The sequence below is a fragment of the Camelina sativa genome, chromosome 14 (assembly GCF_030686135.1).
Source record: "Camelina sativa cultivar CO46 ecotype springtype chromosome 14, ASM3068613v1".
Taxonomy (NCBI): Eukaryota; Viridiplantae; Streptophyta; class Magnoliopsida; order Brassicales; family Brassicaceae; genus Camelina; species Camelina sativa.
Window position 1 is genome coordinate 18438022 of NC_141893.1, and position 144179 is coordinate 18582200.

General features: G+C 36.2%; 12 protein-coding genes, 3 long non-coding RNA genes, 2 other non-coding genes and 5 pseudogenes across 19 annotated transcripts in view; 15 read left to right on the plus strand and 7 right to left on the minus strand.

Annotated features, from left to right (window-relative positions):
- LOC147928381 (uncharacterized) overlaps positions 1 to 6751 on the minus strand; it is an 11654-nt pseudogene extending 4903 nt beyond the window's left edge.
- Positions 6752 to 17028: 10277 nt separating this feature from the next.
- LOC147928382 (protein FAR1-RELATED SEQUENCE 5-like) lies at positions 17029 to 18364 on the minus strand (annotated as a pseudogene).
- Positions 18365 to 22521: 4157 nt separating this feature from the next.
- LOC147928383 (defensin-like protein 32) lies at positions 22522 to 23192 on the minus strand. The gene is made up of 2 exons (XM_087482999.1): positions 23010 to 23192; positions 22522 to 22875 (listed from the first exon to the last, which is right to left on the minus strand). The coding sequence occupies exons 1-2, from the start codon at positions 23143 to 23145 to the stop codon at positions 22706 to 22708; spliced, it is 306 nt and encodes a 101-aa protein (XP_087339125.1). The 5' UTR covers positions 23146 to 23192; the 3' UTR covers positions 22522 to 22705.
- Positions 23193 to 23993: 801 nt separating this feature from the next.
- Positions 23994 to 24794, plus strand: LOC104742063 (uncharacterized). Its single transcript, XR_760423.3, has 2 exons — positions 23994 to 24260; positions 24359 to 24794. It is a non-coding gene; the product is annotated as an uncharacterized LOC104742063 (long non-coding RNA).
- Positions 24795 to 31039: 6245 nt separating this feature from the next.
- Positions 31040 to 31648, plus strand: LOC147928384 (uncharacterized). The gene has a single exon (XM_087486115.1). It carries the CDS (start codon positions 31040 to 31042, stop codon positions 31646 to 31648), a length of 609 nt encoding a protein of 202 aa, XP_087342241.1.
- A 2817-nt stretch (positions 31649 to 34465) lies between these two features.
- LOC147928385 (uncharacterized) lies at positions 34466 to 35548 on the plus strand. Its single transcript, XM_087486116.1, has one exon. The coding sequence runs from the start codon at positions 34466 to 34468 to the stop codon at positions 35546 to 35548; it is 1083 nt and encodes a 360-aa protein (XP_087342242.1).
- Positions 35549 to 38457: 2909 nt separating this feature from the next.
- Positions 38458 to 38977, minus strand: LOC147928386 (uncharacterized protein At4g04775-like; annotated as a pseudogene).
- A 424-nt stretch (positions 38978 to 39401) lies between these two features.
- LOC104742064 (alkaline/neutral invertase CINV1) lies at positions 39402 to 42410 on the minus strand. Its single transcript, XM_010463019.3, has 6 exons — positions 42222 to 42410; positions 41434 to 41845; positions 40905 to 41336; positions 40612 to 40802; positions 40163 to 40530; positions 39402 to 39885 (listed from the first exon to the last, which is right to left on the minus strand). The coding sequence occupies exons 2-6, from the start codon at positions 41797 to 41799 to the stop codon at positions 39587 to 39589; spliced, it is 1656 nt and encodes a 551-aa protein (XP_010461321.1). The 5' UTR covers positions 41800 to 41845; positions 42222 to 42410; the 3' UTR covers positions 39402 to 39586.
- A 505-nt stretch (positions 42411 to 42915) lies between these two features.
- Positions 42916 to 45871, plus strand: LOC104742065 (uncharacterized). Of its 2 annotated transcripts, XR_760424.2 has the most exons (3): positions 42916 to 43450; positions 43537 to 44086; positions 44200 to 45871. It is a non-coding gene; the product is annotated as an uncharacterized LOC104742065 (long non-coding RNA). The 2 variants fall into 2 exon arrangements; XR_015580713.1 differs by lacking the exon at positions 44200 to 45871 and having other exon boundaries at positions 43066 to 43296; positions 43537 to 43838.
- A 10967-nt stretch (positions 45872 to 56838) lies between these two features.
- On the plus strand, positions 56839 to 58165 carry LOC109128861 (uncharacterized). Its single transcript, XM_019235985.2, has 3 exons — positions 56839 to 57033; positions 57123 to 57198; positions 57636 to 58165. The coding sequence occupies exons 1-3, from the start codon at positions 57010 to 57012 to the stop codon at positions 58061 to 58063; spliced, it is 528 nt and encodes a 175-aa protein (XP_019091530.1). The 5' UTR covers positions 56839 to 57009; the 3' UTR covers positions 58064 to 58165.
- A 1259-nt stretch (positions 58166 to 59424) lies between these two features.
- LOC104742067 (protein disulfide-isomerase 5-2) lies at positions 59425 to 61965 on the plus strand. The gene is made up of 5 exons (XM_010463021.3): positions 59425 to 59892; positions 60119 to 60222; positions 60620 to 60990; positions 61105 to 61412; positions 61491 to 61965. The coding sequence occupies exons 1-5, from the start codon at positions 59683 to 59685 to the stop codon at positions 61800 to 61802; spliced, it is 1305 nt and encodes a 434-aa protein (XP_010461323.1). The 5' UTR covers positions 59425 to 59682; the 3' UTR covers positions 61803 to 61965.
- Positions 61966 to 62024: 59 nt separating this feature from the next.
- On the minus strand, positions 62025 to 63911 carry LOC104742066 (receptor homology region, transmembrane domain- and RING domain-containing protein 6-like). Its single transcript, XM_010463020.3, has 4 exons — positions 63655 to 63911; positions 63265 to 63495; positions 62778 to 63179; positions 62025 to 62674 (listed from the first exon to the last, which is right to left on the minus strand). Exons 1-4 carry the CDS (start codon positions 63773 to 63775, stop codon positions 62397 to 62399), a joined length of 1032 nt encoding a protein of 343 aa, XP_010461322.2. The 5' UTR covers positions 63776 to 63911; the 3' UTR covers positions 62025 to 62396.
- A 1189-nt stretch (positions 63912 to 65100) lies between these two features.
- LOC104742068 (uncharacterized) lies at positions 65101 to 70424 on the plus strand. 2 transcript variants are annotated; one of them, XM_087485455.1, is made up of 10 exons: positions 65101 to 65431; positions 65527 to 65651; positions 65737 to 65944; positions 66037 to 66574; positions 66653 to 66904; positions 66994 to 67182; positions 67264 to 67338; positions 67419 to 69758; positions 69851 to 70139; positions 70248 to 70424. In XM_087485455.1, the coding sequence occupies exons 1-9, from the start codon at positions 65223 to 65225 to the stop codon at positions 70127 to 70129; spliced, it is 4215 nt and encodes a 1404-aa protein (XP_087341581.1). In that variant the 5' UTR covers positions 65101 to 65222; the 3' UTR covers positions 70130 to 70139; positions 70248 to 70424. The 2 variants fall into 2 exon arrangements, with proteins under 2 accessions (XP_087341581.1, XP_087341582.1); XM_087485456.1 differs by having other exon boundaries at positions 70252 to 70424.
- Positions 70425 to 72658: 2234 nt separating this feature from the next.
- LOC147928387 (uncharacterized) lies at positions 72659 to 73285 on the plus strand. The gene has a single exon (XM_087486117.1). It carries the CDS (start codon positions 72659 to 72661, stop codon positions 73283 to 73285), a length of 627 nt encoding a protein of 208 aa, XP_087342243.1.
- A 1722-nt stretch (positions 73286 to 75007) lies between these two features.
- LOC147928388 (uncharacterized) lies at positions 75008 to 79108 on the plus strand. The gene is made up of 5 exons (XM_087486118.1): positions 75008 to 75350; positions 75399 to 75605; positions 75773 to 76377; positions 78805 to 78909; positions 78989 to 79108. Exons 1-5 carry the CDS (start codon positions 75008 to 75010, stop codon positions 79106 to 79108), a joined length of 1380 nt encoding a protein of 459 aa, XP_087342244.1.
- Positions 79109 to 87013: 7905 nt separating this feature from the next.
- LOC147928389 (uncharacterized) lies at positions 87014 to 89039 on the plus strand. The gene is made up of 4 exons (XM_087486119.1): positions 87014 to 87326; positions 87445 to 87566; positions 87623 to 87680; positions 88105 to 89039. The coding sequence occupies exons 1-4, from the start codon at positions 87014 to 87016 to the stop codon at positions 89037 to 89039; spliced, it is 1428 nt and encodes a 475-aa protein (XP_087342245.1).
- LOC147928390 (small nucleolar RNA R71) lies at positions 87236 to 87342 on the minus strand. Its single transcript, XR_015581020.1, has one exon. It is a non-coding gene; the product is annotated as a small nucleolar RNA R71 (small nucleolar RNA).
- A 22507-nt stretch (positions 89040 to 111546) lies between the features above and the next one.
- LOC147928391 (small nucleolar RNA R71) lies at positions 111547 to 111651 on the plus strand. The gene has a single exon (XR_015581103.1). It is a non-coding gene; the product is annotated as a small nucleolar RNA R71 (small nucleolar RNA).
- Positions 111652 to 118100: 6449 nt separating this feature from the next.
- On the plus strand, positions 118101 to 119380 carry LOC104743810 (uncharacterized protein At2g29880 pseudogene; annotated as a pseudogene).
- A 515-nt stretch (positions 119381 to 119895) lies between these two features.
- On the plus strand, positions 119896 to 123641 carry LOC147928392 (uncharacterized; annotated as a pseudogene).
- Positions 123642 to 128090: 4449 nt separating this feature from the next.
- On the plus strand, positions 128091 to 130011 carry LOC147928393 (uncharacterized). Its single transcript, XR_015579415.1, has 3 exons — positions 128091 to 128170; positions 129056 to 129108; positions 129810 to 130011. It is a non-coding gene; the product is annotated as an uncharacterized LOC147928393 (long non-coding RNA).
- A 12482-nt stretch (positions 130012 to 142493) lies between these two features.
- Positions 142494 to 144179, plus strand: part of LOC147928394 (uncharacterized) — a 3640-nt gene continuing 1954 nt past the window's right edge. The window contains exons 1-2 of the mRNA XM_087486617.1: positions 142494 to 142577; positions 143488 to 143540. Coding sequence (XP_087342743.1) covers positions 143538 to 143540 — 3 coding nt within the window. The 5' untranslated portion in view covers positions 142494 to 142577; positions 143488 to 143537. The remainder of the gene's footprint in view (positions 142578 to 143487; positions 143541 to 144179) is intronic.

Here is a 144179-nt window from a genome sequence, read left to right on the forward strand (position 1 = left end):
AGGGTTAGTTATTTCGAATTTTGTTCATTATAGGGCTGGTATTGTTCGATTTTTCTAATAGTCTAGCTCGACATTAGGTCTACAGTCGTGTTTTCTGTTTAAAATTCAGAGTTTCAGAGTTTATTTTCGTTTTTTCTCATTCAAGGAACATTTTACTTCGAGTTTCTTCTTTAATTTGCAGGTACAATGGAGCTTTCTCTAGAAGCTATGGAAGCTTTGAACCAAGCCATGGCTAAGCAAATAACAGAAGCAAACAAGACAATGTCTACTCAGTTCCAGCAACAGATGGAGCAGCTCAGTAACAAGTTTGAGAAGCAGATCAAAGATATAGCTCAAGCAACTAGCGTTTCAGATCAGAGTTCTTCAGAACCGCCTAGTCCTAATAAGGCTCTCCGCTTAGCTAAAGGAAAGGCACATGTGGGAGCTTCTTCCAAGCATACACGGATTAGAACAGCTAAGTCACCTACTGGGGGAAGAGAGACTTGTTTCAATCAGAGAAGAAACACTCAAAGCACAGAAAGAGAGCATCGAAGAACTGGTAGAGATCCTACACGCCCACGACGAGCTGAACAAGTAGCTGGGCATCGAATATACATTGAGTCAGATAGAGAGTATTCTGAAGAAGAAGAAGTTTCAGATCATAGTCAAGAGACAATGAGGAGAAACAGAAATAGAGATCATGGCAGGGATTATGATCCTTTGAGGCAGCAGCTGAAGCACCTCAAAATTCAGTATCCTTCTTTTCATGGTACCAATGATCCAGAGACTTATCTAGACTGGGAAAGGAAGATGGAATCTAACTTTCAGGTTCAGGGTACTTATGAATTGAACAAGGTAAAGATAGCCATATCTGAATTCAATGGCTATGCTTTGTTGTGGTGGGAGCAGTTGGGACTCACTAGACATCGACAGAGAGAGCCTGCTATCACTACATGGGAACAGTTAGTCACGCAGATGAGAAAGAAGTTTGTGCCTACACACTACCAGAGAGAGATTCTTAACAAGCTGAGGCGTCTCACTCAAGGCACTAAGTCTGTAAGAGACTACTATCAGGAGCTGGAAACGCTTATGATCAGGGCTGATCTGAGAGAAAGTGAAGACATGGTTATGTCTAGGTTTCTTGGAGGTTTGAACAGAGAGATTCAAGACAAGATAGAGCTGCAGAACTATGAAGATGTGCAAGAAATGGTACATAAGGCAGAGCTAATTGAATCACAGATCAAGAGAAAGGGAGTGAGGTCAACGTTTACGCCTAACATTCCCAAGCCAAGAGAGTTCAGTAAACCCGCCTTCACCAAAGACAGCAAACCCGCGACAGCCACAGTCAAAGAGGAAGTTAAGATCGATTTCAAGCCCAAGAGTAGCACCTCTACAAGTCATATCAGGTGTTTCAAATGCCAAGGGATGGGGCATTATTCCTGAGACTGTCCTAACAAGAAGATGTTTCTTCTTCAAGAAGGAGGAGAGATTGTGCCTGTAGACAGTTCAGAGAGTGAACCAGAGTCTGATTTAGGTGAAGACGGTGAACCAGCAGTCATGGGAGAGATGCTAGTAGCACGCAGAGCTTTAAGTGTTCAGATTCATCCAGATGACAGAGGGCAGCGTGAGAACCTATTTCACACCAAGTGTATGGTTCAGGACAAGGTCTGCACCTTGATCGTTGATGGTGGTAGCTGTACTAATGCTGCTAGTGAAGAGATGGTGCAGAAGCTTAATCTCAAGACCACTTCACATCCAAGACCTTATCAGCTACAGTGGTTGAATAACAAAGGAGCTTTAACAGTTTCGCAGCAAGTGGTAGTAAAACTCACAATTGGGAAGTATGAAGATGAGTTGCTTTGTGATGTGATTCCAATGAAGTCAATTCATATCCTTTTGGGAAGACCATGGCAGTTCGACAGAAGAGTGTTTCATGATGGCTACACCAACAGGCAGTCATTTGAGTTCAAAGGACGCAAGGTCACTCTTCTACAACTTACACCCAGCGAGATCTACAAGGATCAGCTTCACATGAACCGCAAGGATACAGAGAAAGTGTCTCACAGCCTGTACATCAATCACAGCGAGTGCAACAAGCTATTTGATCCAGAGATGACCACATTCATGTTTGTGTATAAAGAGACACTCACCAGTACTAAGTCAGCTGGAGAACTTCCACGCGAGATGATAGAGATTATAGAGGAGTACAAGGATGTATTTCCAGAAGAGATACCTCCAGGTTTGCCGCCAATACGTGGGATAGAGCATCAGATCGATTTGGTACCAGGTTCAGCTCTACCAAATATACCAGCTTACAGAACCAATCCAGTAGAAACTAAAGAGCTTCAGAAGCAAGTAGAAGAGCTGATGAGCAAGGGACACATCAGAGAGAGTCTCAGTCCATGTGCAGTACCAGTTTTGCTTGTACCAAAGAAAGATGGTTCATGGAGGATGTGTGTTGACTGCAGAGCTATTAACAACATCACAGTGAAGTACAGACATCCAATTCCGAGATTAGATGACATGTTGGACAAGTTATGTGGTTCAACAGTCTTCTCAAAGATAGATTTGAAGAGTGGGTATCACCAGATCAGAATGAAAGAAGGAGATGAATGGAAAACAGCTTTCAAGACCAAGCAAGGGCTCTACGAATAGCTAGTCATGCCGTTTGGTCTCACCAATGCTCCTAGCACCTTCATGCGTTTAATGAATCATGCTCTCAGACCTTTCATAGGCATCTTCGTGGTTGTGTACTTCGACGACATACTCATCTACAGCAAAGGTCTAGAAGAACACATCCGCCAAGTTCTAAATGTTCTTCGTTCTCAATCCCTCTTTGCTAATTTTTCTAAATGTTCATTCTGTACTACTGAAGTTGTTTTTCTAGGCTTTGTTGTCAGTGCAGAAGGAGTTAGAGTGGACGATGAGAAGGTCAAGGCTATCAAGGAGTGGCCAACACCCAAAAACGTGGCAGAAGTCAGGAGCTTTCATGGACTAGCAGGGTTCTACAGGCGATTTGTGCAAGACTTCAGTACTATTGCAGCGCCACTTACAGAAGTTGTCAAGAAGGATGTAGGATTCAGATGGGAGGAAGCACAAGAGAAGGCATTTTCAGCCTTAAAAGAGAAGCTTATCACTGCCCCTATTCTTTTACTTCCTGATTTTATGAAAACTTTTGAGATTGAATGTGATGCCTCCGGAGTGGGTATAGGTGCTGTTTTGATGCAGGATAGGAAGCCAGTAGCTTACTTCAGTGAGAAGCTAGGAGGATCGACGTTGAACTATCCTACGTATGACAAGGAGCTGTACGCTTTGGTTCGGGCTCTTCAAATGTGGCAGCATTACCTGTGGCCCAAGGAGTTTGTTATTCACACAGATCATGAGTCCCTGAAGCATCTCAAAGGACAACAGAAGCTCAACAAGAGACATGCCAGATGGATGGAGTTCATTGAGACTTTTCCCTACACGGTTAAGTACAAGAAAGGTAAGGATAATGTAGTCGCAGATGCATTATCCCGGAGGTACACTCTCGTTTCTACTTTGTCTTCTAAGCTAGAAGGTTTTGATGAAATAGTAGAACTTTATGAGACTGACATCGATTTTGCTGAGAGCTATGGCAAATGTCATAAGTTTGCTTTTGAAAACTATTATAGGCAGGATGGATATTTGTTCTTTAAGGATCGACTGTGCATACCAAGAGGATCCATGAGAGAGCTGCTGATCAGAGAAGCTCACGGAGGTGGACTAGCTGGACATTTCGGAGTGTCAAAGACTCTACTTGGACTGCAAGCACACTTCTATTGGCCTCAAATGAAGAAAGACGTTGAGAAGGTTTGTTCTAGGTGCCATATCTGCAAAATGGCGAAGGGTAAGGTACAGCCCCACGGCTTGTACACTCCTCTACCTATCCCTTCTCAACCTTGGACTCATATTTCTATGGATTTTTGTTCTTGGCTTACCTCGAACCAGAAATGGTAGAGATTCGATTTTCGTTGTGGTTGACAGGTTTAGCAAAATGGCTCACTTCATTGCCAGTCACAAGACGGATGATGCTGTTATTGTAGCTAACTTGTTTTTCAGGGAAGTAGTATGTCTGCATGGAATACCTCAAGTAATCGTTTCAGACCGAGATACTAAGTTTCTAGGACACTTCTGGAGAACGCTATGGGCTAAACTCGGAACCAAGCTATCATTCTCAACCACATGCCATCCGCAAACAGATGGGCAAACCGAAGTTGTGAACAGGACGCTATCTACACTCCTCAGGACCTTAGTGAAAAGCAATCTCAAGTCATGGGAAGAATGTTTACCACACGTAGAGTTCGCATCTAATCACGCTAAGCATTCTGCTACTCTATTCTCTCCTTTTGAAATTGTTTATGGTTTTAATCCACAATCACCTCTAGACTTGATTCCTTTACCTCTAAGTGTGAAGTGTAGCTTTGATGGCAAGGAAAAGGCTGAACAGGTGAGGAGGATACATGCTAAAGCTAAGGAGAACATAGAGAAAAGGACCAAGCAATACGAGAAGCATGCGAACAAGGGGAGAAAGGAGCTCGTTTTCGAAGAAGGAGACTTAGTGTGGATTCACTTACGCAAGGATAGGTTCCCAGAAGAGAGGAAGAGCAAGCTTCTACCACGAGCTGATGGTCCATTTGAAGTCATCAAGCGGATCAATGACAACGCATATCAGATTGATCTTCAAGGTAAGTATACCATATCATCAACATTCAATGTTTCTGACTTGCTCCTTTACTATGCAGATTCCGATTTGAGGACAAATCCTTTTGAAGAGGGGGAACATGATATGATCGTGGCCAGCAAGGAGACAGAAGCTGCAGAGAAACCAGAGATCGTGGGAAGGATCACTCGTTCAAGAGCTAAGGAGATGGCCAAGGAAGCTCATGCACTCATAGCTGACGGGTCATTCAATCTACCGAGGAACCAAGTCTTCAACATATCCATCCTGAAGACTTCACCCGGTAATGATAACAAGATAACTTAGGTGTGAAGTTTGTACTCTTTTTCCCATAGCTGAGTTTTGTCCCAATGGGTTTTCTCGGTATGGTTTTTAATGAGGCAAATGGATCACTACGTCGAGTTATCTAGAAGTCATTACCAATGGGGAATAATGTACTAATACAAGTGACTTTTGTACTACTACAGATCACCTAGATGCTTCATTGTTTTCTTATTTCCTTTACACGCCTTGTTGTTTTATTTTGAACTTCCTGTTGTTTGGAGTTTCGAGCCCTAGGGTTTATTATAAAACCCAAAAGCGACGCCTCCTTGTTTGGTAACGAAAAAGTTGTATGAACAAGTATTGTCACACTTTTTTCTCTCAATTTGAATTCTAGAATGCGTTCTTGATTTCTGGGTTTCTATACACTTTGTGATTCAGAAACTCTTCACTTTGTTCCAATCCATACAACCACCTAAACCTCTATCTCCATCGAACCATTGTTTTCATCATTCGATCTTCACACATCATCACTCAAAGTCATTCGTCCATCATCATCAACAAGATCACGTCGCTTATCACCTATCTTCAGCCTTTCATCGGAGTTCTATCCTAAGGAGATCGTATTATAACATGACGCCATCCTTCTCCTCTATCTGTTCTATGAATCAACCTCTCATTATTAAGGCTTTCTAACAATTCAACATCATTAACATCATCATCATCATCTTCCAACATCCATCTAAGCATCTGCAAAACCATTATACATGTACAAAAAAATCATGTGGCCATAAACCAAGAAAAAAACCATGTAGCCATAAACCAAGAAGAAAATCATGTTTAGCCATAAACAAAAAAAAAACTTTCACATAATCATAACCAAAAGTCACGAATAAACAAGTTCTAAAAATTTCATAAAATAACCATAGCAAAGTGATCAACAAATAAACAAGTTTAGTCATCAATACATATTTCAGTCCTATGCTCCATATAACTAATCTTATCCTCAATACTAGAAAAAGCAATGAAACCCTGTTGATTGGCGACATCATTCATAATCTCTACTACACACACAACACTGCAAATATCATCACGCTCCAACATCTTCTCAACTAATTCATTCTTACGAGTAAGAATCAAGTTTCTTGAAGAAGAAGTCTCTGTAGCTAAGTCAACCTCCTTCCGCTTTCTTTCTGATCCAGAACTTCTCTCTCTAAACTGTGTTCCTACCACTTGTATCAACTGAATCTGCTTCATCACCATTTTCTGCATCAACTCTAGAATCTAAACTTGTTTCTCCTTGTTGGGTGCTCCATCCCTCTGCTCCAGTAACAATAACTGAACAAAACGCCTCTCTAAAAACATCCATGTTGGGCAGGAGTTGGTTCTTATACTTTACAGCTTCAGGTCATTCCTATATAAAAAGAAACAAAGAGATAAGTTAGCTTAATTCACTTAAATATGTGGAGAGTAGCGAGACATAAATGAAACAATGATACATATGAATAGTGAAGAGAGTAAAGTTACCTTAATTCGTTCATTACACCAATTATCAGTCATGTCTATTCTTCCAAAAGCATCAAAGGTAATTCCAGTTATGTTACAGAGCAAGATCTTATACCTATTGTATGATCTTCTACACACATCATACTTGTTTTTAAACCTAATCCATAGATATTTCTTTTGAAATTTCTCTTCAAACTTCTTTGTGACAGAATCCTTTCCAATCTGATTCAATCCTATCTTTGTTGTGTTCCCCATTCTTTTCTCGGTAGTATAAAGTTGAAGAAAGTACCGACATTCCTCATCCGATCAACTCTATATTCAATCAAAATCAACCAAATTCAAACTTATATTTCTATAAAAACAGAAAAAAAAATATAACTTACATCATGATTGTTCATCTTGACAGCCTTGGAATACAGCAACAAATCAAATCACAGGCTGCATAAACAGAATGATTAACAAAAGAGCTCAATCAAAGCCATGTCCCACAAATAAGACTGACATGTCTTGAAGCACAGCCAAATAACACATGTTTAGTATAAAAAGTCAAAATACGTCTAATATAAAATGCTATAATCCCGTTTTATGCCAAATAACACATGTCTTGAAGCATAGCATGCCAAATAATATAAATATCAGTAACCAACTCGAGATAACGGTCATATGCATTAACGTAATGATGATCATCAAAACTAGGGAGACGGTCCTGAATATGGATATTAACAATCAGATCTCATTGTGGTTAGTACTTTATTCACCACTTAATCACATTCACCTCTAATTTAGTAAAATAAATAGTATTAATTTAATTGAGATTATAATGTTTACTCTTCTGATGAATAACATGCAAAAATGATGACCTTATGCTCAATAATCCGTATAAATTAAGGCACACGCCATCAACGTAATGCATAAAGAAACTCATACTAACCACAATGAGATTTGGTTTTGCTCAGAGAATTAAAAAAAAAGAGACCAGTTTTAGCAAAGAAAACTAAAACCCAATTCACATATCTTAATAACAGTTCAGACCCTCCAATATTAACATCATCTAAGAAACAAAAGCAGAACCAATCAAAGTCCTTCAAACTGAGCGGATAATCAAAGTCCATAATCCCAAACAAACAAATTATAAATAATGCAAACTAAGAAACAAAAGCAGAACCAAATGCAAACTCTAAACCAAGAAAACCAAAACACAGGAGAAAAGGTAAGATACCTCACAGATAGGCCATGCGAAGAAAAGAGCAAAGAATATTAAACCAACCCAGATAAACAAAAGAAAAAAAAGATTATACCTTTACAACAGAAACCCATATCAAGACTCCAACATGGATTATCCAATTCAAAAAGGATAACAAACTAAGAAACAAAAGCAAAACCAAATGCAAACTAGAAAACCAAGAAGGTGCTGAGAACTAACATTGGAAAGAGATAAGAAAGTTTGAAAAAAAAACCATTGTTTGATATATGTGCTGGAAAATTATTTAATCGAAAATGAAACAAAGGAAGAATCTTTTTCAGGTGAGATATGTGCTGGAAAATTAAATGGTGTGATATCGGTTCAAATCTCTAAAGAGACCAAACTTCTTCTTCTTTCCATCAACATCACAACACCTCAAAAGAAAATCCCTTTATCACAACACCTTCCAAACAGTAAACTTACTAAATTTAAGCAGCTAGATATTTTAATAAAACTAGTTTAGTGTCACATTATTTGATTTGTAGTAGTATAAGAAACTTATTAAACCAATTAGAAAAAATGTACAATTGACAGATAAATTTAGTAACAATACAAATCTACTCATAAACAGAGAGAACAACAATACAAGTCTAGTGGGTTGTGTAGCTTGTGAGAAGATTGAACAGATGAGAAGCTTGTGTAGCTCATATTTAACAACAATACAAGTCTACTCATAAACCAATTACGTACCTTGTGAATAATTGATTCCGGAAGTGACTTCACTCTTCTGAAATCGAGAATCACAAGCTGTAAATAACAAAAGTACCAGTTTTAAACTTAACCCATTAAAATCATACAAAACGAGCAAAGAACTTTGGGGGTTTGCTAAGAGTTCAAACTAAACAAAAAAACAATAAAACCCAGAAGCCCCACTACTCCAAACCCAAAAACCCAACTCATACTATAACCATAAGTTTAAGGATTATCTTAAAGTAGCTTCTACGGATCGATGGAGATGGAGATGGAGGTTGAAGTTCTATGGATCGATGGAGATGAGAGAAGTTCTATGGATCGATGCGTACATGGACCGGAGGAGATGAGATGGAGGTTTGAAGTTCTATGGATCGGTGGGAAGATGAGAGAAGAGAGATGAGATGAGATGAGAAGAGAGATTGATGGAGAAGAGAAAGAGATTAGGGTTTTTTTTTGGTTATATTCTTAAAAAGACGAGGACATTTTAGTAACTGGGGGTTTCAGTCGCCGTGTTTTTAAAATCAATCGCTGAAAAAAGTATCGATCGAAAATTGAGTCGCTTGTCGCTAAATCCTGTCACTGCGACTGGTCTCTAAAGCAGTGACAGACAAACGAACGATATTAGGTCGCTGTGGCCAACGACAGGGAAACGAACATGGCCGTAATGTAATGACATAGCAACATCATTTTCATGGGTGAGGGAGAGAAGGGTCTCAATCAAATACGATAGAGAGAAAATTCCCAAAAAGAGAATTTTATTGCAAATCTCTTTTTGACTGGACTGATGGAATTGACGTGTGGACTACTCCCCAGCTAAATAAGAAGGGTCATCTATACAATTTTGAATCCTATAGAACTATGAATGATTTAGTAGTGCGTGACATGCAATTTGATAGTGCGGTACGGTTCAACTGCGGTACGGTTCAACTGCGGTATGTGTGGGAGAAAAGTATTTGCAGAACAAGTGCGGTTTATGCAAAAATAAGCGGGACAAAAAATGTTGAATTGGTGAAAAATTATTTGTGGTACGGAATTCATATTATTTTATATATAATTAGTATAATTATATATTATTTGTTTCTTTTGTATTGGTATATACATATTTGTATACCTTAAATACACAAAATGATCAATTTTTTTCTTTTAACATACATATTGTTAAATCAATTAAAGAGTTCGATCATAAAAATACAAAACATTAAAAAACATATTATCGAGTAGTTTGATTTTTCCCTAATATATTTATAACATTTCTGCTGTTTATATTTGTTTCAGTCATTACAACTGCGAAATCAACATTTGAGAAATTTTAATTGGATTTTTAGTTGAACTGTTTAATTTAACTGCATATATTAATTTTTAAATGTTTAAAAAGATTAAAATATTATAATTTATATATCTAAACTTAATTAAAAGTTTCAAAATATGAATATTTAAGTATATTAAATTTTCAAAATAACACAAACGAGTTATATTGCAGGAGGAGTTATATGACATGATAGAGTTGAACTAATAATACTAAAAAATAAAATATCATTAATATGATACTTCAATCTGGGTTAAATTTTCATTTTACTATTTTAACAACACCAATATAAAATATATCGAATCAAACTGATTTATTAAAGATTGTATTAAACAAAACAATTTGTGCCGTGTACAGCGGATTATATACTATATCATTAGAATTAACAAAATAGTACATTAGTAAAATTAATATTAAAATAGTATATTAACAAAAAATAAAAATAAAAATTTGTCATTCGGTATACAGCGGGTCATAATCTAGTTATAAACTTATATATAGCTTAATTAAGGAGAGATATATGTGATTTAAGAAGATGTATATTGCACCTATGTATATAACTTAATTAAATAAGAAAAATAAAGATATTAGCGTAATTCAAGTGAACCGCTGCTTGAAACATTGTTCCACAATAAAATGCGGTTTATGTGTATTATTTGCTTCAAATACGCAAAAAAAAATACTGAGTGTGTTGATTGGTGACCCACATGCCGTTTTTTTTTTGTCAATTCCACTTTTTTATGTCACCACTCACGCCCTAATACAACGAATGTTATGGTTTGCTATTATTAACATCGTTTATTGTATTGGGATTTGTCAGTAACATATTAATAATATGTGACCGATCATTTTTCTGGACTGAACTTTTGTTGTTCGATGATGATAAGAGAAATTTTTAAAAAATTATGATAATACAAAAATAAAGAATGTATGTATCTTTGAAATCATTATGGATCCACTTCATCTGTTTCATCTTCTACACAGTATACATAGCACACACAAAACATAACACACTCCTATATTAATTCATACACCATGAACGTTACACACACAAAAAAAAAGTACCAAACTTGTTGATTTATAAGGTGAAATCACATCTAATATTAATGTTTGTACACAACAAAATAAAATAAAGTAAAATACAAATAAAAAAGGTGATTGTGATATAACATATTTGACATTTGAATTGGCCAAAATGTTTTGTCTAACATTAGAATTTAACCAATTTACAAGGTGAAACACATCCATGGTTAACGTATTCAAAATGCTTTGTCTGAGATTAATGTTCTCTATATATAATACATATAACAACATCGATTCGAAAAGAAATACATGTTCTTCGTTAGCTAGATTTGAACTTTAATTATTTCAGACACATTAGTCAATAAATAATGATAATAGCACATGTTTGTGTTATATATACATAATTAACTTTTAAAAAGGGTAGTATTTAACTATGATTAGAAACTAGAGTATTTGTAAAAAAAATACCCTATTTATGTTTATCAATATGAAAGTTCCGTATGTTTCAGAAATATTTTTCTTAATTACATGTATTTGTTTTAGGAGAGGTCATCTACGACGACAACAATTTCCTCACACAAAAACCAAGCCATAAAACACACATTATGGAGACTTGTAAGGTTTCTACTTTTATCAATAAAAGAAAAAAATAAAAATAAAAATTTGTTTTTATTATCTGTCATTTGATTTGTATATTTATTTACTCTGCTTTTATTTGCTTGAAAGGTTGAATTCTTTTTATCTTTTGCATTCTCAGTAAAGCTCTTTGAGATAGAGAAAGTGAATTGGAGAGTAAATCTTTGCGGCTCTATTTATTTATTTATTTATTTATTTATTTATTTTTCTTACCTTCTTCTCAGTTTATTATAGAGATTTTAACCAAATGTGCCATATTCTGGAAAAAGTTTCCAAGTGTGCTATATTAGTTTTACATTTTCAAATATGCCATATCCATTAATCTTGGCACACTCAATTTTACTAGATTGTCCTTGCAATTAATATTTGTTTTGACGGTGGAACATGGAGAAAGACGTGCGCATGGTCAAAAGCGTATGGTCAGAAGCATTTCACGGAACGCGTGAGTAATAATTGTGAACAATATATGAATATATATGAATAAATTGGTGGATAACAACATATTCATATTGGAACTAGTCCACCCACCTATACCAAGTGGACAACATATTCATATTGACTACTTGTCCACCATTTGGGTAAATTCAGTAAACAATTAAGTAATAGAAAACATATTTATAGTTATTTGAACTAGTCTACGACGATGAGATGTAGAACTTGTCCTTCTAAACCAGGGAATGTAATGGACAACTATTTAATCGAAGTGATATTGGTGGACAAGGTATGTGATAGGATGCAATTACTAATAAACCCTTGAAAATGGCAGGATGAAATTTATACATAAGAGTGTATAGCTGGGCAGATGGGGATGATTGGACTCATTAGCGACTGACAAGACGGGTAGTTAATGCCAATGCCATGGATAATAAGTTGTTGGAAGATTTTTTTTTTGAGGATCTAGAAAAAATTATGAGATAAAATCTTGTTATTTTTGGAAACAAAGACGAGGAGATTTGTTAGGAGACGATTGAGCTGAGTATTGGTATGGTAACCGTGGAGAAAAGTTTCTAGGAGAGGCTATCGTTGTTGTCTTGAAAGGCACAAAGAGAAGGTATAGTCGTCCGCCATAAATGCCGATGGTTGAGGAGCTGACGAACCTTGTGTCATTTAATATCGTTTCTCTATATAAGTCTGAAATCTTTCAAATTTTTGTTGTTGTACGCAAAGTACGAAAAATGGAAGAAACCGTGTGTGGTCACCAAAAACGCATAGAACTCACAAGAAAACAGTTACATATCACACAAAATCACTGAAACAGAGATCTTAGCTTAGATAAGCCATGGTTAATCATGCACCTTAGCCAAACAATGAGATCTAAACCCCAAACGATGAAACTAGCACCACAGAAACCTTCTCACCATGTTTCTAGCCTTGAATCCATACTCTCCAGGGAGAAAACTCACATACAAGAAAAAGGATCTCAAAAAACCCAAGAATGCTCTTTGGAAAATTCTCCTTTATTCTTTTCTCTCTAAAAGTGTGAAAACGGCTAAAGAAAGTGGAAGAAGTCGAGTTTTTCCTTTAATAATTAAGTGTAGGACTCTCCTAAACCAACCACGCAAAACCGGAAAGAATTAAAATCAAAGCGATTGAACCATCCGCCTAAGGTTTCGATCGACACCAACACCTATGTCGATCGACACCCTTACCGAATCTCCATAATTTGGTTTACGGGTGTTACATGTGGTGTATACAGATGCTTCCAGAGTATCTTTGGGGTGTGTTCTGATGCAAGAGGGGAAGGTCATTGCCTTTGCTTTGTGGAAGTTGCAAAAGCATGAGGGCAACTATCCTACCCATGACTTGGAGATGGCATATGTGGTTTTCGCGTTGAAGATTTGGAGATCTTATCTTTATGGTGGAAATGTACAGGTGTACACAGATCATAAGAGCCTGAAGTATATTTTCACTCAGCCTAAGCTGAACTTGAGGCAGAGGTAGTGGATGAAATTAGTGGCAGATTATGATCTGGATATAGTTTACCACCCCGGTAAAGCTAACTTGGTGGCAGATGCTCTGAACAGGAAGCGGGCGGCTTCTGCTCATGAGCAGGATATGGAGTCTCTGGTTAGTGAAATCAGTACTTTGAGGATATGTGCTATTTCATAAGAGCCATTGGGACTGGATACAGCTGATAGAGCAGACCTTTTGAGTAGAGTACAGTTGGCTCAGGAGAGTGATGTGGTGCTGGTGAACGCCTCTAAGACTGTGGGTTCGGAGTATCAGGTCTCTGCTAATATGACTATCATGTGGATGGTCGGGTTTGTGTGCCCAATGATGAGGGTCTGAGGCAGGAGATACTGAGAGAGGCTCATTCGAGCAAGTTATTTGTTCATCCTGGAGCGACTAAGATGTACCGTGACTTCAAAGTATATTATCACTGGGTCGGGATGAAGAGGGATGTCGCTAGATGGGTCTCGAGATGTGATACCTGCCAGCTAGTGAAGGCTGAGCATCAGGTGTCGGGCGGCCTGTTGCAGAGTTTACCCATTCCAAAGTGGAAGTGGGATATGATCACGATGGAATTCGTGGTTGGTTTGCCTGTTTCGCGGACTATGTATGCTATTTAGGTGATTGTGGACCGCCTGACCAAGTCTGCACATTTTCTGGCCATTAAGAAGACTGATGGAAGAACAGTTTTGGCTAAGAAGTATCTGAGGGAGATAGTGAGGTTGCATGGTGTGCCTGTGAGCATAGTGTCAGACATGGATTCCAAGTTCACTTCAGCATTCTGGAGGGCGTTTTACACAGAGTTGGGTACTAAGGTGCACATGAGTACAACATACCATCCCCAGACTGATGGGCAGTTAGAGAGGACGATTCAGACTCTGGAGGACTTACTGAGGATGTGTGTGCTAGACTGGGGTGGTCACTGGACCGATCACGTAAACCTGGTAGAGTTTGCTCATAACAATAGCTATCAGGCGAGTATTGGTAGGGTTTCTTATGAGACGTTGTATGGGAGCCCATGTCGCACATCTTTATGTTGGATTCAAGTAGGGGAGAGGAGCATATTGGATGCGAGTTTTGTTCAGGAGACCACAGAGAAGATCCAAGTGCTCAAGCTGAACATGAGAGAGGAACAGGATTGGCAGAGCAGTTATGCTGATCAGAGAAGAAAGGACATTGAGTTATAGGTGGAGGATAGAGTGTACCTCAAGATGGCCATGTTGTGGGGTCTGAAGAGGTCTATCTTAGAGATTAAGTTGAGACTGAGGTACATGGATGCTTTCAAGATTGTGGGGTAGGTAGGACCAATTGCATACATGTTGGAGTTGCATGAGGTTATGCATGTATTCCACAAGGTCTTCCATGTGTCGATGCTGAGGAAGTGTCTTCACAAGGATGATGAGGTGTTGGCTAAGATTGCTGCAGATCTTCAGCCCAACATGACTCTTGAGGCGAGACCAGCGAGGGTTCTCGAGAGGCGGATCAAAGAACTTCGGCGGAAGAAGATTCCTATGATGAGAGTCCAGTGGGACTGTGATGAAGTGTTGGAGGAGACTTGGGCGCCAGATGCGAGGATGATGACAACGTTCAAGAAGTGGTTCGAGATGCAGGCCGAGACTTGAGCTTGCCCAACCTCAAACCCAGTGTCGTGATGGTTTGAAGACTGTGGCTGGAGCGATCAGAGTATTCAAGGCTATGTTTCTTGATATTTGGTCGCTTAGGGGTGGTTAGTTGTGCGAATAAGTACCAAGATAAGCTGGTGCTCGAGATTCGTGATGTTGGCTTAGTGCTGTTGTATCTTATTTTTCATTATATATATATTCGTGGAGGTTGTAACGATTATGACTTTTTATGATTAAGAAGATGAGTATTTCTTTATTGGACTTTTAATGTCTTCGAAAAGGAAATAGCTCGGGATTTTTATAAATGGGAATTAGAACTTTGCTATTTTTGTGAAGTGTGGTGATCTTTGTGATGATCATGCGAGATTCATGCCTAGGTGGTTTATGGGAGCCCTAGACCTGAGTATAAAAGAGAAAACTCGACTTTTTCATCTCTTTAGCCGCTTTTGACACTTCCAGAGAGAAAAGAAGAAGAGAGAGTTTTTTCTATAGAGCATTCTTGATTTTTTGGAGATTCTTGTCTTCGGTTGTGAGTGTTTCTTCCTAAAGAGTGCGGTTTCAAGGTTGGGGACGTGTGGGAAGGTTTCTGTGGTGCTAGCTTTGTCATTTGGGGATTGGATCTCTTGTTTTGGCTAAGGTGAGTGCATGACCATGGCTTATCTAAGCTAAGATCTCTATTTTTGTGACTTTGTGTGTTATGTAATTGTTTTCCTTTGAGTTCTATGCGTTTTTCGTGGCTTATGAGGCTTGGATTCGTTCCTGAGATCGTGTGGGACGAATTGGAGAAGTTTAGAGGTGAGATTCGGAGTCTCTGATCGAGGAGAAGCAACGCTCGGCATGAGTGTCGATCGACACAAGAAGTGTGTCAGTCGACACTAATGCGTAGATGGCGCGAGAAACCTATGAGAATCGATCGACGCCATGTGGAGGTGTTGGTCGATGCAATTAGGGATTTCAGGAAATGTCGAGCAGGCGTCGATTGACACAAGGTGTGTGTCTATCAACACATGGGGAATGCATCGATCAACACAACTTACGCCAGGTATTAGTGTCGATCGACACCAACCTTCAGCAGCGGCTGATCCTGTGATTGCTTTGTGTATTGCATGGTTTGTTTTCTTGTTTATTGATTGTGGTATGTGTAGATCTTATTACTTGTGTGTATATCCCAGTAGATGGAAGGATTGCCTCACTGAGTATTTCTGGTAATACTTATGCCTTTCTTTTCTGTTGTGAAGCAGATACAAGCAAAGTGTGACTATGGGATCAGCGCGTTGAAGAGGAGGATGTTCTAGAGGCTCGGTTCATTACTTTGTGTCTCTGATAGGATGCTAGAGTGGAACTTAGATGTCTAGAACGGATGTTAGGCTGCTGGTTCTATGACTTTGATGTATGCTTTGGATTGCTATTGGTATTATGTTATTCGTTTATTTGTTATTGGATTATTGGATTTGTTTTTTGTTATCCAATGTTGTTTGATTGGGGGTAGGTTGCTAGTGAGTATGGGATCACTAGTTATTATATATTAAAAAAAACGGGTCGGGTTGTTTCAGGGTCAATGGTAGCAACATATAACTGGTTATCAGGAATATGAGTTGAGTCTTGAAACAATTATCAATTTTATCTTGTAATTAATTAATATACATACACAAATTGATTAAGGCACATTTCCGTAGAAGTTGAACATAAAAAAAAAAGGAAAATTATTTATCAGATACCTTAAATGATAATTTTCTCTTTGATGTACCACGTTTTTTCATTTCAAGAACATTCAAATATCGACCATGAGGTCCGACTGTTTTGTTCTTTGGTCGTCCAATCATAGCTTTTCTTTTAATTCCACGTGTGTTTGGAACTTTCTCTTCTTCTAAAGGGTGGCAACTTGTCATGTGGGAAGGTTGATAAAGGGTGAGGACCAGGGTTCGAGGAACGCCTGGCACACCAATAACCTACTGATGGATTGGGATATCCACAGTGATGAGTTAGGATCGATGCCCTGCAAGGCCAGCTTGGGGTCTGTTGGGAAGGCTAGCAGTGAGGCTAGTGGGGTCTACGGACGGTCCGTTGGGACAGCTAGCAGTGAGGCTAGTGGAGTCCACGGGACGGGTTGTTACACAATCTCACGGAAATTGCGACATAAATGGCTGTAACGCTTTCCAATTGATTGTGTTACAGATCCAATAGGTGTCTATGAACGATAAGAACATATGCTTTAAGATTTTGCCTCTTTACTCCATCGAGTCAAGATGTAGTTAGATGGAATTCTTCTAACATTCTTCTTATCAAAAACTTTCAATGCATGACGACATAAGATCCTAGCAAAAGAATACTTCATGCAACTACAATGTATTGCTTGGTTCATAGCATCATAATTAACCAAATGCTATTGCGGTCACCACGATAAGATACTTTGTATTCATATACCATCTCAGACTTACTTATCTTTTTTGCAACATAATCACCGATAATTGTGTATTCCTTCTAAAACAAACTAAAAACTTTGGGTGTATACACTTCTTCTGCATGTTGCAACATCTCTACATAAGCAGATAATACAGACCAGCTATGCATCATTTTGAAGTTAATTTGTTATATCATCGATCATCCAACACTCTCTCATAGTGTTCAAAGAAAGACAATAAGTCATAACTGCTCTTCAAGTATCTTTTCAAAATATTATTCATACTTTCACTACGTTGTGTTCTCACCATATCTGTTGTGAAAGTATGACGTCCATATACCATTGCCCATTTTTCTCTCACATTAAACACATTCTTCAACCATTTATTTTATGTCAAATTATACTTCTCAAACATATTACTCGATGCCAATAACCAATCTTCTTCCTCCTCGTGGTCATATACACAGTTTCCAAAGTCTATGGCAAATTGTCCTGGCCCATGAAACACATGACTCAACTTCTTTGCAGCATTTTGGTAAATATGCCGAACACATAACATATGCTTTGTTTCAGGGAACACCTTTGCTATTGCATTTGCCATTGCTGCAGACTGGTCAGTAATAATTGTTTTTGGTTGTTTTCCAGACATTGCTTCGAGAAAAGTCTTGAAAAGCCACTTATATGACTTTGTGGTTTCATCATATAGTAAAGTAGCACCAAAGATAACAGTTTGCTTATGATGATTGTGACGAAGCAAACAACTTTCTTTAAAAGATTGTAATCACTTATAGACCGATCATCTACCAGAAGATATTTGTGATCATATCGTCTTCATCAAGTTGCATTGGATTAAAAAAAATGATTATCCTCTTTCTTCTTTTGAAAGTATCCTAAAACTGCTCCAACATCTCCATTTACCATTTTTTCCATTTGTTTTCAGTAAATGTAATTTCGATCATCTTTCTCCAAAAAACCCAGATTTTTTTCGTCCCCAGACTTCTCTACTCATCATTTCAACGGTTGCTTGCGCTGAAATTCCTGACATCTCGACATCATCAGCATATTGTGTTTAAGCGACAGGAACATCTAGTTTTCCTTCAGATAATGCTTCATAGGCGTCTTCACTAAATCATGGTTGTGATTATGGCTTAAAGACACAATCTTAAATTTTCCTATCTTTTTGAAGGTAGCAAGTCATGTGAGCTTTACAACCACACGGTGTAATTCATTGTGAATAACATGTTTTGAGCTTAGTTTCCATCTTAAACCCCTCTTTTGAGCAAACATAAAGAAACCTCACCACCTTATTATTTATTTTATTCCTTCGTTGTTTTCTTACATTGAAACTGTGTTCTCCTCCAAAAGTTTTATAAACTTTATATGCACTTTCATCAGAACTAAACTCCATTCCAATACACAGGTCATCTTTTTCTCATTTTCTGTGTTTGGTTCTAAAGTAGAAATCTCTTCAGTTTTAACATAGTCCTCTTTGTTGGCTATGTCATCTTCTTCCTCCTCAAATTCAGTGACTGAAGCTTCATCTCCACTTATTGAATCATATTTATCGGCTTGAAATTCAATCTGTTTTTGATTAACAAAATCGGGTTCACCTGACACTTGCAGACTATATTCATATTGATCAACAGGAACAATTTCATGACTACTCTTCATCGCACAAATAAGTATGTTATGATTTTATTTTTGTTATATCATATAAATTTGTCAATAAAATGAAAAAAAAGATGATCAAACCTAGAAGTAAAATATTGACGAGGAAGAAACACATTTTTTTTTTGGGTACAATTAACAAGAGAAAGAACAAACACTTCCAAAACTAATGATGAGGAAGAAAAGATTTAGGAGCATAATGTATAACAATCGAAAACTGTATATTTAGGAATTATACGTACAAATAAATTAAAAAATTCAGAAGAGAAGCGGAAGAAGACACAAATATCAGGTGACGTGACACATGAAGATGGGAAAAATGCACAGCTTATTTTTTTTGTTCTTAATAGTCTTTAATAGTATGACTTTGGATCTGTATATGGTTTGGTTCGTAGTAGAAAAGCAAATCTTTTCTTCACGTAAAAACTATGGTTAACTTTGTTTAAAGTTACTGATTTATGTATGTTTTCCTTTTTTTTTACGTGAGACAAATAGCAAGTGGTATTCATAACTAAATTTAATTTTATTGTTTTGTTTAAATAATATAATTAGTTTATTTAGATACATGGCTATTTGATTGGTTAGCAAGGAGTGGATGAATAAGATGGATTCACCTTAGGGTGAATCCAATAATTGTTCGAGAAAAAATAGAATGGATATTTATGGGAAAACAAGTAATGAAAAATTACATTTAGAAAAACGAGAGTTACAATTCTAATTTATTATTTGTTTTGATACAATTGAGTGCAGAAATATAGTTAATGCATAATCAATATGATTTCAGTTTTATATTAAAATGTGAGTTAAATGCCAAGATTAAATGTTTTTTAATTTTTGATTTAATATAAATTTTTTTTTTAAAAGTTAAATTGTCAATTGGACCAATAAAGAGAGAGTGAAATCTTACTTTTATGTATATGAGTTTTAGGTTATTCTACATTTTTACAAGAAAAAATATCAGTTTTCTGCATAGATAAAAGTAAACATAGAATATAAATTAATATATCAACCAAAACAAATTATATAATTATAAGCCCAATATAAAAAATAAAAACTTAAGAACATTATTAAAAAAAAACTGTTGTAATTAATTTGTGAAATAATCATTCGGTTTTTTGATTTTATGGTTTTAAGTTAGACCAACACTTAAATCAAAACCTCCAAGGTTTTAAGTTAGACCAAAACTTAAACCAAAACCTCCAAGGTTTTAAGTTAGACCAAAACATAAACCAAAACCTCCAAATAAAATGATAACCAAATGAGTTTTAAGGTTAAACCATAAACAAAGTAAATAATTTATTTCGGTAAGGTTTGATTCAGTTCGATTTTTCGAGTTTTGGTTTATTCGTTCCCACCAAAGTATCTATAATTAAAGATAAAAGTAACATATTTAATTATACATGTGATGTGCAAAGTTTGTACAATATAATAGGATAGCCGATTGATTCCCTCGCTTTCGAATTTGACCTAATCGATCCTTTTATATATTGTCAAGTAAAACATTATAAAACCCACAAGAAAATACGACCACCGCTGATATATATAAAAAAACTACAAAACACAAAAATAAAATAATTACAAATCACAAAAATAATAAGAGATATAAAAGTAAATGAAATCATTCTCACATATATATGATGTGCAAATATAAATTTGAAATCACTCTCCTCTCTCTATATCCTCTTCCTTTTTTTCAGTTTCCAGAAATCAAGAACAACAACGAGACAATGGTATGGTTTCCCGATCTCTGCATGACATGGAGAAATACTTATCCACGAGTACTCTCCCCTTGCGTTTATCAACTCATTGATGTTTGTTGGGCAATAGCAATAATTCGACATATCTGAGTCTATCTGGAGGATTAGAGGAGACCTACGACATGATCTCTATCTGTCCATCCAGGAGTTAATCAACTACATACCAAGAAATTTGCTATCATCGACCAAAGCGATTAAAAATATTTGGACTGTATGCGATTACTTGCTTCACTATGGAACAGTCTTCGAACATGACTATCCTCTCACATTTGCTCTCCACTTAGAAGAAAGAATAACACTCGAGGTCAAGATATGCACATCTATTCCTTAGAAAAATACATTCACTGGTACGGAGCGGCAGAGGACTCCTCTTATTTTGAAGAAGTTCTGATAGAGTTGCTTGAAATGAATTTCGTTTCCGCGAGAATCCCCATATACAGTTCTTACGCCGAGGCAACACAAAACGTATGTACCTATGTTTCTTGTAAAAGAGTTATATTATAAACGTAAAGCAAGCTCCGGCCAATCACTAGATTTTTTTAGTTTACCCTTTGTTAATCTAGTTAATTATTAACAAAAATCTAATTAATTAATTAATTAAAGATAAATGCAAATACCAAATAAATTATGAATTTGACTAAAAAAATACAAAGAATCGGTAATCCGAACTCGATTAGATATATCCGACCACCCAAAAAAATACCCAAAACCATCCCAAGTTATATATTTTCTAACAATAGATTAAATCAATTTACAACTTTAGTAAGTAATTTTATAATCAATGTTACAAGATAAATTTGTTTTCATTTTCATATGTTAGTTTAGATAGATTATATGATTCTAATTTTGAATTTGATGTTTTAGGAAGTCAAGAACTATCGGCTTGTGAATTTGGTGTTTTGGTATTTAGAATTGTCTTTTTTTGTCTTTTCATTAATTCAGTTAGGTTTGACAACTTTTTTTTAGTGATGATTATAATCATTTTCATTAATTTGAACTGATTTTTTTTTTTTTTTTGAATTTGGATTGATTTCGGGGATTTTACTTTGGCTCGAATAAAAAAGTACCAAATCCGATCCAAACTCAAAATATATTTTGGAGTTTTGGATATAACCTGAAACTATCCATATCCGATGGATGTTTATCCGAACCCGATCCAAACTCTTAAAAAATTCCAAATATTTCTCTAAACCAAAAAAAATCGAAAAACCCGACCGGAACCGAATAGATACCCGAATATCCACCCCCTAGTGCTGACTGTCTTGCAAATATGGCATATGACGACTATCTATCTTTCCCCATGCAAGCTTTTCTACTACAGGCTAGTTTTCTTTCAAAAAAGATTACCCGTTTTTAGTTTGAATGGATGAATTATCTTTGCTATTAAAAAAAAAAATAATAATAATAATAATAAAAAATAAAAATAAAATTATAGTAGATGTTATTTATTACATACATGAAATACATAAATTAGACTTCCGTATTGAAATCAAGACCACTTTTATTTTCGTCGAACGTGTTTAGTATAATTTATTTGTTTTACATGATGTATTTAAATGGATTTCTATATCATTTAAAACTTGAATTATATAATTTGATCGATTTGCTGGTAATTTTTGTCTATTAGGTTATGAGACAATAGTGATTAAAGACACAATAGTGGACACTGGACAGATCATACTTTCGTGTATTGAGTTTATATTAACCCCCAAATTATATCCCCTTGATGCATGATTTTCTATGAAAACGTAAAATATTCTTAAAAAACAATCAAAACTTTTGTAGATTCTACACTCGTAAAATATTCTTAAAAAACTTCATTTGTAACTGAAGATTTTTTTTTTATAAAGGAGTTGCATTAATAAAATTGTCTGAACTTTTTTTTTTTCTATCGCAACCTAATTCATTAAAATAATTATAACACTCATGAAATATCTTAAACATATATCATATATCAGATATTAAGAAAAACAGACACATACAAAGTCAAGGCTTTGCCCAACATGAACGCATGTTCCACCAGAAAAGTGAGATTCAATGCATGTCTTGTTGCATTTTGCTGTTGGGAACTCTATGCAAGAACCTATCAACAGAGGCTTCCTTCCATCTATATGTTTTGCTTTTGTAGATCCTGAAACTTATATAGGTTTTAAGAAATCAGTTTAATGAAAATACTATGCAATATAAACGACTATACTATGCTGATAGACTATATGCATGCGTAATTAAATAGAATACACAAACTTTTAAATGAATTTTGCATACTTGGGATGGAGAGAACAACCAGACATAAGAACACAAGAAAAACAAATTTTCCTGATGAAGACATTTTGATCCTTTTTCTTTTGGTGTGTTCTTTTTTTTGTTTGTGTGTGTTTGATATTTTTTTCGATTTTAGCATATGAAATACAAATAGTTCAAAACCTTTGACAGATGTAGAATGTTCGGATTCATGTATCCAGCTTCATTTGTTTATACAGTAAGATGTGTTTTGACTTTGAATACTTGTTATATTTACATTTTACACACCTTTGGTGTTATGATTTAATTTGACTTTTCTGTTTTAAGTAACTAGTATTTTTAGTAAAAGAGGAAACAATTTTTTTTTATCATTGACCGGAGGTTTTCGGTAACAATTTTCCCAATTGAGTCATTGACTTACCTTGTATCCTTTTTTAGATCATAAAAATTTTGTGATCTATTTTAACGTTTTGAAGTACATTTTTGTGTTGTCCTCTTTTTCTCTAATAATTTCCACAGTTGCCCTTTTTGTAAAACATTTTTTTAGAACTCATTAAAGTTAATTATGTAATCTTAATTATGGGGTCGGTTTTTATCATAAAATTAAAACCCAATTACACTATTCCGATCTTGCTTGCTAATTGTTAAGATAGGAGAAGAAACGGATCCGACTAATAAATGAAAAATATATAGACAAAATATATCCCAAAAGAGAAAAATGCCAAAAACAACCCGAAATTATTTTTATTGGGACATTTAATACCTAATAGTTTTGGATTGGAATAAAAATACACTAAATAATAAAAATGTGTCATTTAAAATCTAAAATAATAACTGATGTTATTTTCATATCCACGATTTTTCAATAAAATCAAAATTCCAATTTTATCCTGATTATCTAATTAATTATTATTTTTTAATATTAATTTTTTTGGTTTTATGTAAACCATATTAACCGCGAGTTATTCCCGGTTATCTATTTATTTCTCTCTTCTTCCTCCTCTCTCTAATCGTCGTCGCTTCTCCTTTTTTTCACCTTCAATCACCTTCAAATCAAATCTTCAAGAGAAAAAGAAGAAGTAGAAGATGTAAAATTTATTTTACTTTTTCATTCTGATTAACCCTAAACCATACCTAAATCGAAAAAAACTGGAGAAATCATCACTGCAACTGAGAATTCTCAGCTCGATCCAAAGCAAGAACACAAACTTGTTTCTTTTAAATCGAAACCTCTCATTTCCTGCCAACGTTAATAATAATAATAGCTCTGGTCCGGTGAGTACAAAGTTGCTTCTTCCACATAAACCCTTTTTTTTTGCTTGACCTTTCATCTTTTAAAAAAAAATTGAAACTTTGAGATTTGTTTGGCTCAGGCACGAAACGGAGGCTACACTAGTGGAGATTTCATGACACCTAGACAGAATTTGTATGTTGTCAAGCTTTCAACGTCGGTCGTTGATGGTAATTATGATGGCTAGCGCATCTAATTAAATAGAGTATCTCACGGCAATTGAAGGCAGAGACGGTGATTGAAGGTGAGAAAGAGGAGAAGCGACGACGTTTAGAGAGAGGAAGAAGAAGAGAGAAATAAATAGATAATTGGGATTAACTCGCGGTTTAATATGGTTTACATAAAACCAAAAAAAAAAAATATTAAAAATAATAATTAATTAGATAATCGAAGTAGGAATTTTGATTTTGTTAAAAAATCATCGGTATGAAAATAACAATGGTATTTCACCTGCACCATAGCAAAAAAAAACCTCTATTCCCATTTAGACACGATAATCGATACAACTCTTTTCACCATGCTTTCCGACGCCGGTAGAGCTCTAGCTCGCCGGCGTCGGGATATACTTTGTTCACAGTAATCTTTCTACAGTTTTCTACAAGCTTTTCTCAACTTATTTTTAATACTTTGCAATCCCTCCCTTCTTTCACTTTGCTCCTATGGGGCTTCAATATACGGCGATAGATTAAATAGAGGTTTCCCAGTGAACTTCATATCTCTCGTCCGAAACGTTCCTTGGTCAGCGAGGTTGATGAAGGAGAAATCTTACTTGTGCACTTGTTCCTCAACTGCTAAATCTGAGATTTGTCTCCCAAATATCTCTAGATCTATGGATTCTAGAACTTTCGTAATCCTCGTCGCTCTTTGCCTCTACGGGATCCCCTTGAAGTCAACTATACCAACTCCTTGTTCCTCGATGGAATGGAGCTCTGCCTTGACGCTGGAACCGGTGATGACCTTGACGGCGGAAGGATCAAACCTAACCCTACCGAGTTGCCTTTCCATCTTCTCCTCTCCGTACACCCGCGGCGGCTCAATCAACACATCCCCAACGGAAGCAAATCTAGGGTTTTGCTTGTTGGGCTTTTTTTTATTGCTGCGGCCCATCTCTCTTAATTCAGCCCATTGAAGAAAATTTCAATCCACGTACAAATCACAGCAGGTCCAGGTTTATTCTTTTTATCTCTCCTCTAAAGCCTTTTATAATAATGTTTCGTCTTCAAGGCTTGATCATCCGAAGACTGTGCTCTTGCCCTGAAGCGACAAACTATAAATGGTTTTACGAGTACTCATCACGAATCCTGCTAATGAATTATCCTCTGTTTCAAACCGTTGAAATCTTAAGTTGGAAAACCATGGATGAAATCTTGCCTTTGATGTTTCTACCACTAGCGCATCTGCGAATACAACCCAGAGTTGTCATCTCTCTGTTTTGGCTTCAACTTACTCGAACCATGGCTGTCAATTCTCAACAAACTTCCAGCTCCCCATCTAGAATTGCACTCTTATCTGACCTAGAGGGTCCACGGCGACCAAGCTCTCCTGTCACGGAGGGAACCTCGGCTCGGCCTTCCTCGTTTATGGAGAGAAACTTCACAAAATGGTTAGCTGCTCCTTGGTGGTTTGCTAAGTACTCTTTATCAAAGTAACGAAATCTGTTGATAGTGACTATCTCAAAAATTCCCGAACTGTTCGTGGAAGTACACCCTGATCTCGTTTGTGGCATGTTGTTAATCAACCTCTGTTTCCGAGTTTCTATGGATTTATCCTCTAGCTTTATTGCTTATCTTATCTATGCTAACTCTATTGTAAGCTTGTACTCCAAGATTATGTACCAATGTTGTTCTCACTCTTGGGACGTTTGAATGAATACAAGTATGTTGTTTGACAAAAAAAAAAAAATAAATAAAAGAAAAAATAACAACAGTTATTATTTTAGATTTTAAATGACATATTTTTATTATTTGGTGTATTTTTATTCCAATCCAAAACTATTAGGTATTAAATGTCCAAATAAAAATAATTTCAGGTTTTTTTTTATATTTTTTTCAATCCCAAAATAAACGAAAACGGAAATCTAATTAAAATAAATACTAATAATATGCAGTTAATCAAACATAATCTCATCAAATCAAATCATTACGGTAAACATCCCAAAAATATAGCTTAAAATATCAAACTATATAGAAAATAAATCATCTACTTTTCCTAAGATATCGCAATCATTTAATATGCATTAATCGTCCATAATTCAATATTCCTATATAATACTTATTGGCAAACAGAAACTAAACATTTACATTTGAATCGTTTCATCAATGAACTAAAGTTACTAAAATCGAATATATTTGAGTATATACCTTTAACATCTTCCCTAAATCAAAACAAATAGAATCCCACAATATATTGCAAACTTGCTAATCAAGACTTTTAATCGTATTGCAGTAACAAAACCCTATCATAAACTCAACCATCTTATTATATAAAGCTTGATGACAAAATTACTCATTAACAAGATCGTGACATTTGTCAATTGTATCATTTAGATATTAATATATGCCAATTTTAAATTTATTAAAATTATAAAAATAAAAATATAAAATTTTAAAACCTACCATAAAAAGGTTTTAAATAAAAGTAAAATAGAAAAAAAAATCTAATTTTATTTAGAAAAGATTATTATAAGGAAATTATATATATATTAAAATCGAAATTATAAAATTGTTTACTTATTTTAATTTTAAGTTGCTAATTTTACAAGAAAAAATATTACTTTTTATATAAGATAAAAAAATATGATTGTGAAAATTATACAATTAATTACTCATTGAATCACCTTTACATAAAGAAAGAGATTGTTGAAGTAAAAAAAAATAAAATAAAAATAGATCGTCTTATATTTTTTCACCAATCAAATTATTTATTCAAAAAAACTGATATTTTAATATATAAAATATGAGTATGTGAGATTAACATATGCATTTTTGTAACTATAAAAATGTTAAAGTGAAGAGACATATAATATGTTATTTAATGTGTTCAAAAAAACAATTTGTTGGTAGTAGTAGAGACTAAAGAGTTTATTTTAACAAGAAAATATATTTGTGTGTACAAATACACTTTTAGTGGTAATGTAGATAGTAGATTTATAAATGGATATACATTAGTGTATTATAGCAAAAGTTTATCTCTTTACTTTTATACATTGTTTTTACTTACGAAAAGAACTAAATATATATTATTTGTTAAATTTAATTTTATTTGAATAACTTTGAACTCATCTACAACTATTTTCTTTAACTAAAGTGTATCTATTTACTTTTTTTTCAACCAAACAATAAATTAAAAGGAAATTCCTCGTTAGCTGCCCAAGCCGAAAGGAATGAGTTTACAAAAGAAACTTCAGAGATAAGAGAACGTGAAACACGGGCAAGACAATCCGCCTTCGCATTTGACGCACGCAGAATCCACGAGATAGAGAATAGTGGAAAGGACTCCAGCGAGTTAAACTCATCGAGCATGTTGTAGAAGAACAACCAATCTTCAGGGGACTGCACCAGAGTGAGTAACTCAGCACAATCCGTCTCGAAATATTGACAAACGATCCATGCAGCATGTATCCGCTCCATGGCCCACAACAACGCTTCTAACTCTGAATGCATGGGGAGGAGCTCCGTCTTAGACATTTAGCCCCCAACAACAAGGTTCGCTCCTCACCAACGCAACACCACGAGCCCAATCCTGAATGCACATTGGTTTCTTTCCAAGAACCATCAATCTGACAACGAGGTAAAGAAATATGGAGATCCGAAGATGGAGATGGAGCTGACATGACCACCGTAAAAGAGAGCGCCTCTTCCCAGACTAACTTATCATCTAAAGCCTGAGCAATTATATCATTCGCCTCGATCTCTAAATCTTGAAAAACTTTTTTATTTATAACCCTCGAGATTGTCCATAAAATCCTTGGTAATTGAAGAAGTTGATCAGGATCACCCTATTAAGACGCCTCCCTCCAAAAAACAAAATCCAAAATTGAGTACACCGACTCATATAAAAAATCCTCTGACGAGACCAAAGTCGGAGATAAATCCCAAACTTCACACGAGCAAGGACATTCAAAGAAAAGGTGATTAATATTCCTAACCACAGAGTCACACCTTTTACACCAAATATCACATTGGACACCTCGGTGTATCTATCTACTTTTATAGATAGTTTTTACTAACTAAAAATATTTATTTTATATTTTTTTTAAAATTTAATTTTATTTTAAAAATTCCAAACCCGCACATGGTGCGGGTCATAATCTAATTACATATATAATAATCAAGACTGTTTTGTAAGGACGTATTTCTCAACCATTACATATAACCCTATCATATATAGTAACAAGACTTTTAATCAAGACTGTTTTGTAATATGTCATTCCCATCGTCAATCAAATATATCACCAAACCAAATCCTTCACCTTCTTCCAAACACGATAGCGGTTGCATTTGCCTATCTATGAGAAATACGTCCTTACAAAACAGCTTGAGTTCAGATTAAGTTCTATAGATTGATGATTGTTGCAGTCAATTGGGGAAGATGATTTACATCGACATAGTGAACGATATTACCTGGATTTTTCTCTTACTGTAGTAGTAATCTTCCGATTCATCATCAAAATTATATCTCGGGTCAACAATTCTGGATTGTTGAAGTTTGATTATGCATTACAATTTTTCGTTCAAAAAAAAAAAAAAAGATTATGCATTACAATTAAGGAAAGTTAAGAGATCCCTAAGGGATTTTTTTTTCGTTCGCAGATTTTTTTTTTTCTTATGATGAGTCATGTAACTAAAGAAAACGATCGGATTTGTCCAAAAAAAAAACGATCGGAAAAAAGAACCCAAAAAAAAAACCTTCAGCCCAATATAACCTTCATATACAAACTACATTAGAAGCCCAAACCGTTTTAATTAACCTTCATACACAACCAATTCACCACAATAATATTACGAACATGTTGGTGCCAAATTTTAAAATTACTAACATAACATTAAAAGATATACTGAACCCACATGCTATTTATTAAGTTATAAATTATACCGACTTCAACTTATTATACCAAACTCACACCAAAAATATATATAGTACAATTAATGATTATCTAATAAACATTTTATGAGATTAAGTTAACCTCTGTTATTTTCATAATTTAAACCCGAGAAACATTATCACACATTATCAACTTACATACACCTAACCAATTTATATGGTGGGATATTTTAATCGACATTATAATAAGTTTTACAAATTTTAATTTTATGCTACACCAAACTGTAAATAATTTTATCCTCCGATATTTTTCTGCTTTTTAAAATGTGCCACACATACATTCAATAACACATACTATTAATTATTCAAAGATTATATATATATATATATATATATTTATATATATATATTAATCCATAACATTTAACATTTATTTTCAAAATCGACAAACCTAACTAGATCTATTAAATTATATTATATACAATTAATTACATTTTATATTAATAAAATAATAGATTCGTGGGTAAAACTTATTTAATTACATTAAACCCTCTAAAATTAATAAAGTCCAGACTATAGTATTTTATTAGTTTATCGAAATATAAATTGAATTCATAAACTAATTTGTGACCAAATGATGAAAGCTTACTCCACCACTGTGAACATCATGGAATCATTTTATTTGTAAAACCACTGAATGTTTTGATTAAGAAGTGTTTTTATTCATTTGGTTTGTTGTTTAAGGGTGTTGTATGTGACGGAAATCATAGGGGCATCAAGAACTAATTAAAAAAAATGGAAGATACAGAAACTAAGAGAGAGTATAAAAGTGAATGTATCTTGTATTTTTGCATACTATTATTTTTTACATATGAATCTATTTATAAATATAATGCTATTGTAAATGTGAAACTCATGGTCGTATACTCATATGTAATTCATCTTTATTTGACCTTGTTATGAGTATTTACTATAGATTTCATTTCAACACAATACATGAAAAATCTGAAGTCTCTAAAATGAATTTTCATCGACTTATATCTAGTATCTACCTATTTAACCTGTCTATCATTACTGGAAAAGAAAAAAAAAAGTTAGCTTATAAATTGAATGTTTACACTGATATCAACAATTACAATTTTTAGTTGGGACAGAAAAAATAGTTTCTTAAAACATACTGTAATAAGCTGAACTTCGCTTACAAATAGAACAACCAAAAAATATATACAAAAATAACCCGCACACATTAGAAACTTATCGTTTATAACACGGGAAAACGAGTTATTTCCCCTTTCCCAACAACTATCGTAGGTTGTTGGATGGAGCCCGGATTTTGGACACGAGCTATATATCCATGTCCACTATGATTGACCCTTATTTCTCCCCAAATCGAAAGTTCTACACTTATATCACCCCAAATTAAAAGTTCGAGATGAAATTACATCCAATCCTGGGTTTGTCATGGTTTACTATTTGCTTAACCGTCTAACGAAAAGCCTAAACCAATTTAGACCAGATTAAACCTGATTTGACCCGAATTTATCGAAATAACCATAATTTGACCTGATTGTCTTCGATGTTTAGTGGTTTTGACCCGACTAAACAATGTTTGGAACCCAAAATCATCGAGAGAACCCTAAATTGAAAAATTCCCAAAATTTGAAGAACCCTAAAAAGAGCGAATACGACTAAACATTTTTCCTTCAAGTTGATCGATTTGATGGCGTTAATCGAGAGAGATCATGGTGGCCCGACGCTTGATTACGACGACGAAGGTGAAGATAGAGACCAATTTCACATCGAACAATTGGTTGAGGAGCTTGACAATGAACCTCCAATCCACCATGATGTGTACCCAGAGAGTGAAGACGACGATGACAATGGTCCAGTAAGAGCTCGTACGAATATGAGGTGTGGTAATGGGGAGTTGTTCTATAAGCAAGCGTTTTTCAATGGAGTTGCTTTCAAGGAGGCGGTTCTCGATTATGTTCTCAAAACTGGGAGAAATCTGAAGCAGTACAGGTATGATAAAGCAAAAATAGGGTATAAATGTGTTGCTGTTAATGATGAGGATGGATCTAAATGTGAGTGGAAGGTTTATGCGTTGATTCTGTCGAATGATAAGATGTGGAGGATCAATAAGTTCATCGATAAGCATAGCTGTATTCCAAATGGAGAGTGTGAGATGTTAACAGTGCCGCATATAGCTAGATTTTTTGTTGATAAGATTAGGGATGATCCTGAGTTCTTCATGTCAAGGAAGGTTGAAGAAATCGTAAAGGCAGATTGGAAGATCAGTATCACTAGGCCTCAAATGTCAAGCTGCTAGGAAGACGGCACGAAATTGGATTGAGAGGGAGTATGATGAGTAGTTCCGTCGATTAAGAGATTATGCAGCTGAGATTATGGAATCAAACCTGAATTCTAATTTGGAGGTCGAATGTGTTACGGATGATGATGGTAAAGACATGTTCAACAGGTTCCATGTTTGTTTTGACAACCTTAGAAGAACATGGATGGCGACTTGTAGGCCGATCATAGGAATTGATGGTTGCTTTTTGAAGAATAAGATTAAGGGTCAGTTATTGGTAGCTTTAGGGAGGGATGCGAACAATGGTATATATCCAATAGCATGGGGAGTTGTAAAAGTTGAGAACATTGACAATTGGGTATGGTTTGCAAAGTTGTTGAAGGAAGACCTTGGGTTAAACGATGGTGATGGATTCATCATGATGTCTGATAAGCAAAAGGCAAGTTTATTCTTTTTATTTAACTTCACTTATTCTTTTATTTTGGCTTCACATGACTAATTTGTATCTTGTTGTTATGTCTCAGGGATTGATCAAGGCTGTTTCTCTGGAGTTACAAAAGATAGAGCATCGGATGTGTGTTCAACTCATCTACAGGAACTTGAAGAAGTCTCATGGAAATAAAGCCCGACTGAAGCCACTACTATGGGATTTGTGATGTGATCATGGATGGAGCTAAGGAGGAGAAACTTGTAGCTGAGCTTGAAACTGAGGAACTTGTAGCTGAGGTTGAACTTGAGGAGCTTGTAGCGGAGGAACCATTGCTTGTACCTGAAGGACCAATGACTAGAGCAAAAGCTAAGAAGCTAAGAAATGCACTAAATGGGCTTATTCAAGAGCTTATGGCCAAAGAGAGCATGGGAAAAACTATTGGAGATGATATCTATCAAGTCCAGCTCACTTTGAGCTTAATTCAAGTCCAAGAAAGCCCAAAATAATCACTTTATTTTGTGGTTAAAGATGGATAACGAAAATGGAGTTCAACTCACCTTGGGAAGGGAAACATGCATCAAGAGTTGGGTCTCCATTCAACTATCTATATTTATTTTCTTTTAGTTTCAAGAAAAATTAATATTTGGCCTTGTTACCAAGTTTTTTATCCCTATATAAACATATGTAATCTCATTTGAGAATCATCAATCAATTTTCTTTTCATTTTATGAGTTTATCAATTTGTTCTTTGTCTAGAACACTTCTTTGTTTCTTGGTGTGTAATATCCAAGAAACAGCCTCCTCTTGTTGGACTAGTGTGTCATATCTAGCAGCGATTGGAGTTGGGAATATCAGCAGTCTTCCGTAACTGTTGTGCAAACCTTCAATCCATTAAATCTCCCTTGTTGCACCTTGCTTCTTGGCAAATTTCTATCCTTTCTAATCCGGCTGAGTGATCCTCGAATTTGGGCATATCAAGTGGTATTAAAGCCAGTCAACCGGTATTTGTCTGTTCATCTTCTCATCTTCCATTTTTAAATACTTCTTCTTCTTTCTACCTTAAATATGGGTCATCTCCTTACCTAGGCCATCTCTATTTTCAAAAAAAACAAAACAAAACAAAAAAACAAAAAGTAGAAAAAAAAATCCGAATATAAAAAAATATATAAAGATTTGCATTTGGCTAGGTGGTGGAAGAGAAATCCTGCTGGCTGAGGAGAAATCCAGCCTTGGAGTGGTTAAAACAGATTTCACAAAATTCTCTTGTCTTTCTATTTTCCTTCTTCCCTTGTTGCTTGGGAATTCCATTGGGTTGCTTGGATTTGTTCTCTTAGAACTTAGGGAGAAAGCTCTTGATTAACCTACCAAAATTGAGAGTAACACTTTTGTGTGTGTGGAATTTTTATCTGCTAACTTTTGGTGTTAAGTTTTCAGGAAACCATGGAAAGTGATGGAGAAAGAGATCGGCCTGGAAATTATGTCGCCGGGCTATCTAACTTGCAAATGAGGGTATTGAATGACACAATTACTAACCTTAGGAATACAGGTCTAGAAGAACTACACCAGAGGCTTGACGAGATTCAGAATAGCCAACAAACCCGTTCTAGACCCGCAGCTAGGAGAGAACGTTCAAGGAGGACTTACCGGCCCGAGGAGGAAATTGAAGAAGAAGAGTTCCATGAAGAAGATGATCGATCCATCGACCGACCTAGACGAAGTCATAGAAACCGTGATCACGGTGATGTTAATCCTTTTGGTACAAGAAATGACAATTTAGGTGGTTTAAAAATTAAAATTCCAACCTTTGAAGGTAAAAACGATCCGGATGTTTACCTAGAATGGAAAAAAAAAATGGAGTTAATGTTCGATTGTCAAAAAATTTCTGAACTCAAGAAGGTTAGATTAGCAGCAACTGAGTTTTTAGGCTATGCTATTAACTGATATGATCAAGTTTTGACTCACAGGAGAAGGACAGGTGGAAGACCAATAGCTTCATGGGATGAGCTCACTACCTTGATGAGGAAACGGTTTGTGCCGGCTCATTACCACATAGATCTCCATCAAAAACTCAGACGCTTGCTTCAAGGAACTAAATATATGGAGGACTATTTCCAGGAAATGGAAAGCTTAATGATCAAGGCGGACGTAGATGAAACCTTAGAAGCTACCATGGCCAGATTCCTTGCAGGCATCAATCGGGATATTCAGGACAGAATGGAGCTTCAAGAATATGAAAGCTTGGAGGGAATGTTGCACAAGGCGATTCTAATCGAGCAACAAACCAAGAGGAAGGGTTTCTTGATAAAGGAAAGGCAGTTGAGACAACCAATCGGGCAAGAGATATTCGGTCTTTCAAATGTCAAGGAATTGGACATTATACCAACAAATGTCCGAATCAAAAGGTAATGATTCTCCTAGACAACAGTGACGTGGAGTCCGAGGACGATAAAGAAAAAGAGGAAGATCTCGGTCCAATCTTTGATGAAGAGGAAGAGCAGTTTGAATATCCAACTCAAGGGACACTTCTGGTCACTACAAGATCATTGAGCGTTCAGCCTAAGTCCAATGACCGGGAACAAAGGGAGAATCTCTTTCACTCTAGATGCTTAGTTCACAATAAAGTTTGTTCTTTAATCATTGACGGTGGAAGTTGTACTAACGTTGCTAGTGATACTCTTGTTAGGAAGCTTAAACTTGAGACCAGACCTCATCTGCGTCCCTTTAAACTGGAATGGTTGAATGAAATGGGCGAACAGTACGTCAGGGATCAAGTCGCGGTTCCTCTTACCATTGGCCGATATGAAGACGAGATCCTGTGCAATGTCCTTCCTATGAATGCAAGCCATATCCTTCTAGGACGACCTTGGCAGTTTGACATGAGGGCGATATATGATGGCTACACCAACTGGCATTCCTTTGAGCATAAAGGAAAGAAGATCACTCTGGTTCCTTTAACTCCATTGGAGGTCCATCAAGACCAGGTCCAGTTGAAGAAAAGCCGAGACAAAGAAATTAAACCAGCAAAACCTGAGGTATCTCCTAAGAACTTCAACTTCTTTGTCAAAGAGAGTCAAGTAAGGAAATATTTGTACTCTCAACAACCATTGCTTTTACTTGTGTATAAAGAAACACTAATAGCATTTTCTGACCTTGCACCGGACCTCCTGAGTGATTTGATAGATGTTTTGCAGGAATTCTCAAATATTTTTCCAGAAGAGAACCCTAACGGTTTTCCGCCAATAAGAAGTATAGAACACCAAATTGACTTCGTCCCAGGTGCGTCACTTCCAAACCGGACGGCTTATCGAACCAATCCGTTGGAAACAAAAGAACTTCAAAAGCAGATTAGAGAGCTTCTTGAAAAAGGTTACATCAGGGAGAGCCTAAGCCCATGTGTTGTACATGTTCTCCTTGTGCCTAAGAAGGATGGCTCTTGGCGCATGTGTGTAGATTGTCATGCCATCAACAACATCACGGTAATGTATTGACATCCTACTCCTACTCATCCTTGGCATGATATTTCTATGGATTCTATGCTTGGTTTGCCTAGAACTAGGACTGGTAAAGATTCAGTTTTTGTGGTCATTGATCGATTTTCAAAAATGGCGCACTTCATCCCATGTCACAAAACTGATGACGTTACAAACGTTGTTGAATTGTTCTTTAGAGAAATTGTGCTATTGCATGGCATGCCTAGAACTATTATTTCTGATAGAGATACTAAGTTCTTAAGCTATTTCTGGAAAACTTTGTGGTCTAAGTTAGGAACTAAGCTGTTGTTTTCAACTACTTGTCATCCTCAAACTGACGGACAAACCGAGGTAGTGAATAGAACTTGTCATTCAGTTCATTCTGCTACTAAGTATTCTCCTTTCCAAATTGTCTATGGTTTCAATCCTCTAACGCCTTTGGATCTAATCCCTTTGCCTTTGAGTGAAAGAGTTAGTATGGATGGGAAAAAGAAAGCTGAACTTGTTAAGCAGATTCATGAGAAAGCCCGACTTAATATTGAAGCAAAGACAAAGCAATATGAGAAGCATGCAAACAAAGGAAGACGTCAGGTGGTGTTTAAAGTGGGGGATCTAGTGTGGATACACTTGAGAAAAGAACGTTTCCCAGCTGAAAGGGATTCTAAGTTAATGCCATGGGTTGGTCCATTCAAAGTCTTGACAAAAATCAGTGACAATTCTTACAAACTTGACTTGCAAGGTAAGTACAAAGTGAGCTCGATTTTTAATGTTGCTAATTTGGCTCCATTTGTGGCAGATGATCCAGATTTGAGGTCAAATCCTTTTCAAGATGAGGAGGATGATGTGATCATAGATGGAGCTAAGGAGGAGGATCTTGTAGCTGAGCTTGACCCTAAGGAACTTGTAGCTGAGCTTGAACCCGAGGAGTTTGTAGCGGATGAACCATTGCTTGTACCTGAAGGACCAATGACTAGAGCAAAAGCTAAGAAGCTAAGAAATGCACTAAATGGGCTTATTCAAGAGCTTATGGCAGAAGAGAGCATGGGAAAAACTATTGGAGATGATATCTATCAAGACCAACCCACTTTGAGCCTAATTCAAGTCCAAAAAAGCCCAAAATAATCACTTTATTTTGTGGTCAAAGAGAGATGACGAAAATGGAGTTCAACTCACCTTGGGAAGGTAAACATGCACCAAGAGTTGGGTCTCCATTCAACTATCTATATTTATTTTCTTTTAGTTTCAAGAAAATTAATACGTGGCCATGTTACCAAGTTTCTTATCCCTATATAAACACATGTAATCTCATTTGAGAATCATCAATCAATTTCCTTTTCATTTTATGAGTTTATCTCTTTGTTCTTTGTCTAGAACACTTCTTTGTTTCTTGGTGTGTAATATTCAAGCAATAGCCTCTTCTTGTTGGACTAGTGTGTCATATCTAGCAGCGATTGGAGTTGGAAATATCAGCAGCCTTCTACAACTATTGTGCAACCCTTCAATCCATTAAATCTCCCTTGTTGCACCTTGCTTCTTGGCGAGTTTCTATCCTTTTTAATCCGGCTGAGTGAACCTCGAATTTGGGCGTATCAATTTGGCATGGTCTTACAATGAGTTAGAGTATAGGCGACATTTGGAGAGGATATTTGCTTATGATTCTCGCGTTTACAGTGACGTAACGAGGACAAATAAAAAGAGTTGGTGTAGGGCATTCCACAAGGTTGGTAACTACTGTGAAGATGTCGACAATAACCCGACAGAGTCTTTTAACAGCTCCATCAACAAGTCAAGAGAGAAGCTTTGTGTTGCCATGCTAGAGACAATAAGGCGACTAGCCATGGTGCGAATTGCCAAGAGGTCTGCCATATCTAATTCTCACACAGGTAAATATCTTATCCTTAAGGCTTATGTATTATTTGTTGTGTTTATATTTTCTCACGATTTTCACAAATGTTTGCAGGGATCTGTACTCCATATGTTGTCAAGTTTCTTGCGGCTGAGCACAAAGCAGCATCTACGGCTAAGATATCAACAAGCACAAATGGCACCTTTGAAGTCAAAATCAGTGGAGACTCTCACCGTGTCTGTCTAAAGAAGATGACTTGTACGTGTCAGAAGTGGCAAATATGTGGCATCCCATGTGAGCATGCATATGGTCTCATCATTGATAAGAAGCTAACAGCTGAAAACTACGTCTGCCAGTGGTTTCGAACAGCTATATAGAGGAGAAACTATGAAGAAGGCCCAACTCCATAAAGAAGTGCAAAGTTTTGGCCTTGTACAAATGGGAATAAAGTGTATGCAGAACCACCTGAAGAAAACCAAACCAAGGCTAACAAGAAAAAGAATAAGGGTGTGAATGACTCACCTACTAAGAAGCAACCAAAACAGAAGAAAAGAATAATGCATTGTGGCATTTGTGGGAAAGCTAACCATAACTTTAGGTTCCATAAGTCTGAATTTACCAAGGTATGATGCATTGCTTTGATGGTTTAAATTTCTAACGTTGATGGTTTAACTAAATTTCTAATTTTTTTTTTGCAGCCTTCTCGACAGCCTTCTCATGTTGAACCAAGTCAAGGTTCACTAACTCAAGAATGATTAAGTAGCTACTTTTAACTAGGGTTCTAATTTTGTGGTTGCCTAGATTGTATTTTCGACCACATAAACTCTTGTCTTCCCCTAGGTCGCTTAGTTTCTTTTGTCTTAAATGGTGAAATTTGTGGTTGCATATAATGTATTTTCGACCACATCAACTCTTGCCTATTTTGTTTCAAATGGTGAATGTTTATGACATTGAATTTCATCTCTTTGCTCCCTATCTCTTTTGTATTATGTATGAATGCATAGCTTCATGTTTACCACAGAAGGTTTCAAATACAAATTGTCTTAACACAAAAGGTTACAACCATGAGCATACACCATCTTCAACCAACTACTTTGCTTAGTCCAGTCATGACCATACAAACTAACAATATAACACTCATCATCTTCTTATTCCATGATTTGGCTTCACCTAAACCATCTTCAACCTTCTCCAAGACCTCCGTCTCCATCTTCTCATAAACCATCTTCTCAAACTCCAACCTCTCTGTCCTAAGCTCTTTCAGTTGTTGCTCAAGTCCAGCATTCTTCGTAGCAATGCATCTACCTCATTCAGCAAAGCTTCATCGACCCACTTAAATGTGTGTTCATCGTTCCGAAGCTACCAATTTCCCAATTATTAGAACCAACCAAAATCATGAAACAAGAGGATAAAAGCATAACTTTTACCTTATTTGTTGCAGCAAAACTACAACGGTAGTATCTCCGGTAAGGATTCGGATCAGATTTTGAGATCAAAGCTATAACAGCTTTCCCGCACCAACATCTCTTTGGCATACCGAACACTCTTCCTCTCGCACGAGAACTGGATGATCTGGTCGACTTTGTTGATAAATTGCTCATTATGAAGTTCGAATTCGGTAATGGGAACCCAGAAAAAAAAAAAAAAAAAAAAAAAAAAGAACAATGCCAAGTCGATCGTAGGGTTCGTGATGGGTTCATGGGTGGTAACTAGGTAATGAATCAGGTCTTTATTGGTTTGATTTCGGTTTATATGGTTTGGTATGAGGCTCACGAGCTTAACCGAGGTAATTTTAATTCGGGGTGATATAAGCGTAGAACTTTCGATTTGGAGGAAAATAGAGATCAGTCATAGTATACAGGGATATATAGCTCCTGTCCAAAATCCGGACTCCATCCAGCAAGATATGATAGTTATTGGGAGGAAATAGCTCCTTTTATGCAAATTGACAGATGTTGCGATCGCCATACTATTGTTAGTCACTATGCTTAATTGTTGTCAATTGCAACAGCACAAAATGAAAAATAACGGCAAACGAGCTTTTCCCATTTCTTTTTTCTTACTTGCAAGGCAAGGAAGAAAGCAATCAATAAAGTGTATGTCCCCCGCACAAGTTTCCAATAACATTATCATACAAACAACAACAACAACAACAACAAAAAATCATATCGTGGCAAATATAGGACCGGATCAAAAACCGAAAGCGGTTTTCAGAGTTGCGGCCAAGACGCAGATCGCTTGATAACAGGTTTCATGAGTTTGTCTTCTTCGAGAGAGATCATACCAATGTGTGAAGGGTCTTCTAGCAACATTTTAGCCACTAAGTAACCTGCGATAGACCAAGTTTGGTATTTCCTTGCCTGTTTTCCAACGTACCTTCCGAGCTTACCGTCGTAATACTCTGGCCAGCAGTCTCTGTGAAGACGCGATTCTATGAGGTCAACCGCGCGTCTTGCGATCTGCGGTCTCCCTGTCTTAATGCACGCCGCCGTTAGCTGCCAAAGCAGAACTGCACATTGAGCAAAGAAACACAAAAAGGCGGTCAGAATCAACTATTCGGATTGTATTGACAAATTTATCACTACGCAACATGTCATGTCTATCCAACATTTCAAACAGAATATATCAAAGGGTTGCCACAAAAATATATATACAAAAACGAAAGAAATGCGGTCATACGACATAAAAGTTGGACCGAACTGAAGTTACTCGAAATTGAAATCAAAACCGAACAAGCAGCATATGAAATGTCTTATGCAATCAGTCTCCAGGGAAAGAAAATAGACCTGGCCAAGATCCACCGTTGTGGTAGCTCCATCGTGTGTTCTTGGGGTCACAGCCAGTGACGATGCGCCACTCGTGGCCCTCGAGGCATGGATAACAAATCTTGAGGGGCATCTCACCTACAAGCTCTGCCCAACGGTGCTCAAGAAGGTCCATAATGGCCATGGATTGATCGGGAGTGGCCAATGAAGAGAGTATGGAAACACAATTGCCCAGTGCAAACCACCTGAAATCCATATGGGCAGGTCCTACGTTTCCCACAAAGTAGCCTCCCCGAAGAGGCATAAAGTCGAAAACCCACTCCGGTATGGAATCCGGCATCACATTGAACTTGTTCACGGCTGTGTGCGAGTATTCCTCTGTCTTGAACCTTTAAAGAAAAATTTGTATGAGCTTTTACTCAACTTTTGGGGATTTAAATATATATCATCTAAAGCATATATAAGTATACCTGTAAATGTCATTGAGGTTCTGGTGATCGAGCCAGAAGTAACTGCGCATATGGAAGCTCAAGGCGTGAAGTCTCTTAACGATCTTCTCAATGCACTCTCTGCCATCTCCGTCCGGCTTTAACATCGACAAGGCAGATCTCAGAGCCATGAAGAACAATGCTTGGATCTCAATTGGATACCCATAAACACCCTTCAAATTCAAAACCACACAACAAAAAATCATTTTTTTTTAGATAACCAATCACTAATATTTTTAATGCGTCTAAGATTGATCAAAGATGTCCTTAATTACCATTCTCCGATCAATCATGGAGCATCCATCAGCACAAAGCAGCGTGGGGAATGTGTCAAACCCTTCAGCCAAGCACAAAGACAGGATCAGCTTCATTCCCTTTTGACACTCTGGTGTCTCAGAGAGAGTCAAATCTCCAGTAGATTTGGTGTAAGCACGGAGAAGGATAATCCACCAAAACCCTGAATCTACAGGAGCCACACGTCCAATGGCGCTTTCACCAAAATCTGCAACAATGTTATCCGTTTCTCTGATAGGATCGTGAAGCACCTTAAAGCTAGCAGGCATCACACCTTCTCCTAGCTTGAACCTGTCCACACGTTTCTCCCAACCTTGAAGCTGAAGTGTCTTAAGCAAGAAGTGTTTCACTATATCCGGTTCACCATTCATCAGAAACGCCAGCGCACTCGGTACAAAGTCCCTCACAAACACCTACAAACAACCAAAAAAGATCAAAACTTTGTTTAGCCAATCCAACGAATTACAAATCAATTATTCCAAAGATCAAAACTTTGTATATGATATTTACCTGATCGTAGTTCAAGACCTCGTCAGTGGTATTATCAACAGCTGCAAGAGTACCAACGGGTTGACCACGGAAGAAGACCATAGATCTCCTTAAAGCCTCCCAAGCCTCAGCCATCATAGGATGAGGTTCAAAAGAGTTTCTAGCAGAAGAAAGAGGCGTGTCAAGCACCGATCTACCTCTAGGAGAATCGTGCATACCGTCATGTCTACTGTAACCAGTCGAGAGCTCACTCATGGACCTCTCATCAAAAGATCTCTTCCTCTCAATCTTCAATCTCGGTTTATCCAAAGCTCGAGTCAGATCAAGATCATCCATCTCAGATAAAGAACAGTGTGAACCCACAGCTCTTAATCCAACACCTTCCATCTCAAGTTTTTTTTTTTTAATTCGTAATCACACTCTAAACCAAGATCTAATCAAATTAAAAAAAATTATAACATTAGTTGACTCTTTAAATCTTGATGTAACCCCTAATCCTAAACAAAAGCTCTTCGAGTTGTGTTGTGTTGTGTTGTTGGAACACGCGAAATTAACTTATCATGAAATTGTTAGATGCAATGTGTTACACGGATTTATGCGAATAAAAACTATGCCTTAAAAAGCTAAATCTTATTCCAAATCGTATAAATGAAAAAATAAACAGATCAAGATCCATAACAAGAGTCAAATTTTAAAATAAAGCTACAAGAACCAGAACTAAACCATTCGCGAAAGAAAGAAAAAAAAAACAGATCTAAAATCTACCAAACGAAATCTTTTTAAAAAAACAAAAAAAGTGAAAGACAAACCTCCGGCGTAGTGTAACTGAAAAAGTCGTCGGCGGCGGTGGTGGAGGCGGAGGAGGAGAAAGATGATCTCCGTCGTGAAATGAGGAGACGAGACGAGACGGAGAGATTTATAGAGAGGGAAGCAGAAAGGAAAAAAAGAAAAAAAAAAAAAAAGAGTGAAGAAGCTGTTATTTATAACGACGGAGGAAACGGAACGCTTTAACGGTGACTGGTAAATTGAAGACGAGAATTTATGTTTACCTGTTATAACCAGTCAAAAAGGTATACTTGTGAAGTCTACGTGGACTAAACGACGACGTTTTTGTATCTGATCTGACCTGCTTCGTCTGATTTGGCGTTTGTTATTTTCTCTACGAAAACTTGAGTTATCGGTTTCCCGTTTCTTTTTTTTTTCTTTGGGACAATGTAAACTTGACCGATACACCAAACTTGTTAGTGTTAGGTGGACAGTACATTTACTAGGTATTATTATTAATTAATACTAATAATATTATTTACTGCGATTTGTGTTTTTTTATTAAATAGAAAGAAATTTTGACAACCTCTCTAAGAGTATCTCCATCAACAGTTATTAGCAATATCTTAAGAGTTGCTTACGTTTAAAAAATAAATCATATTAATGAAAAAATAGTAAATTTACTTAGTGATTGATTCTTATGTTAGATGTTTAAGGATTACTAAGGATCCAAGTTGTGTCGACATATGATTGGTTGGAGAAAAAATGTTTTTTTTTTAAAAATTTTTTTTGCCTCTTCGTGTGGTTTCTCTCCTACTTTCGCGATTCGACAGAAGCATCTAAACCGCCGACGAAAACCCTCGTATCCCCCCCCCCCCCCCCCCCGTCAATTCATCTCAGACAACACTTTTCCCTCACCCATCTCTCTGTTTCTTCTGTCTCTCCTCCTCTTCTTCCTTCCAGAAGGTTCTGTTGCAAATCCACCAGAAATTAGAGATTAGGAAGACTATCGCTGCTCTTGATCAATTAAAAAACTTGCCCTCTCGAGGAGACGTTGAGCATGGTGATATTGCTTCTCTTCTGGATCTCGGCATTAGCCCCACTGCTCGAACGAGTCAGGTTTCAGTTTTCTTCATCTCTTCTTAGCTTAGCTTGATTTATTTCCTAGCCATCCTACCAATGTTTATTTTTTATAGAAAAAGGTTAGAAATTTAGCAAATTGGTTCCAATTTGATTAGAGAAGAGATAGGCTGGTGTATAAAATTACTATTAGGTGAGCTTTTGCTTTCTTAACTTGCCCTTAAGTAGAATTTGTCATTTGTCTGAATCTCTCTTTGATGTGTTTCAAACTTGGAACAGGTTTATAACCAAGAAATACAGCTCATTGAAGACGCAGGTTGAGGCTGGTCCGATTGAGTATGGAGAATGAATTAGTAAGCCTTTTTTATGACTGAGTTGGTACTGTCAACTCATGAAACCCTTCTCCAATATCCGCTTAAATGTCGTTTTTTAGATTGAATTTTGATATGGAAGAAGAATGAACTTTGCACAGTATGTTTTAAATTACAATGAGAGAACAAACTGGTAAAACCTTCAACTTTATCCATTTACCTATTTAATTCAGTGTACTTATTTCTTTAACATGTCATAGCGTTTTTGTTTGCCAGTGATCAACGTAACCTTTCAATGAATTAGCTTCATCTCTTGATCCTTTATTGAATGACTTTTAGTGTGAAGTTCTGTTGCATCCCTTATGTTTTATATCAACACTTGAGAATATGATAGAGCACAATGGTCTCTCTCTAATGTGATTTAGCTTCTTTTTTTTTTGGTAGTGCTGATGGACCCTGCTAAACGTTTTGAGTATGATTTCACTAGTGTTAATGGTATCCACAAGTATACTTTACGTGTATGTAACATTATCTTTTTGGGTTTTACAAATAGTTATTTTACATTTGAAAAGAACATGGTATCTAGGTTTTGACTAACCAGTTGAGATGATCCCAACTAATTTTTGAACAGGAATATCTCCTTTTAGTTTAGGGAATGATACTCACTTGCAATGGGTTCGATATCAGCCAATCTTCATCACCATGGTAACAACCTCTTCAGATCATTCTCTGTTTAGTTCATCATATTTTTCTAAGAACCTCAAATTTAACAACCTTCAATGGACCTATGAAATATGAAAGTTTCTTAAAAAAAATTTTTAATTTCACTTTTATTCAAAATTAAAAATAAAATCTGTTTTAAAATACTTTCATTACATTCTTTAACGGAGATACTCTAAATATTTAATTTTTATCTCACCAAGTTGTTAGGGTTTATTCGAGGTAGTCCCAAGTTCCAATGTCAAAATTAGTGTATATTTTTACTTCTTCCTCTAATTTATAAAATTTTGGTCCATTAAAACGTTTAATTATTTGTATTTGCCGGCTAAAAGATTGAAGAATTCGTTTTTTTTCTGTGAAAAGTTGTACTTTTTATACTATACTGTATTTGGAAACGTGGACTTTACAGGATGAAGAAATAAAATTTTAGGTGGATAAAAAATACTAAAGGCGTTGGACCTACATATATCCGAGCCGGATTTGCTAACTATTTTATGGGGAACATATAATTAATGTAGACCAAATATTGAGTCAATATAATAATATTAAGGTGACTATTACATAAGAATTTCGAGGAAATGGGGTTTTATTTTATTTTTTTGGTTAATTTTTTATTAGTATAATATGCAATGGATAGACATGCATACGTGGAGTCATCGTCTGATATTATCTTTTTTCATAACGAAATATGAGAATTTTACTGTGGTCAGTTTGTCACGTATTTGTTACTCGTAAAAAGTGTTGTTCATCGTGTTTGCAAGTGATAGAGAGTTATAACTGCGTGCCTTCACTAAAATCATCATTCATAATATATATGATAGCAAATTAAAACTTAGTTGTAAATAATGTTCATCTTCAGACAGATTAACCATTTTTCTTTACAATCGGATAATTTAGTAACAATGTAAATTTCTGCATAATAAAAACAGAGAAGCTAAGCCTAACAACAAATTTGGACAAGCTTCTCTCACAAATATACTAGCCACAACATTTTATTTTCCGTATTGAAATTCAGTTGGCACAACATCATCAATAGAGACCATTCTGTGGTATTTTGTTGATTGATTCTATATTTTTATTTAACATTATCTAATTTCATATAATTTGACTTTAACCTTTTGCTTATCAACGAAAGTTCCAATTCCGATCTCTTTCCACAATTACGAAAATTAACACATCGGATTTTAGTATCCGCATGTATAATGATGTAATTATAGTTTGAGGTAAGTTGCCTATATGGTTATATCAAATGGAAATATTCATTTCGATGTATGATTGGCTAAATAGCTACCTTGTAGTGGTTAAAAATATATATTATAAGATACTTGTAACTTAGGGATAACATATCGTGGAATAGATGATTAGCTAAATAGATATCTTGTCGTAGGAAAATGATATAAATTATAAGGTGGTTAGCATTTAGGATAACATATCGTGGAAGAAAAGCTACCAAAAAAATGCAATACACGTCGATGACTAAACAATTAGTGTTTTAAGCTGTTAACCATATGTTCCTCGTGTTCCTTTTCCATATTGACAAACATTTCATCAATTCATAGAATAATCCAGGAAAAAAAATAAAAGACCAAACTAAAACCCTTAATAATACATAAGCAGAAAAAAAAAAGTAAATTATCTGTATCAAAAAAAAGGTAATTATGTTCAATATCTATATAAATATTATTAATTAAGTTAATATATATGTGATCTCATAACTTAATGAAAACCCTTTGACAAAAAAAAAATGATCTCGTGAATTATATCAATGAGACAATGACCATTGCCGAGTACTTTGTAGCCCAGAGGCTTTACCGTTTGGTACTTTATTTGACATAATTTTTTTTTTCCATAATTTAGTTGTAGTGATTATCTTTTTTTTTTTTTTTTTTTTTCAGATTAGCTACGAAGCTTTTGTTTCAAATCCCTCTATGTTCCCCTTTTGATATTGGAGAGGTTTGGATTCCGGAAAGCTCTTATCATAGATGGAGGGTTTTGTGTTTTGTTAGAAAACATTGATATCATGTTATCAACGGTTAGTAGCAGAGATCTGCATTAAGCTATTTTTCTGGTTCGGGCTTATAGTAAATAGGAAAATGACAAATTTAGTAGAGGTAAAAGAATTGGAGAAAAGATGAAGCAAAGCAAAACAGCTATTCTTTCATGATAAAAAGTACTCGATCAATCCGTAAGTCTTATATGAAATGCCGCAGCCAAAATTGTGGGTTTTCATGTTCTCTATTTATTGTCTAGCTATAGTAAAAAGAACATATCATGTCTTTTGTCTTACCAACTATATTTATTTGCAAAGAAACATCACCTGTCTTTTGTTTTACCAACTACAAGTCGGTCGTTGAAGCTATTATTTTTACTTTCTCCTTCTTTCTTTTCTTTTTTTTTTTTTTTGTCAAACTTCTTTGTTTTTTATTTTATTTTTGGACAAAATTTTTGTCAAACTTCTTTTTTACTTTCTCTATGGTAAGTTCGAACTTCTATTTCTGGTTTCTTTGAAAAAGGTGGGAAAATAACAACTTGGTCAAAACGTGTTTCTTGTGGTAGGAACCAAGTATGTTGGGTTGTTGCCCGACGACTAATAAGTAGATAAATTAGTTTGTTTTTTCTTCTTTTTGTCACATTGTAAATTTTAATTTATATCAAGGTTTTATAATAACATATATACATATAAAATGAAATTAAATACTAATTTTTCTTAGAATGAAACGGTAGTACCCACTATCTAAGCATTTATCATATCACGTTTGCCACTGGTCTTATCTCGTAATATTTTATCAGCCCGTTTCGATTTCTATATCACACAGTTTACTTAGTATACAATCGGTCTTACGTATTTGATGATATATCATATATGTAAAATATTAACCATTATATGGTTACTATAATATTCAAATATTAGAAAGAAGTTGGCACATGTAAGAATCGACCTGTCCATTATAGGTTATGATAAATCCCGTTCTGAATCTAGAAATAAAAAGATTAGAGATAATTAATTAAATCGTATATATGTTTTTCACAAAAAGAAAACATGTATAGAGATAATAAATATATGTATAGAAAAAACTAGTCGTGAGTCGTGACACTCGCCGTTGGCACGCATCACCGCATTGAAATTTTGTAATTGGCGTGATCACAAATATGTATGATTGTATATTCATATTCATAATGGGTTGACAAAAAAAAGTGTATATTTAATGTGGCGTGAATGGTGTGAATTAATTTTATAATTACAATCACGTGCACCTAATCCACCCGGTCCATAAAATATTATTATACATAAACAAAAATATAATCTAATCCTCCTATAAGTTAAGTTGGGCTTCTTGAGTAGCCATTTTATGCGAAAATGACCCCAAAACGAGTTTATGATTAATTTTATCTTTGTCAAATATAAAATGTAAACTAATGCGTGTCGACTTATCTTCATCGTTTTTGTAGAACAAATATATCATAAACACACATATATATATATATATATATATTATGATTTTTGACCATTTCTTTGGCGTTTGCGTCTTTGTTTATTATGCGTACGAAACGATACAATTCGTTTTTTAATTATACAAAAAGATTTGGCTTATTATGTAAATGATATCATATAAGTACTAAAACAAAATCTGGTAATAAAAATCTGTCGCGAAATCACAAACCTTTCGAGTGAAGGTATCAATTCCTACACTACCATTAGTTAAACTTAAAGAAAAGTGAATCCACCCAATTGTTTCAAAAATAACGCATTCACAAAACGATTACCATTTATGCAAATGGCATCTATGTCTGTTTCAACTAGAGGAGTAGATTATGGACTAATGGACCGAGGCCCAAACTCTAAAACAAAAACTATTGTCACAAGTCTTTTTCGGATTGGAAGAAGCAAGATGTTCAAGAACACATTTGTATTTTGTACAAGTGATACTATTTTGGGGTTATTGTTGATTTGGGCATTTGTTCCGTAAAATCTTTGAATTTAGGCATTTGTATCCTTTTTTTTTTGGGCAAAAAGGCATTTGTATCCTTTTTTTTTTGGGCAAAAAGGCATTTGTATCCATGCTTACAGAACTAGGCTTTTTTGGAGAGGAGAAATGACAATATTATCTCTACAAGTTGAACACGTCTGAACTGTGAACTCTCAAGAGTGAAGGGGACCAGAGCTATTTGTGCTTCTTCTATGTATCGCCGAATTCACTTTTTTTTTTTTTTTTTGATATTTTGTAAGTTTCATTACAACCCAAAATAGAAATAATCAATTTGTTTCATGCATTTCCTTTTAAAAAAATAAAAGAACAATGGATGGTGTAAAACTACAATGATTCTCTTCTAATAATATTTATACTTCGTAACTAGGATTTAATTCGGGGTACACCGCGGATAATTTTTATTTTAATATGAATAATTTAGCTTTTATAACTTTTTAGTTTGATATTAATGTTATACGATTTAGTTTTTTTGTGACTGCAGTACACCATATGATAATTATATTTAAAGATTTTTATATAGTTTTAATTTTTTTTATTATAATTATATGATTTCAAATTATTAGTTTTTTATTTAACCTGTGATATATGTGTAACTTAGTAATTTAAACCCGCGATACATTTCTGAATAATTTTTAATTTTTACATTAGTTTCTTATGTTTTTTAATTTGATATTAATAAAAGTGTATGAATTATATTTTTAGTTTTTCCGAAATTTAACATGTGATACTTGTGTAATTTAGTACTAGGTTTGGACCCGCACTTACGTGCGGGTTTATGTTTATAAACAAATTTATTTTTTGTATATATAGTCAAACTCATACTAATTAAGATTTTAGTTTGATTTTTTGGTTTAGTTTATTAATGTTTAAAAAAATAATGGTTTCATCAGTATTTTAAAATTTGAACAACATAACGGTTGGATGGGCAACAAACTAAATCAAATAAATGATTGGTTAGATTCTATTAAATTTGTGAACTATCAAACTGGATATATAACCGCTAACAACGATGACAACCCGTTCGAGACAAATACAAATATTTAGGGGTGGACGTAAGTCTCTTTCCGTTTTGTCATGTTCCATTATGATCTCCACCCGTTCTCAAATTCCTATTGCATAAGAGAATTCATTACCAATACGGGACATTCTAGATATGAGACAAATATGTATTTTCGATTGAAAACGGGACGGGACAGGACGAAAACATAAATTCTCGAACTCCCGTATGGAATAAACATAAATATAATTTATAGTATATTTATATATCATATGTTATAATAAAAATATTACAAAATTAATTGACTTCTTAATTTTTATTATATTATATATGGTTCACCTATATTAGATTACATTTTGTTTCTAGGTTTGAACATGGGTACACCACAAGATAATTTTTTGTTTAATTGTATTTTGAATATATTTTATTTTTGTTGTATTTTAAATCTTTTAAGTGTTAGTTAAAGCATTATAGTATTACTTTTTATTTGACTTGTTATCATATTTACCGTTATTAAATTTAAACTTTTATTATTTAATAACAAAGTGAATTGGTAGTTTGGTATTTTGTTTGTAGTAATTTTTATTACTCCACATTAAGTGATTTTTTCTTAGTTTTCATATTTATTTTTTATATTGAAAATTTTGCACTATAAGCTTTTATTATTAAATTTTAATTTATTATATCTATTTTTTTCTTCGAAGTATACAAAAAATCCATAAGTCCATAAAATATACTAAAAATTATATCAAACTTACCCTTTATAAAACTCTACCTTGCTAAATATTTTTTTTCGGTTTGAAATATTTTAGCACTCAAACGCAAGTTTTGGTTGTACTGAGAGGCTTCAAGATAATAATTAAGAATGTTATTGAACAAAAATGGGGAAATAAGTAATATATCCACCCACCCGCAATTCTTTGCAATTGAATTTGAATCGCATAGTGACTCCATTAGACCATCCTCATCGCACAACCCCTTCAAAAATGTCTTTACTTAATTTTATTTTTAAAATATTAATTTAAATAAATTAGAACCAATCAAAATATAACATATTATTTAAGAGTTTCTTCAGCAGAGTCTTAAATGTCTTCTCAAAGACATTTTTATTTCTCTATCTTGATAAATGTCTTTAGTCTAATATTAAAAAATTAGAGAAAACATCTCATGTATAACTAATGGAGGTGCCCTAAAGAGTTGTTTAATTGTAGAAAGAGGAGTTTAGAATGAGTGAGCTAGTATATATAGTTATCTTCTTACTATGGTAATAAGACTCCATTAATAATTCAAAGGCGTAAGAATTTTAAGCATGTACTCTCAAATATTGTTTAACAATGTAGATGGCAGGATTTCATGTATCTTATACTAATCGTTTTTTTCATTTGCCTTTGTTTGACATGTCCAATTATCAATGTTTTCAGTTTTTGTTATGTAGAGAATAAAAAAAACTGATATAACAGAGAAGCTAGAGCTAGAAAAAAAAAGAGAGAGATAAGAATAACAATATATGACCACTTCTCCATTATTTTTTCCAAAACTCATTTTGCTATTAGTTCTAAATTTCTAAATTAGAGGTACATAAAGAGACATGATGACCAAAAAAAACAATAAAAGACCACATACAGTCGTTCATGTCATTAGAAAAATAAACTGAGATTGGTTGGCTAGAATAGACCACTTGCATAAGTGAAGCCAAAGCTTTCGATGGTTTCCCATTCTCATGGGTACACCGGCTTTTCCTTTCTCACTGAAGAACCCTCACTTAAACTATGTCAAGATGTGTTGTACCGTTTGACATATCTTTGGAATACAAAGGAAGCATTTTGGTAGAGTCGAATAAAGATCGTAATGAGGTGAAAATATATATTTTCTTGATGAGTCTCAAAGTTGAGTAAAGATTGGTATTTATAAAGAAGGTAGGCGTCGAATTTATTGTTGAGGTGATCTCAAAATATCTTAGAAAGTAAGTAACTGTTAAATATACGATTAAGGGAAAATATTTTTTTAGTTCAATCAAAATGAATGATAGTAATATTTAAGGGAAGATTAGGAACTCATGATATAACAAATTTGATTTGTAGAAGATTGTAAATGATTTTGTTTAGGTATTAATACTATGTTCGAATATCTGGAGAATATGCCACTTAGAGGATTCTAAATTTCTAGTTGTATTAATTTCAAAAGGTAACTATATTTTGCTACAATATATTATTGTTCCACTTTTTATGGTATGTACTATATAGGATTCGAGAATATGTTTATTTGAATGATGAAATAAGATTATTCACTCCACATTTCATTTCATGGTAAGTATGTTGTAATGGTTTAATTATTTCCTAATAAGATTATTCACGTTTTTTTGTTTTTAATTTTGTTAGGTAACTAATCCAAAGATTAAACATTAAAATTAGGATCCGCGTCCTTCTCCGTCCAGATCCAAACGGGTTATCCATGATCCAGATAGCTTTATATATGGTTTAAATTTTTGAGTTTTTAGCCCTTAACTACAATTTTTTTTTGTTTTTTGATTGCTCTTCAATTTTTTTTTGAGAGGGTATTGAATGGAATTCTGCATTTTTTATTTCTTTTTTACTCCCTAACTATAAATGTTTAATATTTAATTTAGAAAACTATTTGAGTAATAATGTATGATGTATGTAATTTTGCTGAGTAATTTTTAATTTTTACATTAGTTTCTTATGTTTTTTAATATGATATTAATAAAACTGTATGAATTATATTTTTAGTTTTTCCGAAATTTAACATGTGATACTTGTGTAATTTAGTATTCAGTTGTATATTCCAAGATATAAAAGATTTAAAATTCTATTTAAGTCATCATAAATGGAAATTACGTCAATGTTACGTTATTAATAGTATTAATTGTAGCAAAGAATATGCCATTTTTTTTATAGATTAGTTAGTATTTTTAGTTTCAGTTTTGCTTTAAATTCGGGTTTTTTGCTATCACATGACTAGAATTTTTTTTCTTGTCTCGGAACTGAAAAATAATAATACATTCTAAATTATTATTTTTTATGTCAAAATATGAAGTTATCTTCATGCTTTAATCTGTTTGTCAATAGATTTAATTGTATATATCTAACATGTTAATAACCGGCCAAGGAAAATCGAGAAGACAAATAGATAATCAGATCCATGTATATATATTTCCGATGACATAACTCAAAAAAAAACATTCGACCAGTTTAGAATATAATTATGTCAAACGGAAATTATGTTAAAACGTAACCTGTTACAAATAAAAATTCAAAGCGCTAGCAAGTGTTAGAATTAGGCATGAGCACTAATATCCGTTACCCATATTCGAGCGTTACTCGGCTCGTACCCGTCCCAAAAAAGGGAACCTGCAGTTTTAGGGTCTGAGTAAAGGGTATTAGTTTAGTTTTCAATATCCATCTTTTTACCCGTTTTGTTACCCGACCCGTAAATATCCTTTAATATTTTGTATTATTATTATTTATTATTAATTTATAAATATATTATAGAGTTAAAGTTAAAGCCTAGATAACTCCCAATTAGATTAATATATTATTTTTAAAGTGTAATTTTATAATTTTTGGAACTATTTGTTGCATATATTTATGAATTTTTCTTTTTTTGGATTTTGGAATATGAAATTATTATTACGATTATTGACAATTTTTGATCGGGTATTCGTTTTTCCAGGTAAAAGTAAAAGGTCGAGTATTTAAAGGATCAACTATTTTTTACCGGATACTCGTTTTTTCGACTACCCGTTATTTAAGAATTGAATATGAGTAATTTTTTTCTATTATCCGTTAGGGTCTGGTCAAGTAAAGAATATGAATAAATTGAAAGATACCCATTCCATGCCCAGCTTTAGTTAGAATATAGCGAAATGGTCTACCCAAACCATTTCCAGAAACTCCAACGTTCAAGGGCTGAATCAAATACTTTAACAAACAAACAAAAAAGAATGTATCAACTAAACCCATATGACAATAATTGAGACATTAGATTTAAGCAGTCATAATCTGTTGACGTAAAAAAATCTAAGTTGATTATAGAAAGTAACAGTATCGAAATTTCAGAAAAAAAATAAGGATTTGTCTATTGAAAGGCATAAAGTTTGTTTACTTTGTCGAAAGATAAACTGTTTTTTATTTTTGGTTTTATAGTGAGAGGTTATTTATATAGTTTCTTATTGATGATGGAAATATGTTTTATAACGAATCTTGTAAAATTGGTGAGAAAGCATAATATCTTGGAAAATCTGACAATTATGATTTAAAATTTAGATCCTTAATTTTCGTGTATATATTTATTAGTATCTATTAGCTATATTTTCATGATTTTGTTTATAACAGTCTAACCAAATAAACATTTGATTTCGAAATTTTCCTAACGTTAGCATTAGTTGATATTCGATATATATATATACTAGGTACTAACCCGAGGAAAACCGCAGACTGAACAGTTTTTTTGTTATTATGTTGTTTATAAATGTTTGTGACTAAAAATTCGGTTTGATTATATTCAAATTTTTGTATTTTGAAAATGTTTATTGAAAACATGTCAATAAAATATTTGCATGTAATGAATAAAATTGTTTAAACCTTTGTCAATTAAACGCAATCCTTGTCATAGTTGTGAAGTATGTAAAAATATATAACTAACATATAAAAAGAGCAACTAAATATAGCTAGTGAAAGTTATGAAAAACCTCTTTGAAAACAACATTCATTGTTTTTTCTGTGGCTTCTTTTTTTGTCTGTAATAACCACCTTCAAACATTAAATATATTCAAATCTCAACTTAGTTTTATTTTCCTAAAAAATTGTGGCTAAAAATATAATTTTTTAAAATACATAAGACACTATATCTATATCTTTTATTTGTTATTTATTAATTTTTAAAATCTAAGCCGTTAAACAAAACTATTATATATTATATTGGATTTAATTTTTGATAAAAATTTTAACCGTGAAAAGTTTTTTGAAAAAATTTATAGTTATATAGATTTTATTCGATTAGATTTTTAAGGGGGTGTTATTGGACAGTGGTTTTTAAAGGATTTTGATGTATTTAGAAATCAAGTGTTATTCAATTGTGTATTTTAAAAAATCCATTAAAATCTAGCGTTATTCAATATCCACTGGATTTTGTGTGATTTTTAATTTCAACGTACTTTGATTCTAATATATGAATAAACACAATACTACACTTTTCTCAAGCATTTCATTTTTTTCTCTCTCTCTCTCTAAATGGATTTCTAGCCTAACATATTATTGTTTGATTTTTGTTTCTCAATCTTTTTAGATAATCACACTTAATTCATCAGATCTGTGTTATTGCTGAGAGTTTTTTTTTTGTTTTTCTTCTTTTTTTCTCTAGGTTCATGATCTGTAACTTTTTTTTTTCTGGATTCATGATCTGTAACCTTTTTTTTCTGGGTTCATGATCTATAATTTTTTTTTTATGGATTCATGATATAATCACTTTTTTTTTCTGGGTTCAATGTCTATTTATTCCTCCACAAATCCTATGTCTATTAAAGACTAATATGGTTTAATTGAAGTCTTCCATGTGTAAAAGTCTTAATGTTGTTAATTTAATATGGTTTTGGTGAATAACACAGTATATGGATAATTTTTTATTTTTTTTCTTTAAACAACTTTTAAAAAATCTATAACAATCACCAAAAATACATTATCATTGACTTTCAAATCAACCTTATATGCATTAGAAAGTCCACACAAATATATTAGACTTTTAAATCCACTAATGTCCTGCGTTAATTAAAATCCTTAATCCAATAACACCCCCTAAAATCTTAGCTGTTAATTTTTTTTAAAGTACGAATTAGTTTTGATTTTAATAAATTTTATTTACTGTTCTACAATTTATTTTATTTTATGTGTCCCCTATTTTCGTTTTTAATTAATTATATTTATTTAATTAGTTAATTAATCATAATTAAGTTTTTCTAATGGCAATTGAATGTAATTTTTTACACATTTTAAGATTAGTTTCATATTTTTACTTTCCAATTAATATAGTAGGATATATATATATATATATATATATATATAATGAAAAGAACTCTTACATATTATTTGACCAATCGATTTTGTTCCCATATATGAGTTATGGTTTATTTGTACAAATTTCTTAAAATGAAAATGGCAACGAATAGAGAGAATATACAGACGTTTTTTTTTTGTCATCAAAAGTTAACTGATCCGATCCAATTAGGTATGATTTTTTTTCCCAAATCAATCTTAATGAGCTTAGTTATTTGTCAAAATTGTAAGGTTTAACTATGAAATTAGTATAACTAAAGGATATAACTTAAAATATACTTTAAAAATGTTAATATAGATAATTGTTATGTCTCACATGATATCGTATATCCCCTTTATAATAAAACGGAAGTACACAACATTGTTTTGTAGACTATATAATTTTAATAAGTTGGTTACAAATATGTTATACATTAATTGATAGATTAATTGTTTACAAATAGGTTATACCGAAAATCTTAAAAAGAATATTTTATAGAATCATATCATCTAACTTACCATATTAAATTTCTTTATTAAATTATTCATCAAATAAAATCTTTTGATATCTAACTTAACATATTAATTTGTTAATTATCATTATACTTCACCTTTCATATTTATATATGAGTCTATTTTGTGAAACAAATAAATTATCATATTATTTATTATAATTAAAACATAGTTTTATTTTCGGATATACCATAAGTTAAAGTTTTAAAAACAAATTCAATCTATAAAATATTTAATTTTAGGTAATATTATTCTGTAAAAATAATATCTATTGAATAAAAAATTTTATTGAGTAACGGGTCAAAATTTGAATATTTAAATTTAATTTCATATATTTTTGTTGAATTTTATAATTTAATATAATATAATAAACTTTAAATAATTTATTTTGAAATATTTTTAATATATTGACACTTGATATAAAAGTTAGAAACTATAAACACTCTAAATTGATTTGTTATAGCAATGTCAATAATATGTCACTATAATATGAAAGAATTTCAAGAAACCAAGTATATTAAAACAAAAAGTATAACAATATATTAAATTACTCATAATATAATAACTCGTTTTTAAAAACCAAATTTACAAAATTATGTCTTATAATGACATTGAAATCATGATGTAGAATATACATTGTTGAAATAACTTCACATATATAACCTAATACAACATATTAAATTTTTATTTTAAAATAGAAAATATACAAAATTTTGTATAAAGTAAAATTTAACCAGTGTTATAGCACGGGTACTTATCTAAAATTATTAACAATATAAAACTTACAAAATATGTGTCTTTTTTCAAGCCATCATATTTAGCATATGATTTTATTGCATAATATTTTACCAAAAATAGGTTACAAACAATCACATAGATTATATTTTATATGAAAATTACAATAGAAATAAAATGAATTTCAATCCGTGCTCTAGCACGGGTCTTAATCTAGTATTGATGTATAATGCTCCATATAAGATATTCCACACATAAGGAAACCAAAAGAATCTCAGAAATGTTTATGAAGGAAAATAAAAATTCATAGACCCCCTCTATATATTACCATCATATATTGATATTTCCAAACGTTTCTTCACCACCCAAAAAACCTCCCCAATCTTATTTTTTTCTTACAGTTCCTCAACAACAATAACAAAGATCTTTGATCTAGATCGATGGAATCATCTTCCAATCACATGGTAAGCGTTCACTCATAAGAGATTTGTAAAGTTAGTGTATACATTTTATGATTTTAAAGTGTGTTTGATTCTTATGTGTTTAAGTGCAGGCATGTCTCTTGAAGATAGAGTCTCCTATGCCGGGATGGAAGAAATCCTTGGAAAACTTACTCAAGACCATTAATGGTTTCATAATCTATATCACCTTTCTCCTTTAATTAACTTCAATTTTATCATTCATTTCTTACTTTATCTTCACTTTTTCTCTTTCCCTGAAATCATAATCTATACATGATTTAAATTATGTGTATCATCATTTGCACTTACCAAAACTTTTTTTTTATAATTTTGTGTGTGTGTATATGTATCATCTGCCAAAGTCTACAATAGCCATCAAAGTAACCTTTCATATCTATAGTTAACATTGTACTTTTTGTTTAGTTCAGAAAATGACTGCGTGCTGTGACATGTTCAATTTCTTTGTTATATACTTATATTATTGAACCAATCGATATTGTAACCACTTTGTTAATATTGCACTCTTTTATATACTATACTTCCACAAATTGTTTAACGAATATATTTTCATAATTTAACTCTGTTTTTTTTTTTTTTTTTAACAGATGTGAGTTTCATGATTGACAAGCGAAGCAAAACGGTATATGTATCTGGGAAAATCGATCGACAGATAATACTTGAAAAGATTACAAAAGCAGGCAAAAATGCTGTTATAATAGGGACCAACTGTGGAACGAATAAGCAGCCGGAAAATCGAAAAGACCTTTTGATGGAACAATATACGTCCGGTTACATGAATGCTCCTAACGGTTTCTCAAATTATCCTCCGCCTAATTATTGTATGAATCAACCGCAACCATACATGAATGCTCTTCCACCACCATATGTACAACAGTTCCATCCGCAACCACCAGCACCACCACTATACAAGTCCCACCAGAATGAGCCGGCGGCTAAGAGTTTTCCGCCTACACCACCACCGCCGAAGAACTTTGTTATGGGAGATTTGCAACCAGGATGCAAGATCATGTAAAAAAGTTCTAAATTATTAGTAGTATTAGATAGAGGATTAGTTAGACGATGTGTTCCAGAATTTTATGTAATCTTCCTTCGTTAATCTTCAAAACCCATTTCTTGAACTGCTTTATTTTGTGATCTTTATGAATCTACAAATATTTGTGAAGTAGGAATATATGTTCGAAAAACCACAAAAGTTTAATTAAATAACAAGCAAAACAATTCCACTCAATTGAAAAAGCACGTACAAACTGATGTTTCTCTGAAGAAAATAACTTCGATAATTGTTTAAGACATGTGCTTCAATGCCACTTTAACTTTTAAGTTAATCCCACTGCATACAAGTTTCTCGCTAATCCCAATATAATAACTTGCAACTAAGACATATATCACCTCTTCACAAATGGTTATTTTAACATATGGTAATTGTTGGTACCCAATCCGTCACCCCAAGTTGTGGGTTTGGGCCTAGGAATAACGGACAATATGGGCCGAGGCCGTAACTGGGGTGGCCCATCAAGCCTGATCGCAGAGAAGTGAAGAGGGGCAGAACGGATTGCGATCATCTCGGAGCTCGGTGACGCGGTCAAAGATTCCCATTATTATATTAAATAGAAGGCGAGATTTCCGGACTAAATTGATATAACATTAATTAATTGTAATTTGGTAGTATAAGTATTTAGGGTTGAGAAATTGTAAAGGGGGTCGAAAAACTTTCACTTGGCAATAATACCTCACCTTCACTTTGCAAGTAGCTATTTACTCTATTACTCAGTTCAGAACTGAAAATACTCCGGAGATAGAAGTTTAACTTTAGTCTCACAGTAATCAATATACTTCCTGTCGAAAATTATGCGTTTTAACTTCAATTAATACCACACGTACAAACATCTATATATACTTTAGATGTGACAAGCAACTTTGTTTATTGATTGGGAAGAATTCGTACTCCGTTGAACCAAACCCAAAAAAAGACATAACATGAACAATTTTAATATGAAAAGTTGATTTTCGAGTTATATATTTGTTTCGTATATTGAAATTAAAAAATATTTATAACGAATAAGGATTATAAATAAATAATTTGGATATTAAAAAGTATTTGAACTAAGGCAATATTAATAAAATCGGATAACAAAAACGAGTTTGAAAATTTTCGAATAGTTAAAAATTAAAATCACTACTCAAACTCTCACTAAATTGAGTAAAAAAAAACTAAAAAATGAATAAGATCAGATTAATTTTGAAAAAAAAAGCAGGAAAATTGAGACAATATAAGAAAAATTGAGTATTTTTAATAATACTTCTTGTATCTTTATTTTATATCACACTTGTTTGAATTTGAATAAATTAAAATTTCCAAATGGATAATCATATAAAGTCGAATGAGAGATACATACATACATTGCCTAGGACATGAACCTCAGTACGACAGTTTGGGGACAGAACCGTGATTTGTGTTTACTTATAAAGGATCTTTATATGTTAAACTGGGTTTTTAAGATTCTCCTAAAAGACTTTTGAGACCCAACACACACTTAAAAAAAAAAGTAAAAAACTCGTTAAACAGTCTGCAGCGAAATCCAAAAAGAAAAACTTGAATCGGTACTGAATTAGGTATCGTCGTCCATCGAGATGCGTTCGTTGGAGTTAATGATTTGTTGGATCTCGTTTCTAACGTTATCAATCTCACTCTCTGCTTCTTCGGATGATCAATTCACCGTCGACGGAACAGTACTCGAACTCACCGATTCCAATTTCGACTCGGCGATTTCAACTTTCGACTGCATCTTTGTTGATTTCTATGCTCCTTGGTGTGGTCACTGCAAGCGTCTTAACCCTGAGGTCCTTTTTTTTTGTTTAAGCTCTCTGCTTTAGTACTACGATTGCTTAGTCGAATTCTTAGGTTTAAGATTGGTTAAATTCAACTTTGGATCTCTCTGAATTTTAGTTCTATAGATCCAATTTTTTAGTTGTGTAGCTTTTTGGATTGAATCTAGAAAACATTGTGGTTTTTCAGTTTTTGTTGCTTACTTATGTTCTGTTTTTTTTTTTTTATCTGTGTTTGCAGTTAGATGCAGCTGCTCCTATTCTTGCTAAACTGAAGAAGCCTATCACCATTGCGAAGCTGAATGCTGATAAGTACTCCCGTCTCGCTCGGAAGCTTGAGATCGAGTATGTGTGTACTTCTTCATATGTGTTTTTCTATTTTTTTTTTTTTTTGAGTTTTCAGACTTTCCTAGAGTTCTGCAATCACTTTAGCAAATTTCTTGATTCAGGACAACAACCTCACTTTAGGGACAGAACATATGAAGTATAGTTCATATGTTCTTTGAGTTTTGAGACTTTCCTAGTGTTCTGAAATCACTTAAGCAAATTTCTGGATCCGGGAGGCTCAAAAGTTTGATTTTTCGGTTTATTTTTGCTGATCTATTGCTTTACTCAGGAGTCTGAAAAGTTTCAATTTTTATGTTTTACCTTAGGTTTGGTGAAGTGTTCTTTTGCAGATTTGGCCATGTATTCTATTTCAAGTTTAAGTCTTATTTGGCTGATCGGCCTTTGTTTTTCGCAGTGCATTCCCGACTCTCATGCTCTATAACCATGGAGTTCCAATGGAGTACTATGGACCAAGGAAAGCAGATTTGCTCGTCCGTTACTTGAAGAAGTTTGTTGCTCCAGATGTTGCAGTTCTTGAGTCAGACTCAGCCGTCAAGGAGTTTGTTGAAGATGCTGGGACTTTCTTCCCTGTGTTTATCGGGTTTGGTTTGAATGAATCGTTGATATCAGGATTAGGTGCGAAGTATAAGAAGAAGGCATGGTTTGCTGTTGCCAAGGATGCTTCAGAAGATGTAATGGTTTCCTATGATTTCGATAAGGCTCCTGCTTTAGTTGCCAAACATCCATCGTACAATGAGCATAGCGTCTTCTATGGCCCATTTGAAGGTCAGTTTTTATTTCTTTTGGTTATCTTAAAGGAGTAACCTCATGTATCCTAGTAAACTAGTGCTGAGAACTTTCTAATAGTAAATAGATTGACTGTATAATTTTCGTTTGCAGATGGATTCTTGGAGGAGTTTGTGAAACAAAGTTTCCTTCCTTTGATTCTGCCAATTAACCAGGACACCTTGAAGCTGCTGAAGGACGATAAGAGAAAGATTGTCTTGACAATTGTGGAAGATGAAACTCACGAAAGCTTAGGGAAACTGACTAAAGCACTGAGAGCAGCTGCTCATGCAAACCGTGACCTTGTTTTTGGCTACGTTGGTGTAGAGCAGTTTGAAGAGTTCGCAGACTCGTTTCATGTTGACAAGAAGACACAGCTGCCTAAGATTGTTGTATGGGATGGGGATGAGGAGTATGATCAGGTAACAAAATTGGTTTTAGGACTTGAATGACAAGTCAATTGGAGTTAAGTCTCTGTATTAATAATATACGATATGCAGGTGACTGGCATAGAGACCATTAGCCAAGAGGAAGATCATTTGACTCAAGTCTCTCGGTTTCTAGAGGGATATAGAGAAGGAAGAACAGAGAAGAAGAAATTCAAAGGACCATCTTTGATGGGATTCATTAACTCAATGATTGGGATCAGGTCAGTGTACGTCATTGTGTTCTTGGTTGCCGTCATTATGATGCTACGGAGCCTCGGTCAAGTGGAGGAGCCTCCTGCAGCCCACGAAAGAGTTCATCAGACCACTAGTGTCCCTGAAGGTGAAACCAGTGAGATTACGGCTAGTGACAAAAAAGAGGACTAGTTTTGCTACAACTTGAATGTGGTATGTTTTTTTTGCTTTTACACTTGAAGCTAACTTGAATAGTTTACAGTCTTTTTTATTTTGTTTTCGGAGCATTTTTATGTTTCACCCTATCTACACACAGTTATTTATTTTTTAGTTATGAATCATATTGGTCCTCTAATTGCCATATGCATTAGTTTCTGGTGCTAGATACTGATTTTGGGTATACCAATCAAGCAGTTACGACACAACTACGTAAGTTACAAAGTTAACTCAGTGGTACTGATTTACAAAGACGCATCACATATGCTCACTTTTCAAATTCACTCATGTCATGTTCCATACACAACAAAGCAGGTAAAAAATAAGGCCAAACAGGTTTCACTCTGTATTTACAACCTGGTTGCGACACGGTATCACATTGCAACTTTGAGGAAATCTTGGTGGGAGTCTATTGAGTCTTGCAGAGTGACACAGCTCTTGTTAACATGGTTTATTAGCTTCTATGGTTTACTTAAGCAGCCTGGAAGAGAATTAGCAGAGGCAAAAAGAGAGAGACCTGACCAACTCACTCTGGTGAGGCAAATGCTCAAGCAATCTTGACGACCAAACCTAGCTTGGTGGTGTATTGACCGGGCTTGTTATTATATTTGTAAATCTTTTGGAAAAGGCGTTCCTGAGATATTGTGTGGGGCACATAGGAACTGTGTGTGGATGCGGTGCAGTGGAACGAGAGAGAGGCTCTTGTCTGATGCTCAGGCTAGGCGAAAGTAGAGGTGTCTGTTCTGATGCGGGTGGATCACCCTTTGCTACTCTTGCATCATGTTTACAAACCGGACAATACGATCTCCAATGACCGAGCCAAGAATCGATACACAAAGCATGGAATTCTAAGTCCAAAACAAAACAAAAGAAGACAACAAACCAGTTTAAGCGTATGTGAACAAACATAATCAATTAACCCTCTTTTTAAAGAGAACAAAATGGACTTACTGTGTTGGCAAGGTAGGATCCTGAGTTTGTCGCCAAGGCAATAATCATCAATGCATATAGCACAAGTAATCGAAGTCGAACCAAATTCAAAAACACCTGAAAACACTTCAGTCGGTATCCGTTGTACTGAACTACAAGGTATGCGAGAAAATCCTAGGCCGCCGCCACGGGATAAAGACGTCACATGCAGACGCCTACGGACAAAGAAAAAAGTGGCGAGAAAAACAGACACGATGAACAAAGATATGAAAGTGACAGCCATGATTGACCATGATGAAGTCCCGAACTCCGGGATGAGCCAAAGCTCCATCTCGCTTCGACCTGCGTACACTTTGAGTACTTCTCCTGACGCTCTTGTAACAAGCACGCCGTGTATATGCACACCAGATGAATTTCCTCCCACTACATATTGTTTTTTACCAAGATTATAAAAACCAAACCAACCATCGTATTAAGATGTCTTATATATATACTTAAATGAGCTTACTATGTACTAAGAGCTCATCGTATGCATCGTTATAGACAATAGCAGCTTTGTATCCAGCTTCCTGCGCCTTTCTAATTTTTTCCTCAAAACTACAGCCACCACCGACAATCAATACATAAGAGGGCCTAAACTTAGATCCTTTTTCAGCTGTGTTCGTTAAATCGGAGCACGCATCAATAGGCTCTGCAGCGTACAACAATCCGCATTCCACCGAACTTCCAATAATGGGAGCTGAAACCATTTCAATCAATACGGTACGTAGAGCATTCACTATACTCTTTACATTTATCGAAAGCACGCAGAGAGGGAGAGAGAGAGAGAGAGAGAGAGAGAGAGAGAGAGAGAGAGAGAGAGAGAGAGAGAGAGAGAGAGATGGTTAAACAAACTTACTGAAACTTGCTTCGACATCATCAAAGGAGAGAATTGTGTTTTTCCCAATCAACAAAACTTTCGACGAAGCCAGCTGAAAATTTACCAACAGAGATAGGATTGTGATCCAACTACGGTTCATGTTGTACTGTACGTACCCTCGGGTTTTAATCCAATTCGAACGGATAAATCACTACTGGCCAAATCAAACAACATGCAAAGTGAAAACTATATATTGTGTAGAGAGAAATTTGGAAAAGATTAATTAGGGATATACAACAAGGGAAGAGATGCACACCCATAGACTTCCATTGTTGAATTTTCTTTCATATAATACCATGTGTTTCACCATTAATATGTTTTAATCAAATATTATATATTCAAAGTATATTTAGTCAACTCGATTCCGTACAGCGTGGGAAGTTGCAAAAATGTGCCGTCAAATTCACATGTTTATTTTAGAATAGTACTAGTATTACATTTTTACTAAAACTTCTATCAATATTCACTACAAATTAATAATTTTCTGGTTTTAAGTTAGATTAGTGTAACTTTGAATACAATTGATAAAACATATTAATTTTATGAAAACCTTATATAAATTTATAAATCAGAAGCGTCGAGCCTTCTATAAGAAACCTAGGGGTTTTTTTTTTTCTACTCAAAACCGCATTAAACCAAATAACCGATTTTCATTACCAAATTTTTGCTTTCCTGCTCGTCTGTGTATTAAAATTAAATTGATCCTTATAATTTTGTAATTTAAGTGTTGTTAAATTGAGGGCATAATTGGTTTTTGATTATTATAAAATACTCCCTCTGTTCCAATATACAACATCTTTTAGAATATTTCTTGTTCCATTTTATAAGATTTTTTTTCAAGTTTCTATGCATTTTTAATGTTAATTTAATAGTTTTTGACTACTTAAATTATGCAGTATTTTTTTTCTATTGGATGAATTTGGTTAAATGATACAATATTTAATATTTCTTGTTTCTTAATTTTTGTGCTCTTAGCCAAAAAAAATATTATAATTTGGAACAGAGGGAGAACATGACCAAACTTTTCAAATAAATACATAGATTGACCAAAAAAAAATTAAAAATATACTTTATCTCAAATTTTCCCCTTTGAATGGAAACATAACTTCTTTAATAAGTCTAATGGAGTAGTTTAGACAATTTTTTACAATGTTTGGTAACTAAATTTTTTATTACAATTGATGTGTCTTTTTTTTTTTTCTGATCAACAGAATTGATATGTGTCTTTTTTTTCTTTTCTTTCTGATCAACAGAATTGATATGTGTCCATGGTTTAAATTCAAAGAGAAACAACTTAGCATTTTCAACTTAAAAAAAATCCCCCATAAAGAATGGGCTTTGAAACCAACTTTAAGACCTTCTAAAGAGCTCTCTCAAGAGAAGGGTCCAGCCCAATTATAAAGGGCTCTCTCTTAATAGACCAACGGAGACAATTCCGTATACTCTCCGGCGAACCTTCGAGGACCTTCTAAACTCTAATTCTTACGACGACTCGACCACTTTCATCACTCCAAAATTGAGATCAACTTCACGACGAACGAGAACTAATGGAGCAATCGGCTGCTCCACAACCTCCGTCGATGCCGTTACCATATCTTCCAAGCTCCGTTCAAGCCTCGAGAGATGACCTTCAATGTATCGGAACTATGGAGATCGTCCGGCCAAAACCAGTCGGTTTTCTCTGTGGCACCATACCCGTTCTCGCCGATAACTCGTATCCGGCTTTTACTTCCGCCCTCCTCCCTCCTCAGGAAACGTTTGTTACATCTCCCACTTCTTCCTTCTTCTTCGTCATATAACGGTTCTGCTTACACTTTGTTTGAAGTTTTTTTTTTCTTCAATTTGTTGCAGCGTCGTCACTGCTCCGAGGTACCAGATGCTTCCGATGGAGACAGATCTTAATCGGCCTCCGTTGTTGACGGATTTTCCCGATAATGTTTTACCCCTCGCCGCCGTCAAGTCTAGGATCACCGGAGGTATGGTTTAGTTGTTCTAGTTATACTTGTGGCGTTTAATTATTTTGTTGAAGGTGGTGTGGTTATGGTGTTTTCACTTTGACAGATATATCTAAGGAGGCTAATGTTATTGCTTCGAACCTTAGCAAGAAATGTGAAGCCCTTGCTGTGTCTGGTTTAGTGGAATATGGGGATGAGATAGATGTGATTGCTCCTGTTGATATTCTTAAGCAAATCTTTAAGATACCTTACTCGAAAGCTCGCGTTTCCATAGCAGTTCAGAGGGTTGGACAGACTCTCGTATTGAATCCTGGGTGCGTCTTTGACTTTTTTTTTGTTATTTCAATCTTTGTAGTTTTCAATGAGTAAGTCTTAGATGTTGGGACTTATATCTTGTGTGATGCAGACCTGATGTTGAGGAGGGAGAAAATCTGATTAGGAGGCATAACAATCAACCCACATGTACAAAAAACGTGGATGAATCTTTGTTTCTAAACTTTGCTATGCATTCAGTGAGGATGGAGGCTTGTGATATTCCCCCGACGCATCGTCCACATACAGAGAAATACTCGAGTTCGTCTGCTCTCCCTGCGGGGGAGAATTCTCATGGGCTACAACAGAATTGTGATAGTGCTCCAGACGACAGACTTGATAACCCTGCAGGGGGTAGTAAACAATCTAAACGGGATGGTTTCATTTGTCAAACTAAGAAGAGCAAAGAAAACAAGGCACGTGAGCCGGTAAAAAAAAACACTCAAATCAGTGAAAAGATCAAGCCTTCTGGAGATTCTGATAAACATAGAAGAGGTGGGAGCAACGAATTTTTAAGAGTTCTATTTTGGCAATTCCACAACTTCCGCATGCTTTTGGGTAGTGATTTACTTCTGTTCAGCAATGAAAAATATCTGGCTGTAAGCTTGCACTTGTGGGATGTTAGCCAAAAGGTTGCTGCTAAAACTCTAAGTGGTTCTGTTTTTTCAATTTTTCTGTAGACCTCTGTTAATTTTTTTCTTTTCACGCAGGTTACACCTTTGACCTGGCTTGAAGCTTGGCTAGATAATGTAATGGCCAGTGTGCCCGAGTTAGCAATTTGCTATCATGAGAACGGTATTGTCCAAGGGTATGAGCTTTTGAAAACAGACGATATATTTTTACTAAAAGGTATCTCGGAGGATGGTACACCTGCCTTCAATCCTCATGTTGTTCAGCAAAACGGTCTTACTGTTTTAAGGTTTCTTCAATCAAATTGCAAAGAGGATCCTGGAGCTTATTGGGTAATGTTTTAATTATCCCTGAAGTTGTTATATCATTCCTCCAAATTTTTCCTTGCGTACTCAAAATGATTTGGTTATGTCTTCTTCAGCTCTACAAAAGCGCTGGTGAAGATGTGCTTCAGCTCTTTGATCTTTCCATTATTTCAAAGAACCATTCAAGCGTTCATAACGACAATGCAAGCTCATTACCTTCTTTGATTCACACTGGGAGAAGTGACTCTATGTTTTCTTTAGGAAATCTTCTTTACCGTGTTGGTCATAGGCTTTCTTTGTCAGTGGTAAGTAGGGCGAGCATTAATCTTCATGTAACATCAATAAGAACTTAACTTCCACTTTCTGACATTTTGCATCTTTTGCAGGTGCCAAATGATAGGAACAAGTGCGCTAGGTTCCTCAGACAATGTTTAAATTGCTTGGACGGGCCTGATCATATGGTATTAGTCGTTAAAATATTGTTTTAATGTTTTCTCTTCAAACTTTTGATGGGTACTCATTCGTGATACCATTCTGGTAGGTTGTGCGGGCATATGCACACGAGCAGTTTGCAAGGCTTATTCTGAACAATGACGAGGAATTTGATTTGACTTTTGAGTCTAATAGTGTGCAACGTGAAGTCAAAATAACAGACCTAGAGGAGGAATCACTTGATCCTGTTACTATTGTTGACCGTGCAAATGAGGCCTTGATTTTCTCAGAGGACAAGTTCACTGAAGATTGCTCAGTTTCTACTATAGCGCCTTTAATATCTGTTACACCAAAGTTAGAAACAAATGTGTCGCCTTGCAATGAACTCGTACATTCAGATACTCCAGACTCCCACGATACTGAAAGCTCTGCAGTGCACACCAGTTCAGATACTAATTTCGATTGTGGTCCGGCATGCCAAACTGCAACTATTCCGATCTCATCTAAAGTAGTAGCAGTAAACCATGTTTCTCAAGCTATAAAGTCTCTAAGGTGGACACGTCAACTACAATCTTCAGAACAGGAGGAGGCATTTCTTGATATGTTGCCTGATTTTTCCAAGTGTGCATGTGGTGATCCCGATTGTATTGAGGTTTGTGATATCCGTAAGTGGCTTCCAACATCTAAACTAGACAGAAAATTGTGGAACCTCGTTCTGCTTCTCGGTGAATCATATCTGTCTCTAGGGGAAGCTTACAAAGAAGATGGACAATTGCACCAAGCTTTGAATACTGTGGAGTTAGCTTGCTCGATTTATGGATCGATGCCCCAGAAGTTTGAGGAGACATTGTTTGTTTCCTCGATGAACAAGTCTCTTTCATTGCAGTCAAAATGGCAAGCAACAACGCAAGTGGAAGATTTAGAAGAAAAATCAGGGCCATGTGACATCAGTGTCGGAGAACTTTCATCAACACGCCTCTTTTGGGCTAGAGTATGGATGTTGGTTGGCGACATATATGTTCAGTTCCACATTCTTAAAGGTCAGGAGCTCTCCAGAAGAACTAAGGAGACATCCACCAATCATTTAAAAATGCCGTCTGAAGTAGTTAAGGAAGTACAGCTGCTCAAGAAAAAGTTAACTGAGTATAGTCAAAATTGTGCCTCGTGTTCATTAGTAAATTGCAGCTGTAAGAGTGATAGAGCTAGCAGTGGAAGCAGCGCAAGTAGCAGCAATGGAAGTAGTGCTCGTACTGTGCCTCATAGCAGGAAGCACAATAGAAAATTACAGTCCAAGAATGTCGCCAGCAGGCTCTCACGAAATGTTGAAGATGAACGTGTTAATTTCAAAGTTGAGAACACGAGCCATAAAGAAGAAAGTACATCCAAGGGAAGAAAGGAAGCATTTCCTCTGGAGCAGAATGAATTCAACTCGAAAGGATCCCCAGGAGCAAAAAAGGGCGGAATCTTTAAATATCTTAAGGTGTCTAAGGCTGATGATGCAGAAAGCAATCTGTTGGCTGCCTTAAATTGTTATGAGGAAACTCGAAGAGCATTACAGGAGCTTCCAAGCGGCTGTAATGAGTTGCAGTCTGTTCTTAGAAAGAAAGGATGGGTATGTAATGAACTTGGTCGGAACCGTCTCGGGAGCAAAGAGCTCAACAAAGCTGAAGACGTTTTCGCTGATGCTATAGTGGCATTCAAGGAAGTCTGCGATCATACAAATGTTATACTAATTAACTGCAATTTGGGTCACGGACGACGAGCTCTGGCTGAAGAAATGGTTCCAAAGACGGAAGCTCTCAAACTGCATCCTGCTTTTAAAAATGCTTACCAACAAGCTCTGGGGACTGCAAAACTAGAATACAGCAAGTCACTTAGGTATTACATGGCAGCAAAGACAGAACTCGATGTTGCCACCAAAGAGGCTAGTTCGGTTCCAGACAATCTGAAAGTTGAAGTCTATACACAGCTTGCCCATACATATCTCAGATTTGGTATGCTTCTAGCAAACGAAGATACAACTCCTGCAGATCGCGAACAGAAGATCATCCTAGAAAACACTCATGATGCTTCTTCTGATGGAAAATCCAGCGACTTGAGAAAACATGACGTATTATCAGCCAGCGATGCTATAAGAGAGGCATTGGCAGTATATGAATCTCTCGGGGAAATTCGCAAACAAGAAGCCGCATACGCTTACCTTCAGTTAGCACGGTATCATAAAAGTTGCTGCTTGAGGTTTTTGGAGACAGAGCGTCAAGGAAGTTCTCCTAAACCCGAGACTAATGTCATCCAGAGAGCCAAACAGTATGCTTTGTTGGCAGATAGAAATTGGCAGAAATCAATGGACTTTTATGGCCCCGAGAATCATCCTTCCATGTTTCTTACGATCCTGATAGAGAGATCGGCTCTTTCCTTCAGCATTTCAAACTTCTGGCAGTTAAACGCTGTAAGTGCTCAATTCCTTCTAGCTGTATTTGTTTTTTTTTTAAATTTGATTTCGGGCATATAGATTCTTAACTTATCTTGTTTTTGCCTAAGATGCTTGAGTCAGCTTTGTCTCGCTTGCTGGAAGGCCGTCACATCTCCAAAACATATGCAGAATCTTTAAGAACCGAGGACCCAGAGCTTTACACCAAATTCTGGGCCCAATTGCAAATGGTTCTAAAGCGTATGTTGGCCTTATCATTACCAGCAAGCAAGTCTCAGACTTGTGGAAGATCCGAAGACTCCAGAAAACTAAGAGAACTATATAAAGCATCACTTAAGTCAACAAACCTTGGTGAGTTGAACGCTATGCATGTCTTGTGGACATCATAATTTTAACTAGGTAATGTTCTCTTCTCTCTGCTTGTTTCTGACCAAATTGATAATTTTATTTAATATTAATGATGCTTAATATTTTTTAATTATTATTATTTTTTTCTATATTTCTTAGGCAGTCTCATACATGGGCAATGATGCGATTGCGAAACCATCATATTAGTATAAAATGGTATCAGAACTAAAGCTAGTTTTCTAAATAAGTGTGATAGTGTGAATCATAAAAGAATGGTATTGAATTTTAAATGTCTTGGCAATATTATAAATTTTATATCATAGACTATCTTCATAACTTCCACAATTATCTATTACTCTATCAAAAGCTCTAAGCCAAAATTTATAAATTCTAACTTTTTAAAAAGAAATTTTAATTTAATTAATTAAAAAATAAAAAATGAAAGGGAGACGGAGTGCGACTGCGACGACGACTGAAAGCTAGGTTTGTACGGTGGTTATGATTGATGACGGGAGGTGGAGCGAGGGGTTCGAGTGGTTTCTGAGGGGCCATTGTGGTCGGGGACTGACCGGAAGTCTATCTTTGATTTTGAATGGGTTACCTTTTTTGTTGTGGTCTTTGGTGTATTGTGGTGGAATCTGTCAGTTTGGTGGTGCTTGTGTGGTTCATTATGTCTCAGTCTTTGTTTATCAAGGGCAAGGCACCTCTGGTGCGTACGGAAACAGTCAAGATTTTTAACACGGTCTTGGCTCAACGGATTCAGCAATTCTCTCTCACCCTTATTGGGAGATTGATGAATCCATCGGTGCAAAGGGTGGAGTCCTTGGTGTCCACTTTACCGAAGATTTGGAAGCTTGAAGAAAGTGTTGTGGGAGTAGATCTTGGTCAAGACACCTTTCAATTCAACTTTGCAGAAGAGGCAGACCTGCAAGGTGTCTTACAGAATGGACCTTACCATTTTGATGGATGGATGATTTCTTTGGTTAAATGGGAGCTAATCATCTCTCCAATCTATCCTTCAGCCATTAATTTCTGGGTGAAAGTGGCTGGAATCCCAATGCATCTCTAGGAGATTGCTACGTTGGAGGCTATTGGGAAGAAGATAGGTACTATTCGTGAAATTGATGAAGATTCTGGGAGTATTTGTGTTACATTAATGGTTTTAACCCTCTTCTTTTCAAGATGGTTGTGCCCTTTGAGTCTGGGGATGAAATTATAGTATCCCTTGAGTATGAGAAGTTGTTGGGTCTATGTGACAATTGCTTTCGACTCACACACGATATGAGAAGTTGCCCAGAGTTAAACAAGACTGTTGGGGCTCAGGGATTTGATAACCAAGCAGATAAGAGAGGAGTTCAACGACAACATGGGATGGTTAAACAAGGGGTGTATCATAATGAAAGTGGATGGGAGAAGCCTAGGAAATATGCAAATAGAGCTCTTGATTTTCAATCATATGAGGCGAATGCTGTGGCTGGTAGTTCCGGTTCTAATCAACAGAATCGTCATCAGGGATCGGGTTGGGATCCAAAGAGGCTGTATGGTTCTGTGGAGGGTGGAAATACGGGTGCAAAGCGTGGAGGACATGCGTTTTCTTTCGAGTATACAAGCCAGACTCCTCCTTTTCATCTAAACAGGAAAGGGTTCGGGTCGGTATGGCCAAAGCCTCTTTACAAAGCAAAACAAGTTCCTAAGGATAAGACGGTGGAGGAGTCACTTGGGGTTGGTTCTGTTGTTTCGGTTCTTGATGAGTCTCGGTCTGATGCAGAGATGGTGGTGTCCCCTCAACACAAGGTTGATAAGGATTTAGCGGTATCAGATTTTGAGGAAGCTACTGATGACCTTCTTGAAGATGGTAGTCTTCAAGTGGAAGGTCACGCTGCAGTGGAGCAGAATACGGTACCGTTGGTGAAAGGTTTGGGTATGTCTGATTCAACTGTGGTGGATATGCAAGATATTTCTTTATCCTCTATACCGAATGCGTTGGATGTGAGTGTTGTAAGTTCTGCTTTGAGTAATGTTGAGTTAGGTTCAAATGTTGGAGATCGGTTGAGCCTTCCTAGCTCCCGGGTTAAGAAAGTGGTTAAAAAACCTGTATTATCCCTGGCATCTCCTGGAAAACGTTTGCTTGCTAAAGCTCTATCTAAACCTGCAGGTGATGTTCACAAACAAAAAGTGATGGGAAAACAGGGGACCAAGTTCACGGTTGACAAACCTCCGGGCGGGGGACAACCAGTTAAGAAAGGGATGGTGGCTCTCCCGAAACTACCGGCTCAAACGTGAAGGTCTTGAGTTGGAACTGTCAGGGCATCGGGGCGGACCTGACAGAGGAGTACTTGGGAGATTTGTGGAAAAAGCATCATCCAGATATTATATTTTTATCAGAAACAAAAAAATGTATTTCTTATTTAAAAAAGTTTCAGAATAAGTTTGGTTATGATAAGTTGTTTACTGTTGAACCCTGTGGGTCTCATGACGGTTTAGCTCTTTTTTATAAGGATGAAATAAATCTTTCTATTTTATATGACTGTGATCGGTTAATTGATGTTCAAGCTTTTTCTGGGCAACAAATGATTTTTCTGCCTTTTGTTTATGGGGATCCCATCCCTCACCATAGACATAAGGTTTGGGATAAGTTAATTGATATTGGTTCGTTTCGGATTGATCCATGGTTTATGATAGGGGATTTTAATGAACTTACTGGGAACCATGAGAAAACAGGCGGGGCATTAAGATCAATATCTTCTTTTGTACCATTTAATTCTATGATCCGACATTGCGGTATGTTAGAATTCCCCTGCTATGGTGAGCAACTGTCTTGGCGAGGTAATAGACGGAATAATCAGATAGTCTGTTGTCGTTTAGACCGGGCGCTAGCTAATGAGGATTGGCATTGTCTCTTTCCCCATTCAAAGGTCGATTATTTAGAGATGATTGGCTCTGATCACTGTCCTATCCTCGCCACTTGTTTGAAAACGGATTTTCGGCGACATCGACAGTTTCGTTTTGATAAGTGTTGGCTAGGTAAGGATGGTTTATCTGGAGCGGTGGAGTCTGGGTGGAACCGTACAAAAAATTTTCGGACACCGGTATTTGTGGACAAGTTAAAGAACTGTCGTAATTCAATTTCTTGGTGGCGGAAGAACAATGTTTCTCATGGGCCGACCATTATTTCATCCTTGAAGGCGGCTTTGTAGGAGGCAAAGATGGACGACTCGATTTTGCAGGACGAAATTCGGAGTATAGAAAGGAAGCTGAAGGAGGCCTACCAGGATGAGGTGTTATATTGGCAGCAGAAAAGCAGGAAGTTCTGGTTACAAGTTGGGGATAAAAATACAAAGTTTTTCCATGCTTCCACGAAACAGCGACGAGCAAGAAATAGGATTGTTGGCTTATTTGGTCCAAATGATGTATGGACTGAGTCGATTTCGGGTATGGAGGATATTGCATCAACATATTTTACGGATCTTTTTAAAAGATCTAATGTGAGGGAAGTCTCATAAATGCTCCAAGAAGTCCCTACCCTGATTACATATTATATGAACAGGACCTTAACGAGGGAGATTACGGAATCAGAGGTTCACAAAGCTTTGTTTGCTATGCACCCCGAGAAATATCCGGGTCCCGATGGGATGACAGCTTTGTTCTTTCAACGTTTCTGGTCCGCTCTAAAAGGAGATTTGGTTGCTTTGGTCAAGAATTTCTTTCGAACGGATCATTTTGATCCTCGTTTAAATGAAACAAACATTTGTCTAATTCCTAAAAATGAAAGACCTCAACGGATGACGGAATTTAGACCGATTAGCCTTTGTAATGTGAGTTATAAGATTATCTCGAAGGTCCTGTGTTTTTGGCTTAAGCGGTTTCTCCCTTTACTGGTTTCGGAAACCCAACCGGCGTTCGTTTCGGGTCGGCTAATTACAGATAATATCTTTGTTGCTCAGGAGATTTTTCATGGTTTAAATACAAATCCTCGGTGTAAATCCGACTTTCTGGCATTTAAGACGGATATGAGCAAGACTTATGACGTCGAATGGGATTTCTTAGAAGCGGTTATGGTCAAGATGGGATTTGATAGGAAATGGATCTATTGGATCATGTGGTGTGTATCTTCGGTCTCCTATCAAGTCCTTCTTAATGGACAGCCTCGGGGCTTAATTAAGCCCCATAGGGGTTTACGTTAGGGGGATCCTTTATCTCCTTATTTGTTCATAATATGTATGGAGGTTTTAATTGCCAATATTTAAAACGCTGAAAGAGAGAGTAGAATTACGGGCATCAAGTTAGCCCGGGACTGCCCCACTATTTCACATTTATTGTTTGCTGATGATAGTTTGTTTTTCTGTAAAGCAGAGGCGGCAAAATGTACTACGGTTATGGAAATTATAAGGAATTACGGGGAAGCTTCAGGTCAAGAGGTGAATCTGGAGAAATCCTCCATTATGTTTGGGAAAAAAGTTTCACCTGAAAGCAGGACTCAATTAAAATCTGTAATGGGTATTTCCAAAGAAGGGGGTATGGGCTCATATTTGGGTATTCCTGAGAATCTTCAGGGTTCGAGAACTAAGGTTTTTAGTTATGTCAATGATCGTTTGGATGATCGCGTGAATGGCTGGTCTGCAAAGTACTTATCGAAAGGTGGAAAGAAAGTTATGATTAAGTCGGTCGCGTTGGCTCTTCCAACTCATGTCATGTCTTGTTATAAACTACCGCATGAGTTGACGTCTAAGCTTACGAGTGCAATTTCACGGTTCTAGTGGAAATCTAACAATAAAGCAAGAGGATTGCATTGGGTAGCCTGGGATAAGGTGTGTAAGGACAAGGATGACAGCAGGTTGGGCTTTCGTACATTAGAACAATTTAATGATGCAATGTTGGCTAAACAATATTGGCGGTTAATTCATTACCCGGAATCCCTAATGGCTCGGGTCATGCGAGGTAGATACTTTCGGAATAAACACCTTTTACACGCTAAGAAGCCGTATTCCCCCTCGTTTGCTTGGAGGAGTATTTATTCTACTCAAGGCTTGGTGAAATTTGGTGCAAGGTGGGCGATAGGCTCAAGATGTCATGTTTCGGTATGGCGGGATCCCTGCATACTGGATAATCAGCCAAGACCGGCTAATGGCAGAAGTCGCCTGTTACATCCCAATTTAAGGGTTAATCATTTAATTAATCCTATTACTAAGGAGTGGCATATGCCAATTCTTGAGGAGTTTATGGACCCGACAGACATTCAGATTATTCAAGCTATGGAGATCAGTAAAGTTTACAAACCGGATAAATTGATTTGACACTATACTAAATCAGGGAAATATTCGGTAAAGTCGGGTTATCGGCTAGCACGTGAATTAATCACAGAGGTTGAATTTGGGCCGTCTTGTACGACCCTTAGGGCACAGGCTTGGAAACTGGAGGTTCCCTCGAAGGTTCAACATTTTTTCTGGCAGATTGCCTCTAATTCCCTTCCAGTGATGGAACGACTTGCTCATCGGGGTGTTCGGTGTGATACCCTATGTAAATGATGTGATTCGGAGGTGGAGGCTATCAATCACGCACTATTTGAGTGTTCTCATTCTCGTCGGATCTGGGATTTATCTTCTGTTGACTTTACTTCCGGGGATTTTCCTTCTGGTTCCATATACACAAATCTAGATTATATATTTTGGCGGGTGTCTTGACAGGCGGGCGCTCCGAGTATACGTCTTCGTCTACCATTGTCTGGTCAATTTGGAAAGATAGGAATAAAAAAGTTTTTCAGGGCTGTGATGCAGAACCAAGCGAGGTTATTAATCAGGTGGACAATGATAAATTGTTATGGGAAGAGGCTAAGTCCTTCTATTCGATTGCCCTAGATCCTCTGCCTGCGGAGTCTCGGGATCCTCTTCCCCTTTGTCAGGTTGATGGTTCTTGGAAGGTGTCAGATCCTCTTGTAGGTTTGGGCTGGTGGTTTTGTAATAGTGAGGATATCACGCAATTTCTGGGAGCACGGAGTCAACGTCGTAGTCCTTCCCCTCTACATTCGGAGATTCAGGCTTTGATTTGGGCGATGGACTCTTTATTGTCGGTGGGGGTTGACAGTCAGAATTTCGAGATAGATAGCGCGGAATTAGTGGCGATGGTGCAGTCTCCTGATGAATGGCCCGCTTTCTCCAACCTCTTGGACGATTTCAACGTTCTCCGATCATCCTTCCCATCCTTCCAGCTGTCGTGGATCCCACGGACGTCAAACATACGGGCAGATTGTCTGGCTCGTTCTTCTAGATCTTTATCTTATGAGACTTCTTTTGTAAACTTGGGCAACCAATCTTGGAGCTATTTTCTAGTTTAACGTTAGGTTGAAAAAAAAAAAAAATTATAAATTTATCGATTAAATGATTGTTCATAGATTTCTTACCGATTAAATGGCCTAGAATCAACAGTAAAACCTCTCTAAATTAATAATGTCCGGATTCGATAAATTAATAATTATAAATTTATCCTTAAATTAATATTTTATTAATTTATCGATAAATTATTATTTTATTAATTTATGATGAAATTTTTTCATTTTTATAATTTTGAAAATTTTTTTGTTATAAAATAAAATTTTTTTGTTAGTATTCACATTTTCTTAATTTATAATTTTGGCTGATTGATGCTAATAGTTACTAAATTATCCAGATAAAAATGATAAATGTTAGAAACTTAGAGTTTAGAAGAAATTATTGGTACTATCCTTCATAGTAATTACTATGAAGTCGAAGAAGATATTGCGGTACTTTTAAAATCAATTACATGTAAAAAAATAATTATCGCATTTGAGACTCTATTATTTTTGGATGAGATTTGAGAATACAACATCCAAAGTTTTGATGCATTGAAAAAAGTTAGAGATTTGTTCGAACTAGAATGTAGATTAAAAAATAGACATACAACAATAAAGACATATTTCACTAAAATTTTTTAAGATATATATATATATATATATATATATGTTGACAAAAAAATATATATATAGTTTATATCATTATTAATTTATGATATTGAAGGATCATATTTTTACACAGATATTCTAAAAAAATTATTATTTTATAATTTTATCAAAATGTGTTATTTTTTATACCGGTTTCGGACTAAAAATTTTATTAATTTATAACAAATTTAATTTAAAGAGTATTCATTAAAAAAATTATTATATATATTATTGTCGTATTCCAAGAATGTGAGATGTAATAAATGAGTTTCCAAAACCTTTCAGTCTCTTTGTTAACGAAGTTTATAAAACATAATTTTACATTCCTGAAATGCCACCATTCAACTCCATACAATGCCAACATTGATTTATTTTATTTTATTTTGTTTTATTTTGCAAATTTTATGTCTACTTAGTAGCCTCTACTATGATTAGGGATGTTAATTGGGCTGACCCGGTCCGAAAATCGTAAAGTCAGTTTATGTTTGAGTCCAGCATGGTTTGGTCTGAAATATTTCTGACTATATTTTAAAGCCCGAGTTCGGCCTTAACAATGCTTTTTGGGCTTTTTTAGGCTTATCTTACAAATCAATAATTCAAACTTATAAGTCTTAAAGAATAGTGTTTAAAGATGCATTGTAAAATAAATTAAAATTTTAATAACTCATCTATATTCACTACAACCAATTTTTTTTTTAAAAGTTTAAAACCAAATAAAAATTTATATTTTAACCAAATAAAACAATATATAATTCATATAAAATATTATAGATAAAAAGTTTAAAAGTATTAAGCAAGGTTATTAAGTAAATATGAAATTAAGATTAGAGTTTTAAATTTTATTTACAATAAATCATTAATTAAATATTGCAATCAAATATTTTTTTTTAAAAAAATCTAAATATATTTGTTAAAAGACTTTTCGGGCTGACTCGAACCCGGTCGGATTAAGCCCGAAAAATCATATAACCCAAACAGACTGAATCTAAAATTAATAACCCAAAAATCATTTTTTCTGGATATATATATTTAAATCTGAATCTAATACTTTTCATAGCTGAGTCTGCCCGCAGACTTTGGTCCTAATTAACATACTAACTATGATTAACCAAGAAGGTGTGAAAGTGTGATATGTGCGTGTGCTCTATCGTACACGGATAACTATATATACTGTCTATTTTTTCACACTAATTGACTTTCGTATTTAACACATCCTCCGGTCATGGGTAAATGTCCAACAAACAAGGGCCATAGATTAATCAAAGTTAAAAAGCATCAATTTTAAAAATATATATATATTTTTTTTTTAAATAAATTCAAGCGTCAATTTCTAATGAAAAATCCCCTTCAATAGCACTAATCTAAGTTTTTCTTCCAAATCTAGCACACACAAGTCAAATTTTCCAAAATTAACATTTATGAATTAAGATAATAATTACGGAAAATAAGGGGAAAATGACATAATTTCTTTGTTTCACATCGTCTCTTTACCTAACCTCTCACGAAAGATTTAAAATGGAGATGACCCTGATTCTTGTGTTCTTAATGGAGATTACCCAATTCTCATTGCTGATTCTCACAAGCTCCTCCTTAAACCCTTTCTATATATATCTCGTAATCTCATCCTTCGTGTTGTTACCTTTAATCCGAAGCCAATCGTTAAGAGGGTGTGTACTTTTCCCCTGCATTTTTCGTTAGATCTATTTTTTAAGAATGTTGAATCGATATATCTCTCAAAATTATGCTTTGAGGTCGAATTAGGGAGAAGCTAACGGTGCTGAACCGTCAGCGGCAGCGCTATTGGGTACAGATTCGTCATGCGAGGGTCACAATGGTTTTGTCGGCAGCGGCGCTGGTCATGACGGCGTTAAAAGAGCTGGAGAGAGATAAGAAGAAGGTGGAGAGGATTAAGCATAATGTTTGGTGATGTGATTGAGATTGCTAGGATCATAAGGCCACTCATAAGGAATTGAGTGGTTTAGTGAGAGAGATTTTAGGGACTTGTGTTTCTGTTGGGTCTACTGTGGATGGTAAAGATCCAAAGGATATTCAACAAGATATTTAAGATGGTGAAGTTGAAGTTCCTGAGAATTGAAATGAGGTTTGTTTCTTTCTTTTACTTCTTCTATTTGAGGTTTTAGTTTTTTCTCTTTTTTATGGTTTATATTTTAGAGAACAACAACGACTTAACTTAGTTTTGGATAATTATTGCAACTTTTTCATTTATCTAGTCCCATGTTTTTGCTTATTTTGATTCTTATATGAAATGTTTAAACTTTTCATAGGAATCTGAATATGTGTTTCTAATATGTTTGTCTGTTTAGTTGAGAGTTTGTGTTAGAAAATTAGATAGAGACTTTCTATATTATCGATATTGTTTAGAAGATTAGAGAATGGATGGTTTGTTGATACATTATTGAACGTCATCATTTGATGATTGCCATACTCTTCTAGCAGAAGGTCCTTCACCTGGTCTTATAGGTACATAACTTTTGTCCCAAGCTTTGTTGTTGTTACATGAATGCTTAGAGTCCAAGGGACCAGTGACATGTGTTCTTCTTGCACTCGCCTGAGTGTTTTTTGAAGAATTTTCAGTCTTAGAACTATCCCATCCATTTAAGCTAGACAGATTTGGAATGGTTTTATGAGAATGGTAACTGCTAATGTTACTGTTAGAGGTCTGTTTGCTTATTACTTTGGAATTTCATTCATATGTTAATCATCATAGAGTTTCTCACTTAAATAATGAATGGAATTAAGATTTGTCTAAAATTCAGGAAGCATTGTTGAAAATTTAGGAAAGTATCCGTAAATATTAGGAAGATCTTCCTGAACAGATTTTATGAAGTATTTTAGTATTATGTCTGTGATGTCTTTGAAATGTTTCTTAACAAAATAGAATTATCTTATGTCTTTTGTTGGAGAAGTGTGTGATATCTTTGATGTGTTTCATTGTAATGTGGGGTTTTTTGTTTACATATTGATTTCAGCAAAGAAGAAACAAATGGTGTAAGGAAGTTGAGTATGTTGTTCCAAAGAAGAAACGTAGAGTTGATGATGAACAAGATGTTCCATGGTGGAGCACAAACATGGAAAATCTTGATTTAGTACCAAACATCTTGTTAATCAAAATGTATGTGCTCCACCATGGAACATCTTGTTAATCAAAATATATAATGCTTGAGTAACATTTTTAGATTTTTTTAACAAGATGTTCCAAGATGTTCCATGATTTAGTACCAAAAAAATCTAAAAATGTTACTCAAGCATTATATATTTCTAAACAACATAGAGTAGAATTGGATAAAAGAACACAGTCTCTCATCTGCATATATCCAAAGCATACTTGCATCTTGTGTCATCTGCATATACATCACGTAGCTTAGAGAAACCTTCAGCCCTATTTCCTGTGATAAAAATTGAAATCAGTGAATAAGTTTCAGGAAAGTTTTCATGAATTCTCAACAATGCTTCCTTAATTTTCAAATGTGACTAAGACACACATCAATACAAGAGCAATAAAAAACAAACATGTAACAATCAAAATTATTAAATCCTAAACCATCACAACTTTCCCTACTAACACAAAAAGTGAAAAGGACTCTCTCTATTTAATTTAATAGACTTTTACTTCGCTAAAAGAGGAAATTGAAGTGAAGCTAGTGATTAGTGTCTACAAGGAAGTATAATGTACACAATCTTGAACATGAAATTCCATACCCATATACTATGAAATCATGTAATCACTACTACTAATGCTTTGGTTTTATTCGCAAGAAAAAAACTCACCAGTCTAATTTTCTAGAAAGAGAAATGACTTGACCAATTGTTCATGTAAGACTCCACTCAACTCTACGCTTCCCTTCCATATTTTATCAACTAACCTAAATTTCCAGAAGATGCAAACAAATCATGGAAGTAGACAATAATCCTAGAAATTGTATCGACATGGTAGAGGAAATATTCAATTACATTCAAAATCAAATTTACTGTTTTTACGAAAAAGTAAAAGAACCTTTGGTAACAAATAATTCGATCGATCTGTTATAAACAATGGAGCAAAAAAAAAGACAAACATTCGCCACCCCCGTTATGGGATTTATCGTTGTTGAAGATCACAAATCAGAAAATTCCCCAGATCCAACACCATCTAAATTATTCAAATTAGAATTAGAGATAAAGATTGGAACCTGCGAAGCTTGGGTTATCTCTTCTTTCTGAACCAGACCAGAGCTCGATCTCTTTGGTCATTAGATTCATCCTTGGGCTCCTCTTCAATGTAGGGAACACAATTGCTGATTTCACTGACTTTGGCTTAATGGCTCACCGATCTGATTGGGTTCGCCGGTGAAACATTTGGAATCGACGGAGAGCGAGGAGTGAGGAGTGCTAACAAGCCCGCAAGATCAACACCAGGGACTCTAACCGCTGGGATTCCCACACCCGGAACCCTAGCATCACCGACTACTGGAGCATCAACATCGCCCCCTCCTGCCACACTCACGGAATCCCCCTGGACACCCTGCGACTCGCCAACACCCTCTGCTGTCACACTCTGGTCCTCGGTCTTACTAACCATTGGGGCTCTCCCCCTACCACGACCATGTCCGTGTCCACGACCACGACCACGACCAGTAACAGCATCCTCTCTAACCATCTGCACTACCATGAACAAAAGGCTAAGCACACAATTAACATAACACAAAATCATAAACTCACTACGGAATCACACTAAAGGCTCGAAGAGGATGTTCTAGGACTCCATGCCACACACAATTGACTAACTCACATAATCAATCAAGACATGCAATCCCAAACATCACAACAGAAACCTAGTGAACCCAAACCTAGAACCGTAAGGGCTCTGATACCAAACTGAAACGACCTGACCCGTTTTTTTTTTTTTTAAATAAATAATAAATAATAATAATTAATAACTACAGCTAGTGGTCCCATACCCACTAGCCACCTAACCACAAACACAACCAACAGCGATACAAATATCCAATAAATAATTCAATAAATAATAACCAATAACCAACATTAATTCTAAATCATAACCTAATGATCCAACATCATAAACCAGAGAAACAACAATCCTAAACAACATTCTAGGACTCAACTCTAGCCACCTAACAGAAGACAGACAACCAAGCGAACCACTAGAACATCCTCCTCTTCATTGCCTTGATTCCACGATCACACTTTGCCTTTACCTGCACCACAATGCATGAGTATTTTATAAACACTCAGTAAGGCAATCCTCCCATCTACTGGGCTATACATACAAGCAATAGAGACAACTCTAACCATCAATAAACAACCAACAATCAACAATAACAAACCAAGACTCAGCATCGACCGACACCAACATGCATCGACCGACGCATGCTCGACATAGCACGAAAACCCTAGAGTTTATGCGCCGTCCTCGCATTTGCATCGACCGACGCACAGAGTGCATCGACCGATGCAATGCCGAGCATCGTTTTCCCCCGAAGCTTCTCGCCGGATCTTCGTTCCTACAACCACAAAAACTCGATCCCAATCCACAAGAAAGCTTCCTAACGTCCCAAATAACCATCTAACAACTCTAATAACACATAACATGCAAATCAGAGAAATCTCTAGCTTAGATAAGCCATGGTCCTGCACTTATCCTTGCCAAGAAGTTTCTGAACCTCACTCAAGCAAGAAAACACTTCTAGAAGCCTCCTACAACGTCCTAAGCCTCAGATCTCACAAGAAAAAGCCACCAATTCACAGAAAACTCCAAGAACACCAAAAACACTCTTTTTCTCTTTTGTTTCTCTCACAAGCGGCCAAAAACGACTATTGAGACAAAAGAAACGATATAAGGGTTTTCTTCTTCCCTTTGCCCAAAACGCAGCGTTTCACTTAAGTTGAAACGCGCAGAACCGGACATGCATCGACCGATGCACCACATGCATCGAGCGATGCAGCCCCTAAACCGGGATTTTGGTTCGCGGATGTTACAGAGTTGAACTCTATTTTCGTCACCCCTCTTTGACCATAAATTAAAGTGATTATTTTGGGCATTCTTGGACTTGAATTAGGCTCAAAATAGACTGGACTTGGTAGACAACATCCCCAATAGAATTTCCTATGCTGTCCTTGCCCATAATCTCTTGAATTAGCCCAATAAGTGCATCCTTGAACTTCTCTCTCTTTCACTCATTGGTCCAATTTGCTGATGAGAAACAACATGGGTTGTACCATTTCTTCACTTTTGGCTTAGTAGAAACAAGACCTGGTTGCCATACATAATTCTGGAAGCTCTTAAACTAGTTGGACCTAAAACTCTTCAAGTGAACAAGTAGATTAACCTGCTTTGGCAAATGGAATGTATCGCAATTGGTTGTTTGGCTGGAAGAATTGATCTTCAATTTCTTTCGTGTTGAACAAGGTTCAAGGATTTTCTTGGATGGTCTCATGATCCTATCAATACCACTTGTAACGCCCCGACCGCCAACCTCTCAGTGGGTCCCATGTCCAATCCCAGTCCATGGACCCATCTTCATTAATGGGCCTCACATACTCTCACTAGGTCCGTGAGCCCATCTATATCTGACGGCCGGTTTGCTACGTCCGAGAGGCTTTGAAGACTTATCACCGTCCCTACAAATCACCACATAATTATCCTCTATTTATATATATATATAATATATATATATATATATATATATATATATTACTATTATAGAAATAAATGTTTTTGTTTTCCTGTGTTTTCCTCACTCGCACAGTTCTGACAGTCACTTCCCGGAAGGTCACCCATCCTAAGACTATTCCAGCTTAAGCACACTTAACTCTGGAGTTCTCTCAGGACCCTTGACCGAAAAGATAAGTGCACTTTGGTGACATAGGTGGCCAAATCAATTCTTTTAAACCTCTCCGCAAGTCTCTGAAACCGGGGTGTCACAACTATGTTGTGATTCTTGTCTCGTTTTTTTGAAATATTTTAGAGTGTTTATAATAGCGGTGTACCTCTGATGTCTTTTTATACATTTGTATTTTATGTAAATAAAATTATAAAATTTTAAATGATTTTCCTTTCATCTTTTAAATAATTATTTTGAAAAAGTTCAATGTGTTCTCTTTACTTATATTTTGATAGCTTTAACTTCTTGAATTATTATATTTATGTAATTAGATCTTGTAACAATAATTATAAGCTATCTTTCTCAACATTAAAGTAAAACCTCTATAAATTATTATTTTATAATCTAATAATCACTATAAAATAATAAATTTTGCTGATCTCAAATCGAGACACTGTAAAAAATAACAAAATTCAATAAGATAATAAGACAATTTTTTTTTTTTGAAATCTCCACGTAAAATATGGTTCCAATAATATCATAAATTAATAATTATGTAAAAAAAAAAATATATATATATAATGATATAATAATGTATGCTTCTTGTAAAGCTCATATCTACAAAAGAAAATTGTTATGTTGCATTTTCAAACTATATTAATATAAAATACTCTATAACATGTTATAATAATAGCTAACTTTTTTTTTAAATAGTTTTCAATTTCTAGATATGCATCATTTACATCTTGAGTTTGATAGACTATTAAAATACGAAAATTGATATTATTATTCATAAATTTGAATTTATGTATGTCACTCTGATTCACAGTATCTGATATGCATATATTTTACCATGTCTAAGCATAGATTATTTACATCTTTTGCATAGTTTACTAGCTAGTTTTATCATTATTTTGCATTGTAGGTTATGTTTATGCGTTAGAGTAGATTTTGCATTGCATTTGCATTGTTTCTTGTTTAAACAGGTGATTTGGACCTCAGGGAGCATGGAAATGAGCTGAAGAAGAATGGAGTGCAACCAGTGAAGCAGACAAAGGCTGGAATAGAAGAAAATCAAGGTTCAGAGGCCACTCGACCAACACACTCTATCAGACACTCGACCGTGTGCAGTTGAGGGACTCGACCAGTGAAGAAATAGAAAGAGAAGACACTCGACCGAGCAAATGGTCGAGCACATCCAGCCGCCTAAATGTTTTGTCTGGTAGCTAATTTAGGGCTTCCATCTTATCCTATAAATATCTCTTGTACCCCATTGCCGCCCAAAAAAAGGGAGAATAGGTCAGAAAAAATATCTGTAGCCACCAAAAACCTAGTTTTTACCCCTTTTGGGTTTTTAGCATTTTGTTTACATCATTTGCCACTTTTGTTCTTGTTTTTTTTCCAGATTTTCATACTTTGTAAGCTCCATAACTTTTTGAGTATTGAGAATCTGATTTTTTTTCTTTATAATAAGTTGTAGATCTTTATCTCATTTTTCTCATCATGTTAGTTTCATTAATTTCTGGATTTTGAGTTTATCATTATCATGTCTTGTTCATCTGAGTAGTGAACTAGGATTCTAGAGATGTATTAGGCTGGTTTAGGGTTATGGCTGTTTAGATTGGTCAAGCGTGTTTGCTCATAGATCTCTTCTAGATTAGATGTCCTCTAAGTTGTTCTTATATCTGAGAGGGTAAAAATAGATCTTAAGCTTCCTTGCATCATACCAATGTTTAGGTTGTTAGATAAAACTAATACTAGAGAATATCATGCTTAGCCTAAGAGATTAGTTAACTAGTGATTTTTTACAAATAATGATCTGGTTTTTGAAAGCCTGTTTAGTATGATTTCACCAATTAGAGTTGCTTTAGGATGTTACTAAACTTGATTACTTCTGTCATGAGAGTGGATTAGTAAGTATTTAAGATCATTGTCTAGAGATAGCTCATGTTGATTGAGGTTTGTTGACCTGTTTAGACAGTCATAGCTTAAACACCAGCCCATAAATCCATCTCTAGGAGCCTACTTTGTTATTTGATTGTCTGTTATTGCATCTAGTCTTATTTCATTGCATTTTAATATGTTAAAGTTGTCAAAATAGCTTCGGTTCTACGTATTTCACCACTCGGCCTAGCCACTCGACCACACACACGGTTGAGTGCTTGATCGAACACCATCTGGGTTGCTAGTTTACATTCCTGTTTCATTTAGTTTACTTTCTGTTCATGTTCTGCATCTTTATAGTTTTGTTTCATTGCTTATATCTAGTTATTGCCACTGTTTAGTTTAGTTTCATCATTGTTTATCTTTGTTTAGCTTTCATTTAGTTTTTGTTCTAAGTACTTTACATTCTGCATTTCATAATTGTCATTAGGTTGGTAGTTCAAAATCATATTAATACTTGTCTTAACTTGAATCACTGTTCATATCTTAAGTGCTTGCATAATTACCCTTTATGGATTGACATCTCTTATACTGCAACTGCATAAGAGTATTGAAACCTCTTGCATCTGATCATCATTGCTTATGTTTGTTTGACTTTGCATCATTCATTCATATATTCACACCACAATAATAAGAATGTTTTAATTGGCGCTGTTGCCATTAGGGTGTTGATTTGTTTCATTTAAGATTTATAAAGGTTCAAGATTAAGTTTTGTTGCTAACTGCTCACCAATGTCAAGTTTCTTGTTTTGGTTGGTTATTTTGAGTTTCAGGTTTTCCCTCGAACAAGCACTCGACCGTGTGTCAGTCGAGCAAGTGATCGAGCACCAACCCAGAAACCAGCCAGTTTCCTTATTTCAGTCAATCGACCAGCAGCTCGAGCCAGTGCTCGACCGTGTGTCAGTTCGAGCGTGTGATCGAGTCAGTTAATGCAGACAAAATCCAAAGTAAACCAGAACCTGCAGAAGTACATTGATAATATAAACCGCTTACCAAGAGACCTGAGGCAGCAGAAAACCAGAATCCTTCAAGAACAGAAGATCAGTTGCTGATGGATCCACCAAACCATCAGAATCAAAGACCAAGGAGCTGGCATAGTACCTCATGCTGTAGCAAACAACAATTTTGAAATTAAAAGTGGGCTAATCACTATGATCTAGGCCAATAAATTTCATAGTTTACCAATGGAGGACCCATTGGATCATTTAGATGAGTTTGATAGACTTTGTGGTCTAACCAAGATCAATGGTGTCAGTGAAGATGGCTTCAAGCTCAGATTTTTTCCATTCTCTCTTGGAGACAAGGCTCATCTATGGGAGAAGACACTTCCAACTGGTGCTATTACTACATGGGATAGATGTAAGAAGACTTTTCTGGCCAAATTCTTCTCAAATGCCAGAACAGCAAAATTGAGGAATGAGATCTCAGGTTTTGCACAGAAGAACAATGAGATCTTTTGTGAGGCTTGGGAGAGGTTCAAGGGCTATCAAACACAATGTCCACACCATGAGTTTAGCAATGAGTCACTACTTAGCACACTTTACAGAGGAGTAGCCCTAGATCATAATGTTATTAGATACAATTTCAAATGGCAACTTCCTCAACAAACATGTAGATGAAGGCTGGGAACTACTGGAGAACTTGGCTCAATCTGATAAGAACTACAATGAAGACTATGATAGGATTGTAAGGTTTGTTGATTCTGGACTAGATGAGAAGTATAAGAAGGACTTGAAGGTTGTTAATGATACTGCTTAGCCAACAGAATAACATACATTTTCTTGGTGAAGCAGACAACAGTTCAAGATGGGGAGAATGAGCTTGCTGAGCTTTGCTATGTGCATAACCAAGGTGGTTTTAAAGGCTATACTTAGTTTAAGCCTAACAAGCTATCTTATAGAAGCACAAATGTGGCCAACCCCTAAGACCAAGTTTATCCACCTCCACCACCACAACATTATCAGAATTACATACTCAAGCAACAACACCAAGGTTTCCAGGTCCCAATGTGTCCCCAACCAGGGTTTCAGACCACTCAAGCCCAAGAACCAGATTTAAGAGCTTTAATGCAGCAACTGTTAATTTCACAAGCTAGTGGTCAGTTGGAGACAACAAAGAAGTTTGCTGAGATAAACCAGAGGTTGGATTCAACTTATACTGATATGAAGATAAAGTTTGATACTCTTCACTCCAAGATCATACATATGGAGAGCAAGATAGAAGGAAAAACAATTGAACAAACCACTGAGTTTGCTAGTGCTATCAATCTTCACAGTGGGAGAATATTACCAGAGAGTAGGTGTCTTGCCAGTCACTGAGGACAGAGAAGAACAAGATGGGGAGGAGTTTCAACAAGAAGAGGCTCATAATAAGGAACATATAGAACTCGACCAGCCAATCGAACAAGCACACGATCGAGCACCTCACCAAGAGAAGATCAAGCCAGTTGCTACCAATGAAAAAGAAGCCCGGTTCATTCTTCCTTTTTACAAGCCTCCATTGCCCTTCCCAGGAAGATTTAAGAAGCAGATGGTTGAGAAGTACAAGGCATTGATTGACAAGCAAGTTAGGAAGATTGAGCTTAAGATGCCTTTGATAGATGTTTTTGCTTTGATTCCTCCCTATCAGAAGTTCCTGAAAGATGTTGTGATGGAAAGGATCAAAGAAGCTCAAGAGATGATAGTTCTCAGCCATGAGTGTAGTACCATAATCCAGAAGCAAGTGAAACCACAAAAGTTAAAAGACCCTGGTTCCTTTACTCTACCTTGCTCCATAGGTCCTTTGTCCTTCAACAGATGCTTGTGTGATTTGGGAGCTTCAGTTAGCCTAATGCCTTTATCAGTAGCTAAACGCTTGGGGTTTACAAGATACAAACCATGCAATATATCTCTGATCTTGGCTGACAGATCAGTGAGATTGCCACATGGTGTTTTGGAAGACTTACCAGTTAGAGTTGGAACATTGGAAGTCCCAACAGATTTTGTAGTACTAGAAATGGATGAAGAACCAAAAGATCCTTTGATCTTGGACAGACCTTTTCTAGCTTCAGCAGGAGCTATGATTGATGTGAGGAAGGGTAAAATTGATCTAAACTTGGGACAAGACTTCAGAATGACATTTGACATTATGGAGGCTATGAAGAAACCAATAATTGGGGGACAAGTATTCTGGGTTGAAGAAATGGACAAACTAGCAGGAGAATTCATATAAGAGTTATCAGAACAGGATCACCTTAAAACTGTTTTAACTAAAAGTGGAGAAGAAGGGTTCCTCCATGAACCAAGGATTATGATGAAATATTGGATTCCTATAGAGGGTGTGACATTCCAGAGGCATTTGAGAGATTGAAAGTATCAAGAGAAGAAGTCTGGTCAGTTGGGATTGCAGAAGCAGAGTGCTCGACCCCCCACTCGATCGAGCACCTATATCACCCGATCGTTTGCCCCTCCAAAACACTCACAGATGACTGGTCTGAGCTGAAAGCACCAAAGGTAGAGCTAAAACCTCTCCCACCTGGGCTAAGGTACATGTTTCTGGGAATTAACTCCACTTATCCAGTAATAGTGAATGCTAATTTGAGTAATGATGAGCTTGACTTGCTAGTAACTGAACTTAGAAAGTTTAGAAAGGCTATTGGCTATTCTTTGGATGATAAAAGGAATTTCACCTACTCTTTACATTCATAGGATTCACCTTGAAAATGAATCTTACTCTAGCATAGAACCTCAGAGAAGACTTAACCCTAACCTTAAGGAGGTAGTGAAGAAAAAGATTCTTAAACTGCTTAGTGCTAGTGTGATCTATCCTATTTCTGATAGTACTTGGGTCTCACCAATACATTGTGTACCTAAGAAGGGTGGAATTACTGTAGTTAAGAATAATCAAGATGAATTAATCCCCACTAGAACTATAACAGGACATCGGATGTGCATTGATTATATAAAGCTTAATTCTGCATCTAGAAAAGATCATTTCCCTCTTCCATTTATTGATCAGATGTTAAAAAGGCTAGCTAATCATAATCATTACTGTTTCTTGGATGGACACTCTGGATTTTTTCAAATTCCAATCCATCCTAATGATCAAGAAAAGACAATATTCACATGTCCATATGGTACCTTTGCTTTTCGAAAAATGCCATTTGGACTATGTAATGCACCAACTACATTTCACAGATGCATGATGTCTATCTTCTCTGATCTTATTGAGGATGTTGTTGAAGTTTTTATGGATGATTTTTCCGTCTATGGAGATTCTTTTTCCCCTTGTCTTGCTAATCTATGTAGGATCTTGAAGAGATGTGAAGAGACAAATCAGGTTTTAAATTGGGAGAAGTGTCATTTCATGGTTGAAGAAGGGATAGTTCATTGTCACAAGATTTCAGAGAAGGGTATTGAGGTTGACAAGGCAAAAATGGAAGTCATGGTCCAACTTCAGCCACCAAAGACAGTTAAAGATATAAGAAGCTTTCTAGGCCATGCTGGGTTCTACAGGAGGTTTATCAAAGATTTTTCAAAGATTGCTAGGCCATTGACAAGATTGTTATGCAAGGAGCCTGAGTTCAACTTTGATGAAAAGTGTTTGAAGGCTTTTAAGGAGATCAAGGCTGCTTTGATATCAGCTGCAATAGTTCAAGCCCCAAACTGGGACCTTCCATTTGAGATCATGTGTAATGCCTCTGATTTTGCTATAGGAGCTGTTCTGGGACAGAAAAAAGACAAGAAGCTGCATGTGATACATTATGAAAGTAGAACCTTGGATGAGACTCAAGGAAGGTATTCAACCACAAAAAGAGCTTTTGGCAATAGTCTTTGCATTTGAGAAGTTCATAAGCTACCTAGTGGGATCCAAGGTAATTATGTACACTGATCATGCTGCTTTGAGGCACATCTACTCAAAGAATGACACCAAGCCCATGTTGTTGAGATGGATTCTTCTTCTACAAGAATTTGACATGGAGATAGTTGATAAAAAAGGTATAGAGAATGCAGTACCAGATCATTTGTCCAGAATAAGGATAGAAGAGGCTATACCAATTGATGATTCAATGTTAGAAGAGAAGCTGATGCAGCTGGAGACCACTCGACCTACCACTTGAGCAGGCACTCGATCGAGCACGACCAGATGGAGGAGTGGATGGCAGTTGAAAGTGAAGATTTACCCTGATATGCTGACATAATGAATTACAAGGTCTGTGAAGAATTCCTAGAAGGCATGGATCAATATAAAAAGAAGAAGCTGCTCAAGGATGTCAATAGTTACTATTGGGATGAGCCTTATCTATATAAGAATGGTTCAGATGGCTTGTTTAGGAGATGTATAACAGAAAGTGAAGTAGAAGGAGTTCTAGGGCACTGTCATGGTTCAACTTATGGAGGTCATTTTGCAACCTTCAAAACTGCCCAGAAAGTTCTACAAGCTGGATTATGGTGACCAACTCTGTTCAAAGACACTCACAAGTTTATTAAAAGTTGTGATGCATGCCAAAGGATGGGAAACATTACAATAAGGAATGAAATGCCCTAAAACCCAATTCTGGAGGTTGAGATATTTGATGTGTGAGGAATTGACTTCATGGGTCCTTTTAACCCCTCTTCAAATGGCAATGTTTACATATTGGTAGTTGTGGACTATGTCTCCAAGTGCGTAGAGACTATTGCAAGCCCCACCAATGATCACAAGGTGGTTCTCAAGCTTTTCAAGACCATAATCTTTCCAAGATATGGAGTTCCAAGGGTTGTGATCAGTGATGGATGGACACACTTCATCAACAAGGTCTTTGAGGGAATGTTAAAGAAATATGGAGTTAAACACAAGGGGTCTACAGCCTGTCATCCTCAAACAGGTGGGCAAGTAGAAGTTTCAAATAAGCAGATCAAAGCCATTTTATCAAGGACAGTGGGGGCAACAAGAAAAGATTGGTCTAGCTTTGGGCTTATAGAACAGCTTTCAAGACTCCAATAGGAAGAATTCCATTTCAACTTGTTTATGGAAAATCTTGCCATCTCCCTGTTGAGGTTGAGTATAAGGATCTATGGGCAATCAAACTCTTGAATCTGAATTTAGAGACAACCCAAGCCAAGAGAAGCCTTGATCTGCATGAACTTGAAGAGATAAGATTAGAAGCTTATGATAGCTCCAAGATATATAAAGAAAGAACAAAAGCCTTCCATGACAAGAAGATCCTAGTTAAAGACCTTAAGGCTGGAGATCAAGCTTTACTCTTCAATTCTAAGCTTAAGTTGTTCCCAAGAAAGTTAAAGAGCAGATGGGGAGGTCCTTTTGAAGTGAAAGAGGTTTTACCATTTGGAGCAGTCAGACTTCTCAACAAGGATGGTAGTAAATTTACAGTCAATGAGCAAAGAGTCAAGAAATACTAGGCAGAAGAAGAGAAACATGAAAAGTTTACAATGTTTCTCAAGGATGCTCCTCAAGCTTGAGAAGCTTGAAAGAGTCAAGCCAAGTGACTTTAAACAAGCTCACTAGGGAGGAAGTCCCTAAGGTATCCTTGTAAATACTAGTCTAAATTCTTGATATTTTGGTCTTGTTTTAGTGTTTTTGTGGCCAGGAAAGAAGGAGAGATTAATCAGAGGAAAAGAGGAAGGTCTAGGTACCTGCTCGAGCAGCTGCTCGACCATGCACTTGATCGAGTGCATGCTCGAGTATGAAGAACCATTCTACCCACCACAGCATGCTCGACCAGGCACTCGACTGGGAGCCAGTCCGGGTGCATAGTCGAGATGTCTCCCTCTCCACCAGAAGTTCAAATAGACCCTCAAGACACTGGATACTCTTATGACAACATGAATGATGTTGTAGATGATTTCTTCCACAACCCATGAGGTACCAACACCACCTATCTCATTGTTTATACCATTTCATTTCATGTTTTGTTTGTTTTGGTTCTTAAATTCTCTTTCAAATTTTTATTACACAAGGGACTGTTTTCATTGTTTTTTATTTTCTTATTTAAGATAGCATTTGACATTGTTTTCTATTTTCTTATTTCAAAATTTTAGCATAAACATATTAGTACTTGCATTTCATATAAGGCATAGAAAAACCATATTCATACTTGGCTTAACTTTGAATCACTGTTCACATCTTAAGTGCTTGCATAATCACCCTTTATGGATTGACATCTCTTATACTGCAACTGCATAAGAGTATTGAAACCTATTGCATCTGGTAATCATTTCTTATGTTTGTTTGACTTTGCATCATTCATTCATATATTCACACTACAATAATAAGCATGTTTCAATATCACTAACCGTTGGGCCTCTGCCCCTTCCACGTCCACGATCACGTCCGCGTCCACGACCACGTCCGCGTCCATGACCAAATCCGCGTCCCCGTCCTACAACAGCACCCTCTCTAACCATCTGCACTACCATGAATAGAAGGCTAAGCAAACAATTCAATAGGACAAAAAAACAAAAACTCACCGTGGAATCACACTGTAGGCTCGAAGAGGATGTTCTAGGACGCCATGCCACACACAATTGACTAACTCACATAATTAATCAAAGCATGCCACACACAATTGCTACCCTATGCCACACACAATTGCTACCCTCTTTGGCTTTGATCGACACCCACCCAAAATTGGGTTTGGGATGTTACAATTCTCTCCCTCTAACAAAAGATTCATCCTCGAATCTGAACACACCGGCAGTCATCCGCAAAACTCATCCAACCACCATCGCGACGGTTTGCACCATCCAACCATCTGGTCTGCCACAACCAGGACACAACTGGTCCAAACTACCATGAACCCACTCGTCAACCCATCCTGACCCCACCGGTCAACACCATCCTGACCCCACCGGTCAATCCAAACCATACTCTCCCAATCATCACAACTCTGGTCCCCCCATCCATCATACACCTGACCCTCCCGGTCAACACAAAAAACCCTGAGATTGAACCTCCATCAACCCCGAGATCCGCATCCGGTCTCAACCGGAAACTTGAGATTAAACCCCCATCAATCTCCTAAATCCACATCCGGTCATAATAGGAAATCTGAGATTGAACCCCCATCAATCTCTTTCATCTGCATCCGGTCATAAGAGGAAACCTGAGATTGAACCCCCATCAATCTCCTTAATCCACATCTGGTTACATTGCTTATCACCACGTCCTTGACACTTTTGCCTCCAACTCATATGTTATTAGGTCGCAACCTTCAAGCCATACCGATCACACTCTCAGACCCCCGTCTTTGAGCCTTACCGTCTCACCCTAGGGTCGTCTCCCTAGAGATCTCGGTACGAGGAGAACCCCCATCTTCTCAACCACCCTCAAGACCGCAGTCCCTCGAGCTATCGCTACCAAGGGAACCCCTTGTCCCCTTAGGAGAACCCCCATCTCCTCATGAGTTTTTCATGACCCCCTACCCTTACAACAAACGGTCATAACGTCTATAAGCACTTCCTCAATCACGACCACCCCCGTGATCCGCGTAAAAACATCTCAATATTCTACTAACCACCATGTTCCCTCCTGGATCACCACCGCCATGGAAACCTCTAGGCCTCACTCCAAAACATCCCAACAACTTTGGATGTTCACACGCACTCTTTCCAAAAATAGACAAGTTCTAACTCCTGTAAACCTTTCCATTTTTAGAAACTTTCTATTTATGGAAACTTTCCATTTCTAGAAATCCCGAACTATTTTCCTCGACAAGTCTATTTCCATTACAGAGTCTGTCCTAGAACTGTATAAGCTCTAATACCAAACTGAAACGACCGCACTCGGATTCCCAATCCTCACATAGGATCCACAGGAAATGATCTCACCGGAACCCCATAATTCTGACGAGACAACCGGCTTAGAAATCACTTTTTATAAAAACTTCCACAAATACACCAAACACCACCTCATCTAGTTACTGAGTCGCACAAACAACCACCCCTAGCGACCGAGTAACAAGAGAGGTGGGCTGGAATATTTGATTCTTTCCAGCCACGGACAACACTTTCCCACAATTATTCCAACTCACTATCAACTCCTCTAGTGTCGAACGGCACCTCCACCTGGTGTCGAACGTCACCCATCGCACCACTTGCGAACCAACACACACACCAACGCTCACGGAATCACTTCCGTCAATCTCTCCTCATCCAAAACTAACTCCAGCTGTCCTCCTAGGACCCAAACACACAATAACATGCTGGTGTTGACCGACACCACCTTGGTGTCACTCGACACCCAAACTTTACCACAAAACCGTCTATACCAGACCACAATACAAACACTGGATTAATACACAAACCAACCGTTCATTTTACAAACCCACTGTTGGATATGGAGCTTATAGCACGACGAAGCTACCTACCAAAATTCAGCCAAATCGGACTCTGTTTAATCCTCCAAACATTGCCTCAAAGTAGCCCTCTCTAACCAGTTTGCGCTGTTCATCCGCAGGTGTTGGTGTCACAATCATCTATTCCCTAATCGATTAAACATAAAAAAACACGACTTACCTGGATAACAACCATAAAAAAGCCACCTTGACTCTCCTAATCCACCACCAAGTAATAACATCCTTCTCCTTACACATGAAGAGGATGAATCTCCTTTCTCCTCCCTTCCAAGTGAGAGCACCACAACTCTCTCTGCTTCTCTCCTCCTAGAACCACCAAAACAGATCCCTCTGCTCCTCTTAACCCTCCTCAAGGCTCCGTTTTCTCTCAGGATCAAGCTCACAATCTCTCTTTTTCTTTCTCCTTCTCTCTTAGAAGCGACCAAAGACTACCCCCTAGGAAATAGGCTGCTCGTGCCTTTTAAAACGAGACTTAGGATTTCCAAAATAAACTAAGCTAAACCGATCGATTTTGAAACGAACCATAAAAACCACCAATTTAGTGATGTCGACCGACATCCTCCTTGGTGTCGATCGACACCCACCCAAAACTGGGTTTGGGATGTTACAAACGCAGCAGCACCGGTGGAGCCATTTTTCTTTATATTATTTACACAAAAGTATTTCTTTATCTCATATGTAACCTTGTAGTTAAAAAAATTACAAATTTACAATCCATTTCATAATCCTGTAGAAATTTACTGATTGATTTATTTTTTTCTGTATTTTTTGGAGAATTTTGAATTGGTATCATCCAACATAACTCTTATATAAAATCGAGAAGTAACTTGATTAAAAATATCTTCAAGCTTTACATAAAAACAAAACTGTTTAAGTGTTGGAGAGCTTTTAAATGACTAAAGTTATATTATGTTTCGCATGTGTACACGTGGAATAGAGGAAAAAAAAGAAAATTTATTATTGGATGAATATGCTGAGTTGTATTAACTCTTATATTTTGATTGATCACCTGTTTTAAATGATATGTCAGCTCCAGGTTTCTCCAAAATGCTGAGGTGTCATCACCTGAAGAGAAACACATTGTACTTTTATTGTATTGATTGATCTTCTTGAAGCAAAAAAAGTTGTCTATAGAGTTTTAATAACTCATATACATTGTAAAAATTGTTAGAATGAAAATTTTCGGTTTTGGAATTAAAAGATAGGTTTCATCGAGTCAATTAGTTCAGTTGATCATACGATGGGTTTAAGAGTAACCACAAAAGACACAACACATATGATAGCAACAACATTTAGAGATAATGAAGCAAAGTCCACTTATGATAGCACTTGACATTTACGCTCCTACAGAAGAAGAAGCATCATTCTTCAGACTTCAGAGCCATTTCCTTGTACAAAACAAAGCCTCCACTATCTCAGACCTCAGTGACGTCTTGTAACCATTCATCTCCCTTGTTAATTTACAAAACAAAATCCTCAATTGTATTTTAAAGTGATATATGTGATTATTGATTTTGTGTATAACTAAGAAAGTTGTCTCTCTTTCTCTCAACTTCCCATTATATCCTTCATAATTCCGGTGACAAAGAAACTGAATCCTTTGGAAGAGACTAATCAATGGCTTTTTCAAGCAATGACAACAACATCCAGACTTCTGAAGCCGATAAAGCTGAAAATTTGACTTCTTAGCAAAAACTAAAGAAGATACTTTTTGAAGGTGTTAAGAATCAAATTGAAGCATCCATGGGCTTTCTACTAGGAAGAATATTCGAACCAGGCGCTATGGACCTGAAGCATCGAGGGTTTCAATCAAAACCCCTTACGCTGCCACAACTACATCAAAACCTACTAGTGATAACTCTATATTTTACTATCTTTTAGCATGCATTTATCTCCTGTTTTGCATTGTTTAGAGTAAGTTTTAGCACATTTATGTATTTTATTCTCAGTTTATGTATTAGGATAGAATTTGCATTGCATTTGCTTATTTGTGTGGATAAACAGGTGAATTAGGTACTTTGGAAGCACCAAGAAGAAGTTGTGATCACAATGAGAATTCTAGCAAGGGAATAAGTCTCAAAAGAGGAGGAAAGCAATCAATCGACCATGGAGTCGAGCACACACTCGACCGTTTGCCAAAGAACACTCGGTTGGATTCAAGACAAGTCCCTCAAAGATCGACTAGACTAAAGATCTTTTGTTGGCATTCAGCTTCAGAGTTCTTCATTAAAGTTGTAGAAAGTCGAGTTAGCTTTCAATGCCGGTGGTCGCAGGCCAATCGCAGTTGTGGTGCAAAAGTTATCACTGTTTTACTGGACGGATATCATACCAGATCGACGACTGGAGCTACTTGACAAACCACTCGACCATGCACTCGACCAAGCACATTGTCGAGCACTTGCCACCGACTCTCTATTTTGTTTTCTAGCTAGCTAAGACTTTCCTTCTTTCCTATAAATAGGCCTCTGACCTCTGGCCACAGAACAAGCTTGTTTTTTAGGTCTAGACACCAGAACTTGTAATTTTCCTAACTTTTGATCATTTAAGTATTTTCATTTGATTTCTTCTACAAAGTTCCTTATTTCATCATTATATTTATGATTATCTCTGTTTCATCATTTTCTGGTTTCTGTGTTCTTAAATCACATTTATTAGATCTGAGTAGAGATAGATTCTTAAGGATGGGTTAGGTTGGTAGAGAACTTAGTTTGTTTAGGTTGTTTAAGCTTGAATTCTATAGAATCCTTTCCAGATTTGGTGTTCTCTAAGCTGTTCTTTTTCTGAGAAGTTAAGAACAGATCTTAAGCTTCCTTGCATCATACCAATGTTTAGATTGTTAGATAAAGCTAATACTATAGATTATTGTGCCTAGCCCAAGAGATTGGTTGTCTAGGGTGTTTTTTGACAAATAATGGTCTGGATCTGTAAATCCTGTTTGTTCATGTCATAGCTAATGAGAATTAGGTCTAAGAGTGTCTAAACTTGATTACTTCTGTCATGAGAGTGGATTAGTAAGTCTTTGAGATCATTGTCTAGAGATAGCTCAGGTTGATTGTGGTTTGTTGATCAGTTTAGATAGCCATAGCTTGAAGACCAGCCCATGAATCCATCTCTAGGTGCCTACTTTGTTTATTGATTGTCTGGTATTGCATATTGTCTTGTTTCTTTGCTTTTCAATCTGTTTAAATTGTTAAACTGCTTCTGTTCTTCGTATTTCACCACTCGACCTAGCCACTCGACCACACACACGGTCGAGTGCTTGATCGAGCATCATCCAGGTTGCTTGTTTTACACTCTTTTTCATTCCTGTTTTACTGCATTCATTCTGCTATGTTCTGTAGTTTTGTTTCACTGCATTTATCTAGTTATTGCCAATGTTTAGTCTAATTTCAGCATTTTTTACCTTTGTTTATCTTACATTTAGTTTATGTTCTAAGTTTTTTACATTCTGCATTTCATAATTGTCATTAGGTTGTTAGTAATCAAATCATTAACATACTTGGCTTAACCTGAATTACTGTTCATATCTTAAGTGCTTGCATAATCACCCTTTATGGATGGACATCTCTTATACTGCAACCACATAAGAGAATTGAAACCTCTTGCATACCATCTGATCATCATTGCTTATGTATGTTCTTCGTGATCAGAATGAAGCAAACCTTCAATTTAAAATCTAATATTTATCCAATTTAGTGATCGATTCCTATACTTTCCTTTTTACTATTTTCAAATATTTTTCCAAGCTTTGTTCCCGTCTTCGAATACTCATCGATGATCTCAGAGACGTAAGTCTATGATTGCCTTATTTAGATCTCCTTTCTTATTCCAACGGCGATGATTTCTAAGGTGAGAAAGAGAGAAAGAGTGAATTTACAAAACTACATAGACGAGATCTAATATAATCAGATCCAAGATAAAACATACTTTCCTCAGTTCTAATCTACAACAACAACAAATCAATACACAATAGTACTCTTGGAAAGAAAACCAATTTGATATGAAGCACATAAACAACATAACCCAAAGAAGACGAGGACAAGACAAACAAAATGTAACGCCACGACCGCCACCTCTTAGTCCAATCCTAGTCCATGAGTCCACTTTTCTTACTGGGCCTCACGTCCTCTCACTAGTGAGCCCATCCATGTCCGACAACCGGTCTGCTACGTCCGAGAGGTTTTAAAGACTTGTTACTGTCCCTACAAGTCACCACATGATCTTTCCCTGTGTTTTGTCCTCACTCGAACAATTCTAAAAGTCACTTTCCAGAAGGTCAACCATCCTGAGATTACCCCAGCTCAAGCACGCTTAACTGTGGAGTTCTCTCACTTCTCTTGACCAAAAAGATAAGTACACTTTGGTGACATAGGTGGTCAAATCAATTCTTTTAAACCTCTCCGCATTTCCCTGATACCGGGATGTCATACAAAACTTTTATAAAATGTTAAAAAAATTCGTTAATGGGCCTCTTCTATAGGGCTTATTGGAATCGTAAATATTGACAGGTAAGCAAAAAATAAGCTGAGATGTAATAATATTATAATTTCATAATTTATTAATATTAACTGAGGTGTCAAGCTCTAGAGAGAAATAAGAAAGTTTTATTGTATTGATAACTATGAGACATAAAATAATTAAGAAATTATTGTATTGATAACTATGAGACATAAAAGAATTAAGAAACCTTATGTAATAATAGTAGAAAACTCTCCAACTTCTCTCTAAGTTTTTTCCTAAAGCTATTTCGTTTGCCTCCCCGGCAAGTTCCTCCGGCGCTCGAGAGGGCTGGTCCCTCCTTCTTAGCTTCTTGTTTTTGTCCTCCTCCCATTCATTCCTTCTCTTGTGAAAATGTGTCCTCCACTTTCGGGTTGTTCTTTCTTGGTGGTGGTTCCGGTGAGGTTTTCGGCGGATCTAGCGAAAAATCGCTTGAGGTGGCCGCTGGTGGTGGCTCATTACAGATGCTTGAGGAAAACATCATTTATGTAGCTTTTTATTGGCGGATCTGGGAAGAGGTTTTCCTTTGTGCCTTGTTTCTTCTCTGGCAGGTTGGTTTGGCTTTGGTGAGCAGTTGGAGTTGGGGGGCTTTGCTTCGGTTTAGTTCCTGTTGTCGTTTTCCGGTGATCTCTCGCTGGATCCAGTGTGTTCTTTTTATGTATGAGATCTAGATTCGTGTGGCGGTAAGGGTGGCATGAACATTGATTGTAGGTCGTGGCTTTTGCAAAAGGAGGGAAACAGTGAGCACATCCTTTCTCTAACGGCGGAGGTGTGGTAAGTTCTCCCACTTGATGCAACTGTGGCTCTGATTTGAAGGTCGAGATGAATCCTAGATCTATTGAACTGAGCTGAGAATGCCAGTGATCCGTGGTGGATTCTTCTTGAGGCTCACTGTAAGACCCCGACCCTAAATTCCCGTACATGGCCGTACCGGCCAGTAAAAATTTTTCTAGGGCCTACTAACTTTTAACTCATTAACTTAACATTATGCGACAGCTAATCGTAGCTTATCACAATTTAACCCACCAATCATATATCCACACATATTAAGTACACATCTTACCTTGACATGTACCTTATCAGTTCGTAGCCTCTGGATCACATGTGTCCAACCAACCGTACCGTAGTACATTGCGTCCAGCTACCTCTTGTACCATCCTTACGTCCGTGTATGCTCATGATATTGGACCACCCTCTATTGTTCCTTAGTCACACAGCCAGACATCCCCAAAGTGACCAAGAGACAATAAAAGATGGGCTGGAATACTTGATTCCTTCCAGCCGAGGAAAGACTGCTCCGCCATTCCACTATGCCAAGTCCCGGTGTACTCCAAGACCTTGTCGTCCATTCTCGATCATTACCCTTACCACCCATCGGGCATGGTACTGCATTACTCCCATACCATCCATCGTGGACTATCGTACAACCAATCGCATCACCGTACCTGTTATCCTCGTACTTCGATTGCCCTCGATACCGCACCGCTATCGCCGCTACCATCGTACCGCTACCGTCTCTGTATCTTACCATTATCATCCGTAGAACCGTATCGCTATCGTCCACATAGCGTCTCTGATACTCGTCCGATCAGCGTATCGCTGCCAACCCGTACCGTGATACCGGAAATTCATGGATTCTGTCCGATCTCCGTTACCAGTTCTTCATGAGTCTCCACCGATCATGATCTTCTTTTCACTCGATCAGCTACCGATCAAGCTCACAATCGACTTGTCCATCGATACCTTACTCGGAGTCGTTCCATAATACTCGATGGATCCTCCGTCTTTCTCCTTATGAATCTCTCGCGGCGATACTAACTATGCCACCATGCATGATGAACCCTAGAGAACTTTACTCTCTTCTTTTGCGGCGCTAATAGCCGATGAATGCCTTCATCCTTCGCAGATCTCATATATATAGGGTTAGTAAACCTCCCTATCCTTTCCTAAAGAGATAAGCCTTATCACAAGTTTTCCTTATCCTTCGGAATCTCCCTTTCCTCTAAGTCGGTCTAGCCTTTGCAAGGTTTTGGCCTGTCTAATATGGCCCATTAACCGGTCCGATCAACTCTTTCCTTTTCCGCGTCAGTTAGTCGATAATTTCCATTTATTGGTAGCGCACAATAATTCCCTTTTTCGTTGGTAGCCATCCGAGACAATTTCTCGCGGATCATGACTGGGACGATAACTAGCCCATGGACCCTTGTATCACCGACCATCTATACTTAGTCTTTCGGCAACATTTCCAATATCGTCATCATTTCGATTGAGTCGTCCTGATCCTTCTGGATACGTCCCGATCCTTCCGGATCTCGACTTTTACTGTCGGACCCATCGGACGTACCGGCTCTTCAATACTTTGACCTTCCCCACGTCCGTACACAGCACCATTCACATACCGCGTACGTACCATTTCATGTACCAAGTACATACCATCTCATGTACCGCGTACGTACCACAGGAGCGGGTCGTTACATTTCTCCCCCACTTAGGATTGATTCGTCCTCGAATCTTGACTATCGTTGGGTCGCATTCCAACCCTTAACACTTTCCCATGAGTTGTGCACCCTCTAGCACTGTTTTCTTGCCAATTCGTTCGGCCCAATGTTGTAACGTGGTCCCAATGTAACGTGGTCCCAATGGACTCTTGATACCTCCAATTCTTCGAAAGTTTTACAAACTTCCGCAAGTTTTCCTGTCCAAAGTCGCTTCATGACTCAATTCCTTACTCCTATTTCCTAGTCCTTCGTGGACTAATCCCATGAATTCCATGACCACCGTCTAATCAAGACCAGATATGGACACTTCGTCCGTCTTTCACCGGACAATGTCTGAGAATTCCACTATCTTGCTTACCGAATTCTACTATTCGGCCAAGCTCTCACTGTCCATCTCCTTCATGTCTGACCTTCGTCCGTCAAACATGCAACATTTCGACCATTCTGCGGTCAACAATGTTCGATAATCCTGTAGCGCTTCCGACCATTCCATGGCCGAATTGAAACAACCTCTCGAGTTTACTTATTCTTTTCTCATACTCTAGAGACTTTAGCATTGGTCCATTCCTCAAAAGGCCAATGATCCTCAACCATAATCTTGAACCCTTCAAGAATTTCCGGATCTTCCTTGATCCTAACGTAAATTTGAACCTTCCCTGATTCTCATTACTCTTCCTAGTACCTCTTCTTGTCCATCATTAACACTGTCACCTTGCTATCCAACAAGCTCTTTAACCTTTCTATGCCTTGACTTCTTCAAGGACTTTACCTTTCCGACTATGCTTTAACAACTTCTTAAGATCTTACAAAAAGTTATGCCGTGCATCATCACACATGGTCATTGCCGCGCCCTGGTTCTCACAAGATCTTAGCAATATCCTGCCTTGGCTTTCCCAAGGTCTTAACACTACCGTTCGGGACTTCGCAAGTTCCCACCATCGATTTCAAATTATCACTTGGCAAAATGCAATTGCCCAAGTTTCATCGTCCGGTGACTTCACAAGTTTTCACGATCGATTTCTCCCTATCACTTGGCAAAAATGCAATTGCCCAAGTTTTATCGTCCGGTGACTTCGCAAGTCTCCGCGATCGATTTATCAGCCTTGCTTGTGCCTTGGCAAAATGTAATTACCCAAGTACACTCCCTAGATGATTATCCAATTCGCATGGAGCTAATCCTTTCATCACTTCAAGATGATATCCTTTGTGGATACTCATACTCATACCATCGAGTTGATATCCTTCTTGGATAACTCACCAAGACGTCCCATATGATTCTCTCAAGAATCTAACATTACCATGGCAACCTAGAACAATCCCTACCCATTCCTGGGTAAGAGTGTCTAGCCTTACCAGCCACCTTTGTACCGGCCATCCTCGGCTGTCGTACTAGCAACGTACCCATCACTTTTGGCCATAGTACGGGTTAAGATACCATCCATCATTGGCCGTCGTACCACCAATGTACCCATCACCACTGGCCATAATACGGTCTAAAGTACCAGCCATCCCTACCCGTCGTACGACTAACATGCAACCCTTCGTAAGCCTTCGTACTGGCTAACGGACCCAACCATACCACTATCGTCAGCCGCTGTACTGACCACCGCACACGGCTAACATTTGCTTACCTATCAGCTAGGGCATTGTTAACATGCGGCAACAGTATTGCCTATCATTGACCAACGTACCCCGGTAGTACTAGCTAATCGTTAGCTACCGCACCATCGGATCATGTGACGTACGCGTACTGGATCATGCACCATCCGCGTATCGGATCATATACCGTCCGCGTACCGGATTATGTACCGTCCGTGTCCCGGATCACGTACTGTCCGTGTACCGGATCATGCACTTTCCATGTACCGGGTTGCGATACCATCTGATGCTAGCACTATTTAAGCATAAATTTCATCACTCTTGTCGGTTCATATTACCGAGAATACCTGACTATTTCCTCCCATGTACTAGTTCCCATCTATCTCTTCTCACCGGATCCTTCCATTAATTGGGGTTCCATCCCCACTATGCAAACATGTTAAGTTTCCTCCTTGAACAACATGCATCAATTTAATTCTACTTCGGCTTCCATTGCCGTCAGGTTCACTAAGGGATTGTCCTTCCTAATCCGAGACACATCCTAGTTGTATTCGGAAATACTTATCCATTCTCTTGACAGAAAATACTAGATTTCCAATTGGTCATTCTGCGGCAACACATCTCGGCAATATTTTGCCTTCTCCGAATTTCACTATGGCTTTCCATTCGCCTAAAATTATTCTTGACTATGACCCTAAGATTATCGACCACGGTTCCTGGAAAACTCGTTCCAATGCTTTGCAGCTCAAGGTTCTTTAGTGCGGTGCCCTCGCAAAAGCATTAGAGTTTATGGTGCCTTCTCGCGACATTCTCGCAAGAATCTTAGGACTTCCGTCCCTTCGCGCGGTATTCTCGCAAAAGCCTTAAGATGTCATAAGTTCCCTTTTCACAACTATCTTGTCCTTTGTGGACTCCCCCTTTTTCCCGCGAGTTTCCATTTCTCTCGAGTTCCCATTCTCGTGAATCGGTCTAGCCTTTGTTAGGCTTCCGAGTCCTGGGCCGACCATTGGCCCATAGTCATTGTCGCTCTACTCTGTCCCCTCGGTCTGAACTATCCTTCACCGATGCGACCATTTCCGGAAATTCCTACTTCACTATCACCCATACTGCCCCTATCACTATCACTAGGACTATCACTCCCATTGTCACTATCACCCATACTGCCCCTATCACTATCACTAGGACTATCACTCCCATTGTCACCAAACTTTCCCATTTCATCCAGGAACTTGCAAGTCTGAACTATGTACATGAAAGCTAAGGATTTCGTTCCTTCAGTTCAAACATTTGTTCACTACTTTGGTAGTCTTGAACTCTCCCTTTCCATTCGAATACCCCTCAACCATCGAAACTCATGGCCATTGTCCTATCTGACCCATGATTCGTTGTTATGTGTACCGTTGTACGCACTCCCTATGTACCGTACTGTCCGACAGTCCGTGGGTCCGACAGTCCGTGGGTCTGACAGTCCTTGTCCGATTCCCACTACACTGTCCACTCTCACCCACTTCACTGGCCCCTCTCACTATCTCCATATCTCTTTTGACCAGTGAAGCCCATTACCGAAATGCCAACTTCCCTTCTAATCACATTTTCCATTCCATTTGGGACACTCGGTTACCCCTAACTAACACGTCCTTCGTTCACCGTGGACGGGTCCCTCATTCGTCAGAACCATAGTTCACTGCGAACGGTACCATCGTCCCTTGCGGACGTATAGTTCTCGGATCGCTTAGGTACTGTATGCGTACTGCGTGTCTATTGCTACACGTACCACATGTGTACCGCTATGCGTACCGTGTGCATACCTCTACACGTACCACATGCGTACCACTGCACATACTGCATGCATTGCGTGTCCAACGCTCTGGTACAATCAGGTACCCAGAGGGGGTTATACCATTCTCTGCTAGGGGTACGGTTATCCAGACATGGTCCTGCTAAGTGTATGGTATTCCATTACCGCGCCTCTTTCATCAAGGGTGTAACCTTTCCTTTAGTCACCCCTGCCGAAGAACTTAATACTCTCCAACCACTTAGCAGCTTTAGAGTTTCTTTCTAACCACTACTAATGACTAGCTTCCGTTACCCCTTTACTATTCCATCCGATTAGGTCTATTCGCAGATGTTCCCCCTAGTGATTTCTGATTACCAACTTAGTGAATTCCAGTCACACCAGAAATCTGATTACCGACCCTCCGGCCCATCACTCTCGGATTTCCTCATCCGATCACTATACACAAGCAGCTAATAATCCTTCTTCGGATTTCCTATTTTCAGTCCGCTAGTCTCTTCCCATCAAATTACCGATATCCGATCAATTCCAGACTTAGCCCTATCGGACCAAGTGCCATTACCCCATTATTACTTAGTCTTTATTGGACCAGGTACCACTACCCAACTCTTCCATGCTTTTCTTAATCTTTTTAGCATGTTTTTTCGGTTTAGAATTTCCTCTTTCCATCAAGAAACTCGTCCTAGAACCAATTCCGCTCTAATACCAAATGTAAGACCCTGATCCTAAATTCCCATACATTGCCATACCGGCCAGTAAAATTTTTTCTAGGGCCTACTAACTTTTAACTCATTAACTTAGCATTATGCGACAGCTAACCATAGCTTATCACAATTTAACCCACCAATCATATATCCACACATATTAAGTAAACATCTTACCTTGACATGTACCTTATCAGTTTGTAGCCTTTGGATCGCATGTGTCCAACCAACCGTACCATAGTCTATTGTTCCTTAGTCACACAGCCAGCTCTCCCCAAAGTGACCAAGAGACAATAAAAGATGGGCTGGAATACTTGATTACGTCCAGCCATCGAAAGACTGATCCGCCATTGCACTATGCCAAGTCTCGGTGTACTCCAAGACCTTGTCGTCCATTCTCGATCATTACCCATACCACCCATCGGGCATGGTACTACATTACTCCCGTACCATCCATCGTGGACTGTCGTACCAACCATCGCATCACCGAACGTGTTATCCTTGTACCGCGACTACCCTTGATACCGCACCGCTATCGCCGCTACCATTGTACCGCTACCGTCTCTGTGGCGTACGGTTATCGTCCGTGGAACTGTATCGCTATCGTCCACATAGCGTCTCTGATACTCGTCTGATCAGCGTACCGCTGCCGACTCATTACCGCATCTCTCGTATCGTGATACCGGAAGTTCATTGATTTTGTCCGATCTCCGTTACCAGTTCTTCGTGAGTCTCCACCGATCATGATCTTCTTTTCACTTGAGCAGCTACCGATCAAGCTCACAATCGACTAGTCCATCGGTACCTTACTCGCAGTCCTTCCATAATACTCGATGGATCCTCCGTCTTTCTCCTTATGAATCTCTCGCGGCGATACTAACTATGCCACCGCGCATGATGAACCCTAGAGAACTTCACTCTCTTGTTTTGCGGCGCTAATAGCCGATGAATGCCATTATCCTTCGCAGATCTCATATATATAGGGTTAGTAAACCGCCCTATCCTTTTCTAAAGATATAAGCATTATCACAAGTTTTCCTTATCCTTTGGAATCTCCCTTTCCTATAAGTCGGTCTAAGCTTCGCAAGGTTTCGGCCCGTCTAATATGGCCCATTAACCGGTCCGATCAACTCTTTCCTTTTCCGCATCACTTAGTCGATAATTTCCATTTATCGGTAGCACACAATAATTCCTTTTTTTTGTCGGTAGCCATCCTAGACAATTCTCGCGGATCATGACTGGGCCGATAACTAGCCCATGGACCCTTGTATTACCGACCATCTATACTTAGTCTTTCGACAACATTTCCAATATCGTCATCATTTCGATTGAGTCGTCCCGATCCTTCTGGATACGTCCCGATCCTTCCGGATCTTGACTTTTACTGTCGGACCCATCAGACGTACCAGCTCTTCAATACTTTGACCTTCCCCACGTCCGTACACTGCACCATTCACGTACCGCATACATACCATTTCATGTACCACGTTCATACCATCTCATGTACCGCGTACATATCACGGGAGCGGGTCGTTACACTCACCTTCTAAATTGGTAGTTGCGGTTGCAGCGGAAGTCAATGGGGACCGGTGGGATGCGCTGTTTTGTATGGGGTTTATTGTGGAATCTTTGGGTTCCTAGAGGGTGCTCGTGGGATTCCGGTTTTTGGAGACTCTATTGAGCCACTAGTCGCTATAAAACCACCACGAAGTTAGCATCATTTGTATTAGATTGAAAGGATGTTGTTCAGAGATGCGAAGGGTGCCAGATTTAGAAGAGAGGTGTTAGAACCTAGGGGGTTAGATTGCTAGGAACGTGATATAGCTCCAGTAGAGCCGGTCTTTGGAGGCTTGAGCATTCAAGGAGTCTTGTAGCGGGTTAGGTAGGTTATTGAGAAGGAGGCAGACATGGAAACAAAACACTTCTGTCGAAACTTCTAATCCAATGGCGTTTCCACAAAGCGGTGTGACTTTTGTTTGCTGGTACTACTGCTTCGAGTCTCTGCTTCCGGTCGTCAGCAGGTTCCCATCAGAAAGTTCTGATTTTCTCCACTGGTGATGGTTTATCTCTCCGTTTTTCCTTGAAAGCCTTCAAGCAATCTTCATCAAAGTTGAACTCAGTCTCCTTGCAAAGCAACCTTGTCAATGGTCTAGCTATCTTTGAGAAATCCTTGATGAACCTTCTATAAAATCCAGCATGACCAAGAAAGCTTCTTATGTCCTTGACTGTTTTTGGTGGTTGAAGTTGAACCATGACTTCAATTTTTGCTTTGTCAACTTCAATACCCTTCTCTGAAATCTTATGACCAAGAACTATTCCTTCTTCAACCATGAAGTGACACTTTTCCCAATTCAAGACTAGATTTGTCTCCTCACATCTCTTTAAAACCCTGCATGGATTAGTAAGACAAGAAGAAAAGGAATCTCCATAGACAGAGAAGTCATCCATAAAAACTTCAACCACATCCTCAATAAGATCAGAGAAGATTGACATCATGCACCTTTGAAAGGTAGCTGGAGCATTACATAATCCAAATGGCATCCTCCTATATGCAAAGGTACCATATGGACATGTGAATGTTGTCTTCTCTTGATCATTGGGATGAATAGGAATTTGGAAAAATCCAGAATATCCATCCAAGAAACAGTAATGGGTATGATTGGCTAATCTTTCCAACATTTGATCAATAAATGGAAGAGGAAAATGATCTTTCCTAGTAGCAGAATTAAGCTTCCTATAGTCAATGCACATTCTATGTCCTGTTATGGTTCTAGTGGGAATTAACTCATCACGATCATTCTTTACTACAGTGATTCCTCCTTTTTTAGGGACACAGTGGACTGGTGAGACCCAAGTACTATCAGAAATATGATAGATCACACCAGCTCCAAGAAATTTTAGAATCTCTTTTTTGACTACTTCCTTTAGGTTGGGATTAAGCCTTCTTTGAGGTTCAATACTAGAGTAGGATTCATTTTCAAGGTGGATTCTATGCATGCAGAGACTAGGTGAAGTTCCTTTAATGTCATCCAAAGTATAACCAATAGCTTTTCTAAACTTCCTTAGCTCAACAACTAGCAAATCAAGCTCTTCCCTACCCAAGTTAGCATTTACTATCACAGGATAAGTAGAGTTCTCACCTAAAATGACGTACCTTAGCCCAGACGGGAGAGGTTTTAGCTCTACTTTTGGTGCATTCAGTTCAGACCAGTCGTCTGTGGAGGACTCGGCAGTGCACTCGGTCGAGTAGTGTTGGTGCTCGGTCGAGTGTATGCTCGAGTGGGTGGTCGAGCTATCCGTATTTGCTGTTTGAACTGACCAGACTTCCTCTCTTAATGCTGGTAACCCCTCAAAAACCTCTGGATGGTGTGATTCTCCACAGGAGTCCAATATATCTTCATAGGCCTTGGTTTCTTTATGGATGAACCCTTCCTCTCCACTTTTGGTCAAAACAGTTCTAAGGTGATCTTGTTCTTCTAGCTCTTCCATCAATTCTCTTGATAACCTGTCTTACTCTTCAACCCAAAAGACTTGTCCTCCAATTGTTGGTTTCTTCATAGCCTCTACAATGTCAAATGTCATTTTGAGGTCTTCTCCCAAGTTGAGATCAATCTTCCCTTGTCTCACATCAATTATTGCTCTTGCTGTAGCCAGGAAAGATCTCCCCAATATCAAAGGATCTTTTGGTTCTTCATCCATTTCCAAGACTACAAAGTCTGTTGGGACTTCCACTGCTCCAACTCTAACTGGTAGATCTTCCAAAACACCATGTGGTAATCTTATTGATCTATCAGCTAAGATCAGGGAGATGTTGCATGGCTTATACCTTGTAAACCCTAGGCGCTTAGCAACTGATAGAGACATTAGGCTTACTGAGGCTCCCAAATCACAAAGGCATCTATTGAAGGTTAAGGGCCCTATAGAGCAAGGTAGAGTAAAGGAACCAGGATCTCTTAGCTTTTGAGGGTTCACTTGCTTTTGGATTATGGAACTATACTCATGGCTGAGAATCACCATCCCTTGAACTTCTTTGATCCTTTCCATCACAGCATCTTTCAAGAATTTTTGGTAAGGAGGGATCATCACAAAGGCATCTATTAGAGGCATCCTAAGCTCAATCTCTCTAAATTGTTTGTCAAACAATGCCTTGTATTTTTCAACCATTTGTTTCTTAAATCTTCCTGGGAAAGGTAGTGGAGGCTTGTAAGGAGGATGAATGAACCGGACTTCTTTTTCGTTGGAGGTAACTGGATTGATTTTCTCCTGAGAAGCAGCTCGATCGGGTACTCGACCATCTACTCGGTCGAGTGAGTGGTCGAGTGGTGCGTCGAATTCAACGGTGTTTTCATTCTGAGTCTCTTCTTGTTGGAAACCCTCCCCTTCCTGAATTCCACTGTCCTCAATGTTGGGATGTGCTCCTAGCCGTGTTGGTAAGACTCTTCCACTGCGAAGATTGATAGCATTGGCAAATTCAGTAGTTTGCACAATAGCTTTGCCCTTGTGATGGTCATGCTTTGAGGCAGAAGCTTGTTGATTCTCCATAGTCACAATCCTGGATGTCAGTGTGTCAAACTTGGCATGAAGTTCACTGTAAATATCATCTATCCTCTTGTTCAGCTCAGCAATTCTGTTTGCTGCCTCAATCTTCCCATTGGTTTGCCCAATCAACAGCTGTTGTATCATTGCTCTTATGTCTTGTTCCTGGCCTTGGTTAGTCTGAAACCCTGGTGGGGGACACAATTGGGGCTGGAACACTTGTTGCTGCTGCTTGAGTGCATAGTTGTTCTGTTGGTGAGGCTGAGGAGGTGGATAGACTTGGTCTTTAGGGTTGGCTACATTGGTGTTCCTATAAGAGAGGTTGTTCTGCTTGAATCCTCCACCTTGGTTGTAGCCTTTGTATCCTCCACCTTGGTTGTAGCCTTTGTATCCTCCTCCTTGGTGCTGCATATAACACAACTCAGCAAACTCCCTATCTCCTTCTTGGACTGGAGCTTCTTCTTCACCAATGAAGTGAATGGTTTTTGACTAGCTTAGGAGAATCTTGTCAAGCTTCTCATTGACCATCTTTAAATCCTGCTTGTATTTGTCCTCTTGATCAGTGGAGGTGATCCTCATGGTTCTATCATAATCTTCATTATAATTACCATCTGACTGAGCAAGGTTCTCAACCAATTCCCATCCTTCTTCCACATTCTTGTTGAGGAAGTTGCCATTTGAAGCTGTATCAAGAAGCATTCTTATCTTGGGAAGCACTCCTCTATACAAAGTGCTTAGAAGGGACTCATTGCTGAAGCCATGGTGAGGACACTGAGTTTGGAATCCTTTAAACCTCTCCCAAGCTTCACAAAAGCTCTCATTTCCTTTGAGCAAACCCAGAAATTTCATTCCTCAACCTAGCAGTCCTTGCATTGGAGAAGAACTTGGCCAGAAAAGCTTTCTTGCATGCATCCCATGTGGTTATAGCTCCAGTAGGAAGAGTCTTCTCCCATAGATGAGCTTTGTCTCCGAGGGAAAATGGGAATAGCCTTAACTTGAAGCCATCTTCACTTACTCCATTGATTTTTGTGAGTCCACATATTCTGTCAAACTCATCAAGGTGATCTAGAGGATCCTCCATTGGCAACCCATGAAATTTGTTGGCTTGTATCATGGAGATCAATCCACTCTTTATTTCATAATTATTATTTGCCACAGCAGGAGGCACAATACCAACTCTTTGGTTGTGTGTGTTAGGTGCATCCCCAGCACCAATGTGTCTAGGTCTATGATCATGGTGATCTTGCTGCTCCATGACTACTTGTTCTTCTTGTTCTTGAACTACTCTTCTTTGCTTATGTCTCAAATCCTTTTGTAGCTTGTGGATGTTGTCAATAGGCCTTTGAAGACTGTCTTTGCCTTTTGACCTTGTGTGCATCAACAAACTCGACTACAGACTCGAACAGGTACACGGTCGAGCGCAGGCTCGAGTGGGTGGTCGAGTCAACTGGGAAGTGATGGCTATTTGGATCCGGCTTCTGACTCGATCAAGTGCTCGATCACGGCTCGGTCGAGTGGGTGGTCGAGTTGGTATCTGAAACTCAAGACAGCCAAGCAAAAGAAGATTCGAGTTCAGTAACGTCACAAGTGTATAAACGAACTTAATCTTAGACTAACAATGATCCTAAATGTCACAAAACAAACTCAAATGAGCAACGACGCCAAATTGAAACAGATTATTTTTGTTGGTTGTGGTGATGATGTATGGAATGATGACTTATGAATGAATGGATGGCAGGGTGTTTCAATTCCCCTTATGTAGTTGTAGTATAAGAGGTGTCAATCCAATCTGATTGTTTGTGAACAATCAAGATGTGCATATGAGTCTAAGTCAAGCCAGATGTAAAGGTTGTTTGTCACTAACAATCCTATGATGAAATGGAAAGTGCAGAAAGTAAAACTACAAGAACTAGGAGCTAAATGCAAATGGAACAGAGTGATTATGACAAACAGAAATAGAAACTATGGAAATGCAAGTATTGAACTAATGCAAGGTAAGTAATGAACAGGATACTAAATGAATGCAACAGAAATGCAACTAGGGTGAAACAGGACAAACACAAATCATAAACACAAGTTCTGGGTTGGAACTCTAGCAAGCACTCGATCAGCACTCGAGCTGGACAAATACGCAAAACAGAGCAACAAAAGAAAAACAGAGCAATACCAAAACGTATCAAACAACGATCAAACAACAGGATTTAAGCTAAGAAATCAAGAAACAAGAAAGGACTTGAGGAGGGATTCATGGGTTGGACTATGATTGAGGTCATCTAACTTGGTCAACAAATCTCAAACAACTTGAGCTAATCTCTATACATATATTTCTAAGACATGTTTAATCCACTCTCATGGCAAGAAACAATCAAACTCATGCATCTCTAGACTTGTTCTCACAAAGTAAAGAATCTACACAAGCAGGCATTAAGCAATATGTCAAAAATCAAACAAGACTTCTAATCTCTTAGCAAGCCTAATGATAGTCTCCAGATCTAGCCTTATCTATGCTCCTTAGACATTGGTGTGATGCTAAGAGGCTTGAAATCAGATCCTACCCTCTCAGATATAGGATCAGCATTAAGAATATCTAGCCTAGAAGAGATCTACAACAATCAAGCTTGACCAAATCAAACAAACCTCAAACACAACCCAGCCTAACCCATCCTCAAGATCCTAAGCAACTACTCACAAGCATACATGATGAACAATAAAGTCATAAACCCATAAAATAATGAAACTTGCATCATTAGAAAGATAAATCAAAGATGTACAATATTGAAGAAAGAACCAAACTCAAATTTTCAATATTAAGAAAGTTATGAAACCAACAATATTGAAGAATTTAGTCTTTTTCTCCTTTTAAAAGAAGTACAAGATCTAAGAAAATAAAAGTGCAAAAGGAATAATTCTAAAAAAGGTAAAAACTAGGTTTTTGACTCTCTAAAAAGCTGGACTCTTTTGGTGGCTGCAGGCCCTTATATAGAAAAAGTAGTAGAAGCCCTAAAAACGCTAAAAGACAAAATAGCCAGGCGGCTCGACCAACTCGACCTGGTGCTCGGTCGAGTTGGCTCCTCTTGTGCTCCTCCCACTCGGTCGAGTCCCTCTCAGCACACGGTCGAGTGTCTGGTCGAGTTGGACTCCGGACCTTGGTTCTTCAGCCTTAGCTCTCTTGATTTCTCCTCATGATTGCTTCACTTCTCCTCAGCATTGCTTCCATGCTCCTTAAGCTCCAAAATCACCTGTTTATGCATGAAAAGATGCAAATGCAATGCAACTAAACTCTAATGCAAGAACAATCCTAAAGCTATGCAATAATGGTCAAAATGGATAGCAAAAGATGCAAAAGATGTGAATATATTAAGGGAAAACAGGGTAAAATATATGAACATCAAGCACCTAAACCAATTGGACCTAAAACTATTCATGTGAAGAATTAGATTGACTTCCTTTGGCAAATGAAATGTATCCTTGTATTCCTTGGGCAAAATCTTCTGTTTCTGAGCTTCTTGGAAACATAAGTGATCTATTAACATCCTCAAAGTAGTTTTGTGTCTCAATTATGAGTTGGTATGTGTAATACGATCTTTGACTCAGACGTGAAACTAGGACTGGAATAGATCCACTAACTTGAAATATCTATATCATTCACATATGAAATGATATTAATGTGATTCTGATTCTCCGTGGTTCCGAAATGGATCAAGATTCCAGAACAGTTTAGTTCATAGCTTGAATCCTGCTGACTTGGTCGGAATCCTCTGTCGAATGCTCGTAGATCCAAATCGTGTAGGCATGAGTTCACATGATTTGTAAAATGAATAACTCCTTCATATGAACTCTGATTGGACTGATTCTACTTCGAGATATGCTCTAAATGAGGTAAGAATGTATTCCCAATAGTCGTTTGGCTGGAAAAATTGATCTTCGACTTTTTCGTATTGAACAAGAATGTAGGATCTTATTGGATAGTCTCATGATCATATCAGCTCTAGTTTTCCCATTTTCTTTATCTCCTCCGACATCTGGGGGCGAACTATTTTGATGAAATATGTGTTTTAATGTTTTTACACGTATTTGTCTTTATCTATCATGTTTTTTAGAAAACTATTGTAATTGATAGTATTTTTTATACAAATGACATAATATAATCCAGCAAATAATATCACATGCTTTTTCTTTTTGCTCCAACCAAGCCTGCTATTTTTGTAATATCACATGCTATTTATATGATAAATACATATAATTTTAACATGGTTCATGATATTTTTTTGAAAATTATCCGATCACCACCTCTGTAATTACTTTCAATCACCATAATTGGCACCTCCATCACAATCACAACCACGATCTCTTCCAACTGTAGTATCAATTTTAATTTTGGTACTCATTATGTGACTTACGGTAGTATTATCTCTTTTCACTTCTTCAATCACAAATTATATCTCATAATGGATTTTCAGATTTTGTAAAAATTGTAAATTAGAAGGTTAATTTGGTAACTAATCTACCCCTACCCCACCATAAAAAAAGTCATTTACTAAAAAAAACTGACTCATAGTTATTTTGTTTATTCTTTTCCAGTCCAAGGTTAATTGCTAATATTGCCCTATAAAATTTTATTATTGTTCTCAATATAATTATTTATTATTCATAAGATTTTAGAGCATATCCAATGGTAAAATCCTTAATGGGGTTCTTAGCAATTTTTTACTATAATTTTTGCATTATTCAATGTAACGTCATTAGTAGATTTTATTTTTTCTCCTCCAATGGTAGATTTTATTAGGAGTTCTTAAATAAAAATAATTAACATCTTGTAAATTGTTTTATTTGTGAGATATTTTGTAAGAACAACATAAAGAAATACAAGAGATAGTGTTTTGGAAGATGGAAAAAAAAAAAGAGATGGAGATAATTTTATGACAGATGGACTGTTGTGTCTTTGTAAAACAAGAAGAAGTGATGTACTAACAATTTTATTATGACATCTTATATAATAAAGTAGAGTTCCCTTCTAAAACTTGCTTCCAAAACTTGACACTTGTGGTGTTGACACTTGTCCATCTTATATGACATTTATGGAGTTGACACTTGTCCATGAAAAAAAATTAATCCCTATATATGGTTAAACCACATTCTCGCAAAAACCAACGCAAAAACCAACTTCGACAAATGGGCCATATCTATACATGTAGTCCACATTCATACATGTTCATTTTATTGTAATTTAAAACCATATATTGTCCTCTATTTTAAACCAAAAAGGTCAAACAATTAAAATGCATCACCGATCATTACAACGCAATAAACGGAAACAAAATTGTGGTTAGCATAATTATTGTCTTTTCCCCCAACGTTACGGTAAATTGTGTGTATTCCAAATTCTATTATAAATTAAATAAGCATTAATTCCATTCGATAACCATAAAAATCGACAATGCTATAAATTAGAAACAAAAAACATTTCCTTCTATGAAAATATTTTATTTAGGAAAATATTATCTAATATAATCTGTTGGAACATAAATTGAAGCCCTTACGTCCTTATATACTGCATAGTTTTTGAACTCACTCAAATTCTCATGTCTGTCAGATCATCGTTTGAAACTAAAGATAGACTCTCCAGTTATGCTCTCATGAAACATGAATCAAAAAGAAGGACTTTGTAATGGAACCAGATTGATTGTCACACATTTGGGTACTAGAGTCATTGAAGCAAAGATCTTAACTGGTACAACAGTTGAAATAAAGGTTCTCATCCCAAAGATAATACTCTCCATTTCAGGGTGTCCGTTCAAATTAAGAATACGTTAATTCCCCCTGCGTTTGAGGTATGTAATGAATATTAATAAAAGCCAAGAACAAATCTTAGAAAAAGTTCGTTTATATTGTATGTCGAGTTATGTAGAGTAATGTCATAAGCAGGTTTGAAGGTTCTGAACATGGTGAACATGGACGTATAGAGAAGTATCCAAAAACATCACCAAGTCTACGTAAATTCTCTCAATTAAATATTAAATAGGATCAGATCATAATCTCTACAACTTATTTACAGCGATACACAATATAAAGATAAGAATTAGAAACTTCCCATATGTGCTGCGTTGATATATACTGTGTTGATTAGGATAATAATAAAAATAAATATGCTTCCCCAACCATTTTGGAGGATTTGTGATTTTTTTTTAATCTCCTGTTATTCAACTAGTGGTTTTAAAATCATATCTCAAATCCACTGTTATTGAATATGAAATTTGTTAAAATCATTTCAAAATCACACACAATCCACTGTTATTCAATCAACAATTTGCAAAAAATCATAACAAATCCATTGTTATTCAAAACAAAATTCTTTTTTTTTAGAAAAACATAATAGTGATTGTCTGAGACTTATACATTTTTGTAAGGGAAATCCTATTTAAAAAATCCCACCTTCGATAATGGTTTTGAAGGATGGTTTAAAAAAAAACAAATTACGATTTTGCAATAAAAACAAATTTTGGGCTCTCTCTCTCTATATTATAGCTCAACCTCTAAGGTAATAGTACTTTGTACCTTTCTCTGTTCTCTTCTTCTCTCTCTTTTACAGAGGCAATAGTGATTGTGACCAAATTCATTTCCAGTGAGGTGTTGCTCTGTTTTGGTGGGAGAAAACAGAGTAACGTGACCAAATTTATTCACCCCTTTGTAATTCACGGTGAGTAATACTCTGGTATGGAGTTATATTGTCTGAGCCACAATTTTGACTTGTTTGGGCTGTTTTTTTGTGTGTGTTAATTATGGGCTTCAAGTCTTGTTTCGGTGTTGAGTTACTTGCCCAACAAGTTACGGTGTGGCTGTTTTGGTGTTTACTAATTTTTCACTTTAGGCCTTATGTTAGTTTTCTATTTCTTTATGGGAGAAGAATATTGTCTTTGCAGCTTACACAAATACTATCGATATTAGGGTAAAGGCTTTATTTCTCTTCTGTCAAAGTGAATATTTCTCTTGATTTACTTTTGTTAATCTCCATGTTCTGTTTTAATGTTTGTGTCTGTAACAACCCGTCCCGTGGTGAGGAGTTAGGATCAATGCCCTGCAGGGCCAGCTTTGGGTCCATGGGGGCGGTTAGTGGGGGGCTAGTGGAGTCCCTCCCGTGGAAAGGAATTCACATCCAAATCCACCAGTAGGTTATTGGTGCGTCAGGCGTTCCTCGAACCATGGTCCCCACCATTTAACAACCTTCCCACATAACAAGCTGTCACCAATTGATCTGCATTCCATAGTGAGGGGTTAGGATCGATGTCTTTCAGGACCAGGTTGGGGTCCATGGGGGCGGCTAGTGGGGGGGGGGGGGCTAGCGGGATCCACAAGACGGGTTGTTACAGTGTCATTTTCATGCGTTTAGATGATGTTTGTCTATTAGAAAGTACCATTGTTGTCTTAAAACTTATGTAATGAAGATATGGTTTCTGGTAGGATTGTTTGGTTTTCGAGATTGTTTGGTGGGATATTTGAAAAAAACTCATATGTCGAATTGTTCTGCTTTTTAACGTTTGTACGTAGTTAATGGTTGCTTACAAAGTTTTTTTTTCTTTTGTATGGCTTTAGTTTCCAAGCTACAATGGGAGATACATAAGATGTGAAAGCTAAAGGTCAATATAAACAATGGTCTGAGCCTGAATACAAGTTGTTATTGCATCTCCTAGTGGATGGAGTCAATCAAGGTTTTCGTGATGCTATTTGCAAGTTCAACAAATTGACGGTGGAAACAAGAATATTACCACCTCTAAATAAACAGCTTGGAACTAAAAAAACCTACAATGAGTACAAAAATAGGATGAAGATCTTGAGAGGTAAGTACAACAACTTCACAGAGTTTCTTCGTTTTAGTTCAGGGTTTGGATGGGATCCTGAAACGAAGAAATTTACTGCTACAGATGAAGTATGGGATACATTTTTGAAGGTAAAAATTTTAAACTTAAACTTGATTATAGGAGGGACGCTTAAGTATAAAAACTAACATTTACACAATCTTTTTTAATATATATAGGCTCATCCAACTAAAACACATTTGCGTGATGAATCATTTGAAGATTTTGGGGACTTAAGAATTATATTTGCATTGAATACTGCAACTGGACAGAATGTTGTGGGTTTAGGCGATGTTGTTGATACAGGTTCTTATCAAGTTGGAGACAGTGATGGGATAAATGATTTAAGTCATGTCCAAATAATGAATGATGTAGACAATATACCATATGAAGAAAGATCTGTGCATGACGTTTTTTATTCGTTAGAGGTAAGCAGGTTAGGAAAGCTTCCTTCACGTAAGAAAGCTAGAACTGATGCATGTAGTTCGAACAAGGCTTTTGATGAAGTGAATACGGTGGCAGAATTTGGTCATCAAATTTTTGGTATGATACAGAAGATGGGAAAAAGAAACTGAAGAAAAAGAAGCTGATGACAAAGCTAATAATGTGTGGGATGCTATCAAAGAAATTCCAGATTTGACCGATGATATGCGGTATGAGGCCATGACATTGGTTCACAGCTTAGGTAGGAAATATGGATTCGTGCATATGTCCATAGAAGAGCGTAAGGGATGAATTATACGAAACCTTCGTAAACCAAGCGAGTGAAGTTTTATGCATCAATATGGAGTGAGGATAGTTTTTCTATTTCCATTTGAATTTTTTTTTTTTTGGTTTTTAGCATTAATTTAAAAATATCTTATGGTTTTAGGTAACATTTAAGTAATACTTTAACATATTTTATGAGTTTTATTTAATAATATTTTCAGTTTGAGAGTCAATTGTTCTTCTCTTCTACGTATAATCAACTCATTCCATGATCACTTGAAATATATTATGTTAGATTACAAAAGAGAAGAGCCACTGATTTGTGTTGACTTGGATGAAAAGAGTATAATCTCTCATCAAATTAATAAATAAAAAATGGTACTCTCCTATATTTTTTTGGCGGGTAAAAAAAGGTTGGAGGCAAATTTTGGAGGGTAAAAATCTGGAGGCAATATAATCTGTTATATATGTGTAAATGATATTTGCCCTAACTCATTTGTTATTCTTCTCGAGAGTTACATCATCACCGCCGCTAGCTTACTATGAGGTACTCCATTTTTTAATAATATCAAATACGTAGTTCTTAATATCTTTTAATGATCATGTGTCTTTTAGCCTCCCTGTATGAATTGTATGTAGTACTCATAATACCAGTCGTGACTTTTTCTGTTTTTTCATCTAATGTTTTTTTTTGGTTGTATTACTGTGTAGACTTTTAATAATAAATCATATTGTTCAAGAAAGTGAAGAGATACAAGCAAGAAGAAAAAGAAAAAGAACGAGGAATTTCAAATTGGATGTTGACACAATGTTATTGGTTTTGTCCATCATTGCAAAAATCCGATATTTTTATCCACAGATTCAACGCCAGATAAGAAAACCAACAACAAAACTTTGTCATAAATACATACGATATGTGCTAGTTAAAGATCGTGACCAATTCCGACGGCTATATCGTATGTATCCGGAGCCATTCCTAAAGCTATGCATCATATTTAGAGTGAAGATGGGTTGAAGAGACACAAGAAATGTTTCAGTTGAAGAAATGTTGCAAGGTATATCAATGGTGAAGCTATATTCGAAAGGTCTAGATTCTCAATAAGCAAGAGTTTTAACACAGTAATGAAGATGTTAAACGTACTTGCTCCAAGCTACATGGCAAAACCCGGATTTGCAGTGCCCACAAAAATAAAGGACAATACACGATTTTATCCTTATTTTAAGGTATGCAATTTCTTGTTCTCTTTTTTTTTTTTCTTTAATTAACTCTCAAAATTTTAATATTTTGTTTTTATTTATATAAGGATTGTGTGGGAGCTATATAATTTTTTTTTGGCCAACAAAACAGATCAGCTCATATGAGCCAATGAGAAGGAAAATCGTTTACAAACAAAACAGAATGTGGAGACGTACGCGCTTGGCGTGCCAAAGAATTCGCACTAACATTAGCATTTCTAGAAATTAGAGATAAAGAGAAAGAAGAAAACTCCTCCCTGTCCATCTTGATATCGTCGAGGTATATCTTGAAAGCCGGCCAGTCTTGAGGAGAAGACACCATCTTCACCAAGGTTGAACAATCTGTATAAAACGCCACATCTCGATAGTCATGACCAATCATGCACCGCAATGCCCAAAAAAATGCTTCTACTTCAGCATGCAAAGGGCAAAGACTACGGCGGAAATTGGCAGCGTCCCTCGTCGGCGCAACATCCTGAGTGGAGAAATACACCCATCCTGCACCCGCAAAAACATCATCCGCTTTCCACGAGCCATCTACAAAACACCTGTAACTTGAGAAAATCATAGGCATGTAACCCCCGCATCTCGGTGCCCAAACACCAGAGGCACTGGAAGGTTGCGAGGAAACCTCATCCCCCTCATCTGCCTGAGCCTGCATACATGTGGATGCCTCCCCCACCGCTAAACTAACAACATCCCCCGTTTTGTCCATAATGTTCTCAAATACGCGAGCATTCCTCGCCTTCCATATATACCACATGATCCAAGGGAAAGCCACAACTTCAGAACCCGGGTTGGACGATCCCAGGATATGATCCACATTGGCATACAAAGAGTCCGTAGGAAAAGCAACTGGGCCCACCGGCACCTGAGCTAAAGCCCAAGCCTGTCTAGCTGGTTGACACCAAAATATAGCATGATTAACTGTTTCCTCGTCAGCACCACATCGAGTGCAAACTGAATCATAAGCAATGCCCCGCCTCTTCAGATTTCCCGAAACCGATATGCACCCGGATAAACTTGCCACATAAAATGCTTAATCTCCGGTGGACAAGCGACCCGCTAAATTCCCGCTAGGAGAGGGGTAATATCAGGCCCATATCAGGTAACCTGAGAGAACCTTTATTTCACCAAGCGTTCCGTTTCATACCCGGATTTAACTGTATACATCTCGGACTTCGTAAAATGCCAACCCAGCAAATCCTCCCTGGGAGAACTCACCAAAGGCAAAGCGCCAATCAAAGCAGCATCCTCCAGAGTTAAATGCTCATAAAGCATATCCATACGCCAAGAATTAGTTTGGCCATCAATGAGATGTAAATTTTTTAATGAAGGGTCCTGGAAAGGTCCCTTACTCAAAGCTGGTCATGAGGATTGAGCTGGTATCCAAGGATTAGTCCATATCAAAATGGACTCTCCTGAGCCAACTCGTATAATGAGCCCTTTGTTTACCAAAGATCTAGCTGAAACGATACTCCGCCACCCATAGGAAGGGGAGTATGAACGTATCGGATCCATAGGATTTGAATTCCTATAATATCTACCTTTGAAAACCCGTGCAAACAGAGAGTCGGGTGCCTCAATCTCAATCAGCCGCCACTATTGTTTAGCCAACAAAGCGGAGTTAAAGTCATCAACATTCTTAAAGACCAAACCACCCAACTGCTTACTCTTACAAAACTTCTCCTAAGCTAACCAATGCATACCCCCCCCCCCCTCAGACTGCCCCGAACTCCACCAAAAATCTGCCACTGCACTAGTAAGCTTGGATGTGACTATTTTTGGCAACCGAAAACAGGACATGACGAAAGTCGGGACCGTTTTTGCAACTGATTTTATCATTACCTCTTTTCCACCATTGGAAAGCTGTTTAGCCGTCCAACCATTCGTTCGGCTCTGTAGTCTATCCCGAACATAGGAAAAAACTTTTGTTTTGGATCCCCCCAAACTCTCGAGAATCCCTTAATAAGACCCCATCCCGCCCAAATTCGAAATCCCAAGCACCCCTGTAACTCAATTTTTACCGCTACATCAACCTTATGTCCAAATTGAAGCGATGACTTATCAAAATTTATTTGTTGTCCCGAGACCGCCTCATATTTCTTCAAGATGTCCAAAACTACCCCACATTGATCCTTATCGGCTTTGCAAAAGAACAGACTATCATCCGCAAACAACAAATGCGTAATCGGTGGACACTTATTAGGAACCTTGATTCCCGTAATATTTTTTATCCCGCTCAGCCTTCCGAATATTAGCGATTAGTACCCCCGTATAGAGAATAAACAAATATGGAGACAAAGGGTCACCCTGACGCAGCCCCCATTCCGGAACTATCAAACCATTGGGTTGACCATTAATCAGTACCTTGTACTCAACCGAAGATACACATAACAAAATCCAAGAGACCCAGTTGTCCGCAAAGCCCAATTTTTTGAAGTAAAGTGGGAGCTATTGATGGAACACATATCCCTACAATGATAGCTGGATAAGAAACAGCTCCTTATCCTAACCGAAAAGGACAATCATCACAAAATGTTTTGGCTGCATGTAATTTTGATTTAGGATTCATATATTTACTTAGTGGATGGGAAGGTTCAGCTCATGACTCAAAAATTTTACATGATGCTTTAACAAGAAGCACTAACAAGTTAACAGTTCCTGAAGGTATGTTATTTACAGTATGATTTAAAAAACAACAATTTGTTATTTATTTGATATTTATCTCACTTATATTTGTGTGCTTTATAAAATTTCAGGAAAGTTTTATTTAGTTGATTGTGGATTCGCCAATCGTCGTAATTTTTTAGCTCTATTTCGAAGTACTTCGTATCATCTCCAAGACTTTAGAGGGCAAGGAAAAGATCCCGTAAATCAAAATGAGTTGTTCAACCATCGTCATTCTAGTTTGGGAAATGTAGTAGAGAGGATTTTCGGCATCTTCAAATCAAGATTTCTTATCTTCAAATATGCACCATCCTTTCCGTATAAAACACAAGCGGATTTAGTTCTTGCATGTGTTGTTTTAAATAAATATATTTGTAAATAATGTCACTCGGATGTGTTTCTTCCCAAAGAAAACAATGTTGAAGAAAGTGGTGTTGACGAAAGAGATGATGGTGAAAATAATGGAGATGAAGAGCTTCATGGTACTCAAGAACAAGAAAGAGTTCATGCTACTAACTGGAGAGCAACAATAGCTACACATATGTGGACCGATGCGATGAATATGGGGCATGATGCAATAGAGTGCTTTAATTTATCTTTAAATTCTGTTTTATACCTTTCAATTTAAATCTTTGAGTTATGCTATTGGATCAAATTGCCAAAAATCCTTTTATTATGCTATATGAACACCTCTCCTTTATGGACTTGAGAATCTCTTAAAAACCCACTTAAAGTCTCACCAAATCTCATCAAATCACAAATTTCTTTTTTTTCAAAAATAGAAAATATAACAAATCCACCAAACTACCTTAAAAACTCACTGAAAATCTCCTAAAATCAAAGATAACATAAATACTCCAAAATCCTCCAAAATTCTATTTTGAATACACCCCCATAGTCTTCATATATTTTCTAGCTTACAACGTAACATTTGAATTTTCCCATGGTAAAACGGTGTGCGTATGCGGCGAAAATAGCATTGAACAATTCTTTGCAGGAGAACCACGAGGAATGGAAAATAACAACACAATTTATTTATATAGTCAAATTATATATTATTATTTTGAGAACAAAATCTCTAGATATTCAAGTAAATGAAGGATGGATGAGTAAGAGAGAATAAAGTAAGAAAAGAATTGAAACAACCCGACCCATTTTTTTTTGTTTTTTATAATAAAAATAATATATAACTAAGCATCCCATACTACTTAATTAAACCAACCAAACCACAATACCTCATTAAACCAGCAAATACCATAAGCACAGCGGAAATATACCAATAATACAAAAACGATACATCATCAACACAATAACCTCCTTAACCATTCTATCCATTAACCTAGCATATCTCTAGACAAGGTTCCAATAACATAACCAACATCACACAAACGAGACCCTAGATCATCCTCCTCCTCATCGCCATGATTCCACGTCACATACCTGCACACCACAAACAACAATTGAGATGCGTAAGTATTATCACAAATACTTAGTGAGGCAATCCTCCCATCTACTAGGCTATACACACAAGCAGCTGAGATTCCAATGTTTAACAAACAACAAACAACACAACAAACCAGGAAAGACCGCAACACACAAGTTGGTGTCGATCGACACTAGGCCCAGAATGGTGTCGACCGACACCCACTTAGTGTCGATCGACACCGACCCCGCAGACACGTTCTGCACGAAGCCAATCATCAAATCTCCGTTCCCAATCATCTCCAATCTGCTCCAAACTCACCCAAAAGCTTTAGGAACCTATAAAACCATAACACAACCACCACAAACAAGAACAACACCACAAAACACAACAAATCAAGCAAACAAAGGATTCTCAGACTTAGATAAGTCATGGTCATGCACTCACCTCTTTTGCAGGAAGATTAGGTTAAGAACAGTGGAAACAACTCCTTAGGAAGCTTCTCCTTCGTTCGCAGCAGCAATCCTCCCTTCCACAGCAACAGATCTCACAACACACCTCCGAGAACAAGTCAAAATATCTAAAGAACACAAACTCTCTTTTTTCTCTTTTTTTTTGCAAACGGCAACAAAACATCTCAAAACCCTCGACCTGAGTCGCCTCTCCCTTTATATACTCGGTTTAGACAAACCAATTAACTCAAACTAATCCAAAACCGTAAATTAAAACAATCTGGTCGAACCAGAAAAGTTGGTGTCGATCGACACACCCTTGGTGTCGATCGACACCCACCCCAAATCCCAATATTTGGTTCATATGTTACAAGAATTCAATCGAAAAGGTAAATGACTTAAATATTTGGAATTCACTCTGTATCTAATCTAAAAGTGGATAACAGACTAAGACAATCGTTTGGGTTACATATGAGATTACACATTCAGTCAGAACAACTTGGACAAATGTATACATATGCGAGAGAAGACTTAGTAAAAAAAAGACATTATTCATTCTTTTTTAAAAATAAATAAATCAGTATCTAATCAATTTTGTAATAATCTGTATATCATTTACTGAATGTTAAGAGGTTGGTCTCTCCCCATGCGTAGCGTCGTAGCGGTGAACTAGTAATAAAATATTTTTTGTCTCTGCTTCTTTAAATAGATAGAATTAGTAATAAGAACCAAGTTAAATATTTTAACTAATAAATTCACCAGACCTACATCTAAAAGAATACAACTACATTAAAATTGGAAACGAAGAAAAAACCCAAACAAGAGAAATTAATATTTGGGGTAAACCGTGAGTTAAGATTTCCAAATTTTCTACATTGACCAAAGCATGAATTATCTTAAAATTTCGATCAACACCTATTTTAAAAAAAACTACGTAACTTGCTTAGCTTTTATGAAAAATATACATACACTAGAATCTACGTTTACAAGAATATAACTACCTTTAAATTAGTAACCAAGAAAACCCTCAAAAATGACAGTTAATATTTCCAAAGTGATCAAGCATGAATGATCCCATAATCTCGATGAACACTTTGACTATTGAAAAACAAACTATGTAACTCGCTTAGCTTTTATGGAAAATTGTTTAGGTTAAAAAATAATAAAAAAGACCTTTCAAGAGGTGCTGCTAAGAAAACCAAACTAATTACACAATAATGATCAATAAATATATACAAATATGTAACAATTCATAGAATCTAACGGATAAAAGAATAAGCACACAAAAACAATGATTAACAAATTTTCCTTATGCTTCATATTATTAATTATACTAGATAATTTCATACATATTAAGAAAATAATTAAAGTTTTCGTTTTATCCTTCATTAACACACCATTTTATTTGATAAAACAGAAAAAAAACTTATAGAGTTTATATTTGATTCACAAAATTTGCATCGTAAATATAAAACGACAAGTAAAATAAAAAAAAAATATAAATCTACAACGACAACTAAAAAAACCGAAGGGAGTAATAATGACAATTAAATTGTAGAAATTTGCAAAATCACATAATTACATCCCACAACATATGTCCCAATATATACATAGCAATACCAACACCATCAACAAACAATCAATCAAATCTAACAAAATTACAATCATTCAAAAAAAACACATGGATTATATTCTCTACGCATTGTACTACTGTAGTATGAAATTAGCTCAACGACAACACAGTCCCACAAGCAACTCATTTTCAAAATCAAATAATCACATCGACAGGAAAACAACATCAACTACACAATTCCATATTTTCCAACAAGTACATATTTCAGAAAAACAAACTAATCGGAAGTTACTCTAAACAGAAAATAAATAATAATATGAATAAATCTGTACAACACACAGGACTACTCCTAGTGAATATATATTATCAATACTCTACAAGTCTCGATTCAACTCCTAAATAACATTACAACAAGAAGTGTCATATGTAAAATGACCTCACATATTTCTTTGACATCACGGACCTAGAGAGGATGTGAGACCTATTAAGAAAAGTGGTGGTATGTGCGTTACAAAAGTTAATTTAGAATCTTTGTCTGACACTATCTTTTCAGACACTCCATGGAGCCTCACTATCTCCTTCACATATATTTTTTTTAGTAAAAACTTTTGTTCTAACGGTCTTGCAGAAAATATACTAACTTGGTTCGACGGTCCAGAATAGCCCAAATAGTATTTTGGGTCCGTGAAGTTGGTAACCTTACTACAAAATCAATCGTAATTTTCTCACTTCCACTATAGGACCTCTTCAAATCCAATGATAGTACCTCTTCAGATCTATGTACATCTTGGTCTCCCATAGATGAATCGAAAACATGCTCGCATGAGCCTCACTTATAATCTTCTACCTCAAATTGGTGTGCATAAATATTCTTTGATATTTTTTATTTGTTCGTCATTTGTAGAAAAACTTGTCTAACAACTGTCTTTTTACTACAAACATGTCTAACAACTATTGTTTTAAGTTGATATTTATTTTGTTTATGCATTTTGGGCAAGAGAGTTCAAGAAAATGATTTACACCAAAGTGACTATGATAAAACCCCAAAACGAATAGTGAGAGGTAAAAAAAAGTTTCTACAACAATATAAGAAAGATTAATCTAATAACAATTAAAAACTAAATATAAGAGAGAAAAACAAATCATATATATCTTAAACAAGGAAAAAAATCTTTGTGGTCCACAGTCCACATTTTTCACACTGAGATTTATTTACTTTGACTATTTTTAAATTTATTACTTTAAAACAAGAGTATCTAATGGTAATAAATCTCACATTTAATAATTAATATTAACCAAAAAGAGGAAAAAATCCAACCAAAAATCTAATTATCATTTAGAATTTTATATAAAAACAAATAGATGTAGGGATGATTTCTGTCTATTCAGTTGAGTTCTTTATTTTTGCTTGCTCATTTGGTATATAAGATATATTTACTTGCTCATGCATGTAAAATATCATGGTAAATCTCTTAAAGATCTTTTAAATATAAAACTGTTTTCATAAGTTTTTCAACAGATTTTTGCACTCAAACAGTAATGAATTTGGTGCGAAACTGTATAATTAATTATACTTTGTTTTATTGCAATTATCTCGAATTGAAATAATTAGTATATTGATTCCAATTGTTTTGTCATTTTAATTTTCGAAGCATCATGTTCTTAGATTCTAGATGAATATTTTTTCAACCCGAATTTGTTTTCATAAGTTTTGAGTTTGTTTATTTCATCAAATTTTTGCCACCATATTATATATAAATAAACTAATTTTTTAGAACAAAAATCTATTCATGTTAATTTTTTTGCAACAAATTTTGGTGGCCAAACCATTAGAATTATATTACAGTTTTTTTAGATTTAGCATGAATTATTTTTTTCTAAGAAGTTTGATGAATTATTTCCCAGGTTATTTTTAAGCAAAAATATATTTTAGAAGAATAATATATCTGTATCTTAACGACTTTTGGCTATCCATCCATTTAGTCGTATATATATTTTCTTAAGTTGATTTGAAATTATTTTTCACATTAAAATTTATGAATACCATCTATTCAAATATCTCTCTTTATTTATTTGTATTTAATATTTACATTGAGCTAGATATTTCATTAAAGCTTATATGTGGGACATAAACTTTCTCAAAATATATGTTAGGAGTTTAAAATAATATTGCAAATTTGTTGAATAAGTTTTTCTATGTTATAGAATTGTTTAATTTGTTTATTAATCAATATTGTGTTTATCTTGTAGAATACAAACTATGAAAAATAAATAGACGGATCCAGAGTAATGAAATAGAAGCATCTCTTACAATGGAAGAATCTTATAAGAATTTCCTATATGTGCAGATATCCAGAAAGGAAAGCACCCCTTTCAATGATTTCATAAACGAAAAATCATGGTAAGTTATTAAATATAATTTTGCCTGATAGTTAAAATCAATTTTACCTTAAACCACAAGAAACTTATGTATATCAACGCTATAATTCGTTGTTACTTCGTCATAAATGTGGTGAACATCAATATAGTAATGAAAATCAATTCTTCGTGAATTATTCAAAATATATCTACATTTGACGTAAATATGACATATCCTTGTCAAAAAGTTAAATTTTCATTTATAAACCGATTCTAAAACATTTCTCATACTACTTCTTTACACTGAAAAAAATCCAAAAGTAAATGATAAATTAAGTAAAAATATAAAATAAATGATACCTAAAATTTTCTTTTAAAAAAAATATAAGCATATTTTATCTTTTTGTTTTAAATCTGGAAAATATTTGGTCTAACAAGTACTATATTATGTAGAGTAATATTTTTACTAAATTAAATGACTTTAAATATATATATATATATATATATGTTTAAAAAATATTGTCAAGAAAATACATAAGATCAAATAGTCTGCAATGATAAACATATAGTATGAATTATTTGAATAAATGATAAAGACATAGATATTACAGACAAAAATAACAACATCGTTCTTTTCAAAATAAATGTATAAAATTAGCTTATCAAAAAAATGATTATAAAAATATTATATTTTACCAATTTCATTAAGTTGACGAAATTGTTTTACTTGAGCAAAATTTACAGAGAAATGGAGAAGTGTTTGATGAAGGCATTAAACGCTATATTTCCCAAGGTGAAACTTTGTTAGGTCTTGCAAATGAGGTGAGCACATGTCATTTCACATAAGAATCCATAGTTAATTAGTAATGCTAAAATGTTATCTATTACATTTAATGTATTCTGAAATAAAGTAATAAAAGGGTTAAAAGAATTTACTTGTAAGATTCGTCATTCTAGAACGATTATTGGTATAAACTCGTTGGAAGAATATAGAATGGCGAAGCCTACAAGTAAAATATTATTTTCACACGTTTATTACATTATTTCAAAGTCTATTTTGAATGTAATAAATAACTTACTACTAATTAAATATGTTTTTATCTTGTGCAATGAGTGTTTTCACCATTTCCAAGACCTAATAAGGTTTCACCATGAGAAACAAAGTATTTAAATATTTTATCAAATATTTCACAGTCAATTTTGCTCAAGAAAGATATATTCTCATCGAGTTAATGATATACCACAACACTCTTATAATCATTTGTTCGATATGTGAAAACTTATTTATAAATACCTTTCTCATTCCAACTATTTCTATTTATATGTAAAACATTGTGATACCCCGGTTTCAGAGACTTGCAGAGAGGTTTTAAAAGAATTGATTTGGCTACCTATGTCACCAAAGTGCAATTATCTTTTTGGTCAAAAATTCGGAGAGAACTTCACAGTTAAGCATGCTTATGCTGGAGTAGTCTCAGGGTGATCTTCCGGGAAGTGATTGTCGTAACTGTGTGAGTAAGATCAAAACACAGGCAAATATTATGTGGTGATTTGTAGGGACGGTAAAAAGTCTTAAAAACCTCCCAGACATAGCAAACCGACCGTCAGATATGGGTGGTGTCACACCCCAATATTAGAATGTGGGCTATTTTGAAACTGCAGCCCATTAGGTCCAATTGCCTTCAAATGAACAAAAGACAAGGGTTTTGTGTTTTGCCTTATATGCTCGTGTACATGTAAATACACACGTATGGCGCCGTCTTTGTTTCTGGCGAGAGAGGAGAGTTGGGAACCCTAACCCCGTCGGAGCTTACCATCATATCGTTGGCTTGTTGTTGTTGTTGTCGTTGTTGTCTTTCTCTCATCCCAAGCTAAGCGACCGCGTTGTAGCTTTACTTCTCGATCGACTCCCTTAGGAGCAAAGAGATAAGCGGCCATGAGAGAACTTATGATCAAGAGGGAGAGAAAGGGAGGAGAGGGAAAGGAGAAGCAGGAGAGGATAATGTACTCGGGATGGACAGTCTATCACCACCGCTGGTTAGTCCGCCACCGTATGTCACCGGAGATGTCAGGTGTTGTCACCGGAACAGCCGTAGCCATCGTCCAACCGTTATGGGTAAGGAAACCCTAGATTTATTTCGTAACTTGTGCATGAAGTTTATGACGTTGTCTCACGATCTGTTGCTTGCTTTTGATGTATGTTGTTGAGCCATGAGGACGTAACCACCATGGGCTGAACCTTCTCTTGGAGCCACCGAACATGTCCGTCGAGAAAAGTTGTAAAGAGGTAATGGCGAAGCTCGTGTGTTGTTGCGTTTCGTTGCTTTGAATATTGAATCGTGTCTAAACCAAAGAATCATATAACTTGTAAGACCAGAACCGTAACTTAATTCATGTCATGTTGCGTATGGTTTGGTGGTCACGTGTGGGAGTGTGGGTTGTTATTGGTTTGAGTTGAGATGTGATTATGAAACCAAACACGTGAAAGTGGAATTTTGGTGTATTAAATTATTGGAATTCAGTCTAATTAATTTAATTGAGGAAACACCCGAATAACCAGTTAAATCAAGACTTTGGTTTGGATTGCTTTTAAGTAGATTAAATATTATGGATTAATATTTTGGATATAATTTTTGATTAGGTTATCTAAACCGCTGCAGCTTAAGGATTGTTGTTGAGGTGGGTATTCTGTTGATGCTAGTTTTAAGGATTCAATTCAATGGCTAAAGTGAGGGTGGTATTTGCGGATAACAGTAACCTCTTTCCTTATGTACTCTTCAATAGTTGCTGAGTATAGACTCAATAATTGTTTGTTAACTGAATGTGTTCGCGTGTATTTGTGTGTATGGTAAGTAGGTTGTTAGTAACATGATATATGTGAAACACCTTAGTTACATGATTTGATGTTATGAATTAATGTATATATTATAATACAAAAATTACTATGAACGTATAACGGAAATAAGAAAAGAAAGGATACTTGAGGATATTGGACTGCAATGGACCGACGGGTTCATTGCAGGTCATAAACCGCTGACGAGCAGTACGGGAAGAATCGAGCTATTGGTCGTGGTCTTCTAGGAATGGGGTTTGTGAGCCAGAAAAAGTGTTAATGGCCAAACCTATAAGGAAAGTAAAACTTCTTAAGTAATGTAAGAAACATAAATGCTGAAAGTGGTAGTAGCCACGGAAGTGCATAAAATAAGATGGAAGTTAATGAGGAGAAATAAGATGTTTGCTTGTTTGTTTGAATGATAATCATTCTGAATCTATGCTAAGTAATAGTTGTTGGTTATATTTGGAACATTATTACTGTATGTCCAGTGGGCAGAGTTTGATCTCCTCACTGAGTAAACTTGTTTACTCACCCCCTTTTTCCCTTTTTTCCCAGGTTAATAAGTCTCAAGAGTTGCATCTTGAAGTTTGTTCGTTGGTGAATTTTAAAGAAAGAAACATTTTTGGCCAAACCGGATGGATTACATGTTGTTTTGTCTTTTGAGACGGTACGAGTGTTACAGGTGGGCTCATGGACAGGGATTGGACATGGGGTCTACTAAGAGGTGGCGGTCGGAACGTTACAAACATCATCAAATTGTTGGAACATAACTAAAAAATTAGAAAATCAATCATGAATACTCTAATTAGTGTTCTTCTGCTTAGTTATTGTGATAAGAGAATCGCCTCACTAAGTATATGTGATAATACTTATGCATTTGTTTTATATTTATATATAAAAAAAAGAGATGACCGTGGAATCATGCGAAGGAAAAAATGATGAAGAAGGATTTCGTTTTGGTGGTTTTTATCGGTTTATTGTTTTTGTTTTATTGGTAGATTTTATGTTTGATAATTTTATGATATTTGCTTGGTTGAGTTTCTGGTAATATATTTATGAACTGAATGTAGACTTTTGGTGGTTAGTTTGTGTTGGAATTGGTATGTTTTACGAGTATATATGGTAAATAATTGATTAACTGAAAAATGGTTGCCATCGTTTCATGTATTGCCAAACAATTAAGTAAAAAAGTTTCCTCGCGGTTCTCTTATGAGTTATGAGTTATGTTTTAAACTATAAAATTAAGTGTTTAATAAACATCTCAATAACTAATTTGGATTTTAATCTAGTTAACTACGAAATTAAGTTTTTTTTGTGCAATAACTAAGTTAGTTTTAAGCTTTAACTAATATGTGTGTTAGTTCATATTTCCAAATTGATCAACTAAAGCATAAATTATCCCATAATCTCGATGAACACTTTGACTATTTAAAAACAGACTATCTAACTTGCTTAGCTTTTATGGAAAATTATATAGGTTAAAAAATTATAGAAGAGACATTTCAAGGGATGATGCTTAATTAGACTAAACTAATTACACAATAATGACCAATAACTATATACAAATACATAACAACTCATATGTCAAACGGCTTAAAGAATGAGCACATAAAAACAATGAATAACAAGTTTTCCTTCCGTTTTATATTATTAATTTTTCTAGATGATTTCACCATATTAAGAAAATAATTAAAGTTTTTGTTTTATCCTTCATTAACACACCATTTTATTTGAAACAAACTAGCTTACAAAGCTTATATTTGATTAATAAACTTTCATCGTAAATATAAAACCACAAGTAATATGAAACAAAAGATTAAATCTACAACGACAACTAAAAACACCGGAGTAATAGTGGCAATTAAATGGGAAAAATTTGAAAAATCACATAAATACTTCCCACAACATAGGTCCCAATATATACATAGCAATACCAACACCATCAACAAACAATTAATCAAATCCCGAAAAAGCACCAACATATATTCCAGTATATACATAGCAATGCTAACACCATCAACAAACAATAAAATCAAATCCCAGAAAAGCACCATCATTCTATTAAAAAAAAAACACAGGATTACATTCTCTATGCATTGTACTATTGTAGTATGAAATTAGTTCAACGACAACACAATCACACAACCAACTTATTTTCAAATTGAAAAGATCACATCGACAGAAAAACAACATCAACTACACAACTCCATATTGTCCAACGAATACATATTTCAGAAAAACAAACTGTTTGCAAGTTACTCTAAACAGAAAATAAATGAAACGATCCGACCCATTATTTTTTTAAAATAAATAAATAATAAATAATAAATAATAAATAATAACTAATAATAATAACAAATAAACTACAACTAGTGGTCCCATACCCACTAGCCACCTAGCCACAATCACAACCAACAGCGGAAATATCCAATACCAATATCCAATAATAAAGCCAATATTATAACATAAAAATATCCAATATTCAACCAACAGGAAACATAGAACCATCAACCTAGAAATGTTTCTAACGACCCAACTCTAGCAACCTAACAATGACAGACAACAACCAATCGAGTCCCTAGAACATCCTCCTCTTCATTGTCTTGATTCCACGATCACACTTTGCCTTTACCTGCACCACAAACACAAATTGCAATGCATGACTTTATTATAAACACTCAGTAAGGTAATCCTCCCATCTGCTAGGCTATACACACAAGCAATAGAGACATCTCTAACCATCAACCAACAATCAACAATCAACAATAACAAACCAGGACTCTGCAACGACCAACACCAAGCATGCATCGACCGACACCAGTTGGAGTTGCGGCGACCGACGCATGATATGCATCGACCGATGCAAGGTTCACTTGCATCGACCGATACTCCCATTGCATCGACCGACGCATGCTCGACATAGCACGAAATCCCTAAGGTTTTACGCGCCGTCCTCGCACTTGCATCGACTGACGCACAAAGTGCATCGACCGATCCACATGCCGAGCATCGTTTTCCCCCAAAGCTTCTCGTCGGATCTTCGTTCCTACAACCACAAAACTCGATCCCAAGCCACAAGAAAGCTTCCCAACGTCCCAAATAACATTCTAACAAGCTAAACAACACATAAACAAGCAGATCAGAGAAATCTCCAGCTTAGATAAGCCATGGTCATGCACTTACCTTTTCCAAGACGAATATGAACCTCAAACAAGAAAGAAAATACTTCCAGGAAGCTCCTACAACAATTCCAGCTACAGATCTCTATGGAAACATCCTCAAACTTCCAAAATCTCACCAAAAACACTTAGAACTCTTTTCCTCTCTTATTTTCTCTCAGAAACGGCTAAACTCGTCGAATGAGACAAAACACTCGAGTTAAGGGTTTTCTCTAACCCAAAATGCTGCGTTTAACTTAAACTCGTCCGCACTAAACCGGCTATGCATCGACCGATGCACATAGTGCATAGAACGATGCAATCCCTAAACCGGGATTTCGGTTAGCGGATGTTACAATTCTCCCCCACCAACATAGATTCGTCCTCGAATCTTGAACAACCATCAGCAAAGGACTCCCGTGCAACCGTCTCCACGGTCCGCACTCCTCCGACCGATCTACGAAAGGTCACCTTTAGAATCACGTTCCAGGCATTATTTGCTCTCGACTTTTGGACTTTCCTTTACTCACAGGCCTAAACCTTGAGTTTTTATTGGCTCCTCATCAGGCCTAAACTTGCATGCCATAAATAAATAATAATATAAATAAAACCATATAATGCACAAGACTATCCTAGTTAATGGATCTCAGTTGCTTGTGTGTATAGCCCAGTAGATGGGAGGATTGCCTCACTAAGTATTTGTGATAATACTTACGCATCTCAATTGTTGTTTGTGGTGTGCAGGTATGTGACGTCGAATCATGGCGATGAGGAGGAGGATGATCTAGGGTCTCGTTTGTGTGATGTTGGTTATGTTATTGGAACATTGTGTAGAGATATGCTAGGTTGATGGATAGAATGGTTAGGGAGGTTATTGTGTTGATGATGTATCGGTTTTGTATTACTAGTATGTTTCCGCTGTGCTTTTTGGTATTTGCTGGTTTAATGTGATATTGTGGTTTGGGATAATAAATAATTTACAAGTAGTGGTCCCATACGCACTAGCCATCTAACCACAAACACACAACAGGGGATAACAGAAACAATAACAATATCCAATAATTATCCAATAATAAATAACCAATATTAAAACATAGCAAATATCCAATAACCAAAAACAGGAAAAAAAGAACCATCAACCTAGCAATGTTCTAATGATCCAACTCTAGCTGTGACAACCCGTCCCGCCGATCCCACTAACCCACCGCTAGCCGCCCCAACGGACTCCAAACTGACCCTGCAGGGAATCGATCCTAACCCCTCACCGTGGAAATGGAACTATTCATCCAAATCCACCATCAGGTCAATTGGTGACAGCTTGTCCTGTGGGAAGGTTGTTAAAGGGTGGGGAAAAAGGTTCGAGGAACGCCTGGCGAACCAATAACCTACTGGTGGATTTGGATGAGTAGTTCCATTCCACGATGAGGGGTTAGGATCGATGCCCTGCAGGGCCAACTTGGGGTCCGTTGAGGCGGCTAGCGGTGGGCTAGTGGGGTCCACGGGATGGGTTGTCACACTAGCAACCTAGCAATGCAAGACAACAACCAATCGAGTCCATAGAACATCCTCATCTTCATTGCCTTGATTCCACGATCACACTTTGCCTTTACCTGCACCACAAACACAAATTGAGATGCATAAGTATTTAATAAACACTCAGTGAGGCAATCATCCCATCTATTGGGTTATACACACAAGCCATAAGATCTCTACATGGCACAAACAACAAACAATATAAAGAAACCAGACAATATACAAAGCATCGCATCATCGTCGTAACTAAAGAAGGGTGTCGATCGACACTGACACATGCTTGACAAACCCGAAACCCTAGTGGTGTCGACCGACACCTCCACATGGTGTCGATCGACACTCGACAAAGTTATCGAGCTGCCCTCACGTTGGTGTCGACCGACATCCCAACTGGTGTCGATCGACACCAATGCCGAGAATCGATTTTTTTCGATCAGAAACTCCGAAAACTCGCCTCTAAGCTTCTCCAATCCGCTCCATGCATCGTCAGAAGAAAACCCAGCCATAGTAGCCACGAAAAACCATAGAGAACTCAAAGGAAACAATCACATTAGCACCAAATCACAGAAAAGCTAGAGATCTTAGCTTAGATAAGCCATGGTCATGCACTCACCTCTTTGCAGGAAGAATCAGACCAATAGCAACGAATCCAACCCTCCTAGAAGGCTTATAGCACCTTCCTAGCTTCAGATCTCCCATGACTAGCCAAGAAATTTCACCGATCTTCCCAAAAACTCAAGAACAAAGCTTCTCTCCTTTTCTCTTTGTCAGAAACGACGTAACAACAACCAAAACACGACCTAGGTCGTGTACCCACATAACGGTTGAATGGTATTCCCTAAACCAAACCGACCAAAATCGAAAATTAAATTGAATTGGTCAAACCATAAATTAACGGTGTCGATCGACCCTACCCTTGGTGTCGATTGACATCCATCCCCAAAACGCACAGTTTGGTTCGCGGATGTTACAAGTTGGGCAACCTTACTATGAAATCCATCGTAATTATATCTCACTTCTACTATAGGATTTCTAAACTCTACAACAATCCACTTCGAACCTGATCCACAACCTTCACTAACTAACACATATCACAATTTACGACCAAGTTCGCGACATCCTTCTTCATCATGACCCAATGATAGTGTAACATGCATGAACCAAATATTTGGTGTTGGGGGTGGGTGTCGATCGACACTAACAATTTCTGGTTTAACCGGTTTGTTTTAAATCATCGAATTGGAGAGGTTTGGTTTCAGTGAAATCCCAAATTGGAGTATATAAGTGAGAAGTCGACCTAAGGGTTTCGGGAAAGCCTCTTTTTGCCGCTCCATAGAGAAAACAGAGAGAAAAGAGAAAAGAGAGTGTTCTTGAGAGATTTTGGATTTTCTTGGCTTTTTTTGTGAGATTTGTTTCTGTAGAGTGGAGATCTGGTGCTAGGAATGAAGGATAATCTTTTTAAGGGATTGAATTCGTCGTTTTTGGTCAGGCACTTCCTACAGAAAAGGTGAAAACATGACCATGGCTGATCTAAACCTGAAATTTCTTTTGTTTTGCTTGTTTTATGTTGTTTGTGGTGTTTTTTTGCTTGTTATAGTTGTTGCATGGTTCCTAGGACTTCCTGTGTCTTGTTATCGAAAAGGTAAATGACTCAAATATTTGGAATTCACTCTGTCTCTAAGCTAAAGGTCGATAACAGATTAAGATAATCGTTTTGGTTACATATGAGATAATACATTCAGTCAGAACAACTTGGACCAATGTATACATATGCGAGAGAAGATTTAGTAAAAAAAGGCACTATTCATTCCTTTTTAAAAATAAATAAATCAGTATCTAGTCAATTTTGTAATAATCTGTATATCCCCATACACACATCGTTTGGTGTAATTTTTGATATCATTTACTGAAAATTAAGAGGTTGGTCTCTTTTCATACGTAGCGTCGTAGCGGTGAACTAGTGATAATTTTTTTCTGTCTCTGCTTCTTTTAAAATTGTTAACCAAGATAAAACCCAAACATGAGAAACTAATATGTGGGATAAACCGTGAGTTAAGATTTCCAAATTTTCTACATTGACCAAAGCATGAATTATCCTAAAATTTTGATGAACACTTTAACTATTTAAAACAAACTACGTAACTGGCTTAGCTTTTATGGAAAATACACATACACGAGAGTCTACGTTTACAAGTGTAACAACACACATACACGAGAGTCTATGTTTACAAGTGTAACAACCCGTCCCATGCACCCCACTAACCTACCAGCTAGCTTGCTCCCATAGGCTCTAAACTAGCCTTGCAGGGCATCGATCCTAACTCCTCACCATGGAAATGAAACTAATCATCCAAATATATACAAATATGTAACAACTCATACAGTCCAACAACTAAAAGAATAAGCACACAAAAACAATGAATAACAAATTTTTCTTATGCTTCATATTATTAATTATACTAGATAATTTCACACATATTAAGAAAATAGTTAAAGTATACGCTTTATCGTTCATTAACACACCATTTTATTTGATAAAACAGAAAAAAAAAACTTATAGAGCTTATATTTGATTCATAAATTTGCATCGTAAATATAAAACGACAAGTAATATGAAACAAAAATTTAAATCTACAACGACAACTAAAAACCCAAAGGGAGTAATAATGACAATTAAATGGTAAAGATTTGCAAAGTCACATAACCACATCCCACAACATATGTCCCTATATATACATAGCAATACCAACACCATCAACAAACAATCAATCAAATCCCAAAAAATTACAATCATTCCAAAAAAACATATGGATTATATTCTCTATGCATTGTACTACTGTAGTATGAAATGAACTCAACGACAACACAATCCCACAACCAACTCATTTTCAAAATCAAATAATCACATCGACAAGAAAACAATATCAATTACACAATTCCATATTGTCCAACAAGTACATATTTCAGAAAAACAAACTAATCGCAAATTACTCTAAACAGGAAATAATAATAATATAAATAAAATTGTACAACGCACAGGACTACTCCTAGTGAATATATATTATCAATACTCTACAAGTCTCGATTCAAGTCCTAACTAACATTACAACAAGAAGTGTCATATGTAAAATGAGCTCACATCTTTCTTTGACATCACGGACCTAGAGAGGATGTGAGACCCATTAAGAAAAGTGGCGGTCTGTGCGTTACAAAAGTTAATTTAGAATCTTTTTCTGACACTATCTTTTCGGGCACTCCATGGAGCCTCACTATCTCATTCACATATATTTTTTTAGTAAAAACTTGTGTACTAACGGTCTTCCTAATGGCTAGAAAATATGCTAAATTGGTTCGACAGTCCAGAATAACCCAAATAGTATTTTGGGTTCGTGAAGTTGGCAACCTTACTACAAAATCAATCCTAATTACCTCACTTCCACTATAGGATAAATAAACTCTGCAACAATCCAGTTGGAACCTGATTCTCAGCCTTCATTAACTAGCACATATCGCAAGTTGCGACTAAGTTTGCGACATTCTTTTTCATCACAATCCAATGATAGTACCTCTTCATATCTAGGTACATCTTGGTCTCCTCTAGATGAATCGAAAACATGCTTGCATGAGCCTCACTTATAATCTTCTACCTCAAACTTTTTTCCTTGGGCACGAAGACCCCCCACCCAATGCACAAGAATAGACCCATTAGCGGATACTTGATACTCATAACCTAAATCCTTGGAAGCACTAATCAACCCCTCATCCTTCTTAGGAACCAACTGAACCCTGTTCAAAAGAGATATCTAATTAGCTGCCTACACTGTAGCACACATTGGTGTTGTGATTGTTATGTTTTATATATATTATTAGGATGTTAGTTTATGGAATTATTTTTCTTTATGACTGACATTTATGCTGCTGGTCTTGATTCTTTTTTATGACACATGTTGGTTAACTGGCTTTATGTTATTGGTTTAGTTCATCGCTGGTTTGATTGATGGTTTGATGGCATGTTTTAATTGATTAGTAATTATGAGGCTAATAAATAATTGATTAAAAAGAACCTGGATTGGGTCGTTTTAAAGATGATACTAAAAATATAACACTTAAATATAGTTGTAACATCTGTGTTCCAGAATTATACTTTGGGTTGTGTTGAATAAACCAAATGAGTAGATTTTAATTAATTTCGGGTTAATTAAATCCATGTTTAATCTAATTAAACCAAAACCTCCTAATCTCCCACATAAATCACGCCTCTTCCCTATTTCTTTTGCTATTGTCGACATTGTTTTCAGAGAGAGGGAGAGAAAGAGAGAAAACTCTTGGTTATTTGGTGTAAAGGAGATCAAACCTTTTTCTTTATAGTAAGAGAGAAAACAGAATTGTTAGGGTTTTGGAGAAGGAGGATCAGACTGCATAAATCGTTTCGAACGGTATTTATTTTTGGTAGGGTTGTTGCTAAGAGATTTTAGTACACTCTACATTTTACAGAAATGAATTTGAGTTAATATTCTAGGATATATCGGTAGTTTTGTGGGGCGTTTCTTCTCAATCGCGGATTGAGTCCAGCGGGTGTTTCGGGATCGATTGCGGTTTCTGATGAAATCCGATTGTGCTGCAATTTTGTGGGAAACCTCTTGACGTCTAGGCCTTGCGTTGCACCGGAGGGATTGGAAAGTTAACGGTTGGTTTTTATTTTAGAGTTTTGTCTTTGAGACTGCTCTTTTCTGATGTTTCTGTCTGGTTTGCTTCAAGGTTGTTTTTGGTTGTGTAATTTGTTGTAGGACGTTTCTGGACTGTTTTAGATGCAAAGAGAGTATCTCCTGGTTATATTTGTTGTTAGAATCAGCTTGTTAAGGTGAGTGCGTGACCATGAGCTTATCTGAGCAATTGGGTTATATGACTTATTTTGTATGATGTTGTGTAGGTGTGGTGAATATGTTATTGAGTGTTCAGTTTAATGGCTGGTTTTTTATATTTTATTTGTGGTTGTACTCTTGATTTGCTTTTGTGTATAGCTCATAGATGGGAGGATCGCCTCACTAGGTATTTAAGATAATACTCACGCATCTCATTGTGTTTGTGGTACAGGTAATGTGTAGCGTGGAATCATGGCGATGAGGAGGAGGATGATCTAGGGTCTAGTTTGGTTTATGTTTCCAATGTGCATGTTGATGTTTGCTTTATATTCATTTGTTGTTGGTTAATTGTTTGGGTTTATAATTAAATATTATGGGGTATTTAATTAGGTTATTATTATTATTAAAAAAATGAGTTGGGTTGTTTCAATAGTAAATATCATTCATGAAATTGGTGTGCATAAATATTCTTTGATATTTTATTTGTTCGTCATTTGTAGACAAACTTTTCAAACAACTGTCTTTTACTACAAACATGTCTAACAACTATTGTTTTAAGTTGATATTAATTTTGTTTTTCAAGAAAATGATTTACACCAAAATGACTATGATAAAACACTAAAAAGGGGTATAGGAAACAAAGATCTTGAAAGAAATGTTTTAATGGAAAACATGAGAGTACATAACTTCTATATCATGTAAACTTAATTTTTAAATGATAATAAATCCAATAACAATTAAAAACTAAATAAAAGAATAATCTAATAACAATTAAAAACTAAATAAAAGAGAGCAAAACAAATCATATATATCTTAAACAAGGAAAAAAATCTTTGTGGTCCACAGTCCACATTTTTCACACTGAGATTTATTCACTTTTACTATTTTTAAATTTATTACTTTAAAACAAGAGTGTCTAATGGTAATAAATCTCACATTTAATAATTAATATTAACCAAAAGGAGGAAAAAATCCAACCAAAAATCTAATTATCATTTAGAAATTTATATAAAAACAAATAGATGTAGAGATGCTTTCTGTCTATTCAGTTGAGTTCTTTATTTTTGCTTGCTTATTTGGTATATAAGATATATTTACTTGCTCATGCATGTAAAATATCATGGTAAATCTCTTAAAGATCTTATTATCTACCTACCAACGTTTTCTTTTAAATATAAAACTGTTTTCATAAGTTTTTCAACAGATTTTTGCACTCAAACAATAATGAATTTGGTGCGAAACTGTATAATTAATTATACTTTGTTTTATTGCAATTATCTCGAATTGAAATAATTAGTATATTGATTCCAATTGTTTTGTCATTTTAATTTTCGAAGCATCATGTTCTTCGATTCTAGATGAATATTTTTTCAACCCGAATTTGTTTTCATCAGTTTTGAGTTTGTTTATTTCATCAAATTTTTGCCACCATATTATATATAAATAAACTAATTTTTTAGAACAAAAATCTATTCATGTTAATTTTTTTGCAACAAATTTTGGTGGCCAAACCATTAGAATTATATTACAGTTTTTTTAGATTTAGCATGAATTATTTTTTTCTAAGAAGTTTGATGAATTATTTCCCAGGTTATTTTTAAGCAAAAATATATTTTAGAAGAATAATATATCTGAATCTTAACGACTTTTGGCTATCCATCCATTTAGTCATATATATATTTTCTTAAGTTGATTTGAAATTATTTTTCACATTAAAATTTATGAATACCATCTATTCAAATATCTCTCTTTATTTATTTGTATTTATTATTTACATTGAGCTAGATATTTCATTAAAGCTTATATGTGGGACATAAACTTTCTCAAAATATATGTTAGGAGTTTAAAATAATATTGCAAATTTGTTGAATAAGTTTTTCTATGTTATAGTATTGTTTAATTTGTTTATTAATCAATATTGTGTTTATCTTATAGAATACAAACTATGAAAAATAAATAGACGGATCCAGAGTAATGAAATAGAAGCATCTCTTACAATGGAAGAATCTTATAAGAATTTCCTATATGTGCAGATATCCAGAAAGGAAAGCACCCCTTTCAATGATTTCATAAACGAAAAATCATGGTAAGTTATTAAATATAATTTTGCCTGATAGTTAAAATCAATTTTACCTTAAACCACAAGAAACTTATGTATATCAACGCTATAATTCGTTGTTAATTTGTCATAAATGTGGTGAACATCAATATAGTAATGAAAATCAATTCTTCGTGAATTATTCAAAATATATCTACATTTGACGTAAATATGACATATCCTTGTCAAAAAGTTAAATTTTCATTTATAAACCGATTCTAAAACATTTCTCATACTACTTCTTTACACTGAAAAAAATCCAAAAGTAAATGATAAATAAAGTAAAAATATAAAATAAATGATACCTAAAATTTTCTTTTAAAAAAAATATAAGCATATTTTATCTTTTTGTTTTAAATCTGGAAAATATTTGGTCTAACAAATACTATATTATGTAGAGTAATATTTTTACTAAATTAAATGACTTTAAATATATATATATATATGTTTAAAAAATATTGTCAAGAAAATACATAAGATCAAATAGTCTGCAATGATAAACATATAGTATGAATTATTTGAATAAATGATAAAGACATAGATATTACAGACAAAAATAACAACATCGTCTTTTTCAAAATAAATGTATAAAATTAGCTTATCATATTTTACCAATTTCATTAAGTT

What these genes read in the sequence shown, in the direction of transcription:
- LOC104742066 (XM_010463020.3), bottom strand. Translation starts at nt 63,775, where the DNA reads ATGAACCGTAGTTGGATCACAATCCTATCTCTGTTGGTAAATTTTCAG. An exon ending in CGATGAGCTCTTAGTACATA is followed by an intron (nt 63,180 to 63,264) that starts GTAAGCTCATTT and finishes AACAATATGTAG; the next exon opens with TGGGAGGAAATTCATCTGGT. An exon ending in GATCCTACCTTGCCAACACA is followed by an intron (nt 62,675 to 62,777) that starts GTAAGTCCATTT and finishes TTTTGGACTTAG; the next exon opens with AATTCCATGCTTTGTGTATC.
- LOC147928389 (XM_087486119.1), top strand. Translation starts at nt 87,014, where the DNA reads ATGGAGGACCCATTGGATCATTTAGATGAGTTTGATAGACTTTGTGGT. An exon ending in CAAGGGCTATCAAACACAAT is followed by an intron (nt 87,327 to 87,444) that starts GTCCACACCATG and finishes ACAAACATGTAG; the next exon opens with ATGAAGGCTGGGAACTACTG. An exon ending in AGTATAAGAAGGACTTGAAG is followed by an intron (nt 87,567 to 87,622) that starts GTTGTTAATGAT and finishes TTGGTGAAGCAG; the next exon opens with ACAACAGTTCAAGATGGGGA.
- LOC104742064 (XM_010463019.3), bottom strand. Translation starts at nt 41,799, where the DNA reads ATGGAAGGTGTTGGATTAAGAGCTGTGGGTTCACACTGTTCTTTATCT. An exon ending in AGGTCTTGAACTACGATCAG is followed by an intron (nt 41,337 to 41,433) that starts GTAAATATCATA and finishes GGTTGTTTGTAG; the next exon opens with GTGTTTGTGAGGGACTTTGT. An exon ending in CAACGGTGGATCTTGGCCAG is followed by an intron (nt 39,886 to 40,162) that starts GTCTATTTTCTT and finishes CTCAATGTGCAG; the next exon opens with TTCTGCTTTGGCAGCTAACG.
- LOC147928383 (XM_087482999.1), bottom strand. Translation starts at nt 23,145, where the DNA reads ATGCTAAAATCGAAAAAAATATCAAACACACACAAACAAAAAAAAGAA. An exon ending in GGTTGTTCTCTCCATCCCAA is followed by an intron (nt 22,876 to 23,009) that starts GTATGCAAAATT and finishes TATAAGTTTCAG; the next exon opens with GATCTACAAAAGCAAAACAT.
- LOC147928388 (XM_087486118.1), top strand. Translation starts at nt 75,008, where the DNA reads ATGGCTCGGGTCATGCGAGGTAGATACTTTCGGAATAAACACCTTTTA. An exon ending in TATTCAAGCTATGGAGATCA is followed by an intron (nt 75,351 to 75,398) that starts GTAAAGTTTACA and finishes ATACTAAATCAG; the next exon opens with GGAAATATTCGGTAAAGTCG. An exon ending in GCGGCGCTGGTCATGACGGC is followed by an intron (nt 78,910 to 78,988) that starts GTTAAAAGAGCT and finishes TGAGATTGCTAG; the next exon opens with GATCATAAGGCCACTCATAA.
- LOC104742067 (XM_010463021.3), top strand. Translation starts at nt 59,683, where the DNA reads ATGCGTTCGTTGGAGTTAATGATTTGTTGGATCTCGTTTCTAACGTTA. An exon ending in GCTCGGAAGCTTGAGATCGA is followed by an intron (nt 60,223 to 60,619) that starts GTATGTGTGTAC and finishes TGTTTTTCGCAG; the next exon opens with TGCATTCCCGACTCTCATGC. An exon ending in GGGATGAGGAGTATGATCAG is followed by an intron (nt 61,413 to 61,490) that starts GTAACAAAATTG and finishes TACGATATGCAG; the next exon opens with GTGACTGGCATAGAGACCAT.
- LOC147928385 (XM_087486116.1), top strand. Translation starts at nt 34,466, where the DNA reads ATGATTCTCCTAGACAACAGTGACGTGGAGTCCGAGGACGATAAAGAA.
- LOC104742068 (XM_087485455.1), top strand. Translation starts at nt 65,223, where the DNA reads ATGGAGCAATCGGCTGCTCCACAACCTCCGTCGATGCCGTTACCATAT. An exon ending in ATAGGCTTTCTTTGTCAGTG is followed by an intron (nt 67,183 to 67,263) that starts GTAAGTAGGGCG and finishes CATCTTTTGCAG; the next exon opens with GTGCCAAATGATAGGAACAA. An exon ending in TGGACGGGCCTGATCATATG is followed by an intron (nt 67,339 to 67,418) that starts GTATTAGTCGTT and finishes CCATTCTGGTAG; the next exon opens with GTTGTGCGGGCATATGCACA.
- LOC109128861 (XM_019235985.2), top strand. Translation starts at nt 57,010, where the DNA reads ATGGAATCATCTTCCAATCACATG. An exon ending in AATCATCTTCCAATCACATG is followed by an intron (nt 57,034 to 57,122) that starts GTAAGCGTTCAC and finishes GTTTAAGTGCAG; the next exon opens with GCATGTCTCTTGAAGATAGA. An exon ending in CTTACTCAAGACCATTAATG is followed by an intron (nt 57,199 to 57,635) that starts GTTTCATAATCT and finishes TTTTTTTAACAG; the next exon opens with ATGTGAGTTTCATGATTGAC.
- LOC147928384 (XM_087486115.1), top strand. Translation starts at nt 31,040, where the DNA reads ATGGCGTTAATCGAGAGAGATCATGGTGGCCCGACGCTTGATTACGAC.
- LOC147928387 (XM_087486117.1), top strand. Translation starts at nt 72,659, where the DNA reads ATGATTTTTCTGCCTTTTGTTTATGGGGATCCCATCCCTCACCATAGA.